General features: G+C 57.9%; 8 protein-coding genes and 2 long non-coding RNA genes across 23 annotated transcripts in view; 7 read left to right on the top strand and 3 right to left on the bottom strand.

Moving 5' to 3' along the window:
• The window catches only part of LOC150020459 (rab-like protein 2A), a 7,491-nt gene extending 2,624 nt beyond the window's left edge, over positions 1–4,867 (top strand). The window contains exons 3-8 of one of the 4 annotated variants that reach the window (XM_090267223.1): positions 810–889; positions 1,419–1,498; positions 3,476–3,587; positions 3,817–3,914; positions 4,256–4,339; positions 4,501–4,867. In XM_090267223.1, coding sequence (XP_090123349.1) covers positions 810–889; positions 1,419–1,498; positions 3,476–3,587; positions 3,817–3,914; positions 4,256–4,339; positions 4,501–4,587 — 541 coding nt within the window. In that variant the 3' untranslated portion in view covers positions 4,588–4,867. Of the gene's footprint in view, positions 1–809; positions 890–1,418; positions 1,499–3,475; positions 3,588–3,816; positions 3,945–4,255; positions 4,340–4,500 lie in introns of all 4 variants that reach the window. The other 3 variants (XM_090267220.1, XM_090267222.1, XM_090267221.1) reach the window with 3 other exon arrangements.
• Positions 4,868–9,548: 4,681 nt separating this feature from the next.
• PIGG (phosphatidylinositol glycan anchor biosynthesis class G (EMM blood group)) lies at positions 9,549–32,994 on the top strand. 2 transcript variants are annotated; one of them, XM_090267219.1, is made up of 13 exons: positions 9,549–9,850; positions 10,623–10,828; positions 12,230–12,439; positions 13,661–13,849; positions 14,669–14,810; positions 20,341–20,553; positions 20,756–20,973; positions 21,220–21,501; positions 22,573–23,045; positions 24,382–24,573; positions 26,908–27,217; positions 30,330–30,493; positions 31,838–32,994. In XM_090267219.1, exons 1-13 carry the CDS (start codon positions 9,697–9,699, stop codon positions 32,049–32,051), a joined length of 2,967 nt encoding a protein of 988 aa, XP_090123345.1. In that variant the 5' UTR covers positions 9,549–9,696; the 3' UTR covers positions 32,052–32,994. The 2 variants fall into 2 exon arrangements, with proteins under 2 accessions (XP_090123345.1, XP_090123344.1); XM_090267218.1 differs by having other exon boundaries at positions 31,835–32,994.
• Positions 32,995–38,107: 5,113 nt separating this feature from the next.
• TMEM271 (transmembrane protein 271) lies at positions 38,108–39,798 on the bottom strand. The gene has a single exon (XM_090268232.1). It carries the CDS (start codon positions 39,769–39,771, stop codon positions 38,653–38,655), a length of 1,119 nt encoding a protein of 372 aa, XP_090124358.1. The 5' UTR covers positions 39,772–39,798; the 3' UTR covers positions 38,108–38,652.
• A 14,656-nt stretch (positions 39,799–54,454) lies between these two features.
• Positions 54,455–76,569, top strand: PDE6B (phosphodiesterase 6B). The gene is made up of 22 exons (XM_090267216.1): positions 54,455–54,943; positions 57,264–57,416; positions 57,607–57,696; positions 66,834–66,974; positions 67,057–67,131; positions 67,305–67,369; positions 68,079–68,145; positions 68,322–68,369; positions 68,925–69,074; positions 69,300–69,443; positions 69,834–69,899; positions 70,337–70,483; positions 71,120–71,227; positions 71,492–71,601; positions 71,773–71,860; positions 72,138–72,238; positions 72,421–72,528; positions 73,033–73,096; positions 73,366–73,440; positions 74,415–74,498; positions 75,449–75,605; positions 76,432–76,569. Exons 1-22 carry the CDS (start codon positions 54,473–54,475, stop codon positions 76,491–76,493), a joined length of 2,574 nt encoding a protein of 857 aa, XP_090123342.1. The 5' UTR covers positions 54,455–54,472; the 3' UTR covers positions 76,494–76,569.
• A 1,319-nt stretch (positions 76,570–77,888) lies between these two features.
• On the bottom strand, positions 77,889–79,194 carry ATP5ME (ATP synthase membrane subunit e). Its single transcript, XM_090267215.1, has 4 exons — positions 79,108–79,194; positions 78,726–78,780; positions 78,317–78,415; positions 77,889–77,962 (listed from the first exon to the last, which is right to left on the bottom strand). The coding sequence occupies exons 1-4, from the start codon at positions 79,141–79,143 to the stop codon at positions 77,937–77,939; spliced, it is 216 nt and encodes a 71-aa protein (XP_090123341.1). The 5' UTR covers positions 79,144–79,194; the 3' UTR covers positions 77,889–77,936.
• Positions 79,051–80,531, top strand: LOC150020454 (uncharacterized). The gene is made up of 2 exons (XR_016509138.1): positions 79,051–79,830; positions 80,152–80,531. It is a non-coding gene; the product is annotated as an uncharacterized LOC150020454 (long non-coding RNA).
• A 2,102-nt stretch (positions 80,532–82,633) lies between these two features.
• MYL5 (myosin light chain 5) lies at positions 82,634–84,641 on the top strand. Its single transcript, XM_090267217.1, has 6 exons — positions 82,634–82,705; position 82,793; positions 83,238–83,342; positions 83,707–83,788; positions 84,149–84,196; positions 84,500–84,641. Exons 1-6 carry the CDS (start codon positions 82,646–82,648, stop codon positions 84,594–84,596), a joined length of 393 nt encoding a protein of 130 aa, XP_090123343.1. The 5' UTR covers positions 82,634–82,645; the 3' UTR covers positions 84,597–84,641.
• SLC49A3 (solute carrier family 49 member 3) lies at positions 82,671–92,477 on the bottom strand. 4 transcript variants are annotated; one of them, XM_090267210.1, is made up of 10 exons: positions 92,128–92,476; positions 89,054–89,212; positions 88,671–88,884; positions 88,460–88,536; positions 87,387–87,524; positions 87,158–87,274; positions 86,376–86,528; positions 85,991–86,148; positions 85,662–85,771; positions 82,671–85,324 (listed from the first exon to the last, which is right to left on the bottom strand). In XM_090267210.1, exons 1-10 carry the CDS (start codon positions 92,260–92,262, stop codon positions 85,104–85,106), a joined length of 1,482 nt encoding a protein of 493 aa, XP_090123336.1. In that variant the 5' UTR covers positions 92,263–92,476; the 3' UTR covers positions 82,671–85,103. The 4 variants fall into 4 exon arrangements, with proteins under 4 accessions (XP_090123336.1, XP_090123338.1, XP_090123337.1 ...); XM_090267212.1 differs by lacking the exon at positions 86,376–86,528 and having other exon boundaries at positions 92,128–92,477; XM_090267211.1 differs by lacking the exon at positions 87,387–87,524 and having other exon boundaries at positions 92,128–92,477.
• On the top strand, positions 91,980–94,020 carry LOC150020451 (uncharacterized). 2 transcript variants are annotated; one of them, XR_016509137.1, is made up of 3 exons: positions 91,980–92,315; positions 92,625–92,734; positions 92,957–94,020. It is a non-coding gene; the product is annotated as an uncharacterized LOC150020451 (long non-coding RNA). The 2 variants fall into 2 exon arrangements; XR_016509136.1 differs by having other exon boundaries at positions 91,980–92,734.
• Positions 94,021–98,122: 4,102 nt separating this feature from the next.
• PCGF3 (polycomb group ring finger 3) lies at positions 98,123–129,207 on the top strand. 6 transcript variants are annotated; one of them, XM_090267206.1, is made up of 11 exons: positions 98,123–98,318; positions 107,873–107,912; positions 108,189–108,293; positions 108,428–108,576; positions 112,036–112,153; positions 113,578–113,674; positions 113,991–114,046; positions 114,830–114,940; positions 116,007–116,095; positions 120,813–120,950; positions 122,760–123,367. In XM_090267206.1, the coding sequence occupies exons 5-11, from the start codon at positions 112,045–112,047 to the stop codon at positions 122,922–122,924; spliced, it is 765 nt and encodes a 254-aa protein (XP_090123332.1). In that variant the 5' UTR covers positions 98,123–98,318; positions 107,873–107,912; positions 108,189–108,293; positions 108,428–108,576; positions 112,036–112,044; the 3' UTR covers positions 122,925–123,367. The 6 variants fall into 6 exon arrangements, with proteins under 6 accessions (XP_090123332.1, XP_090123330.1, XP_090123334.1 ...); XM_090267207.1 differs by lacking the exons at positions 108,189–108,293; positions 122,760–123,367 and adding exons at positions 125,103–125,183; positions 125,612–129,207 and having other exon boundaries at positions 98,126–98,318; XM_090267204.1 differs by lacking the exon at positions 108,189–108,293.
• The last annotated feature ends 6,027 nt before the right edge of the window (positions 129,208–135,234 follow it).

Raw genomic sequence — 135,234 nt, 5'->3', positions numbered from 1 at the left:
GTGCTCAGAGCTGACTCCCGTTTGGATCCACCTTCTATCAGTAGGGCGCCGGGATGGCTGCAGTACCTGGTCAGATGCTGGGATTCTTGTGCAAGTCCCTTTACCTCTCTGACCACAAAGCCTGGGCTCTCTAATACTTAAAAATTCTCTGCTGTGAAAGAGCTTTCTAAGATAGGAGCTGCAGCCCTCCTCTTCCCATGAGTAGTCATGTCCTGTGGGTTCAGACTGAGGCCTGCCGGGCACTAGGGTGGTTTACCAGCTTCCCAGTGAGCCTACCGAGAGCAGAGCGAGAAGGGCCGGGAGCCCCGGGAGCCGCAGTGTGTCCTGCCTCGCCTTCCGTCAGGTCTCCCACCACACACACCTACGTGTCCCAGCTTTGCAGGGTCCACCGCCCAGCATCTGGCAGCGTCAGGTGGGGCCGTCCCCAGGAGTTCTGTTGGGGTTTCACACGCAGGCAAACTGCAGTCACAGCAGGTCAGCTGCCTGGCTTCTGGAGGCTTCCTTCCCAGGAGCGCTCATGTTGCTCAAGTGGCCTTTTCCAACCATGTGACAGCGGCTGGTCTGTGAAATTCTGTTCCAGGGGTCCCCTCAGACCTCGATGGTCAGGACACCGCCAGCCTCTCCTGCCCCTTGCCTTCCAGAGAGCTGGTGCAGCAACATCTGAGGCTGATCCCGTTACAATGTTCATTCACTTTAAAATCAAAGTGACGCCAAAAAGGAGAGAAGGGGCCCATCCGGCACACCAGCACCCGCCCCCCGCCTTCCTTCCCTCCCTTTTTGTTCATCTTCGCTCCTTAACCTGATGGCAGTCGGCCCCAGCAGCTGTCCACGTACGCCCTGACCCTGTACAAGCACACAGCCACAGTGGACGGCAAGACTGTGCTTGTGGGTGAGCAGAGCAGGCCAGTTCCTCCAATGCTTGGGGGGCGGAGGGCAGGCAGGGAAGGGGGGAAGGGAGGGAGGGCCTGGCGGGGGAGGGAGCACGCAGGTCTCATGCCCAGTGCTCCAACCTGGCGCTCCGAGCGAGCCAGTGTCCACGGGCAGCAAACGTGGTCTGAGTATCACCTTCCACACGGATTCCGACTGTCCGTGAGCTGACATCCCCTGTGCCCACCCTGGTCACCATCTGCAGTCCCCACATGGGAAGTCAGCCTAGTTTTGGCCTTGGAGGGCCCTGCACCCTGTGGAATGGAGCCTTCTCCCTCTCAGGCTTCCCGTCTGCATTCTCGGTCCTCTGGGCCCATGTCCTCTCACCTGCCTCGTGCACATGGGTACACAGGCCTCCCAGGGTCCTGATGACACACACCTGCACGCTGTGTGGTCCCGTGTCCCCATGCCCCTGCACAGACACCTGTGGGGGATGCAGAGTATCTGCCCTCCAGCCCCATCAGGCAGGCAGAGCTATATTCACGTTGCAGACTTCTGGGACACGGCAGGCCAGGAGCGGTTCCAGAGCATGCACGCCTCCTACTACCACAAGGCCCACGCCTGCATCATGGTACGAGAATGGCTGGGGGCGGCAGAGGCCCCGGCAAGCCCGGCCTGAGGGGTCAGGGGACGAGGGGCGCAGTAGTACTGAGGGGGCTCCCGTGCCTCCCATGACAGTCACTGGGTGATGCTCACTTGGGGCAGACACGGGCTGAGAGGGCCCTGCGGTTCTCAAGGGACTTCCCCTCCCAAACCGGCCCCTCCTGCTCCCTCTCAGCTGTCATCTTGCTGTCTAGAGCCATCTCCCGTGGTGCACCCCACAGCTGGGGTGATAGTGTCACAACAGGACTTGAGACTCGGCTGTGGGAAGAGCCAGGACAGGGGAGAAGACTGCTGTCAACCTGTGTCCTTTAGGACCTGCCCCTGAACTCCAGGCTCCACTCTCAGGATCTACTGTCCCTAAGCACCACAGCCCTTGACATTCTCCAGAATTTTAACTAGTGCCTGTAAGGGGACAAACCAGAGAGGGGGACCAGGTAAGGCAATGAGGGCAGTGTCCTGCCGGAAGTCACGACACTGCCAACATCTGGGGCCTTGAGAGTGGGGAAGGGGTCCCAGCCATCCTGTGTCAGCTCTGCGCTTGCCTGCGGTTCCGTGTGCTCACTCCGCTCTTCCTCTGGGACTGGCCTCCTCCTGCCCCGTGACGCATCTCCAGGGGCTCCTCTGGGCCCTCTTCTAAGGCTGAGGGTGCCGCAGCGTGCGGCACGGGGCTTGGCAGGTGGAAAGCACCTGCCTTCCGATGAGCACGAGGGACTCCGATCATGCTCCACAGCTCTCACGACAAGCAGAGGGGGCTCCAGAAGCCACACCTGGGCACAGCGTGACTGCTGGGCAGTCATCAGGGGAGGCAGCCTGGTGCAAAGCAGATTCCAGGAGTTTTATTACAGGAATGCTTTGTAAGGAGTCTATTGGGAATCCAAGACTACCCGGTCGTTTGTTGGCATTGCGCTTGTGGGGGACCATGGAGGAGCCTTCCGGGGGGGGGCCCTGCTACCCGGGATGTGCTGGCTGCTTACACACAGCCGCTGCCTGCACGCAGGGCCTGGGGCTGGTCTGTGCTGCTCCCAAGGAGGGCCAGGTGATAGAGAACTAATGGCAGGTGACAGACTTGTCACCGCAGTCCACTGTCGAGCTTATTCCAGAGGACAGCTGGGGAGGAGGAGGATGGCCTTGAGCTGCGGGAGGGGCTAGGGGTCTGTGCAGCAGCAACTCGAGGCTCCAGGGCCTGCTGGCATTTTAAAGCAGGTGAAACCACAACTTTCAAAAAGTTAATAACCTTGTAAGTTATAAAATCATAAAATATAAGGCGACTTTTAAGAAGTTTAAAATACAGCCCTGGCTGATGTGGCTCAGTGGATTGAGTGCTGGCCTGCAGACTGAAATTTCGCTGGTTCAGGTCCCAGTCAGGGCACAGGCCTGGGTTGTGGGCTGGGTCCCCAGTTGGGGGCGTGTGAGAGGCAGCCACACAGTGATGTTTCTCTCCCTCTTATTTTTCCATCCTTGCCCTCTGAAAATAAATAAAACTTTTAATAAAAAAGTTTAAAATACAAACTGAACAGAAGATTAAAAGTTTAGAATTAAAAGTAAATAATAGTAACTAAATGGTAATTCTTGAAACTTAAAATTATTACAAAGGAATTTACAATAGTTTAAGCAATAAAAATAGGCTAAAAACCTTACAGTTTGTAAAAACCGATCAGTAGGGTGATACAGCTTAGTTAAAATAGGTACATAAAATTAGCGGACAAGAAAAATAAATGCAGACATCTGAACCCACTCTTGGAACAGGAGGTTCGGGGAGGCTTTCCTGAGAAGGGCAAGCACAGGGCCACCTCTTGTCAGGGCAGCTACCCCTCAGAGCAGGGCCCACTCTGGGCCCCCAAGCCTGGCACGGGCTCCCACGCGCACCTGCCTGTGTGTGCTCGAGTCACCTGGGTGGCGTGCGGAGACCCTGGCTCACCGAGCTGCCTTCCTCTGCTCCTTGCAGGTGTTTGATGTGCAGAGGAGAGTCACCTACAAGAACCTGAGCACCTGGTACACGGAGCTTCGGGAGTTCCGGCCCGAAGTCCCCTGCGTTTTGGTGGCCAATAAAATCGACGGTGGGGCCCTCCCTGCAGTTCCTGGGGGGCCCACCACACATTACCTCCTGATTTCTGGGGCCATGCACCTCCACTGTTCCTCCTCCACCCCGAAAAACAGCCCTCAGTCGCATGCTATCGCCTCCTTCCCAGTAAAGACCCCACTCGCTGGAAGGGGGCCCAGTACCCCGCCTGCCAGCCACTCTCTCCCCCTTGACGGACAGTCTGATGTCCTACCTTCTCTCTGCAGCAGACATAAAGATGACCCAAAAAAGCTTCAGTTTTGCCAAGAAGTTCTCCCTGCCCCTGTACTTTGTCTCAGCTGCTGACGGCACCAATGTTGTGAAGGTACAGAGATGGCAGAGGCATCCCGGAGAGGTGGGGACCACGTGTTGAAGGGGCCAGGAAAGCTCCCAAGGGCAGGGCTGACTGCAGTGCCGTGGACACAGGGGCCGTGGCGGGGCCGGTGACAGGCAGGGGTCCCTGGAACTATTGGTAGAGGTGGTGATGGGCCCATGGACCAAGCGTGAAGTCAGGGCGCTGGGAAGGTGAGTTGAGGGGTGGCCTTGCTGGTTTTAGGGGTGCAGTGTCGTGTGGACTTAGGCTGGTGCCAGTGGGTCCGCAGCAGGCAGAGCCCGGGTCCCTGGCACCCACAGCTGCGGTTTCCTTCTGTCCCCACCTCCCCCCAGCTCTTCAATGATGCGATTCGCTTGGCTGTGTCTTACAAACAGAACTCCCGGGACTTCATGGACGAGGTTTTGCAGGAGCTGGAGGTAGGTCAGGCGCAAATGTTGGGTGGAACACAGAAGTGGCTTCTCTTTGGAGGGTGCAGAACATAGGCCAGGACAGTGGCTCTGGCAGGCAGCACCTGCAGGCGGGTGCCCTGTCCCTGGAGGTGTTGCTGGTGGGACCTCACCTGCAGCCTTGTCCACAGAACTTCGATTTGGAGCAGGAGGAGGAGGGTCAGCCAGACCAAGAGCAAGAGCAGTGTGGCTGCACCGAGAGCCCGGCTCCCTCCTGAGTCCCAGAAGGAGGCCCTCTCTCTCTCCGCAGCCCTGGCAACCCCCCAGCTTTCCCAGGACACCCCACCCTTCCGCGGCCAGCCCTTCCCGTACTTCAGGCAAGGGATGGACCAGCCCCAGCAAGCACCCTTGACACATGGAAGAGTCCACCCCAGACCCTGAGGCAGAAGGGAGGATCGTGCCCCTTGCCCCAGGTTGGACAGGGGAGCATCAGGAAGTGTGCTTGGTGTGTCTTAAATAAAAGGAAACTTGGGTTGCTTTTTTGTCTCCCAGAACTGACCTCAGGGCCTGTTCATTGCATGTCTGTCAAGGGCATGACTTCTAACCCTGACTGTCCCTCTCCCTTCCCTGCAGAATGTGGGGGCTCCATCCTTGCTCATGTTCAGTCTCCCAGCCTTCCCTTTTCAGGAATGGTTTGAGCAGACAGCTGTTCATTCCACAGGTGTTTCAGGAGCTCTTCTAGGGACAGCCAGACCATTGGCGTGTAGCCAAGGTCACAGGCACAGGTGTGCCATCCCCGTCCGGCAAGCAGGGGACAGGTGTGCCCACGGTACACAAATGCCGTGGCTGGGACACACCACTGGCCAGTGCGGCCTCTGCAAGGCGTGCCGTGCCATTCTGGATGAGACCATGCCAGAAGAGCTTCGCTGAAAAACCCAGCTTCAGCGTGGGGCGCTCTTCCTAGTCTGCGCTCTGGTGTGGGCGCGGTGCCGGCGGCGGGCCATGCCTCGTCCACTCTCCCCACTGCCTGTGGCTCATGCGTGGGTTTTACTGATCATTCTGTATGTCCCTTCCATTGTGTTTTTTTCCTTTTTACAGTAAAGGTTGAATTACATAAACATTGAGCACATGTGTGTGTCTTGTGGGTCTGGATTTCACTGGGCAAGCGCATGAGTGAGGGGAGATGTCATCCAGGGTCACCCAGGGCACCTTGATTTACTGGAATAGAGGACTTCTCACTGCAATTGAGTGCTTTTGAAACAATGAGCTTTCGGAGTCAAGAACTTTTCCCCTTTAAATTACCGATGCTTAAAATTTCAATTTAAGAGATTAAACGTGACTAGAGATTTTCAAGAACGTTGAGGTGGGCTTTTAAAAACAAAACACCGTTTGGAGTTACTGTAACAAGTATTTTCTTAACAAAATGGCTTCATTGAGGTGTAATTCAAACACCCTGACATTCACCATCAGCAGTATTGCTTTCATTTGGTACCAGGACCGCTGGAAGCAGAGGCTGAGAAGGCAATTCCTGTTCATGCAACTTCCCTGGGCAGTTCTCAGTCAGTGGACAGGGGGCCAGGGCGGCTGTGACCTCCGCACTAAGTGACTGGGGCACAGGGGACAAGTGCTCAGGCAGGATGCCAACCACACCCCTGTGCTGCTCAGATTCACCTGCTGCTTCAAGTTCATCCTGTCCTGAACCATACAAGGGACGTTACCCCTGAACTTTTTTGAAGTAGAATTTACGGAGCAAAATTAACCATTTTAAAGTAACCAATACAGTGCCGTCTCTACTTACAATGTTGAGCAACTACTACCTCTAAAACATTTCCATCGCTTGAAAGTAAAACACTTTACTCCTTAAGGAGCTTCTCCCTCCAGCCCCTGGCAGATATGAGTCTGCATTCAGACTCTGGATTTGTATGCATAAAATGGAATAATACAGTACATCATCTTTTGTGTCTTTCACTTAGGGCAACGTTTTCTAGATGTATTCATGTTATCAGTTACTTCATCCCTTTTTATGGCTGAATAATGATAAACTGTATTTATACACAATTTGTTTCTCTATTAGCTGTTGGGCTGTTTCTGCCTCGTAGCTCTTGTGAATTGTGCTGCTGTGAACCTGCTTGTACATGCACTTACATGAGCATCAGTTTCTAGTTCTCTGGGGTCGTACCCAGATCAGGCTGCTGTAGCAACACACCATGGACTGGACGGCTCACAGCAGATGCGGATTTACTGTTCTGGAGGCCGGGAGCTCCTGCTGAAGCCTCCTTCTTAGCTTGCAGGCAGCTGCCACCTCACTGTGTGCTCACACGGCCCCTTCTTTGTGTCCAAGGTGGCAATGCGTGTGTATGTGTGTGTGTGTGTGTGTGGTTACACCTCTCGTAACACCATCTTGACATCTGGAATAGGGACCCCCCTTTAGAGCCTCATTTAACCTTAATTACCTCCTACAGGCCCAAGGTCTATTGGGAAACTGCTCAGAACAAAAACACCCCAATCCAGACTTTTTTGCTACATACATGCCCAAGTCCTGAAGAGGGAGAGCCTGTGCGGGAACTTCCTCTGAGACCCACGGGTGGTGGTGGGACTTCAGGAGCAGATCACTGGGATGGTTTCCCCAGGGATGACTGGCAGCTTCACTGGAGGGGCAGGGGTGGATTAATCAATCACTGAAACAAAAATAAACCAAGAAATGTGACGTGAAGGATGTTTACACGTTAGCCACCACAGACTCTTCCACAACTTCAAAGCCAATTGTACTTAAAGGACTTCATTTTGAAGAAACTACCCAGTTTTAAATGGATTGGAAGCCAGGTAGAGACCTTCTGGAAAATGGGAAAGAAGTCCTTTTGCACTGACAGTCTACTGATGTCCTGTGTGGAATTTCACTGTCGGGTATGTGCTACAGCATGTCACACTAGCCATCGTACATGAAGAGAAGTTTGATTTGACTGCTTTAATATAATGCGACATTAAAGTCATCTCAGTCAAGGTGGTAACTTACTGAAGCTTGGATTCCTATCTCGAAAATTTTAAAATACAAAATTAATGAAATATTACAAATGTTCCTGAAGTATATAGACGGAGGAATCCTTTGATTCTGACCAAGCTAACACGTGTTGGAGCAAACTGAGCGTGAACTGGGCTACCACATACACATGTGTCTGACACCATGAAGTGACCGTCAGGCTGGTGTGGGCGTGCAGACACACAGAGCTGGCAGGGCTCTGTCCTGGGCTCTGCATCCTTTCCCTTTATCTTTTTCTTTATGAACAATATCATGGAAATGAATAACCTCTCATTGAACATGATGATCAGAATTGGGATTTTCTAGAGCTTTGGGGGGAAAAGAATCAGTGGGGCAAGATCAAAGTATTTGTTGGAAATAAACAGTAACAATGAGCAAGGACTGGAAAGATCACCCACCCAGGAAGCGCTCCCTGTGCAGGGCATGGCCCCCATCACCCTGAAAGCAGCACGCTGCTCGCCTGTGTCTGTGTCATGGTGACACACGGACACGATCCTGGGCTCTCCAGTATCACTATGGGTAACAAGAGATCTGGTCTCCAGAGGTGAGAAGAAGAGCGCTTCTGCTAATTCAGTTCCCGCTGGGATGTTGTGCTTGGAACTCAGAGGAGACACAGCAGAAGCATAAAGAAATGAAATGGATTGTAAAATAAGACCTCTGAGAAAAAGTCCCAAAAATTAAGATCATTTTACTCTGGAGAGGGAAAAGACGCTGTTGACAAAAGGGCTCCAAGTAAGAAATTATACGACAACCTGTTCTCCGTCTCCAGTGGGGACCGAACAAGCGGGAACAAGGATCTTTACATAAAACTGCAACATGAAAGTTTTAGTTAAGATCTAAGAACTCCTTGGGCAGGAATTGTCATGAAACCTTCTATTTGAAAACTTTTATTTTTTAGAAAATAAGAAACTTAAATATTAAAAGTATACTTAATGGCTTTTTAAGGTTTTCCCCAACACATGTTTTTAAAAACCCGGGCTGTAACAAAGACGATGCTAAAAGGTGCACCGGAAGCACCACTGTGGATTTTGCTCCGTATCTGGAAAAATGGCTCACAAAAGTTTTGCTCATTTTGTGTAACAGATGTGTAACCATGATGAATAAAGACCTGCTTGTATGTTATTTTTATTTTCACCTGGCGAATCGAGACTGGAACACAAATTTGTTCATCTTGAAGAATCCGCATAGCATAAGACATCTGAGGATTTTGTTTTAAATACATTGTTAGTCGGAGGTAGGTTCTGAGAGACTGAATGCTTGGGAAAGAGGCCTCCCATTTCTTAAGCGGTCGCTTCTAGAACTGACGCGACGCAGACGTTGCTGGAGTTCGAGGGGTAAATTGTCCTTGGACGGCTGCTGTTGGTGTTTCTTTCAGACGTTTTCCACCGGTGCTTGTGATGTAAAACACCCCAGTCCCACGGAAGTGTACCTTCAGGCGCCTTGCTCTCTGCCTCGCTCTCCCTAGGTGCCGCGCCTCCCACTTGTCCCTGCAATCTACTGTCCTGAGACCTCGCGGACAGGAGTCTTAACTGTACGCATCCGGAATGCTTTCCGCGTATCCATAAGCCGCCCGTTTATGGTGGAAACGCAGCCATCCGCACGCCCGAAAGAGAAAGACCGGCTCCGCGGACCGAGCGCCGGCCTGCGAGCCGAGGGGCCGCCGGGTCCGTCCGCAGTCGGCGCACGGGCCCGAGCTGCAGCCGGGCCCGGTGAGGGGCGGCGAGCGGCAGCAGACTGCAGTTTCCTCGAGGCGGCCAACGTGGCGACGGGAGAAGGAGCGCGAACCCGTGCGTTCAAACTCGGGGAAATGGGGCACGACCGCAGCGACAGGGGCGCGGGGGGCGGTCCCGAGAGCTGGCGGCATCGCGGCCTGGCGAAGCCGCCGTCTCCGTGCGGTGACCTGACCTGTCGCCTGTCCCCGGGCGCCCACGTGCGCTTTCCCGCACCTTCCAGCCTCTGCGCTCACGCCTCCTCGCACGAGCCTCACCCGAACCCCGAACTCTGACCGCGACCGAAGGACGGAGTCCCATCCCACACCCGCGAAACTGTCGTTCAAACGCGGGCGGGCGGAGGTTTGCTGTGGGCGGGGCCAGCGTGCGGATTGGGCCTGCGCGCCGGAAGTACGTTCGGGTCTCAGAATTCAGGGCCGCTCGCTTCCCGGAAGCGCCCGCCCGCTTAGTGCGCACTTCCGGTGCGCCGGCTGCCGTGACGACAGCAGGGCAGGTGCCTGTCAGGTCCTAGCCCTGGCGGGTCCGCCCGTTCGCCGTTTGCTGAGAGGCTGTTCCTTGCAGCCGCTGGGCGGCTCTGCCGGGGGTCCGGGAGCCGGGTCCCCGCCCGGCGGGAGGGCGCGATGAGGCTGGGCTCCGGGACCTTCGCTGCCGGCTGCGTAGTGATCGAGGTGCTCGGGGTCGCGCTCTTCCTTCGGGGATTCTTCCCGGCTCCTGTGCGTTCCTCTTCCGGGACCGAGCACCAGGCGGAGATGCCCGCACCGGAGCCCTTGGCAGGTACGGACCCCTTCCCGGCGTGCCGCCCCCTGGGCCCCTGCTCTCGGGCTTCTCCTCCATCCTGGTCCGCACCCCAGGACACTCTTCTTACGGCTCCCGCCTCTTTTTCTGTCTCAGTCCTGCAACTTGGTGGCAGCCGCCACCGTTAGCCCCACTTCAGCCCTCCTCGCCGGTCACTGAAAAGCAGGCTCCACTCGGCCGGGCCCGCGTGTCTCTGCAGCTCTCCTGCCGGGACGCTCGCACCCCTGTCCCGAGCCAGGTTTGAGCCACCCCGTTCCCGGCTCCTCTTTTTGTTCCATGAGTCACAACAAATAAAGATTCCTGCGGATCTCTCGCTTTGTTTTTTTTACATTCCTCCAAGACCCCCTTTTAGCCAGTAGGGACGACCGCCCTGCATGGAGGAGGGAGCACTCCTGTTTTGGGCCAGGTCCGCTCAGTAGGAGCCCCTGACCATGTAAACGGTTGCGAATGCTTGCTCTTCGGCTCAGTGAGCACGTGTTTCTAGGTCAAGCTCCCTAGGTTTCCCATGCCAGGGCCCTCAGGAAGAGGCTCCCCTGTCCCAGTGTGCCGAGGGCAATTCATTACTTAATTCTGGGGCTCCCTGCTTACTCGGAGTGCCCCCTGCCCCGCACTGCGGGCTTTTTCTTTGGGTTGGTATGTACAGATATGACAGGATATGGACCAGAGACATAGGAAGAGACTAGATTATAGGTGACTGAATACTGAATCAATTTTAAAATTCAGTTTCCTTTTTTCTTTCAAACACTTTCAGGGGCTACTTCCAATTGGACCAAGCTCCCCCCACCTCTCTTCGGTAAAGTTGTTATTATGCTGATAGATGGCTTGAGAGACGATTTTGTGTTTGGATCAAAGGGGGTGAAATTCATGCCCTACACAACTTATCTCGTGGAAAAAGGACCATCTCACAGTTTTGTGGCTGAAGCAAAGCCACCTACAGTTACTATGCCTCGAATCAAGGTATACGGTTTGACTTAATGTCTTGTGAATCATGGTTTGGCTCTTTAAGAGGTTAGCAGGGCTCTCTGTAGTCTTACTGGTCCACATTTTAACCCGATTTGGTGCCATGGACCTGGCTGCGGCAGGAGAGCGCTGAAGAAGCCTGACAGGCGAGCTGGAACTGAGGCCCGTGACGGGTGCCCCTTCAAGCCGCCAGAGCTCATGCTTCCTGGGAAGCGTGAAGGATTTGGCGTCAGGGCGTGCAGGCAGCCTGGCCTCAGGGGCTGTCCTCCGTGCTCACCTGCTCTTTTCTTTCATTGTCATTCGCTCAGTTACAGCCCTGGAGAACCTTTCGGGTGATCTAGTCCAATCTCCCCACTTTACAGGTGAGGAAGGAAACTCAGATCCGTCCAGCACGGAAGCGTGCGCAGTGACCAACCCAGTGTGCGTGGGCCTGAGGCCCGCCTCATCCCCCTAGACAGCACTTCAACCTTCAGGTCTCAGCTCAAATGGCACTGTCATTGGAAGCTTATTAAAATAAATATCCATTAAAATGGCGTTGGTTAAATACAATAAAATTCAAACATGAGCATAAATATATTATAGATTCATGTATTAAGATTATATAATAGCTGATCTGTTATTAATTAGGAAGCAAAAGCAAGTTGTAAATTATTTACATAGTTTATTATCATTTTGGTGAAAAAATTGTACCTTTGTGTATTTGTGATTGTACACATACAGAAAGAATTATGAAAAGGTCCTCACCAAAAGTAACTGGTTGTCTTTAGGAATTAGAATTTGGGGGTAAGAGAGAAGCGCACCTCCTAAGAAATAACTATTGAGAGGGAATTTTTGTAGGTGTGAGGAGTCAGGCCCTCCCCTTCTCCCAGAAACTGTGGTGCCACATTGGTGGGGGCGGGGCACAAGCATTCCAGGCCAGTTTGTTGTGACAATTCCTGCGTGTTCTCACTGTCCTCGACCGCGGTCCCCCCGGGGCGTGTGAGGAGCTGCTCTTTTACTTGGGAGCAGACATTAGCACCTCTGGCTTTTCAGTCAGGAAGTGGAGTTTACGTATTTGAAGCTGACAATGGGTAAGAACGTACATGTTCGAATTCTCAGCCCGTACCCCACGTTGCCAGTTGCTTCGATTCTTCGAATCCATAGCTGCTCCTCTGGCCACCACAGCCCCTCCTGTAGCCCCTCCTTGGCTGAAATGTGGTCAGGTGTTCACGATGAAGCTTTCTGGTTTGGCCCAGCATCTGTGTGTAGCTTCCCCTGGTCCTAACACTGACCCAGCCTCCAGGGCTGGGGGACCCAGTTCTGTACCTGCATCTTTTGCCCATACAGGGGTCTCCGGCACCCCTTATCCTGATGCGCTTTGTTTGGGTCCCAGAGTCTTATCGGGAGTGTCTTCTGCAGGCGCTGGTGACGGGGAGCCTCCCTGGCTTCATCGATGTCATCAGGAACCTCAACTCGCCCGCACTGCTGGAAGACAATGTGGTCACGCAGGCCCGGGCCGCTGGGAGGAGACTCATCTTCTATGGGGATGAGACGTGGGTGAAATTGTTCCCAAGGCATTTTGTGGAATATGACGGAACCAGCTCGTTTTTTGTGTCGGATTACACAGAGGTCAGTTTTAAATAAGAAGCATAGGCTACTCTAGATAGAGGGAGCGTTGTTTGCAGCGGCTTCTGTTGCTGTGTTGGGAGCAGTGTGGAGACTTTGCCAGCATGGTTCGTGCACAATCAGTCACAACCCGGGGACAGAAACCCCGATGGCAGTGAGCACGGTCCTCGGGAGCCCACAGCCTAGACCTGCTGAGCGCCCGTTGGCGCGGATCAAGAATCAGAGGGCTTCCCAGCCAGGAGACGTTTGAGCTGAGTCTTGCAGGTGAGTGGGGACTTCTGAGGAGGATGGAGCGGGTGGCAGTATTTGTCCAAGGCAGAGCCTGAGGACTGCCCAGGGCTGCCTGGGACCCCTGAGGCTGCTGGTTCTGCAAGTGGGGCTGCATATGGCGTGGGGAGGGCAGAGGGTGGGCTTGGTCCTGAAGGCCTCGGCCCCATGCTGGGCGTGCTCACAGCCCAGTGCAGAGGGAGACCACAGGGCAGCGGCACCCGCGTATCTGAACTTGGCGTCAGAGTAGACAATCTTGCACATTCAGCTGTCTGTCTCTGGGCCTGGCGAGGCACCTGCAGTCCTGCTTACGCCGGTGCCCTTGGCTGCAGTCACTTGCGCAGACACCGTGGTGCTGGCCAGCGTGACTGGGTCTCCCCATTCTGTGTACAATCGCGCAGACACCTTCCCTTTGTTGTACACGTTTTCGTGGGAGGGAGGTGGCCAGCTGAGGGGCATCCGGGCTGACAGCTCTGCTGGGGCAAGTCGATGGGCCATCACTGCACCGCGTCTTCCCCAGAACAGCTTTCTGGCCAGATGCTTGGACAGGCCCTTGGCTGCACCCCGTGGTTGCCTGGAGTCTGGACATTGTCCCATCTTCACTCACTGCCCTTCGCCCTCAGTCACCTCGTAGTGACCTCGCATCTGTTTCACGTGGTTGTTGCTCCATTAGGCCTCAGCAGTGGTCCCACGGAGCTGTCTTCTCAGAACCAACCTTGCTCATTTAAATTATCTGTATAATATATTGCCTATAATCTAGAGACGTAAAAGCAATATTAATCTAATGCTAATGTTTAATTTTTATGGAAGTTTTTTTTTTCTAGTCTTTCCAAACTCCCATGAGTCCTGTTACCTACAACACACCCTGTATGCTGTAACGACCTGTCGTTTTTCCTTGGGGAGTGAAGATGGAGGGAAACTGTGGGGCTCTTCATTTGGGCTTTTCCCCCTTTCCAGGTGGATGATAACGTTACAAGGCATTTGGATAAAGTACTGAAAAGAGGGGACTGGGACGTGTTGATCCTTCACTACTTGGGGCTGGACCATATCGGCCATGTTTCCGGGCCCCACAGCCCACTGATCGGGCGCAAGCTCAGCGAGATGGACAGCATCCTGATGAGGATCCACACCTCACTGCTGTCCCAGGTGAGCTGCACCGTGGCGCGTCGTGGTCCTAGGACATCCTGGTACCCACGTTCCCTAGGAGAACTGAGGCTGGACTGTGACCAGGGATGGCGGCATGTGCCGCTGCTATGGGCTCCGCAGCCCGGGCTCTATCTCCGCCATCGCCATTTATCTAGCTTGCGGTTCCTGAGCACCTCCTGTATGCCTGCCTGCCCGGTATTTGTGGAACTTATGGTCTACCTGTTGGGGGAGGGGGGGGGGTTGCAAGCCAGAGGCCCAGGGAACTAGTAAAAAGGTGTTCTTGAAGGTGCCACAGGAGACCTGGGGCAGGGAGAGGGGACAGCCCCTGAGAGCCTGTGATTTTCAACGGCACCGTCAGAGCAAGACACGTGAGATGTGAGCAGAGGCTGGAAGGGGGGGGAAGGCGGACATGCCCTCCCAGGCAAGAGCAAGGGCAGGGCGGAGCTAGCACATCCTGGGCAGCAGAGACTATTGGCTGGAGCCGCTGAGGCAGGGAAGCGGCTGTGCTGGACCGATGAGGCCATGGAGGCAGGCAGAGTGACGGCCCTGCGCTCTCAGCTCAGGGGTGGCAAAGAGATCTGAACCCAAATCCTGTGCCCTGAGTCTCCTGTGCTGTGTGACTTCCATGTGACTCTGTTCGTGTTACGTATAGGACATTAGTTGACCTTGACCCTTTGATCTGACTATAAGCTCTGAGGTAAAAAGGAAAAATGACTCATTTAGAAAGACTTCATAAAGCTAAAATCTGAAGCTGACTCCTTAACAAGATGACATGTTCTCAGTGTGAATGCAGCTGAAGTGTTTTCCTGTGCCTTCCAGGAGGGAAAGGCCCCTGCCCCAAGCTTGCTGATTCTCTGTGGCGACCACGGCATGTCTGAGCAAGGGGGCCACGGGGCCTCTTCTGCGGAGGAAGTGAACACCGCTCTGCTGTGGGTCAGCTCTGCGTTTGAAAGGAAACCTGGTGAGAATCGGGAGTGTTTATCATGTTGGAACTACATTTTATCTTGTTTTCTATAATCAGATTTTAATTTTAGAAACTATTTTTGGAAGCTAAGTTTCAAATATCCTGAGTAATGAGAGAATGAAAATTAATGAGGCAGGGGCCAGTCAGGATTGGAAGTTGAGATTTCTTGCCCTGATTCTTTTTTTTTTTAAGTATATTTTATTGATTATGCTGTTACAGTTGTCCCAATTTTTCTCCCTTTGCCCCCCTCCACCTGGTACCCACCTTCCCCACAGCCATCTCCCGCTTAGTTCATGTCCATGGGTCATGCATGTAAGTTCTTTGGCTTCTCCATTTCCTATACTATTCTTAACAGCCCCGTTAATTTGTTCCTACCAATTACGCTTCTTAGTCCCTGCACCATTTCCCCATTTCTCCCCTCCCCCCTCCCAGATGATAACCCTCCAGATGATCCCCAGACCTACGATTCTGTTCTTGTTCTGGTTGTTTGCTTTGTTTGTTTTTGTTTCTTAGATTCAGTTGTCTAAAGTTGTGAGTTTGTCATTTTTTGAAGATTTATTTATTTTTAGAGAGAGAGGAATTGAGGGAGAAAGAGAGGGAGAAACGTTATCAGTTGCACGCCTCCTAACCAGGGACCTGGCCCACAGCCCAGGCCTGTGCCCTGACTGGGAATCGAACCAGGGACCCTTCAGTTTGCAGGGCAGTTTGTTGTCATTTTACTGTTTATAGTTTTGATCTTCTTCTTCTTAAATGTGTCCCTTTAATATTTCATCTAATAAGGGCTTGGTGATGATGGACTCCTTTAGCTTTACCTTGTCTGGGAAGTACTTCATCTGCCCTTCCTTCTAAATGATAGCTTTGCTGGACAGAGTCATCTTGGCTGTAAGTCCTTGCTTTCCACCACCTTGAATATTTGCCAGTCCCTTCTTGCCTGCAGAGCTTCTTTTGAGAAATCCGATAGAAGTCTTATAAGCACTCATTTGTAGGCAACTCTCTGCTTTTCTCTTGCTGCTTTTAAGATTCTCTCTTTATCTTGAACCTTTGGCATTTTAATGATGATGTGTCTTTGGGTGTAGCTTATTTGAGACTCTGTGTTTCCTGGACTTGTATGTCTTATTTCCTTCACCAAATTTGGGGAGTTTACCTTCATTATTTTTTCACATAAGCTTTCGCTTCCTTGCTCTTCCTCTTCTCCTTCTGGCACCCCTATGATATGGAGATGTCCCAGAGTTGTCTTATTCTCTCGTTTTTTTTATTCTCTTTTTTTCATTCTGTCTGGCTGAAAGTTTATTTCTTATGTTCCAAATTGTTGATTTGATCCCCGGCTTCCTTCCCTTCACTGTTGGTTCCCTGTGGGTTTTTCTTCATTTCACTTAGTGTGGCCTTCACTTCTTCCCTATGCGTTTGCCGTACTCAGTGAGTTCTCTGAGCATCATGATCACCAGTGTTTGAACTCTGCATCTGATAGGTTGCTTATCTTCATTTCATTTAGTTTTTTTTCTGGAGTTTTGAACTGTTCTTTCATTTGTGCCACGTTTCTTTGTCTCGTTTTGGCAGCCTCCCTGTGTTTGTTTCTGTGTATGAGGTAGAGCTGCTCTGACTCCCTGTCTTGGTCATGTGGCCTGATGTAGTGGGTGTCCTTAGGGCCCAGTGGCACAGCCACCCCTATCGCCCAAGCTGGGTGCTCATGTGGGCTGAGTACACCCTCCTCTTGTAGTTGAGCTTTGATTGCTGTTGGCAGGTCAATGGGAGGGATTTACCCAGGCCAGTCGGCTGCAAGGACTGGCTGTGACCACTGACCACCGACTTCTGCCCTCCGTGGAGGATCAGCTGTGCAGGGGCAGAGTGCTGGCGCTCCGACATGGTCTGTAGCCGTCCACTGGGTGTGCTGGCCCTGGGGTTTCCCAGGAGGTGCAGGCCAAGGAGAAACCCCACCCGTGTTTTGCCCAGGACCACCCGGCCTGAGCTGTAAACCCATCTGAGAAGGCTGCTGCTTGTGCTGGGCTTGGAGATTCGCAGGTGAAGCCAAGCTGTGAATCTAGGCTGGCTGCTGCCGGTGCGGGGCCTGGGGCTCAGAGGCCAGCTGTTGCCTGTTTGAGAGGATTTAGGACGTTGTGCAGCCTGAGCCAAGACCAGCCATTCATATGGACAAGCAGCCTGGGTGGGCCCGTGAGTTGGGTGGGGCAGAATCTCCGGGGATCTCCAAGGCGGGTCAGACAGTGTGAGCCAGACTGATGGAGTCTCAGAGACGGCACCAGTTTGTGGACTCTGTGGGGGGAGGGACAATGGCCTCTGCTCGCCTTGATGCCAGACCCTTCAGTTCCCCCGCTGTGTACCGCTGGGGCCTTTCAAGCAGCTACCCCAGTGCTGGAGCTCAGAGGGAGGGAGTCTGAGCAGGTGAGTTCGTATGCGGGCTCTTTAAGGGGAACTGCTTGGGGCTCCAGCAGTTTCTTCCACCGACTCAGTCCCCGCTGGTTTTTCAGCCAGAACTTGTGGGGACGTATCTTCCTGGCACTGGAACGCTTGGCTGGGGTCCTGGTGTGGGGCTGGGACTCCTTACTCCCGAGAGATCCCTCCTGAATCTTTACCCACCATACGTAGGTGTGGGACCAGCCTATTCCACGTCTGTGCCCCTCCTACCAGCCTGGATGGATGCGGTTTCTTTAATTCCTTAGTTGTCAGACTTCTGTTCAACTCAATTTCAGCCGGTTCTGAGTGACGGTTGTTCTATATTTTAGTTGTAAATTTGATGTGGCTGTGTGAAGAGGTGAGCCAGGTCTGCCTACGCTGCCATCTTTGGGAGTTCTCTCTTGTCCTGATTTTTTTTTTTTTTTTTTTTTAAGATTTTATTTATTTATTTTCAGAGAGAGGAGAAGGGAGGGAGGAAAGAGGGAGAGAAACATCGATGTACAAGAGAAGCATCAGTCAGTTGCCTCTCGTGGGAACCTGGCCCACAACCCAGGCCTGTGCCCTGACTAGGAATCGAACTGGCAACCTTTCAGTTTTGCAGGCTGGTGCTCAGTCCACTGAGCCACACCAGGCAGGGCTCTTGCCCTGATTCTTAAACTACAGATGTCCTTTGTAAGAGTTTTGTTGTATGAATATCACTGCCTGGAAATCTGGAACTGGTAGCTTAGGGACATCTGAGCCACATGTGTGAGCCGAAATGAATGTAGACATTTAAACTTTGTAAAAAGCGTCCCTTGTTGGGAACTAGATATTGAATAGCCATGTCAACAAGAGGTACAGGGCCAGCCCCGCAGGATTCACCGAGGACCCGGCTCTGCAGCCCCGCTCACGTGGCCCCCTGGCCCACCCCGCCCGCCTCATGCCCCTGGCCCTGCGCTCATGCTCGCCCCGCGCAGGAGGCTGCCCTCACCGCCTCACTTCGCTTGCTCTCTGGCAGCGCCACCCTCTCCATAGACTCCGTGGCTTCCTCTCTCGGACCCTCAGTCTCACCCAGCACTGTGGGGGCCTGCCTTCCAGTGAGTGGGCTCTGTGCCCCCAGAGCGGCGGCCCCCCAACCCCGCTGGTGCGCACTCAGACCGCAGCGGGCTCGGTGTGGCCGCTGCACACAGTGAGAGCCCCGCATCCGAAACCGCGTTCTCCCAGCTGTTCGTTTGTGCGCAGGGTTACTGAGCTCCTGGGGTGGACAGGCACTGCGGCGCCTTCCCCTTGGGGGGTTCTTTCCTGTTAGAAGGTTAGGGCCATTGTTGGACCGAAGTGTGCGTTACACAATCGCCTCCGCCCCAGGGGCCTGACTGTGCGCCCACAGCTGGGAAGGACCGGGTGGCTGCGTGGTGCCAGACCTCAGTGCCAGCAGTGGGCTCTGGTGGTGGGCTTCATTGGTTTGCTTTAGGGACGGTCGTGTGGTGGCATTTCCTCGTGCTCACCGCACGGCCCGGATTGCGCTCCCTCCGTTCGTCCAGAGTGGGGCAGCCGTCGTGAGCATCAGTTTAGGACATTTCGTGACCTCGCTGGTGCTCACCCGCCACTTCCTGCCAACCCGGGGATCCCCCACCCGCACCCGCCGCCTCTCTGTCTCCTTTAGATTTAACTCTTCTGGGGCTTCAGGTGCCAGGAGCCCAGGAACGCGTGCTCTTGTGGCGGCGGACACTGATTTCAGGGCCGTGGCCAGCGCAGCGTGTGCCCAGCTCCACGCTGCCTGCTGCTAAGCGACGTTCGTCTCTGCCTGTTCGTCAGGACAGGTGTGTGTCTCCACGCACTGACTTTACATGAGCGTTTGTGAACACGTCTCTGTGTCGACGTATTTTCATCCGGAGTCGGTTCTTCTCCAGCGCAGCTGGGGCCGCTTCCCTGCTCTGTGGTGCGGCTGCTGAGGTGTTTCTCTCTGGAGGGAGTGGGCCCCAGAGTCACCGCCGTGGTCCCACAGACAGGGGTCCTTGGACGGCAAGGGTCAGCACGGCCACGGCGCCCTGAGTTTCAGTGCCCCTCGCAGTCGGGGGTCTCAGAACCACAGCCGCACCAGCACCCCGTGTCAGTTCCCAAAGGGGGGCTTTTGTTCTGTTTCAGATCAAGCACTTAACGTGAGAGACACTGCAAGGAAGATTAATAGTGCTGGGGAGACCTTCTCTCTAGGTGTGACCCAGGAGCTATCGGTAGAGGGCTGGTCCAGAAAAGATAATAAGTCTGACCCAGTTAAAAAGGAGAATTCCATACAACTGATTATTACCACAGTCAAAGCTGGTCGTCGGCACACTCACACCAGTGTCTAAGAGACTCCCATCAGGCACCGCCTGTCCGGGCGGACTCTCCCGGTGGCCCCTCAGACCCCCCGCCGACCCCCGTTGCAGCTCCTGGGGGGTGGGAGCTGTGCTGTCTTCTCGGATAGGACACTGGCTGTGTTGAGTTTCCTTCCCAAAACCTCTCACTGGATGATGCAGAGCTGGGACTTGGGCCCAGGGTCCTGAGTCACACCCACCACCCACCTCTTCGCAGGAGTTCGTGGGTGGGAGCAACTGGCTGCTGCTGGAGCTGGAAGTGCTTCTGGCACTCAGGCCGGCAGCAGGCAGAGCCGGTTCTGGGACGCGTTCTCCCCATAGCACCCCCACTGCTGCTCAGGAGCCTCTGGGAGGGAAGCCTGCAGTGGCTCCATGGGGCTGTGTGGACCCTCTGGCTCCCCAGGCCAGGCCTCCAGAGGCCCACCCTCGCCCTTTTGCAGGGGTTTGACTGCTGACTTTGCTGAAGAGACCGTCCGTCCATGAGCTGACCATCTGTGGCACCGCCCACCCCCTCAGGGCCACGCTACACTGTGGTTCTCATTAGGCATTGAGTGTGTGTGCCAGAGGCTGCCCGCACCACGCGCTGCTCTGGGGAAGGCAGCGTGCCCGCCGAGTGGGCGTTCAGGCAGCCCACGGACATCCCAGACAGTGGGTTACTTTCCACGTGAAGCTACAGGGGAGGACTGAAGAGACAGGCACTCTGACAGGCGTCCGTGGTGGAAGGTCAGACTCAGAACGACAGCCGGCATTTCCTAGCACCTGCCACTCACACGGTCTCTCCCCAGGTGACGTCAGACAGCCGCAGCGCGTCCAGCAGACCGACGTGGCCTCCACGCTGGCCGTGGGGCTTGGTCTGCCGATCCCGAAACACAGCGTGGGCCACCTGCTGTTCCCCATCGTGGCAGGAAAAGCGATGCGGGAACAGCTGAGGTTTTTACACCTGAACATGGTGCAGCTCAGCAAACTGCTGCAGGAGAACATGCCCTCCTACAGCAGAGGTGAGTCAGCTGCCCCTGCTGACATCTTTGAGGCTGTGTTTCTCTGCGCTGGGGGCTGTCCTGTTTTCATTTGGCATCACCGTCTTTGACTGTTTGGGCAGGTTGTCCCTGTTTTCTCAGCACCCCGACCGCCACCGCCAGCAACATGCCCATGTACGTGCGTGTCTGTTCTGATCTGTGTAACCTTTCCTCTTCTCGCCAGAGCCCGGATTTGAACAGTTCCGAACGTCAGAAAGGCTGCACGCTAACTGGGTCAGACTGTACCTGGAGGACAGTCCCTCCGAAATCCTTCTCAGCCTGGGGAGCAAGGTTCGCCGGCAGTACTTGGACGCCCTGAGGTCGCTGAGCCGGTCCCTGAGCAAACAAGGGGCCCACTACGATGTCTACTCGATGGTCGTGGGGACTGTCGTGGTTCTGGAGGTGCGTGCTCATGTGGAGTTGTGGCTTGGCCATGGCACTGACGTGATGGCCTAGCCAGGACCCCACTGTTCACAGTATATGTGACATTGGTGTTTCTAAAAATGGAAGGACAGGGGTTTTCCTCTTTGTTCATGTGTGTCCTTGAGCGTGCACTCCTGTCAGGTTATGTGGCCACGCCCCACGCTGCGGCAGGTGTCTATCCTCGCAAGCCCGGCGGTCGTGGACACACCTGCTTTCCTGCCCCAGGTCCTCACCCTGCTACTGCTCAGCGTCCCCCAGGCGCTGAGCCCCGCGGCCGAGCTGGATGTGCCTCTGTCGTCGCCTGTGTTCTCTCTGCTCTTCTACGTGACGCTCCTGCTGCTCTGGGCCGTGCATGTCATCGTGTGCACCTCCACCGAGAGCTCCTGCTACTTCTGCAGCCTTGCGTGGCCGGCCGCAGGGGCGGCGATGGCCCTCGTCTCTGCCCTGCTCTGCGCAGTCGTGTCTGCTCTGACTAAGATGCTCGTGGCTGGAGAGCTCCCCAGGAGGGTAAGGCCGGGCCCCACAGATATGACACCGTATTTCCGAGTAGGCCGCTTCTTGTTGTTTCTGTCGATCTGGCGTTGCCGGCAGCACTGGCTGGCGAGAGGAGGAGCTGTGAGGGCAGCCGGTCCCGAGCTCTGCGCGCCAGCTCACAGGCCCCACCTGTGGGTGGGAAAGACAGGGTCCCTGTGCCTGTGACTGTCACACAGGGGGCTGTGCAGAGCCGCTGGTCACAGGCAGGCAGGCAGCTGGATGACAGGGAAGCCCATGAATCAGACCTTCTCTCGCTGGGGCTGCGGCACGGGAAGGTGGCCAGAGGCTCAGACCCGGGGAGCCCTGCCCTCCCCTGGCCTGTCCTGCCTTGTGCAGTGCCACTGTCTCCCAGATGACCGTCCTCTCGGCGCTTAGAGCCTCCGGCCTCTTGCCCTTCACTGCGTAGCTGGTTGTGCTGGCAGGGTGGTGAGCAGGAGGTGGGCAGCTGGCTGGCCCCAGCGCCCGGAGCCCAGGGCTCCCAGCACAGGGCTGCCACCCTTCCCGGCGTGCTGGGTCTAAGGGACCCCGCAGCGCTCTAGACACAGGCTTTCCCTGGGTACGACCAGGCTCACGGTGTCCCCTAGTCAGGTGCATGTGGACGCAGCTCGAGGGGTTACCCAGTAACAGTACCGAGTGTTGTCTTGCCCTCGAAGTGCTTTCGGTCCGTGCACTGGAGGGCGGTGCTGTGATGCCAGCTCTGCCATTTCAGTGGACTTGTCCGTTTCAGCAGAAACTTCCTGGATTTCCAGAAAACTCGTGGGAACCCTGAGGTCTGGTTCTGTGGGACCTTTGCAGGGCAGGCACGCTCTGCACCCCGGGTGGTTCGGTCTGAACGCCACCACCTTGCTGTCACTTGGCATCGGACGGGCAGTCCAGGGTGAGGACAGCCTGTGTGCCCCTGGATGTGCCAAGGACAACAGGCTGTCCCAGCAAAGCAGGGGCAGGGGGCTGGGGGTCCTGAGGAGCGAGAGGTGAGTGCCCCGGTGTGTTGTGTTCTCTGATCAATAACCGAAGTCCATGCAGTGAGGGACGCGTAATGTGCAGAATTCCTGTTTGCAGAATCCAGCTCGTTCCGGCTCCAGGTGGTCCGAAGTGGACCTCCTCCTCCTGCTAGGGACGCTGGGCCACGCCTGGAGTCTGGGCTCCAGCAGCTTCGTGGAGGAGGAGCACCAGACCTGGTACTTCCTCGTCAGCACCCTGTGTCTGACCCTGGGCCATGAAATCTACAGAAACTGCTTTCTGGGGGACGACAGCGAGCCCCCATGTAGCTGGCAGGTAGATGGAACGCTTGCCGGGGTGGTCCCGGCTCGACAGGACAAGCGCCCTGGCTGTGACGTGTTGGAGCTCGAGCAGGGATGCAAGAGCCTCTCTTCGCTGGACGCGCTCCGAGGCCGTGAGAAGTGGATGGTGCTGGCGAGCCCGTGGCTGGTGCTCGGCTGCTGCCGGCTGCTGCGGCCCCTGAACCAGACGGGCGTGCAGTGGGCCCACCGGCCTGACCTGGGGCACTGGCTCGCCAGGTGAGCACGGGCCATGGCTGCTCAGCTTCCTTCTGCAAAAGGTGGGCCTGTTCTCATGTTCAGGGCACAAATGGTGTTTGAGGTTGTGAGAAATGGAGGAATACACCCTAACCCTGAGCTGGTGCCGGAAGGTGAGTTTCCGTGAGGCTGCCTAATGCATTTGGCTTTTTATTGACGGATCACTGTGATAGATGGTGTTTGAAAACCTGTGAGTTTTCAGTGATAATTGCGGTGAGGAGGTGGTTCTTCTCCTCACTGTCTCCTTCCCCACGTGGGGTGAGGGGAGAGGTTAGCCACGCTGACCTCCGGGTGCAGCCTCGCCAGGCGGCCAGAGCCCAAGCACGGGAGGCGTGGGGGCAGCACCTTGACCCACTTCTTATTTTCCCGGGAAACAGCAGCCACGTGGAAGAGTTGGCTGGTTCCCACCGCAGATGCAGTCACGTGGGTGCAAGGGCACCTGCCCCAGGCCCAGGGGTGCCACTGCCCAGTTTGGATGTCCCTCTGCACACCGGCCCTGGCTCCCCTTCTGTCCTCACAAGTTTGTCCTGCACTTGGGTTTCCTGCCAGTTTGTAGGGCAATGATGTGACCCCATTCCTCCTTCCTCACGGCTCCTCGAGAGGCAGCCAAGCTCACCTTTCAGCTGTGAGGGTGAGCAGCCCAGGACAGTGGCTGAAGTGTCTGGTTTAAACAGCAGCCACGCATGGACACCCATGGGACCGCCCTTCCGAGCGAGGACCAGGCTGCAGCGTGTCCCGAGCCTGCCAGCTGCCCTGGGGCCCATGCCCTGGCCCGGGCTACGTCTGTGCTCTGCCCTTTGCCATGCGCGTCTCATTCACGGGTGCACGGACCCGGGCAGAACAGCCCCTTGGCCACTACCGCCGCCACACGTCTGGGCACGTGAGCGGGCAGCACGAGGCCGGCCCTGCCCTGTGGCCCTGCCTCTGAGCCTCTCTGGAGCTGCCCACCCGAGAAGGGGGTCACACCGGGAGTGCAGGTCCCCGTGAACAGGGTGTGCCCTGAGGAACACCTGCGCTGGGGAAAGGGTGGCTGCCCCAGAAAAGGGCACAAGGCACAGCGTGTTCTGTACAACACGCCCTGGCCAGGGCTGCGGGAGGCGGGAACGTGGTGCATGAGGAGCAGGCATTCACGTTCACAGTCCTGCCTTTGTTACCTGGGGGAGCCTCAGTCTGAACTTAAATCACCAACGATTTTCTTTTTTGCTTTTCCGGAAAGCCAGCTGTTCTAGTCCAGTCCTTAGAAAGCCGGTCCGTGTAGACTCAGAGCATCAGTAGTTACACTTGTTAGTAACTTCTGGCATTTTCCGCTTCATTTCAGCTCTGACCACAGGGCTGAGCTCTCTGTGCTGGCCGCCCTGTGCCTCCTCGCGACCTTCACCCTGGCTCAGCGGAAGTGCTCCCTCCTGTCGAGAGCGGCCCTGGCGCTCGGCCTGCTGGGCGTCTACTGCTACCGGGCGGCCACTGGCCACCTGCTGTTGCCATGGCAAAGGGACAGCAGAGGCATTTCCAGGTACGTGGACCGGCAGACCCGAGGGTTCGTGTTTCGGTCTGTCTCCTGTTTCATGCACTGAGACGTGCCGCACTGCCTCGAGCCTGCTGGAGTCTGCGGTCTATGCGTGGGTTTCTCCAGCTGTGACTCGGGCCTGAGTGGGCGTGCCTCGGGGAGCGGCTCTGTGTGTCTCTGTTCTGGTTGGAGAAAGGCAGGTCACTTAGGAGGAAGGGGTTTGAGGTTTGTTTTTAAAACACGGCATTTTTTAGAAATAAGGAATGTAAAGGACTTGGTTTTGTTCAGTCAGGAAGCTACGAGGTGGTAACGCATGGGTGTTGCCTAGCAGGTGGTGAATACAGCACGAAACTAAACTGTCCACACCGTACAGCAAGCACTGGTCCAGGGGCAGCTTCTCTGTGCTGAATGGGGACGTGGGGCGGGCAGGGCAATGTCCGCAGGACCGTTCGTGAAACATGCAGAGGCTCGAGTGCGTCCAGCCTCTGCCCCAGGCGTCCTCTGCCCGGTTTATCTCTAGACAAGAAGCAAAGAGGGGCCGAGGCTGGGGCGCAGGCTGCTCCGCTCTCTGAGGCAGCGGCCGTGGCACAGCGTGGAGACAAGGCTGGGGCAGCGGTGCTGGGTGGACCCCTGTGTCAGGGACGGGGTTCTGGGCACCTGCAGCCTCTGCGTCGCCACATGGGCGGTGTGTCCTCGCAGGGCCTGCAGAGGTGTGGTGCAGCGGGTGGGGACAGCAGGGTGCTGGGTCTCCGTCCGAGACAGGAAGGCCACGTGGGGCAGCATGGTGGCTTCAGAGGCTGAGACCCTGGCCTCATGTCAAGCCTGGAAGTCCCGTTTCAGGGTGTCGGACTAAATCTCCAACTATGATACGTGAATAAATACCAGCTTTCCTCTCGTGTGGACGCACCTAATTTCAGCATTGCTTACTTCAAAATTTTGGATTGCTCCCCTCACCTTCCTCAGACACCTGGGCCTGTGCCCCCCGCGCCGAGTCTGTGCTGCTCGGTCCCCATTCCTACTGTAAAGCCCCCTGTCCCGCGCCCCTCAGCTCCGATTCCAGGCCCTTCCTGGTTCCACACCTGCCCGTTCAGAGCCGCCGCCAGTTGCTTTGCTCCTTTCAGACCCCACGAGCGGCTGCCCACCGGCACTCTGAAACCCACCTTTACATTTCACTCTGACTTGCTTCTCCACGCGGAAGCCCAGACTCAGCAGAGCGCGAGGCCAGGCTTAGAGCTGCTCTTCCTCTGGCTGCCATTCAGCCTGCCCTGGTGTCTCCAGACACAGAGCCCAGCCCCCTCTCCTGTAAACTCCTGCCTCCTCGGACCCTCGCCGCTCTCTCCTTTAACCTGTGGGTGTGCGGTTAGCTCCCGCCTGGGCTGTGGGTGTTCGGGCCTCGCTCCATGGCAGGGTGGGGCCTGGGGCAGCCTCACGTGAGCATCCAGTGGACAGCACTTGGCTCTTCGGTTAGACTCGTCACACTGGAAAGACAGTTCTTAAAAAATGCGTGAACATTCTTAAGAAAATCTGAGATGTGAAAATCCAGTGTTTCTAAACAGATACATTATTGTGATTATTTCATACAAGTTTTGCTTAGCGTTACTTTAACAGATCAGCTTCTCTAGTATATATATAACATATTTGGTTCATGAAATTTATTTAAATATGTTTTAGGAATATATGTTTCATAACTGGGATCCTTCGGCATAGGGTCACGAATTGTGTCCTTTACAGACAACTGTAAATGATGTGCTAAAGAATTTAATTCATGGGCCCCACTATGTGCCGGACACGTGCTGTGCATTCTCTGGTTTCCCTCACCGGACAGCTCGGTGAGGTGCAGGGGCCGCATCTCCTCATTTGTGAATAACGGGGCGGCGCCTCGCTTGTCCCAACCACAGAGCCAGGCTCTAGCAGAGCCTGGACTCACCGGCCCTTCTCTGGAGCGCACAGTGGGCCCACCAGTGTGTGCGCGTACACGCGTGCAGGCACCGCCTCATGTCTGCTCACTGTGAACGTGCAGCTGCCTCTTGGCAACCCTGCGGGAGGTCCTGGCGGAGCTGGACCCGCTCGAATGAGCGGTGACATGTACCCAGGGAGTGCTTGGGCGAGTCAAGGAAGACTTCCCACACGCCAGCTCCATCAGAGCGGGGAGCGCTGTGAGGACCAGCCGCCTGGCCTCTGGGCCAGGGCCCCGGGGCAGACCCCCCACTTCCACCAGGCACCCAGGCAGGCGGCGCTGTGGCTCGTGAGCTAAGGGATCACGTGGACTTTATGGGAAGATGTACATTTTAGTTAGCTTATGTGGTGCTGACAAATCTGATCTGTTTCCCTTCCCTTTAGGGGTATTATTGAGGCTCGTTTTGTGTATGTGTTCATCCTTGGCATGCTGTTCACGGGCACAAAAGACTTGCTGAAGTCTCAAGTCCTTGCTGCGCGCATCACATGCAAGTCCGCGGGCCTGGGGGACGTGCACGGGGGCCTCGTGCTCCTGGCTGCGCTGCTCCTCCGGCCGCACAACCTCCCCGTCCTGGTGTGCAGCCTCTTGGTCCAGACCGTGCTCGCCCAGTGCGTGTGGGCGCCCCTGAGGCACAGCACCGTGGAGGTCACCGCCATGCATTACTGGTTCGGCCAGGCCTTCTTCTACTTCCAAGTAAGTTTGTTATTATCGTGGGCAGAAGACCACCAGCTTTTTATGCCATTTATCTTTGAGTGTTTCTGAGAAAATTCTACCCTGAGCTAGGGAGTCACAGCAGTTGTTTGGTGAAAGAGCTGTCAGTGACGAATCGGCATGATGCTTCCGCCTCCAGTGCGTTCGTTGTGTCAGACGTGACGCAGCCAGTTCTTTCCAACACACAGCTCGGTGGGCCGGCCAGTGCTGCGGGACCATCTGCGTCCCCACGGCACCAGGGAGCACCGGAGGCCGGCTGTGCTGCTGCGCCTCCACTTGGCCCTCCATTCCCTGGGGCCCCGCGGTTGTCACATCTTCCCTCCCGTGTCAAAGGCTCATCGGAGGCGAGGCCAGGCCGCCTCCAGGCTACACCACCAGGTGCACCTGTGCTCTCGGAAGGACACGTGGACAGGGGGACAGAGGGTCCAGCCCCCGACCTCAGAGGGACCCAGTTCCATGCCAGCCTTCCTGCCAGCTAAGCGCTGCTCTCACCTGCTCACAGCCGAGGCTCCCACTGCTGGCTGGCAACTCTGCACAGCCGCCGCGTGTCTTGATCACTTCCCGTTTCTCCCGGTCCCCAGCGCTCCGGGCTTTTCTGTCTGCTCCCCGCTGCCCAGAGCGGTCAGGGTTGAAAGCCTGGGCAAGTGGCCTGCGAGGACCCGCCTCAGCCGCCACGCCTCGAGCCTGCCTCCCTCCGCCTCCCGCACTCCGGCTGCTGCTGCCGCGCAAGGCCTCGCACTTCTCTCTCCAGCCGGGTATGCGGCTCGTGGAGCAGCAGGTTCCTGGCTGGGGCCGCGCCTTGCGCCTCAGCAGCGGTGCCGACGCTTCTGGGCAGGGCGGCCGCTGGCAGGCGCCTGTGCCTTAGTTTCCTCAGGTGTGAAATGAGGACGAAACTAATAGCCCTCAGCACCTGCGGAGCCGCCTAGCCACTGAGGACGCGTGGTTGCCAGGGTACCTGGCCGGGACGTCCGGTCGCTTGGCCCCACACACAGCCTGACCTCTTCTGTGTCTCCAAGGGTGAAGCATCCAAATTTCAGGGGCCTCAGCTTTTTACCTTGCAGAAGAAATCTGGAAGTTCACGAGCGCTGAGGATGTGGGGAAACTCAGAGTCTGCCCAGGACTCCGGGAGCACCTGCTGGCATCGGAGAAGGCGAGGCACCGGCTGCGAGCGCAGCGCTGGGGGCACTGGGCAGGTCTGTGGGCTCCTTCCGGCCTGGCCACACCCATTGCCTTGGAACGGGGCACCTGCGTTGGGGCCCTTTAATGGGAGCCTTTGAGGGCCACTGAACGTTAAAGTTTCCAAACGGCTGAGGTTGGCCTCATCTCCCCTCTTCATCTGGGCCTCACACGGGCCTGCTCCCAGTGGCTGCTTCCCTCCGGAGGTCCATGAAGGACCCTCCCTCGCTCTCGGACACGAGGGCTCTGCAGGAAATGCTGTCACCGTGGAAAATCGCCGTGTCCACCCCCTTCCCCAGGCTCCCGGGCGCCATGCCAGACGGTCAGCGTGCATGACCAACACCGCACCCCTGCCCTGGGCACCTGGCCAGCCAGCCTCCGCTCAGTTATAGCCCACAGCGTGTCCTCGTGCCTGTGGACAAGGACGTGCAGTCCCTTGAGCCGAGACGCTGGTCAGCAGCCCGATCTGCTCTGAGGCCTCGGTCAGGAAGATGGCCAGAGTGAGGAGATGGGCCCTGTCTGCAGCTCTGCGGGCGCAGCCTCGCTCCTCCCCGCCGCGCTTCCCATTCCTCCTGGGGTCCGTCAGCAAGCGCAGTCCACATACCTGACGGCGTGTGGGCGTGACAGGCAGCCACCCCTCGGCCAGGCTTCCTGCCCTGTGCCTGCAGCAGACTCCCTGGCGGCACCTGCTGGCCCTGCAGAGGCCGCTGGGTCTCCACCTGCCTCTGTTTCCCACCTGCACACTGAGGACCACGCGGCCCCACGTCAGGACCGTTGAAGGTTAAAGGACTTCATGTGAGAAAGCTCCGGCAGGGCCCTGTCTGAGCTGCACCTGCAGTTTTACATCGACCCTTGCGGGCCCCCAGCTGCCTTGCCGGTGTCAGACCTGCTCGCACCCTCGTCACGTTCCCCCCCCCCTTACGACTGGGACTCTGTTCTCCCCCAGGAGCTCAGGGGTCTCCGTCTCCGGGGAGGGCTGCTAAGTGACTTCATACAATTGGGGGCGCTCAGGTGACCATGGGCTCAGTGGGCTGAAGGGGAAGCCAAACACGGAGGTGGCTGTTGCATGCTGGGCCTGAGGTCAGACGGTGAGGACGGGGTGCTGGGTGCTCAGACCGTGACCCTGTGGCCGCCTGGAAGGACACGCCGCCCAAGAGGGCACATGTGGCTGGTGACTGAGTTTGCAGGACTGCAGCACCCGGCAGAGTCCTGTCCTGGGCCTCTGCAGAAACAGCGCTTGGGGGGCCCTCGCTGGGCTGCTGGGACAAAGGCCTGTGTGGTCGAAGCTATAGGACCTGCATCTCTGAGGAGAGGCCCCGGCACTGGTAACGACTGAAAGTTGAGGGAGGCGCTGAATCTTAGGAGACCCGCCCTTGACCCGGGACCCCGCCCTCCATGCTGCCAGGTGGGGCAGCTGGCTCCTCCCTGGAGCTTATCGACCAGGGTCTCGGGTCTGACACTTGGCTGGACACCAAGCAGCCGAGCCCTCCAGGGGGCCAGCCTGCGGCCTGGCAACAGCGTCCACCCATCAAACAAGTCCTCAGTGGGGAGCGCTGCCCTCGGCTTCCAGCCGGTGCCCTCGGCCGCGTTTCCTCCCAGGTCACAGGCAGCCTTGGACGGGGTTCCGGGCGGGGTGGGCTCTGTGTTAAGGACACAGATACAGGAAATTTGGGGTCAGTCACAGTCCAGTAGACTTCCGTCTGTAGCTTCTTGAAGGTCAAAGCTTGCACTTGATCCTCTGCCTGGGGTAGGCGGCTGGTGGACGGAGTGTGTCCAGAGTCAGCCAGGACAAAGGGGTGTCGGATGGAAGGCCAGGGCTTCTGTGTGTCCACATCACGGTGACCGTGATGGGCTTCTTGCGGTCACCACGGGCCGTCCTGTGAGAGCAGCCATGTCATCGCTGTCCCCTGCCTTCCAGGGGAACTCCAACAACATCGCCACGGTGGACATCTCAGCAGGCTTCGTGGGTCTGGACACCTACGTGGAGGTCCCCGCCGTGTTCCTGACGGCGTTCGCAACGTATGCGGGGCCCGTGCTGTGGGCCAGCCACCTGGTGAACTTCCTGAGTTCAAAAACCAGCAGGTGAAGCCCCTCTTTGTCCCTCAGCATCTGATGCGGGACTGCCGTCCATCTTCCTGAAGTTGCTGGGGTCACGGAAGTGGTGACTCGGGTGTGGCTATGGGAGCCACCTGCTTGCTCTGGCCAGGAAGGGGTGCAGCCTCCAGGCTGGACACGAACACCCCCCCACCCCAGGCAATGGCCCATCTGTCCACGGGGCTCCTCCTAGGGTTCCCTTGTCATTGCTGATGCTCTAGCTCCCAGAGGGGAAGGGCTCCCTGGGGTCTCGCCCTGATGAGTCGGATCCCTAGTGGGACCCACTGTGCAGACACAGCACTCGCTGCAGGAGCTTGCGGTCTGGTGGGGCCGTGGCTGAGCCAGAGCCCAGGCCGGCCAGAGTCCCAGAGCAGGGCGTGCGGGCAGCAGGAGGCCCGCCAGGCCTAGGGGAGCGCATGGGGGACGGGCTGCACGCGGTTGTGCGTGGGAGTGGGAGGGAGCAGCGTGCAGTGAGGCCGAGGGCCTGCCCCTGAGTCTCACCGACTGTGCGTTGTTGGATACACCGGGTGTGAGGGGGCAGCCTGGCTCCGCTTTTCGCGCGTATCCGCCCAGGCTCCAGCGCCATCTCTGAGCAGACTGCTCCCGCTGCGCCTGTCACGGGGCAGCTGGCCACGGGGCTCCCCGTTCAGCTTCAGCCACGGTCTGTGAGCTTTCGGATGTGTTGCTGGATTTGGTTTGCTCATTCTGTTGATGATTTTTGGATCTGTGTTTGTCAGGGATACTGGCCTATAGTTTCCTTTTTTAGCAGTGCCCGTGTCTGGTCTTGGAACTCAGATAATGCTGGCCTCGCAAAGTGAGCTGGGGGCCTTCCCTCTTGAATATTTTTGAACAGTTTGAGAAGGATGGGTGTTAATTTTTCTTTGAGTGCTTAGTGATATTTACCTGTGAAGCCATGTGGTCCAGAACTTTTGTTCGTTGGGAGTTTTTTGATGACTGCTTCAATTTCATTAGTAGGTATCAGTTCAGATTTTCTTTCTTCTTGACTGTCTTGGAAGAGTGTATGTTTCTAGGAATTCATTTCTTCCAGATCGTTCCATTTGTTGGCATACAGTTCTTAGTTTTGTGTGATTTCATTGTTTATATTTTATAATATGTGTGATGGTAGAGTCATACATGCACATCATTCTTAAATAGGTACCTGTGCAAACTGGGGGGATCAGAGATTGTGGCGGCTCAGGAGGCGGGGGGGGGGGGGGGTTGCTGCCTGTGGCAGTCGCCTCTGGGGCACCTGGCCAGACCAACCAGACGTGTGTCTGCCTCGCGTGGCGCAGGACTGGCAGGGCCTCACTCACCTTCCCGTTCCGTCAGCAGCGGCTCAGCCCTGAGACACGCCTGCTTCTGCTACGCACTGATCTGCTCTCTTCCGGTGTCTGTGTACATCCTCCTGGTGACGTCGCTGCGCTACCACTTGTTCATATGGAGCGTGTTTTCTCCGAAACTTCTCTACGAGGGGGTGCACCTGCTCGTCTCAGCGGCTGTCTGTGTGTCCTTTGCCGCCTCGGACTGGAGCCACGCCAGGCCTTAGACGCTGGAGATGAGCTGCTTTCAAAGTCTGCCATTTACTTTATGGATTTGATTAGTAAAAATATGTTTAAATGCAAGATTATTCTTTTAAAAAAAAGGTGTGAATTCTACAATGTTAATGAACTCCTTCCATTTATTGGACTTCTGGGCCTGAATTCAGGTTCAGGAGTGAGTGGCTTAGTTTGCCCTGTTGACAATCAGTCCAGCAACTTCCGAACTTTTAATTTCCTCTGGATAGTTATGATGTGACCCAAATTTGTGGGTTTAAACTGGTGCATAACAAGGTCACAGGTTGTGTGTGTGATCGTCAGAGCCCCGCAGCCCCGTGGCAGGAGGCTCCTGTCCGGCCCTGATGGTCCTGGACCCATGAGGGCCCCGGGGCTCGCCTCTGTCCCCACGAGCAGCGTTTGAGATGAAAATCAAGACTTTTAAAAAGTTATTCATTTAAAAAGAAAGTCATAATCCTGTTGTGTGTTAACATAACGTATTTCTAAGAAAAGGACCTGCATTTTCCAAAACAAAAATACCGAGCGAGAGCAGTGGTGTTATTTCACTTTCTGCAGCTCTCCCCGATGTCCGGCTTCACCAGGGGTGGTTGGGCTCTGTGTTCAGGGGAAGGCCTTGCACAGACCTGTCTTTGGAAGAGGGAGGAGTATTTTAATTCCTTTTTCTGGTCATTGTGGATGTTCCTTTTTGATACTGCACTGAAACCCTATGAGAGTTTCTTAAAGGTTAGCTGGGGCGAAAAGCGATGCGTGGAAACCAGGTGAGACCCCGTCAGTCTGCTCCCCCGTTAGCACTGCCACAGCTGCACTCACCAGGTTTGTCACATCCTGTGGCTTTAAATGCCACCAGGGAGCTGGGGTGTGGGACAAGCAACTCTGCTGTTTCTGCAACTTGTGATTTTTAAACTACTCAAAAATAAAGTTATTTGAAAAGGAGAAGCTTGGTTGTGCTGTGTGATCTGAAGCCACAGCGGTGACCTGCGTGGCTGCACCAACTACCTTGAGCTGCCTGGACCCTGAAGGGACCCCTCCCAGGTGTGGCTCTGTCACATTATCATCGTGAGGATTTCAAGTGCGGACCCGGCTCATTATTCAAACCCAAAAGTCACCAGTAATGTCGCCCACAGCAACTCTTTTAAGTATTGGAAGCATCACAGCAGGTGCAAGTTTTCCAGAACTCTGGAACTTAGTGTGAAAACCGAGATCTCACGACTGGATTGACAGCACATGCTGAGTGCTCTTTGCTTGGACCAACCGGCTCTCTTGGTTTTTAAGGACGTGTCGGCCACCCACCCACACCCGAAAGCCAGGCTATCGTTCTGCCCAGTGGGAAGGGCATTCTCAGCGACGGGGCTTCCCCGGGGTGGCCCCCTTGTGTCCCCCGTCTCCAGGGCGTCGCTTTCCACAAACACCACAGGACGCAGCAGTTTGAGCCACATTGTTGTCTTTGCCTTTAAAATGACTGACTCAGGAAAGTAACGAAATCTAAAATGAATGAGCAAGGGGAGTAAAGGGGAAAAAATTGAAACTACTGTAACAATATAATCAATAAAATATACTTTAAAAATAAATAAAAATAAAATAAGACGAACGAGCAAACCGAGCTCAGCCCTGGAGGGGCTAGGGGGCCGTCTGCTGGTGCGTGGACACGGCCCGGACCTGCTGCGCTAGTCTCTGAACCTCTCCTCCCGCCATGTTGCCTCCCCAGGATGTGGCCCCTCTTTTTAAGAAATAATGACTTGAGGTCACTTGTAATTTTTAACTTGTAAATACACAAACAATAAAGAAAAACACCACATTTGTAAAAGAAAGTATTTTCACATATCACCCCCCAGAAGCAACACTTGTGAACACTTGGCAGACCGCCTCTCTGAGGGACCACATGTGCGTAAGGCCCTGTTATATATTGGTGTTTTTAATCCAAAATATTTAATGTAGTTTTTTTTAATTTCACAGAAAAAGAAATTAAAGTGAAACCAAAGAAAGTGCTGAACTTTGGGTAACATTTTTATTACAAGAAGTATTAGTTCCTAACATATTCCTAAAAAATTAAGAAAAAATATTTTAAAATACTCATTTTAAAGCTTACTCTTTCCTATCTTAGTTTGTATCTATGGACTCCTATAAAACATGACAAAATTACCACACATTCTTTCCTCCTTCCCCCACTTACCAAATTCTGTTACAGGACCATCATCACAATTTATGACGCAGATGCTGTTCTATGAGTTACACAGAACGGGCTCACAGCTCATCCCGGTCTGCGGCACTGCTTATTCTTGACTTTCCTCTGGTTGCAGGATGATTTTATTATCTGAATTTTGTTCAAAGAGGGTTCATGGATGTGGACTTCCGACATTTTGCAGCTGGGAAATGTCTGCTGTGGGATTCTTGTGTGGCCGAGTCTCCCTCGCTCGGGACGGGCAGGTGACCTGCGCCCGTTCCCTTCCTCCCTCCTCGTGACTCGACTTGCTTCCCCCAGCTCGTTCCCTTTTTCCTTTTCTCTCTTTTCTCCCTCTTTTCATCTTTTCCTCCTTGTCTCTCTGGATATTTTTCCTTTCAAAGGTACTTCAGGAGGTTTTCTTTCTCTTTGTTTTTTATTATTTGCCTTTTCCAGATGTCACAGCTGGAATCATATGGCGTGGAGCCTTTTCGGACTGGCTTCTTTCACTGAGCAATATGCCCTTTGTGTCCCCCACGTCTTTTTGTGGCTTGATAGCTCATTTCCTTTTAGTGCGGAATAATATTCTGTTGTCTGGATGGAGCACAGTGTGCGTGTCTGCTCGGGTAGTGAAGGACGTGTGGGTTGTGTCCAAGTTCCGGCCGTTATGAATAAAGCTGCGGTAGACACCTGTGACCAGCGGCAGAAACGGAGCCCCACCTGCCACTCAGGGACCTTGGACCCCATGTGCAGGGGACCCACAGGGAGCGGCCACTGGTCCCGACATGGAGTGGGCGAGACCCACAGAGCCCGTGTCAGGTCACAGGAGAAGAAGACGTCCTGGGTTGCTGGGCACCTTTGAACGCACAGCAGAATGTTTCAACCTCTGTCAAAAGTTGGGGATGACTGGGCACACGGTCAAGGAAAACATCAGGCTGCTGTTAATTTCAGGGGAAACGGACCACCGTCTAAATCACCTGTGAACGCTGTCTGTGGTCTTAATACAGTAAAATGCTCACGGGGGAAAACTGCCAAAGTCGACTGGGAGAGTGGGGGGAGGAGTTGCGTGCCGACTTGTGGGTGCTCACGAGTGAGAAACCAGTAACCACGTCCAAGGGGAAGTAGCTGGAGGAGCAATGTCACCGTTCTCCATAAAAATGGACAGATTACCACAGACAGTGGTGTGGAAGTGCAGAGCTGAAGGGTAAAACTAAAGCTCAACTGACCTTCAAACTAGATACAGTGTTCACTTGACTTAAGTCAAATATATATTAGTGTAAATTACCACGGTAACATTATTCCAGGAAAGGAAATTATTAACAATAGAACAAAACAAGAACATTGGCGATGTTAAAAACAAAATCCAGCTGACTACATTTGACAGTCGTTGGCCTTGTTAATGATCCATGAGCTGGGCTGCAGCTCACCCCTCAAGCAGAGGGAGCGCAAGGGGCTACACAGGACCAGAAGTTTCTCTAGAAAGGAGGCAGGACAGGAAGTCTTAGCAGGAGAAGTAAGGGTTCAGGTGACCACGGCTTCTCATTGGCTGAACAGAACTTGGTCCTCGTGGCTGGAACAGGCGGGGTCCCATCCTAGCACCGGGAGAGACAGCCGCCTCTGCTCCCACAGTCTCTGTCCTGGGCACACGAGCCCACTCTCTAAGCCTGGGGTTGCCTACTTACGAAGTGACTGGGGATCAAGGGAGGCAGTGAATCTACAGTCCCCAGCGGCCGGGGCCAGGCCGTGAGGAGCTCTCCGGACCCATTAACCATTTGCCAGCTGGCGCCCAGAAATGAGGTGTGCATTCCAGGTGCCCGCAGGGGATAGGCAGCTGAGGGCAGGGCCTGTGGTGGCTGGCTGAGCCTGGAGGGAAGGCTCGGAGGGGCCTGGGGCGAGGGAGGGGGCAGTGCCCGGGCACGTGGGCACGCCACTGTAGCAGACGGGCTTCAGCGCAGGAGAACCAAAGTCATGCACTTAAGGAAGAGCGACAACTGTCACATCTGGAAGGCAGGAGGGACTCAACAAGCAGGCCCCTGGGACAGGTGTTGGGAGTGTCCTGCGGCAGGTGCACAGCTCACGTTCAGGCGGGAGCGTGACCCAGGAAGGTGACCCCGAGGGTCAGCACCAACCGAGCACAATGTGCAGCACAGACCCACCCAGGGTCCCAGAGACTCAGCCGGGCCCCCACCCCACTCACCCCGATGCCAGCGCAGCTCCAAGACTCCAGTGCCACTTGCTGGGCTGGTCTGTGCTGTCATCTGGTGAGGGGGCACTGCCCAGCCTGCCCCGTCTGGTTGCGACGGAGTGCAGGCCAATGTGCAGCTCCGAACCCACAGGCTTCCCTTCACGGCATGCTCCCAACGTGCAAACCTGCAGCGCTGCGGCTGTGGTGCCCGGGGCCATGCCAGGGACACCCTTGGCAGGTTCCGCCCGGAGTCCCACCCCCCACCCCAGGCCAGGCTGCTGGCCTGGCCTCAGACACACCGGGAGGCACTGTGTTTGTGAGCATGTCTACTCCTCTGGACCCCGCATGCCGCCCCCTCACCCGGTCGCGCTGACCCGACCCCCACTGTGCAGCTCAGAGCCAGCTCTACCAGCAGCGGGGGGCAGCCCCGCTTGGGAAGCAGGGAGGGCCTGGCGGCGCCTGACTGGTTTGACTTAGGCAGATGGGGAGACATTTTCAAAGTCCCTTTTGGTGCCACTTATCACAGTTGCTGCTTTGGGCTGATGGGCAGTGGGCTGCTGGTGTGGGGGGAAGGTCCAGGCTGCAAGGCCCGGTGGGGGACTGCGCAGCCACCCTGTCAGCCTGTCCATATCCGGAGGCCTGATGTGCACACGCATCTCAAGAGGCCTGTGGGTGAGAGCCCCGGACACTGGACGTGACTGACCCTTTCCCCTTGGGTGGCATCAGCGGACATTGGCTCATTGCCTCTTTGGTCAGATACCAGAGTTTCACAGTCGTGGGGCATCAAGCTGATGGGTCTGTCATGGCTGAATGGTGACAGACCTCTCTGGCAGCCTCTGCTGCAGCTGGGAAGCCCGGCTGGGTCCCAGCCATGACAGGGCCTTGGTCAGCCGAGGTCCAGGGGGACTCTGGCTTCGTGCAGGGCACCGGGGAGCTGAGGCTAGCTCTCACCTGGAAGCCTGCACTTGGAAGCTCCACCTCCATCGCTAAATCTGGGTGCTTTTTCACAATTAGAGGTGGACTATTAACATGTCACAAGCTCACATTTCATTTCTTTCGCTTTCCTCACCTAAAGGGTTTGTGCAGTGCTCCCCCCTGGCTGACCACTGGTGTGTCCCCACCTGGCTTTGCTGAGAGGCCCCCCTTCGGTCAGGGTGGGCTCCCCGCTGAGCAAGTTCAGAGTCAGCAGTTCCAGCATGTGGGAGTTGAATCCCCTTTTCCCTGAGACTCGCCGACCTGGCTCCCAGCCATGTCACCAGGCTAGACGGACACCCGCTTTCCCAGCATCTTTACTGTCATCTGAGCGCATTTCACACTCTGCGTGTGCATGTGCACACACATCCTAATGACGTAAAACTGACCTTCACTTCCATTAAGAAGTATGTTTTAAATGAAATGCTATGAGATTCAAATTCCCAGATTAATTAATTAATCAACAGGAAAATAATCCTTGCCAGAAAAACTATGACTCTGATCTTCCAAAATAGAATTGGCTTATCCATATGTATTAACCAGAAATAAGCCCAGTTTTGCAGTAGAAGCCTCATCCCCACTTTCCAAAAAAATGTAGGGACCCTGCAATGACAGCAGGTTCACTTCCAAGGAGCTTGGGTTCCGGCGACCTGCTAGCAGGATACACCTGCTGGGACTAAGGACTGTCAGAGAGTCAACCGTTTCCCCCCAAATCGATCAGTGTGTACACATCCTCTAACTCCAATAACATAATTAATTTAATAAAGGAACTCACCAATTTTAAATTGCAACAAGTTTACCAAACATTTCCACTGTTTATGGAGCTTTACAGTAAGAAAGTATCAACAAAAGCAGGCACATCCGTGTACAAAGTGTTGCTGTCGGGTGCTTCTCGCGTCCTTCATTCCTGAAGTTGTCCTTCTGTCCTCTCCTGCGGGCGGGCGAGGGGTCTTCCTCCTGAGGACTCACCCTCCCCGCGAGCTTGCACCCGAGACCTGGGAGCGTCGCCCCAGGGAACGGACTTGCCAAAGAGAAGTGCGGTTGGGGCGAGCTTACCCCAAACATTTATTGTAAACTTTAAAATGGAATCCGGATACGAACAGACACAGAAATGATAATACTGGAGGGCCAGTCTCTGGCGGGGAGGCCTCGTGCCCGGCCCGACGGCCCCCAGCGATGCGACCCCCACGGTGAGGCCTGGCTTTGCGCCCCGCCAGCCCCGGCGCCTCTCGCGGTTGTGGCGGGTGCGGAGGCGCGCAGGGCCGTCCCGTCCGGGGGTTCAGCAGGCCCGGCTTGGCTCCCAGGGCCGCGCCGCCTCGCAGGTCGGCCGGCAGCAGTAGGGGTAGGAGGCGTTGAGGTCGGGGTCTGAGGGCGCGTACCCCGGGAGCTCCACGGAGGGGTGCCCTCCGCAGCACACCTCCACACCTGCCTCGTCCGACGCGTGGAAGACGCCCACGTTGATGTAGGAGACGGCGTGGTGCGCCGCGAACCCCACGCAGTCCCCCGGGGCGGCGAAGTCCGACTCCCCCGGAGACAGAATGGAAGCCTCGCTGGGGCGCGGCTGCAGCCGTCGGCCCCGCCGGCCCCGCCGGCTCCGCCGTACCCGGGACGCGGGCAGCTGCGCTCGGAGACCCGGGCAGCTGCGGGGCCGCGCCGGGGCCCGGCCCCCCCTCCGCCGGCCCCGCCGGCCGCGCCGGGCCTGTGACGACCTGTAGTTCTTGACCAGCAGGAGGCTGAGCAGGCCCAGGAGGCACTCGAGCGAGTTGAAGACGGTGGAGAGCACCAGGCCGCGCTGGTAGTCCTTCAGCTGGCGGCACTTGGCAGACGTGGCGCTGTCCAAGGTGCTGCGGGCGCGCGGCGCGCTGGGGGCTGGGCCGGGGGCGGCCGCCGCGGGGCCGGGGGCTGCGGCCGGCGCGCGCGGGGGCAGGCAGTAGTGGGAGTACTTGCGTTCCACTAGGGACACGGTGTCGCCGTCGATTACGGCGCCCGCGAAGGCGCTGAGGACACCGAGCATGAAGACTAGAACGCCGAGCAGGAGCAGGTTCTGACTGTTCACCGGCCCCGGGGGCCCAACTGCGGCCCCCGGCTCGCCCGGCGCAGCCTCTGGAGAGCCTCCCGGGGCTGCGGGGATCCCGAGCCCCGGGCCCGACCCCGGCCCCGCGAGGGGCGCGTCCCGGGGTCCGCAGCAGAGGAGGGCGGCGCCGAGCAGCGAGAGGCCGGCGGCCAGCAGCAGCCCCGAGTAGAAGGCGCCGGCAGCCGCCCCCAGCCGGAACGGCTCCCCGCGGAGCTCCGAGCCCAGCGAGAAGCACTTGAGGCCGACGGCGGCAGCGCTGAGCGCGCAGGCGAGCAGGAGGCAGGAGGAGAGCGCGGCGCAGGCCCCGCGGACGCTCCACTTCATCCTCCGCGCCCGAGCCGGCCCGCACCCCGCGCGCCCGCCGCCGCCCGCCGCCGCCCCCGCCGCCTGCGCCTCCTCCCGGCGCCGCGCGGCCGGACCGCCGGCCTCCTCCTCATCCTCCCGCGTCCTCCCGGGTCCGCGCCGCCGCTGCCGCCGCCGGAGCCTGCATCCTCCGCCTCCCGCCGCCGCCGCTGCCGCCGCCGCCGCGGCCCCGCGCCGGGAACCGATGCGGCGCGGAGGACTGCAGGGCGCGCGCCCCCTCCCCAGCCCGCGGCGCCCCTCCCAGGACGCTCAGCTCCCGGCACCCCACCCGCGGCCCAGGCGCCGCCCCTCCACCCCACCCCCCCCACCCCCAGCGCCTGCAGCCCCTAGGACGGCCCTCTGCAGCTTCCCCAAGGAGAGGTGCCCCCAGCGCGTCTCTCCACCTTCCTCCGGGTACGGGCGCCCCTGGCCACTTAGGCAACGCCACTCCCCACCTCGGGGCTCTCTACCCAGGAGCCCCCCAGGCCCCACCCCCCAGCATCTCCCGCCTCCCGTGCGGCTACGTCTACGCTTTTCTGACTACATGGCCCCAGCCGCACTCCATGTCCACCCGCTCGCCAGAGGCCACGAAGCCTGAGGAAGTTAGCAGGGGTGCCGGGGGACAGGAGGAGGGGAGCCCGGGGCTGTGGAGCGTCCAGGGGAGCGCCTGGGGAGACGGGAAGGAGGAGGGGTGGGTCGGGGTGGTTAGCGGGGTGGGAGAGGCGGAGCTTGGGTGCTGGGACCCGCGAGCAGGGCCTGAAAAGCGTTGGCTCGCGTGCGTGGCGAGGAGGGGGTGTGGATAGAGGTGAAGCCTCACGCAGAACCTTGGATAAGCCCTCCCCGGTCTTGCAGGTATTTCCCAGACGCCGGTGGTTGTGAGTTAGTTCATTCGAAAGCCGCTCAAGGCCGGAGTGCACTTGGGGGCGGGGAGTGTTAAATCGCTTCCTTCCGACTGAGAGATCTCAAGGCGGGTGAGAGGAGGGCGTGTGGATCGGTGGGGCCGGAGAGATGGCCTTCCCCCAGGCCGCTCTGGGCCCTCCATCCTTTTCCTGAAAGAAGGCTTGGGGAGGGGGCGTCTCTGGAAGGTCCTCGGAGGGCCCACGGGGCCGAGCAGCTGGGCCTGCGCCCTGTCCCTGCCACACGGTCTGTGCCGCTGCAGCCGGAGGCCGGGGGAGCAGATGACTCACTCTGCCGGCTAATTGCAGCGTTAAATAACTTTGCGCTGGATCCCGAGAGGCAGGCGCGGCTGCTGCGAGGGAACGCGGGTGCGTGTGGGTGCGCGTCCGCGCGCGCGTGTGTAGGGGTGCTGCGAGAACACACCTCCGTTCCTGCCACCCACTTGCAAGCTCTGGCTGTGGAGACACCCCCAGAGCGCGTAGTGTCATTGGTGTTTCGTGAGCAGGGTCACAACCCCAGAGGCCCCTCGTGTCTGGGCAAAGCCGCACCCACATTAGCCAGGCAGCGCGCGCGCAGGGGCCCCTCGCCCACCTTTCTCGGAAACCATCTGCCCGGTGAATCCGCAAAGGCCGTTCCACGGCTCGCTCTCGGCACATTTGCGTGGGACCGACTCCAATGGCAAGCAGCGGGGAGGAGCTGCTTTCGCTTATTTTTAGCAGGGGCTGCAGATTTTAGAACAGCAGCTGAACCTCCTCTCCCTGTCCGCCTCCCGCGTGGTGACATCCCGAGGCAGTAGGGGTAGCGAGCCTTCTTTCACGTTTACGTGTATGGGGTTTAAAAGGACAGTGTGTAAGTCAGCTTGTCTAATCGTGACACCCACGCGCGTGAGCGGAGTTGCCATGAGCTGACTTCCAAAGATTAGTTCGGTTTCCAGGGCAACGAGGTTTGCAGCCAGATCGATTGGGCTTGGGGAGCGGCAGTGAGCCGGCGGCGGGGGCGGGGAGCTGCAGGCGCGGCTGCGTGGCCGAAGGACGCACACCAAGCTGGGCAGCGGCCGAAGGGTAGTATTTCTCCGAGCTCCGGCCTCTCCGTCCTCCAACGCCCCCCCCCCCCCCCAGCCTTTCACTGGACATTTCACCGCCTGGCTCCACACACCCACCTGCCTCTTCGGCCACAGAGCCCTGGCCTGTGCTGTTCCCTCTTTCTGCCGTGCGTTCCCCTTGCCGAATCCTCACTTCGGGGTAACTACCTTCTGATGCGGCCTGAAGTCCTCTGGACACTGTAGTGGGCGCTCCGTGTGGGCTTTCTTATTCCGTCTTTGCGACGGACCCTGAGGGGCTCCGCAGCCCTGCTCTCCCTGAGTGTTTGCCCTGGGGAGCCAGTGTGCAGTCAGGCTCGGAGCACGGCCTGCCTGGGAGCCCTGACCTCCCTGCCCCCACCCCTCCCTGCACCTCACCTCCCTGCCCCCAACTGCTGCACTGCCCCCGCCCCCTCCCTGCTCCCCAGACACTTTCTGCACCCCTTCCTCTCCGACACCTCCCCTCCTCCCTCCCCCCACTAACTCCTTGTCCCCCGGTCCCTGGCAAAGCCTGCTCCCTAACAGGCAGGATCTCCCTGGGGGTCTAAATGTCTGTGTTCCCCACCAAGTTGGGGGCTTAGCGCAGGCAGGGTCCATATCCAGCGCCCGCCCCCCCCAGGACTCCACCCAGCCCTGGCTGCGCGGAATGAATGCGTGAGCCAGTGAGTGGACGGCGGCAGCAGCTGGGCCAGTTTGGGCTTCACGCTGAGGACGGGGAGACCGTGGAGGGGCAGGGGTGCCGGGCACGTGTTTGACGCGGAGCGCTGCTGCACTGCCCTGTGGGCTGGGGGGAGGCCTCGTGCTCAGGGGCACAGGTGGGCGCCTGCCGGTCTGCCGCTCGTCCCCCTGGCTGCAGGCCTGGGCTTGCTGCTGCCCTCACTGCCTGGCACTGGGCAGTCAGCTGCCCCACCCCCTGCACGCCTGTGTCCACAGGAGGGGTGGCCATTTGTGGTCCTCTCACACAGAGCTTCCTTTTAGGGTGTGTGCTGGGCTCCCACCCTCTTTCACCGTGAGGCCCCCTGCTGCTTTTGCACACCCACGACCAGGCACATGAATGGAAACAGCCCTTGCACATTTCAAAAGCTGATGCTGTCGCTTTCTGGGGAAACCCTTCCCCACCCCCCGCCAGGCCCAGCTGAGGCCTCTTCCCTCCCCTGGGGCCTCCAGCAGGGGAAGTGCCCTGTCGGCTGCCCCGGTGCTCACTCCCGAAAGACACACCATCCTAGTGGAAATGACTGTCTGCAGATTGTTGGGGAAAGAGGAATTGTTTTGGAAATTGCAGAGCCCACCGGGTGCCAAGAGCATTTCCAGGGACCCTGTAGCACCACCAGGTGGGAAACATCACTGCCCTTCTGAGGGCAGCGACCCGCGGCCGGAGATGGGGTTTCTAATACCCCCCACACACACACAGCCTGGATAAATGGGTGGCGAGCACGCAGTCCGATGTACAGATGACGTCTCCTAGAACTGTACCCCTGGAACCTATATAATTGCATTAGCCAGTATCACCTGGGTAAGTTCAATAAATAAATAAAGAAGCCCTCATGCGTTTTTTTCCTGATCACAGCGATAATCATGTGGCAGGTGAGGAGTATTTTCCCTTTCACCTTTAAGTCACATTTTATATTTTATATTTACATGTCTCCTAATGTTTAATATCCAGTCTCCCAGAATATTGACTTCAATTAATTTGGCTGATTCTAAATATTTTTTAAACATTTATCTTGCAGTGTTTTCATCCTTTATCTTTTTCACCGGCTCAATACTCAAAACTTTCTTTTATTATCAATTCTCAGCCCCCTTTTTTTCCAGGAACAATCGATATTGATCTTCATTTATAGGTGTCATCGTGCGTGATCTCTGCGCCAAGTCTGCGTAGGTGACGATTAATCTGAAGACCTCACTCTCACGGAACCAGAGCCAGCGAGTTCCGGAAGACAGAAGAATTCGCTTTAATTATTTCAAAAGCTTTCGTCTTGTGGGCTATCACAGAGCCACAGAAAAGTCCGTGAAATCGCACGTAACGACGTAATTGTAAATGGGCGTCTGTACAACCTGATGCCGAATCAAGGAACAATATTGGACTTGAGCCCGTAGCGCTCGCTCGCGCCCAAGGCAGGTTTGCTGACTTCATGCAAAGCCGCTTCATGTCTTTGTTCATATGTCTTAGTTTAGTTGCCTGTTTTCCGAACTTGATCGGCATGGACTCGGGCAGGATAGTGATATACAGTATCCGGCTTCTTTCTTTCAACTTGACGTCTGCGGAACATCGCCACCCGAGTCTGCAGGCCACTGACTTCCGCCACCACTGCTTACTGATCCACTTCGCTGGTGAGGAGCGTGGGATTCGAGTTTGGGGACATGATCGATAAAGCTACTGTGAACTTTCTCAGGCACATGCATTTGTGGGGTCATGAGTGATGTCATATATACGTTCAGCTTTCTGTGCCCTTTTTTACTGAGATATAATTTACATAAATGTAATAACAGTCGCTGATTTTAAGCGTGCAGTTGAGTGACAGGCGCATACACTGGTGTAGGTCTGCACCCCAGTCACGACACAAGGCTGTGCCCCCCACTTTCCCTCCTCAGCCACCCGCTGCCCCACCTGCTTTCTGCTGCCACAGGTTTAGTATAGAGTCTCACACATGTAGAATCACAGTTTGCAGCTGTTAGGTCCGGCTTCTTCCACTTCATACAGTGCTTTGTTTTTCTCCATTTGTTTTTACTGCTGGGTTGAATTCCACTGAAATTTGTTATCCAGTCACAAAAAGATGGACATTCCAGTTTTTTGCCACTTGGAGTTCTGCATAAAGCTGCCATTAACATTCGGGTCCAACGCTTTTGTGAACATAAGCTTTAATTTATATACTTAGAAGGTTATGCTTCGAAGTGGGATCACTTGGTTGTATCCAAGTTCATATCTAACTTGATCAGAACCTCACGAATTTCCAGAGTGGCTGCACCTGCAGCCTGTTTGAAGGGTGCCCTGCACCTCCCCAGCGTGGGCGTTGCGGGGAGCCCCCATCGGGTCATGGCCGCTCGGGGGCGTTTGAACTGGTGCCTCACTGTGGCCTCCATTTGCGTTGCCCTGGCAGCTCCTGGTGGTGACACTTTCATACAGCTTCTTCTGAAGAGCGTTTGTTCATAAGAGTTTCTAAGACGGTAATACATTACTGGCCTTTCATATATATCTTTTTTAGTAAACTATCTTCCCAAATCTTACACTTTTTAAAAATTGGGCTGTCTTCATGTAATTGAGGTGTAAGATTTCTATGTATAGTCTAGATACAAATTGTTTCAGACAAATGTTTTACAAATATTTTCTCTCAGTCTGATTGTTTTTTAATCTTATTATCAGTATCTTTTAAAAAGCAAAATTATTCTATCTTGATGGTGTTCAATTTACTACTTTTTTATTTTATGGATTTTGTATCTAGGAAATACTTGCCTAAGCCAAGGTTACAAATATTATCTTCTATTGTCTTTTAGACATTTGTAGTTTTAGTTCTTACGCCTGTGTCTGTGATCCACTTTGAATTATTTTTGTGCGTGGTATGAAGAAATGGTCAAGGCTTTAATTTTACATGTACTGTCCGACTGTCCCAGCACTTTGCTGAAAGTAGGGACCTCTCCCACTGAAGCACTCGGCACTTTTACTGAAGCTCAGTTGCCTGTACGAATGTGGGTCTATTTCTACCCTCCCACGGCTGCCCCACTGGGCACACACCGCTCTCCTCACTACTATTGCTTTAAAGTAAGTCCTGAAATCAAGAAGTGTAAGTCCTACAACTGTTTTGTTTCAAAGTCATTGGGGCTAGTCTACATCCTCCACATTCCCATAGAAATTTTGGAATCGGCTTCTCAATTTCTACCAAAAAAAAAGGTCTGTGAAGATTTGGGTTGGAACTGTATTGAACGTATAGATTTATTTGTGCATAACTGATACGGTAGCAACATTGAATCTTCTGGCCCAGGAATATGACTTATTATTACATTTATCTAGGTCTTCATTAATTCTCTCAATATTTTATAGTTTTCTGTATATAGGTCTTGCACACATTTTTTTCAAATTTACCCAAAAGTATTTCATATATTTAATGCTTTTGTAAATGTTACTTGAAATATTTTATTGTCCAATTGTTTACCAGTATGTGAAAATACAATTGATTTGTTTAGTTAAAATGTTTATTTTAAGATGAGTGAAGATCCACATGCAGGGTGAGATGTAGCACATACAGGTCCTGTGTGCCCTTGCCTAGTTCCGTGGTAACAAGTTACGACATGTTGCAATCCACACTCACAGCCACAACAGGGACTCATAGCTTCTACACACTTGAAGTTTTTTTATTGCTTTTTTTGTCCTACAACCTTGCTAAATCCACATATTAGTTCTAGCAGCTACTTTTTTAAAGTATATTTTATTGATTATGTTGTTACAGTTGTCCAAATTTCTTTTCCCTTTGCTCCCCTCTTCCCAGTACCCCCTTCCCTCCATCAATCCCACGCCCCTTCGTTCATGTCCATGGGTCGTGCATATAAGTTCTTTGGCTTCACCCTTTCCTATATTATTCTTAACTTCCCTCTGTCTATTTTGTACCAACTGATTATGCTTCTTAGTTCCTCCACCATTTCCCCATTTCTCCCCCTCCCCCTCCCAGCTGATAACCCTCCAAATGACCCCCATACCTATGGTTCTGTTCCTGTTCTGGTTGTTTGCTTAGTTGGATTTTGTTTTTATTTTCTAGATTCAGTTGTTGATAGTTGTGAGTTTGTTGTCATTTTAATGTTCATAGTGTTGATCTTCTTTTTCTTAAGTAAGCCCCTCTGACATTTCATACAATAATGGCTTAGTGATGATGGACTCCTTTAGCTTTACCTTGTCTGGGAAGCACTTTATCTGCCCTTCCATTCCAAATGATAGCTTTGCTGGACGGAGTCATCTTGGTTGTTAAGTCCTTGCTTTTCACCACCTTGAATATTCCTTGCCAGTCCCTTCTTGCCTGCAGAGCTTCTTTTGAGAAATCAGCTAAAAGTCTTATAAGCACCCATTTGTAGGCAACTCTCTGCTTTTCTCTCGTTGCTTTTAAGATTCTCTCTTTGTCTTGAACGTTTGGCATTTTCATTATGAAGTGTCTTGGTGTGGTCCTCTTTGGGTCCAGTTTGTTTGGCACTCTCTGTGCTTCCTGGACTTGTATGTCTGTTTCCTTCACCAAATTTGGGGAGTTTTCTTTCACTATTTTTTTCAAATAGATTTCAAATTTCTTGCTCTTCCCATTCTCCTTCTGGCACCCCTGTGGTTCAGAAGTTGTCATGTTTAAAGTTGTCCCAGAGGTTCCTGAGCATCTCCTCATTTTTTTAAATTCTTGTTTCCTCATTCTCTACTGGTTGACTGTTTCTTTTTTCCTTATGTTCCAAATTGTTGTTGTGAACCCCGGTTTCCTTCTCTTCACCATTGGTTTTGTGTGGATTTTCCTTTGTTTCACTTAGCATAGCCTTTACTTCTTCTCTTATGCATTTGCCATACTCAAGCATATCTGTCAAGCCTGTGAGCATCTTATCACCATTGTTTTGAACTCTGTGTCTGTTAGGTTGGCTGTGTCCTCGTTGCTTAGTTCTCCCACTGGAACCTTGATCTGTTCCCTCTTTTGGGCCATACTTCTCTGTCTCCTCATCTAGAGAGGCTCCTGTGTTTGTTTGGCTCTGTGTCTTAGGTAGAGCTGTCGCACCTGTTAGTTGTAAGGGTCAGAGCCTTAGGGATTCGTCAGTACAGGGCGACCTGTTTCACCACGTTGTGGCGCTGTGTGTGTGTGTTGGGGGGGGGATCTGAGAGGGAACAATGCCTCTTGTTCAGCACTTGCCCCTTATCCAGGCACCTCTCCCACTTCCGTATGGGGCTGGTGCCTCTCTAGCTGCTGCCCTGGCTGTCGTTCCCAGAGTGGGTGGGTCTGCGGACGTTCTAGGACCATGGGGATCCTTAAAACAAGCGGACTCTGGTGAGACCGGCAATTTCCTCCTCCACCCCAACCCCCACTGGTCTGCACAGTCAGAAGCAATGAGGCTTGATTTTCCCCGGCACTGGGACCGTGAGCTGTGTGGTCTGATCTGGTGCTGGGAGCGCTCCCCAGGTGTCCCTCCTGACTTTTTAAAACGTATAAGTGTGCTTTCTGCCGGCCTGCCGCTGCTGCTGCCACCACCACACCGTGTCCTCTCTGCCCTGCTCTGCCCCCTCCTACCTGTCTGGATGAGTATTTCTTCTTTATATCTTTGTTGGAATTCCATGCAGCTCGATTTTCTGGAGCTTCTGGTTGTCTCTAGTTTGGGGGTAGTTGTATTCCTTCTTAGTTGTGGAGGGAGACGCAGCGTGTCTGTCTAGGCCTCCGTCTTGGCCAGAAGTCCTCTAGCAGCTATTTTTGTAGCTTCTGTCAGATGCTGTGCGTGGACGTCACAGGTAAGGAGAAGCCTTCTCCACCCGCCCGGTGCGACTTGATTTCCTTTCTTGCTGTGGCTCCAGCCCTCGTGCTCAGCAGTGAGCAGAGTGATCTCAGCAGGAAAATGTTCAGTCTTCTGTCCTTAAGTGTGACAGAAGCTGTGGGTTTTTGTAAAGAACTTTAATCGGGTTGAAATCTATTTCTGGTTTCTCAGAGGTTTTATCATGATTAGGTGAGTGTTGTCTAAGTTTTTGGTTTTATCTGTTGGGATTATTTTATGGTTTTTCTTTTTCCATCTGTTACTGTGATGAAGTACATTCAGTGAGTTTTGATGGGACGCCACACTTGCATTCCTGAGCTAAGTCCCACTTGGTCCCTGTCGAGCAAGCAGCATGTGGCCTGTGATCAGGGCACCTGCTTCTCTCCCAGGAAACGGCAAGGTCCAGCTTTGCCCACACAGACATGTATGTGGCAGATCCGCTCCGCAGGGCACACCGCTCCCCCAGGTCAGGTCATCCAGCAACTGCTTTCCGGCAGTTGGCAGGGGGGCACCCTCCTGTGCGGCTGCAGGAGGGCCTCTCCCCTCCCCGCACGGCATAGACGCAGCGGCAGGCTGGCCAGGTGCCTCGGTGCTCACGCGGAAGCAGCGCGCGTGGAGCCTGCAGGAGGGAAAGACGTCGCCACGGGCGCCTCCGTGAGGCCCGTTCTTGCGGCTGCGCTGAGGGGGTGGGAGGACCGCAGGCCCTGACGCTGTGCTCTCCTCACACACAGACATCTGACCAGCTCTCAGATCATGGAAGACCCTTGAGTCTAAGTCAGTGCGGGAGCTGACCCATAGCTTTCTCTGCACGGAACACTGCTGCCTCGTTTGACTCTTGCAGGGGCTGCTGACTTTGCAGAGGGAGCTGGGAAGGACCCCCTCCTTTTCCACCTTCTGCACGGGGTTGTGGAGTTGGTGGTGTTTGCTCCTCCCGGGTTTGCTGGAGTTCACCTGTGCAGCCGCAGAGCATTACGGTTTTCTTTCTGGGATGACCTTAACAAATTAAATTTTAAAACATGTATAGGGCTATTTATGTTATTTTCTTTTTCTGGAATGAGTGGTAGTGGTGTCTTTCGAGGAATTTCTCCATCACACTTTTTAGATTTGTTGGCATAGAGTTGTCCACATTATTCCCTATAAGTTGTGACTTTTATTGTATGAAAAATATACCTTAATAAAGCTGATATAATAAAATGTTTAAAAAACCTTTGCATTCTTGTGATGTCTCTAGGACCTGTACTGACGTGCCCTCTTTGATTGCTGGTATTGGTAATCTGTGTGCTTTCTCTTGGTAAATTTGGCTATAGGTTTATCAATATTTTGATCATTAAAAACTACTGTTTGGTTTTATCATTTTCTTTATTTTTTGTTTTCCATTTCATTGATTTCTGTTCTTTATTATTCCCTTTTTCTCTGTTTATTTTGGCTTTAGTTTGCTCTTTTTCTAGTTTTGATTTGAGACAGTTCTTCTTTTCTTATATAGTCATTTAATGCTATAAACATTGCTTAGTGGCTTAAAATAACAATGAGTAAATTAAATCCCTTAGTTTGAACTTGAACTCATAAAAGAAAATTTCACTTTTTATTTATACGCCCTCCAACTTTTTAAGCTGCTATGTGACGTCAGCTACTGGAAGGGTTAGTGGAACTTGAAGACAGGATCTGGGAGGACAGATGGTGGGTGGGGGGTGGGGGTGGGCCCAGACAGGCCCCTGGGCACCTGTGCAGGTGGTGTGACGGTGTCGCTTCCTGTGAGTGGGGTGCTGGTGGTGGCCTCAGGGTGGCTTCCAAGGCAGGATGGAACCGGGGGTCCCCCCCTTGGACGCTGAGCAGAGGGACGAGAATGCAAGTCTAAGGCCAGGGCAGCTCAGCCGCAGCCTCTGTGCTCACGCGTGGGGGTGCCCGGCGCGGCTGCCTGCGATGGGCCGGGCTTGGTGCCAAGGCGGCAGCGCTGCCCTTTCAGGGGCTGAGTCTGAGTGGGGTTGCCTGGAGATTGCAGCTGCCCCGTGGGGTCTAAGCCTGACCTTTAAATAACTGCAGTGACGATTTCTATATCGGCTTGGTCGGGCCACGCATGCCCACGTATTTGGCTAAACATGATCTCGGGTGGGTCGGTGAGGGTGTCCCCAGGTGAGGTCAGCAGTGACTTGGTGGACTTGGGCGGCAGACAGGCTCACCCAGTGCGACACGAGTGGCCTGAGCAAGACGGGTGGGGGTGGGAGTGGAGCGGGGGGCCCCTCCCCAGCACCAGGCTGGGACGCCGCCAGTACCCCATCTCCAGCTGACAGATGGCTCCTTGAGGGACTTCTCAGCTCCAGAGCCACCTCAGCAGCAGCTTCGAGTTTCCTCCCTCTGTGTGAATGGCTCTGTTTCCTCTCAGAGACCTGCCACGGCCGAGGATGGTAACCGAGCTGGATGCAGGGCTGAGGGAGGAGAGCAAGCCCCGTGGACTCTGCACCCCGGCTCCACGTCACTGTCACCAGCCCAGGACAGGCAGCCTCTGCGCAGCCAGAGGGGAGAAACCCTCATGGCCCGTGGCTGGTGGGTCCCCTCTGTGCTGCTGCTGGTGGTCAGGTCTGGTCCCCAGCCAGTCGCTGGCCGGAAGGATGAGGCTGAGGTGGCTCAGACCAGGCAGACGGCAGACCCGAGGCAAACCTGACCCACTGCCTGTGTTAGTCTCCGGGGCAGCCGACCACCGACAGAAAGTGGGGGCTTATCGCCCTAGACCTGTGCCATCTCCCTCTGGGCATCCAAGGGGCACACGTCCCCAGCCTCTCTCCAGCTGGGCGGTGACCATCCCCAGCCCCTCTCCAGCAGGGTGGTGACCGGCACTGCTTCCAGACACGTCACTCCCCTCCCTGCCTCCACCCGAGAGTGGCCTTCTGCCCTGTGCTTTTCTTGTGAAGACAGAATTCAGGGCTCCTGGGCCTCCTCTCACTGGTTACGTCTGCAGAGACTCTGTTTCCAAGTGAGACTCCAGGTTAAAAAGCAGAGGACAGAAGTTGCGGGCGCTGAGGGGCTTCGGCTCCCACTGCCCTGCCCCAGGGCCCCCGTGTGCGCCGCGAGCCCACCCCACGCAGGCTGCAAGCCAGCTGGCTGGCGCTCACAGCCTTGGCCCTTCATGGGTGGAGTGAAGCGAATCCGTCAGAGTTCTGTGAGCCTGAGGCTCCGCCTCCCCCTGGACGGTGCCCGCGGATGCTGGGTCGGTGCGGCTCCTGCCAGAGCCGGCCGGGGGGCAGGCGGGGTGAGCGAGGACGGCCAGCACTCAGGCCACGCCTGCTGCGGAGCACTGTCCCCCACAGAGGTGACGCCTTCAGCGCGGGTGTGTCTGAGCCCGGGCCGTGGGTCCCCCGCTGCGACCCCTGTGAGCTTCTGCCAACACCCGACTCCCTCAGCCATCTGCAGGGGGGAGGAGGGGGCCAAGGTGAATGGCTGGCCAGACCTGAAGGGCACGGTGCAGCACCCCAAGCGGGCCTCAGGGTGGGGGTGAGCTGAGGGTTTGGGGGTGCCCCCCCCCAGACCCAGTTTCCTGGCCACTCCACCAGTCGGTGCATCACTGCTTGTCCCGCACACCCAGGCCTGGATATAGGAAGTCTGGAGCCAATGCTCTGGGAACTATTTGGGGGCCAAATGCAGAGTGAGGTGACTGCAACCCTGGCCCCAGCTCCAAGCACCTTGCGGGACCGCCCCCAGTCAGAACCCACTATTTTTAGGAGAAGTGGGGGGCCTTGGAGCAGATCCCTGAAACGAACGGGCTGTAGGCTGCGTGACTCAGCAGAGGCAGGAACATCACAGCACCCGCGCCTGCACCGGCCGGCTGGGCCCACTGTGGCTGTCACAGCTGCAGGGCCCAGAGCCCCCAGCAGGTCCCCGGGGACCAAGCACAAGAGGTACCCCCTGGCCCCGAATGCACACTCACAGGTGCACATGCACACAGCTTCATGCTGAGTGCAGAAGCCAGGACCACACAGAAGCCCCGCGTCCTGGTGACATCACGGTGACAGCACAGCAGCCGCAGCCTGGTCTCCTCCATCGGCGTCCGTGGCTGTGAGCAGCCACAGGGCAGACTTCTGCCTAATGGGCCCTGCTGCGCCCCAGGAACAGGCTGGTCGGCAGGTTTCAGAGCTGCGGCTTCAGAAGGTGCGTCCCGAGTGCGAGGGGCCTCCAGGCTCTGCTGCGTGGTGTGCACGCTGGTTCCCACCACGGACAGAGCTCCTACGCCCAGCCTTCCGGCAGCCACAGGGGCACAGGTGCAGGCACACCCAGCACACACACACTCATGCATGCACTTGTGTGCACACACACATACACCCCCCCACACTCATGTGTGCACCTGTGTGTGCGCACACACTCAGCACACACAGGCGTGCACGTTTGCACACCCGCTTGTGCACACACACATGTGTGCACACATGCACACCCAGCGCACATTTGTGCATGCGGTGTGTGCACAGTGTACACCACACACACTCATGCGCATGCCTGCGTGCACACACACTCAGCATGTGCATGTATGCACCCATGTGCACACATGCACACCCAGTGAGTGTGCACCTGTGTGCACACAACTCAGCACACAGGCATGCACCTGTGTGTACACACACGCTCAGCACATGCATGTGTGCACCTGTGTGCACATGCATGCATGCCCAACGCACTTGTACATGCACCCATGTGCACACATGCACAGCCAGCACACACTTGCGCATGCACCTGTGTGCACACATGCACACCCACCCAGAGCACACTCATGCATGCACCTGTGTGCCCACACACTCAGCATACACATGCATGCACCTGTGTGCACCCACATGTACACCCAGGGCACACTCATGTGTACACCTGTGCGCACACACACTCAGCACACATAGGCATGTACCTGTGTGTGCACACCAGCACACACTTGTGCATTCACCTGTGTGCACACATGCACACCCAACACACATTTGTGCATGTGCATGCATGTGTCAAATGCACACCCAACACACATTCATGCATCCATTGTGTGCACACATGCACACCCAGCACACACTCAGGCATGCATCTGTGTGCACACACTCATGCATGCACCTCTGCACACACATGCATATTCAGCAGTGCACTCATGAACACACCTATATGTACCCGTGTGCGCATACTTTCACACCCAGCGCACATGCATGTACCCATGTGCGCACACATGCACATCCAGCATGTGTGCATTTATGCATGCGCTCGTGCACGCACGCACATCCAGCACACCTGTACATTTGCGTGCACAGGCACACACCCATGCATGCACACACATCTGACAGTCTCTTTTTTGTGAAGCGAAGGACATTCCTGTGGTGATAGAGAGACAGACATGAAGTGGGTCCTCCTGTTGTAATTCAGCCTTTTTTGCACATCGTGGCTCACAGAGAAGCTAGCATGGATGACACCCAGGGCAGATGGAGAACGCCCTCTGCAGGAGGTGCCTGCTGCTGTCCAAGCACGCGGTCCTGTCTGAGGCACCAATGCCCAGGAACAACCTTGTCTGCAAAACACGGCAATGTGGCTGTGGACAAATAAAGGTGGGCAGTAAGAGGGAATTAGGCAGAGGGGAGACTGTGGTGGGTTCATCCGACAACTGAACTAAGCACTGTTGGGCGTCCGGGCGACCGACTCCTGTGCAGACTCCTCATCTGCGAGGCTGACTGTCCAGGCGCCTCTGCACCAGCGAAGAGAAAGCAAAGTGTGTGGGAGTCCTCCCACCTCCACACCAGGTGCTGCCCCCCCCTTCCTCCCCTGTCCCAAGCTCACTCTGTGGGGATGGGCTCAAGCTGCACCTGCTGACCTCCAGCACCCTCGAGGGGACCCCTCTCGTTGCCTGGGACAGGGCTGCGTCTCCCTCAGGCAGGGCTGGTGCCCCACCTGCCCAGCATGCTTGAGCCCAGGTCTGGGTATCAAGGAGACCTGGGGCCGCATGTGGGACCAGGTAGAAAGGGTCACTTCCCTCCACGGGAAGGAAGCATCTGCCGCAGTAGTTCAGGACCCCTGCCACAGGCGGGAGCCCCTGAACTGTCCCCAGAAGCTCCATCTCTTTCCAGGGGAGGCAGGAAGTCTGGGACCTACAGAGAGGGGGCAGGCGGGGGTCAGTCAGCTGGTGTCCTCCCAGGACTAATCATCACTAAGAAAGGCTTTGCTGATGACAGTGTTTGCAGGGAGTCGTGTGCACCTGGGGACCCGCAGCTTTTCCAGGACAGGCAGCCGGACACCATGAGCCTCAGCGAGGAGCAGGTGAGGCAGTACCTGGACCAGAACCCTGGCTTTGCGGACCAGTACTTTGCAGGGAAGAAGCTGAGCCCCGAGAATGTGGCCCAGGCCTGCCCAGATGGGACCCCGGCAGACTGCGCCAGCTTCCGCGAGCTGTGCCAGGTAGAGGAGAGCGCGGCGCTGCTGGAGCTGGTGCGAGACATGCAGGAGAGCGTGAACATGGAGCGCGTGCTCTTCAAGCTCCTGCGCCGCCTCGGGCCGCTCCTGCGCGCCGACCGCTGCAGCCTCTTCATGTACCGCCAGCGCAACGGCGTGGCCGAGCTCGCCACGCGCCTCTTCAGCGTGCAGCCGGGCAGCGCCCTGGAGGACTGCCTGGTGCCCCCCGACTCCGAGATCGTCTTCCCGCTGGACATCGGGGTCGTGGGCCACGTGGCTCAAACCAAAAAAATGGTGAACGTCAAGGACGTGACCGAGGTGGGTTCTGGGCCGTGAGGGGCCCACACGCCCCGCGGGACGGGTCAGCCACGGCGCAGCGGGGACGCTTGGGAAGGCAGAGGCTGGGGGGCGGGCCAGCCAGGGCTCATGGGGAGGAAGGGATCCCTTAGGGGCCTGGGAGGGTGGCCTGGGTAGGTCCCGCTGCCCCGGGGCGGCGGCTCCCTGGACCGGGTGCGGCGGGAGGGGGCAGAACAGACGCGGCAGGGAGGCAGGTGGTGGGGACAGGAGGGTGGATAGCGGTGCGGGAGCTGCCAGGCTCAGGGTGCTTGTGCGTGGGGAGGAGCCGGATGCGAACCTCGCGGATGGGCCCCGCGTGGAGGGCGTGGCGGGACGGGGAGGGGTGTCAGGTGTAGGGGGCGGGGCCCAGGTGGGTGTGGGGCGGGGCTTCCGGGAGGAGCGGGGAGACACCGGGGCGCAGCCGCAGGAGGCCTGGAGCTGGAGGAGGAGCCACGACCTGGATCAACCTCTTTTGCCCCCGCGGAGGAGTCCAGAGGAGCTGAGCCCCACGCAGCCGCTGTCCCCTTGTCCCTGGAGACAAGCGGCCTGCGAACGGACCCCAGAGCCCTGGCGCCTGGAAGGAAGCAGCCGGTGGCAATCCTCTTAAACTCATCTGCTCTAAGCCATCCTCCATCCTGCGACCTGAATAGAGTAATCTCGGGGATTAGCCTCACCTTCGCTTCCTTTTTAAGAAACGGGTCACCCAAGAATGGGAATATCAGGAGCATGAACTTCCCAGGAACCGAGTTCAGCAGTGGGGGCGCTCCCTCCCCTGCCTGGGTCCTGTCCCTTCAGCCCCAGGGGTTCATCTCCAGCTGCGTCCCCAGCCTGTGCTCTGGGCACCGGAGGGTCTGGTTCAAGCTTCAGGGCCTCCTGCAGGGCTCTCTCGCTGGGGCCTTCCGGCCTTCCTCAGCCATCTCAGCGGCTGCCCAGCGCCCCCCGACGGCCCAGCGCCCCCCGACCAGTGCTGGTGGGCAGGGCCAATGCTGGCCTCACCCTCAGGGCCACATGGGCTTTTGTCTCGGGTGCTGTGAAAGAGACCACATTCAGAACCCACTGAAAAGCAAATTTCCACTAAGTACATCCACAGACCCCAAGCATCGCCAGGTGTCAGGTTTCCAGGTGGTTGTATGGAGGGGATACTGAGGCAGAGCCTGGGTCACACCCTGGGCGCTGGCACCCCACTCCAAGGGCAAGAGCAGTGGGGGGCTGTGTCTGGAGCGAGGTGTGTGCCTGTGCACGCGGCAGAGATACCTGGGCAACAGGGGCCTGGGTGGGGCCAGGGGACCCACAGGGCTGCGCTGTCAACACTGCTTTGCAGCTCCCAGATCCACGGGGGCTCATGGCAAAGCAGCTGGTGGAAGGTCACAGAGGGGCCATCACTCAGGTCCTGGCTTTGTGGTGGCCCCAGACCCCACCCACCCACAGAGCTGCGGGCTGCAGAATGCCTGACCATAGGGTCCTGCACGAAGCCAGGGGGCCTGGGCTCCATCGTGGCAGCTGGCAGTGTGTGGGTGAAGGGCGCAGGGCTGGTGTTAGGGACACAGCTCTGCAGGGAAGCTCCCAGGAGCCAGGACAGCTTAACCACCCAGAGCCAGGGGTGGAAACGCAGGACTGGCCAGGAGGCAGGTGGTGGTCTGGGGATGCTAACCTGGGTATGGGCAGTGGGAACAGAGTTGAGGACACTTTCAAGAAATCATAAGGCTTGGAGTCCTCCTGGGCCAGAGTGGGAAGGAGGTGCCAGGGCAACAGCTGGGGCCCCTCCATGGGGTGGAGGTGGGAGCCAGTCCCTGGAATGGAAGTGCAGGACCCAGGTGTTTCTGGGCAGGAGGTTTAGGTCACAGTGGCCCCGAGGCTGCTGTCTGCTTAGAGACAAGTCAGTCCCACGGATACACCACCAGGCAGCCTGGTGTGCCCCGTACACTCAACTCGCACTTTGGTGCTGAGAGGAGCCCGTGGGCTGGCCTGGGCGGCTGGAGGCAGGAGGAGCTGGGAGTTGGAAGGGCTTGGGGAGGGGCCCCAGGTCTGCTCACAGCCCAAAAGGGTGGACACAGGATGGGAGATGCTGTGAGAACCCTGCAGAGTCTGGAATGCAGTGGGGTCACTGGCTTCAAGGTGGGGGACACGGTCTGAGCCAGGCTAGCATCGAGGACCAGTCAGTGGCTGTGTCCTGTGACTCCTGGGCTCCTGACGCTGGGAACAGTGCCATGGGGGTCACACTCGCCTGGGGGCCTCTGCGGAGGTCGCCTGACCTCAGGTCTCCAGAACAACAGCCCCTGTCCTTCCTCCGGTCCCCTCACAGGATGCCCACTTCAGCCCCTTTGCTGATGAGCTGACCGGCTATGTGACGAGGAACATCCTGGCCACACCCATCATGAATGGCAAGGACGTGGTGGCTGTGATCATGGCCGTGAACAAGCTGACTGGCTCACGCTTCACCAGTGAGGATGAGGACGTGAGTGTTGGGGCCTCTCTGCCCTGTGCTGGGGTGCGCGTGTCTACCTGTCTGTGCGCATGTTCATGCAGGCGGGCGTCTGGGTGCCATCCACAGCCCCCCGTGCTGAGATCTGCAGACACACAGCTGGATGCACACCTGGACACACATCTGAAGACTTTAACTCCTGTTGCTGCAACTTCTGTTCCAGGTTTTCTTGAAGTATCTGAACTTGGGCACATTGAACCTGAAGATCTACCACCTGAGCTACCTGCACAACTGTGAGACACGCCGTGGCCAGGTACCTGCACCTGCTGCCCAGCCAGCACTGGCCCCGGCCTTCCGGTGGGGGGTGTGTCCAGATCCCCTGTTCTCTCTGGACAGAGACGGGCGGTGCTGTGTTCACCTGGGCAGGTCCCGAGGCTGGCCAGCGCCAGGGCGAGGGACAGGTGGAGGCTGTGTTGTGGCTGTGGTGCTCAGTGCAGAGAGCCGACACCGTGCCGTCCCAGGGCGCCACTGGCCGTGCCTCTCATGGCCCAGGTGGGCGTGAGCACCTGCAAGTGCTGAGGGCACTGCTTGGCCTGAAAGCTGCCCCAAACCTTCTGCAAGGAGCTGGGGGAACCGTGAACGGACGATGGAGCCCAGCTGCTCTGCAAGCCAAGATCCCTTGTAGTTTGGGCCCGGCCACAGGGTCACGGGAGACATCTGCTTCCCCCGAGTGAGGGACATAGGGGCTGGAGGGAGCAGGTGGGACCATGTGCTGTGGAAAAAGGTAGGGAGCTGACAGGCACACAAGGATCGGTCCCCTACCGCCCTCCTGCCTCTGCGTGCTGGCCCGCAGGAGCCCTGAACAAGCCGTGAGTGTGAGAGGGGACAAAGTTGCCGTGCACCTGGGGCTGAAGAAGCTGCGTGTGGCACAGCTGAGCCTCCAAGGACACGGCGGGTGACGGGCCACTCCACACCACCCCACTGTCTGGGTGCTGCGTCCTGGTCGCCCAGTGTAACCCTAACATGGTGAGAGGTATCTGAGCTTCTCTCTGCCTCTGCAGAGAAGGACTGTTGAGGGGATTCCTCCGACCCACAGACTTTGGCAGGAGCTGCCTGGGCAGGTGGTCCGGAGGGCCTCCTAGCCAGGAGCTGTCCCATGATGGGCACCTGTGATGAAACTCTCCTGAAGGGACACGCCCGAGGCTCAGAGCCATGTGGAGATAAGGCCCAGTGTCCTGGTGCTCATGTGCAGCCATGCGGAAGGGGCAGGGGGAAGGCACTGGGGGGGGCGGGGCGGGCAGGGACAGGAAGTCCTGGGCAGAGGAGAGGTCACAGGAGGACATGGGGCCACAGAGCAGCTGAAAGCCAGCGTGCAGTTAGGGGCTGAGTGTGGCGTTGAGAGCAGGGGCCTGGGAGCGCGAGGCCAGGCTCAGGGCCAGGCTGGGCCCCACCCAAGGCCAGGCAACGGGGCCAGAGCTGCATTTGGGCACGGGGTGCGCGTGTTGCTAGGCAGCGAATGGCTATGACCCGCAGGGTGGGAACAGGTTTGCACGGGAGACTCGTCCCTTCTGACCTATCTGCTAATTTGCTCGGCCATGGCGTGCGCAGTCTCTTCAGCCCCAGGCCCATGGTGACTTTGTCCCCTCTCACACTCATGGCTTGTTCAGGGCTCCTGTGGGCCAGCACATGGAGGCAGGGAGACGGGAAGGGGCCGACCCTTGATGATGTTTATATCGGTCCGGACTCGGGGTTCTATGACTGTTATAACCCGGCACAAGGTCGGTGGCTTGGAGGTTCAGCTCGTCCGACTGTGGCTCCGGTGCCCCTGCCTCAACCCGTTGACCCCACAGCTGCTGTGGGGCTGCCTTTGTCCGGTGGGTTGTCATCATGGTTTGCACATCGTTACTCTCCGGGCCGCTGGGCGCTCAGGCTCACTTCTGTGTGACGTGGAGCGAGCCATTTCTCAAGGAGCCCCCACTCCTGTCACTGCAGAGGGGGCTGCCCACAGCACCCAGGGCGTCGACCCTGCAAGGAGAGGCGTGAGCAGGTAGCCCGGGCACACACGCGTGTCCTGTTTGTGCACAGAACCCCTACATCCACATGGAGTTAAACACGTGTTCCGGCTGTCTCCTCCCCTCGCTGTGTGCGAATTTCACTGACACCAGGCGCCTCCATCCCCACCCTGCGCCACCCGCACCCCCAACGGCTGGACCCCAGCACGTGTGTGTAGGGCGCCCCAGGGGACGAGAGGACGGAGCAGCCCTTTTGGCCTGGGGTGTTACCGCCTCCACGCTCCCTGAGAGGGGCCTGCGTTTCAATAGAGTGAGATTCTTGTGCCATGCTCCATTCTCTCTGTTGAAATTCCCCAACCTAGGAAATTATATTTTTAATTTGCATACATTAAGGTCAATTCTTCGCGCTATAATTTCTATGGGTCTTGACAAATGCGTCATGACATATATTCACGATTATAGTACCATAAAGAATAACTTCATGGCCCTAAAAATTCTCTGTGCTCCCTCCTCACCCCCTCTTCCAGCTCTCCAACCCCCGGCAACCCCCGGTCTTCCCCCTGTCCCCACAGTTCCACCTTTCCCAGGATGTCCCTGTAGCTGGAGTCACACATGGAGCCTCTGCTTCTGTTCCTCTGCATCTTCTCACGGGTGACAGCTCCTTGCTCTTTTGAGTTGGGCAACTTTCACTGTCTGGATGGGACAGTGTATGTGTCCCTCACCTACTGAGGGACCCACCCCTTGGTCGCTTGCAGTTGGGGGCAATTTTGAATAAAACTGTTACAAACTTTGTGTGGACCTAAGTGTCCAATTCAGGTGAGTGAGCACCAAGGGCCATGATTGCTGGCCGCTGGGTGATAGCCTGAGAATGACCGCCTGGGGGCCAGTCGCTCTGCCTTCCTGTCGCTCTTCGTCCTCAGGCTCTGGGTGCTCACTAGTTGGGGTTCACTCGTTCCCACAGGTGTGCGTCGTCACTTTCACTCCCCAGGTCCCCACTGACAAGCGGGGCCGCACATCTTCTCAAGTGCACACGTGCCGTTCGCCTGTGTTATGCTTTGAAGAGGCGTCTGCTGCCCGTTTTTAAATCAGGGTTTCTGCTTTCTTATTTTTTAAGAGTTTGGGGTAAATTGCGGCTCTAAGTCCTTTATCAGACATGTGTTTGGTGAACGTTTTGTCTGAGGGTGTAGCTTGTATTTCCATTCTCATAACAGTGTATTTAGAAAAACAGAAGTCTTACATTTTAATAAAGTCCAAGTTCTGAACTTCCCCTTAATGAATCGGAGTTGGGTGCTGTTTCTTGAAACTCATTGCCAAACCCAAAGGCACCTCGATTTTCTCCGACATCATCCCGTAGGTTTGCGGCTTCACGTTTCGCACTCAGGCGTGAGAGGGGCTGGTCTGTGTCTGGACACGTGCTATGCACATGGCTGTGCAGCCGCACGAGGGAGAGGGTGGCCCTTCCCCCGCTGATGGCCTCTGTGGCCATGTCACACCTCGCCCGCGTGCCTCTTGTGCCCGCGTCATGCCGGCCCTGCGTCTGTGAGCCTGTTCTGGGGTGCTGGTCCACATGGCTGTTGTCACCAACACGATCCTCTGGATCACGGGTGCCCCCCACTATTTCTTTTCCTGTAATACTGTGCTTGCCAGTCTGTGCTGTTTACCCTTTCCTGTGCATTCTAGAATCAGGTTTTCCATCTCCACAAAATAGTTCACTGATATTTTCATTGAAACTGCATTAAATCTGTACATCTAGTTGGAAAGTATAGGCATGTTAATAGTAATCAGTCATGGGTATAGTTTTTTATCTATTATTAAGTTGATTCTGTTACTATTTTAATAATTTTTGCATCTGGGTGCATGAGAGATTTTTGTCTGCAGTTTTTCTTTCTTGTAATGTCTTTATCTAGTTTTGGCCTGAGGGTCCTGCATAGGCTACTTCCGGTCAAGACAGAGGCGTAGTAGGTACACTCTTTGGCTCCCGGTGCAACTATAGAAGGATCACAACTGACCTCAAAACAAAGCACACCCAGAACTGCCAGAGAACTGACCCGTGTGGAAGTACGACAACCAAGGATTTAAAGAAGCCACACTCGTCCAATCGGGTAGGAGGGGTGGAGCTGGGGAGCCAGGGTGGAGAGGACGTGGGGTGATGGTGGCAAGGTGGTGGCAGCAGCAGATCGGGTGGTCCCATATCCACGTGTTGCAGATAAAAATCGGGAAGGACACCTTGAGAGACAGCAATCCCAGCCCCAGGTGAGACCGCGCAGCCCAGGATTCCAGCGCCAGGAAAATAAAAGCCCCATTGCTTCTGGCTGTAACAACCAGTTGGGGTTGGGGCAGTGGAAGAAATGGCTGGTCGCTCAAGAGAGTCTGTTTAAAGGGCCAGCATAATTCTAGAACATAGACAAACCCACCCACTTCAAGAACAAACACCAGGGCAATGGCTAGAGGGACGCCAGTCACATATGGAAAGTGGGTGAAATGACCAGAAATGGGGTGAGCTCCAAGCAAGCCTCCAGCAGCCAGGCAACAGCACTGTCCCCTCTTCGACCACCACCCCTCCCAACATACGGAGCCACAAAGCAGTGAAGCAGGGTGTACGCCCTGGCAAACACCAAAGGCTCCACCCCTTGCAACTTAACAGGTGCGCTAAGACAGGGAGTCACAGCAGCTCTACCCAATACACAGAAACAAACACAGGGAGGCTGCCAGATTGGAGGAGACAAAGAAATATGGCCCAAATGAAAGAACAGAACAAAACCCCAGAAAAAGAACTAAATGGAACAGAGGTAGCCAACCTATCAGATACAAAGTTCAAAACACTGCTGATAAGGATGCTCAGAGAATCACTGAGTACAGCAAATGCATAAGGCAAAAAATGAAGGCTCCACTAAGTGAAATAAAGAAAAGTTTATAGGGAACTAACAGTGAAGGGAAGGAAGCCGGGGTTCAAATCAACAATTTGGAGCATAAGGAAGAAATAACATTCGACCAGAACAGAATGAAGAAACAAGAATTTTTTAAAAAAAGAGAGAGATAATAAAAAGACTCTGGGACATCTCCAAAAACACTAACATCCAAATCATAGGGTTGCCAGAAGGAGAAAAGGAAGAGCAAGAAATTCAAAACTTACTTGAAAAAATGAAAGAAAACTCCCCTATATAAGGCAAAGGAAATACACATACAAGTCCAGGAAGAACTGAGAGTCCCCAACAAGTTGGACCCAAAGAGGACCACACCAAGACATGTCATAATTAAAATGCCAAAGGTTAAAGAGAAAGAGAGAATCTTAAAAATAGAAAGAGAAAATAAGGGAGTTAGCTACAAAGGAGTTCCCATAAGACTATCAGCTGATCTCTCAAAAGACACTTTGCAGGCAGAAAGGGGCTGGAAAGAAGTATTCAAGGTGATAAAAAGCAAGGACCTACAATCAAGATGACTCTGTCCAGCAAAGCTGTCATTTAGATGGAAGGGCAGATAAAGTGCTTCCCAGACAAGGTGAAGCTAAAAGAGTTCATTATTGCCAAGCCACTATTATATAAAATGTTAAAGGGACTTAGTTAAGAAAAAGAAGATCAAAACTATGAACATTAAAATGACAACGAACTCACAACTATAAAAAAAGAATGTAAAAAGCAGAAATTAAAACAAACTAAGCAAACAACCAGAACAGGAACAGAACCATAGGTGTGGGGATCATTTGGAGGGTTATCAGCTGGGAGGGGGAGGGGGAGAAATGGGGAAATGGTGTAGGGACTGAGAAGCATAATTGATAGGAACAAAATAGACAGGGGGAAGGTAAGAATAATATAGGAAAGGGTGAAGCCAAAGAACTTATATGCACAACCCATGGACATGAACTAAGGGGGTGGGATTGCTGGAGGGAAGGGGGCTACTGGGCAGAGGGGAGCAAAGGGGGAAAAATGGGGCAACTGTAATAGCATAATCAATAAAATATATATTTTTAAAGTGGTGTAGCAAGTGTTCCCTGGCTTCTGTGTTCTGGAAGATCGTAGTTGCCTGGCAAACTTTCTTCCCTGAATGTTTGGTAGAATTCACTGGAGAAGTCACAAGGACCAAGTCCCTGTTTCTGGAATGTTACTAATTGTTGATCTGTCGTCAGTGGTTGTAAGTCTGTTCTGATTATTCTCTTTCTCCTTATGTGTGTAGTTCAAACTGAAAAATTCATTTTATCAAAGTTTATAAAATCTGGGGACAGAGAGTTGTTCATATCTATTATTTATTTTCTTCTCCTGCTTCAGGCATAAATGGCTCTTGTTTTTCTAGTCTCCTGAGACCACGTTGCTGGCTTTGGACACCTCTGTCTGGGTTGTGCCGGCAACGTGGCAGGCTCCCCTGGCTCGGCTTTCGGTGCATCCCGCAAATTCTGCTACGTTGTATTTTCATTTTCACTTAGTTCGGGGTGTTTCTAAATTTCTCTTGAGTCTTCTTCTTTGACCCATGTTTTGTGTAGCAGTCTGTGTGAGGATCATGCAGTCACATGTGGACTCAGATACGATGGGAGCTGGCAAGTGAAAACTGGATAAACATTATCCTTGGGTTTAGGGTCGTGAAGAAGGCGTATGAAACTACAGTTTCCACATCATGTGGCCAAGTCTTGCTTTTACAAATGTTATATGTGGTTGGTACGATTAGAAGAATTAGTAGTGAAATTCCTATTGAGGAGGCAAATAGCTTCATTACTTTTACCTGGAGTTCTCCCCGTATTTCATCTGCTAACACACATGGATGCTATCCACCCCTTAAAATCTGAAAAACCCCTGCTATTCTACAGGAAGGCGCAGGCAGCAGTTTCTGCATCCTTCTTCGGCCAATGACAGTTTTACTTTCTGTTATCAGAGCCACATCTAAGGTTCCTATGACCCTGCGTTCACAGCCCCAGCTCACAGCATGCTTTCGGGTTTGGCGGTAGGAGAAGGGGCGCAGGACAGAAATTGCTAGGAAGGCGTCTCCTCGTGCAACTCAGGTTCTGAGACATGTGCGTCCCTGTAGCCCTGGGGGCGGACGCAGCAGGTTGCCGGCAGTGACCAGGCCGTCAGCCCCGAGGGGGGAGACCGGTGTGTGGCCGCACGGCAGTCACACTCCAGCTGCGAAGGCGTTCACCTTCGAGGGTCCCAGGCGGGAGAGCGCTGAGGGCGTGGGATTAGGGCGCTGCCTCCTCCTGCTTCTGCCGCAGCCGCGGTCACGGTGCCTGCCCAGGGCCAAGCGGTGGCGCATGGCACATGGCGCATGGTGCATGGCATCCGCGCGCACTTCTTGGCGAGGCCTGCGGGCATCGTCGCTGCAGGACACTGCAGAGGGCAGGTGTGCTGTTGGGAGTGGCCAGCGCCTGGGCACAGGCCTGTGCAGGGACCGTCGGCGAGTGGGAACACCGGCAGGAGAGCCACACGGAACCGTCCCCTTCACTTGCTGAGCGACTGGCCACAGCCACGTGAGCGCTGGACCCTTCACGGGGACTGTGGGGGCCCCCCCCCGCTCTGCGGAGCTGCTGTCTTGGGAAACGCTGTCATCAGGGACCCCCGGCTGGCGGTGAGCATCAGGGGAGAGTCACGTTTTTAACATTCATGTGTGTTGGTGGGTGGGGGGTCCCAGCAGAGCCTCGGACAAACAAGCGACGAACCCAGCACCGGGCCCCCCGCTGTGAGCTTATTCAGAGCGTGATGTTTTCACCACCGCAGCCACCGCTAACCCAGGGGCTGGCACAGAGGTGTCCCGCCGCAGACGGGGACGCGGCCAACAGCGTGCGAGGCGCTGCCACTGCAGAGCGAGTCCCGCAGCCGCTGCTCGGGCGGCAGGTACACGCGCAGCAGCGATGGGCGCAGGGGGACCACACTTGCTGCTACGATTATGGGAAACAGTGGCCCCTCTACCCGTGGCAGGGACAGCGCGGCGCGTGCGGGCCAGCCTCCAGGGACTCGGCGGGAGCGGCCACGGCGGCCTGTGGACCGGATGCTCCGCGATGCTCACCTGCTCTGATGCGTCACAATCAGCTGTTTCACTTTGGCCTAGTTACCACTATTCAGTGCACGCCGCCCCTTCCGGATTCCCTGTCGGGAGAGGAACGGCCCACAGGGAACCGGGCGGCTGTTGGAGGGGCACGGGTTTCGGGCTGAGAGTGTGGGCTGCTGCAGGAGGCTCGGCGCGGACGAGGACAAGCGTCGGTGCCAGGGCGGCGGGGCCTCGGAGCCTCAGGCAGGAGGGCCGGGAGGGGGCTTCGATGGCTGAGCTAACCTTGCAACATTCCCCTGTGGGGCCCGGAAAGGCTCCAGGGGTGCGGCTGTCCTGGGGATATTTGTCATAATACTGTGGGCGTGCTCAGCCAAAGAAAACAATGAGTAAGTGCGAATGGGCCTCCCGTTTATTCGATGTGAAACCCAGACACTGATTCGGATTCGGCTTGTTAAACCCAAGCAGCCGACTGCTTTCTGCCGGGGTGGAGACCCACCCTGGCCCAGCCTGGGGTCAGGAATGGGAGCTGAGTCAGGTCAGCAGTGGGGGTGCCACTCAGCAGTGGACTGATAGGAAAACAACCGCGAGTGTCGCTTCACATGGGGCGTTGGTGCCCCTGCCCCATGGCTCTGGGAGCACGGGGCTTGGATTTGAAGCTCAGCCAGACCATGGCAGACATCAGACGGCTGGACAGAGGGCCCTCGGTGCATCCGGTGAAGGGCCCTGCAGTGGACCCTGGGATGTGTGTCGCTGGGGTCAGGACTGTGAGAAACAAGCATCGATGACGCTAACGGTCATGCTGGCTCTTTAGTAAATGATCGACAACACCAGTGGTGGGCTGGACGAGTCCACAGCGTCTACAGTGTGGGGGCCTTTGTGGAATCGTACGTAGCTGAAGGCTTTCGCTTGCTCACCGTAAGATGCTCCGGCGAGTAGAATGGGCGTCAGTGGCAGGAGGTGGAGGAATGTGTTGGGAGGGAGCAGAGCTGGCCTTGGGTGACAAAGGTGGAGGTTACCCACAAGCACTGGGCCCTGCCACCCTAACGGGCCCCATGCTGGGCTCATACAAGCCAGACAACAGCTGGGATGCTGAGTGGGTGTGATCACATGGGGACAGGAGGTGACCTGCCTTGGGCATTGACTGAGGCACCACAGATACACTGGGGAGGGAGCCCCACAGAACCCAGACAGCAGCCCTGGACAGCAGCCTAGGGCCAGGTTGGGGGTTGTCTTAGGCCAGGCCCTGAAGGGTAGGTCACTGAATTGTTACTCTCACCTGGCTTTGCTGGGGCCACAAAAGGGCCTGGCACCCAGGAAACACTGAGTCTACATTCTTCTTGAAGCCCTGGAGCTGCCCGTTGGGTTTTGCTTTCCAAGCTCATGGTGACTGACTCCAAGTCTCAGGTGCTGCTGCGGTCGGACAGGTGTGTGGGTGTGAGCGCGGCCCACAGGTGTGCTGCCCCCGCAGGTGCTGCTGTGGTCAGCCAACAAGGTGTTTGAGGAGCTGACAGACATCGAGAGGCAGTTCCACAAGGCCTTCTACACGGTACGGGCCTACCTGAACTGCGAGCGATACTCGGTGGGCCTGCTGGACATGACCAAGGAGAAGGTGAGGCCGTGGCTGCTGGGGCTCCTGGCCAGCCTGCCGCACCCCGGACTGGCTCACAACTCTCCCTCGCTTCTCTGCTCAGGAATTCTTCGATGTGTGGCCTATTCTGATGGGAGAGGCCCAACCATACTCAGGCCCACGCACACCTGATGGCCGTGTGAGTCATGGGGGCGGGGGGCAGTCTCCAAGTCCAGGGCGGGAAGGAGCCTGTCCCAGCCCAATCCAGTAGGGCAGCACGCAGGGAGCCAGGAACCAACACCGGTCTCCCCGAGGCTCCCGCTGGAGGGCTGGCGCGGGAGCCCCTCACCACTGCTGTGATCCGTTCCTCAGGAAATCGTCTTCTACAAGGTCATTGACTATATCCTCCATGGCAAGGAGGACGTCAAGGTCATCCCGTAAGTGCAGGACCTTCCAGGGAGCATCCCCTGGGCCGCGGAGCCACACCGTGTGGGTTGGGGGAGGTCAGCTGGCTCGCTGACCTGGCAGAAGGTGTAGGGGGTGAGTGGGGGTTGATGGCCGGGGCCCCAGTGGAGGTCCTAGGGTCAGGTGAGCTGTCCAGGTGGCCCTGGCTGTAGCCTCTGACCTTGCAGGCCCTCAAGGTGTCACTTGGGCTCCCAAGCCTCCTGGGAGGTGGAGACCCCAGAGTTGTGGAAGGGGAGGAGGCACATGTGTGCCCAGTGGGATGGGACAGAAGGGGACGTCTGGCCCGGAGAGCGGCACAGCCGGGCAGTTCAGGGCAGGACTCCAACCTAGACAGATGGGCCCCGCCTGTGGCCCCGTGACCCCCTGCCCTGCAGGCCTGTTAGGACCCCACCCACCCACACACTCAGGTCCCACGCAGGGACTGGCAGTCACAGCTCAGAACCGGGCCCAGGATGGGGCACCAACGCTGAGCTCCAGAGGCTGGGATGAGGCCCATAGGGTTTCTGCAGGGTGAGGGGCTTTGGTGTGGACCCAGGAGGCGGGACGAGGCAGCACAGAGGCCCCCACCCCCCCACAACCCTGTGCCACCCGGAGCTCAGGGAACGGCAGAGACACAAACGCCCAGACCCTGCACCACAACCACACGCACGTCACCACCCGGCCCTCTGCTTCTCTCCCCAGCAACCCCCCAGCTGATCACTGGGCCCTGGCCAGTGGCCTTCCAACCTACGTGGCAGAAAGTGGCTTCGTGAGTCCCCGGGGCCCTGCCCTCACCCCCCAGCCTTCCCGCCAGCCCGTGCGCCTCTGCAGGCTCCTCGCTCCCTACTGTGCCTGCGAAGAAGCTCCCCAGGCTGGGTTGTCAGGGTCAGGACTGGGTCGCCCACACGGCTGCTTCTGCTGAAACTGTTTTCTGATCCGTTCCAGATCTGCAACATCATGAACGCCCCTGCTGATGAAATGTTCAAATTTCAGGTATCCATTTGTTAATAGGAAATGCATTGCTCTTGGAAATAAGGTTCAGAAATGGGGGGGGAGGGTCTGACTTGGATCTTGATGCTTAAGAAACAACCTCAAAATCCCAGTGACAAACAGCAGCTAACACATTTCCTGCTCGTGTGTCTGCGGGTTTGCTGGGGACAGCTGGACTCCAGCAAGGGCTCCAGTCTGCTCCCCACATCTTCACGGGAGGCGGGGTCAGGGGGCACGTGACCAGGCTCTTTCCTGGAGGAGGCCGAGGGTCAGCTGCGCCGGTGGACGTGGGCTTTGCCACATTTCACTGGCCAGGTGGCGGTGGCATCGAGGCAGGAGCCGCTGTGTGGTGTGTGGGGCCTGAGCGCCTGGGGGACAGACGTGCTAGCCCGGCGAGGCCGCCTGCTGGGAGCGCGTGCTCTGCCTCTGTGGCGGATGCCACGGTGCGGCCATGGACTCGAAGTCCCCCTGCGGGCGGGGGAGGGGACGGAGCAGACCGAAGAGGAGCAACGACCCAGGGTGGCCCAGCTGCAGACACACGGACGCCCATCCCTGCAGGAGAGCCCCCTGGACGACGCGGGCTGGGTGGCCAGGAACGTGCTGTCCCTGCCCATCGTCAACAAAAAGGAGGAGATCACGGGGGTTGCCACGTTTTACAACAGGAAAGATGGGAAGCCCTTCGACGAGCAGGACGAAGTCCTCATGGAGGTAAACACCTGTCCCGGGTGCGCTGGGCCAGGATGCCTGTGATGGGATGGGCGAGCAGGACACTTCCTCTGCTTCCGCCACGTGACCCAGCCTGAGGCCGAGGGAGCGCAAGGCCGTCCAGCTCTCTGGTGGGCTCCCTGCTGACCCGCTAGCAGCGCTCCCCGCCCCGGGCCCCGCACGCCTGCGTGGCAGTGCGACTGGGTGGGTGACGCCCGCTGTCCGCAGTCCCTCACGCAGTTCCTGGGCTGGTCCGTGCTCAACACCGACACCTACAGCAAGATGAACAAGCTGGAGAACCGCAAGGACATCGCCCAGGACATGGTGCTGTACCACGTGCGGTGCGACAGGGACGAGATGCAGCTGATCCTGGTACTGCTCCCGTTCCCCCCGGCTGCCCCCTGCGCTGAGGGGGCCAAGAGGGGATGCGAGGGGACACGCGCCCCAGCACAGCAGCCGTCCCGGAGGCCCACACGCTCACACAGCCCAGGCTGGGTCCTCCCCTGCCTGTCTCCGTGGCTGTGTGCAGGGTGGGACAGCGCCCTCCTGGCCGTGATGTGTGGGGACCCCATTGCCAGCAGAGGCGGGGACAGGCAGGGATGGGACCCACCTTGCACACTGTCACTTCCCTCTGAAACCAGGTACCTGACCGGGGCCTCCTGCAGTGACTGTTGCTCTTCAGTACCGGATGTCACCTTGTCCCACTGTCACTAGAGTGTGGGTGACTGTCACTGTCTCATGCACATCTGTCTTCTCTCTCAGCCAACACAGGAGCGCCTGGGGAAGGAGCCAGCTGACTGTGAGGAGGAGGAGCTGGGGGAGATCTTGGTCAGAACCTGACCCCCACCCTAAGGTGGAGGCTGGAAGGGGCTGTGGGCGGGGGGGCTTCTCTACCCCGGGAGACTGCGTGTGCTCCGGTGTGGAGCGTCCCGTGTTGTGGCTGCTGTCTGCATACCGTGTGCCCCTCATGCATGTCTGTGCATTTGTCCACGTGCACACCTTTGCGCTCGTTTCCCTGACAACGGCACCAGGTCTGCACAGTTATGCCAGTTCTTGTTGGGCCGAGGGTGTGAGGTGTGAGGGGAGGGGGGGCTGCGCCATCAGGGGTCCGTGTACCAGGCCACAGGCCAGAGAGACTAGGGGGGCAGAGGCCACCTGACACCTGGGGCATCCGAGGCTGGACAGAGGGTCCAGGAGGAGAAGAGATGAGGAACCAGTGGGGTTTGGGGGGCCGGCCCCCCTCAGCCCCACAGTCCCTCCCACAGAAGGAAACGCTGCCGGGGCCCACCCAGTTTGAGATCTACGAGTTCCACTTCTCCGACCTGGAGTGCACAGAGCTGGAGCTGGTCAAGTGCGGCATCCAGATGTACTACGAGCTGGGCGTGGTCCGCAAGTTCCAGGTCCCCCAGGAGGTGAGGGGACATGGTCAGGGGCCCCAGCTCCCCAGGAGGTGAGGGGACATGGTCAGGGGCCCCAGGTCCCCAGGAGGTGAGGGGTCATGGTCAGGAAGCTTGGGGCAGGCTGTAGACTGCAGGCAGTGAGTGGGCCTGGAATAAATGACCGTGGGAGGGAGGGATGGGGAGTTGGGTGAATGGGCACTTCAGGCAGTGTGATCTCTCAGCGCATCGCCGGGCGCACCTGGGGTCTGAGGCAGGGGCTGAGAGGAAAGCCCTGCCCTGGGCAGAAAGCACAGCGTCCCCTCAACGCATGTGCACAGAGCGGGGGCACTCCGCACAGCTTCCCGCTGCCCCCAGGGTCCTCCGCAGCCGGAGCATCGCCCCCACCACCTGCGCCAGGTGTACATACATCTACTCTGACTCAAATGCCTGAAACGACATTTTCCTGAAGTGCCCAGACCGCTCGCTGGGATCTTCCTTCCGGTTTGAGGCTGGGCAATAGGATGGAGACCCCAGAAGCACCCTGCAGTGGCCCTCATCCACCCATCGGGGTGCAGGGTGGGCTTAGGCCTGGGGCCAAGGGCGCTAGCCGTGGGGCAACCTGCCAAGAGACATGGGGGAAGGGTAATCGCGTCCGCTAATGTCCTGCAGGTCTTGGTGCGGTTCCTGTTCTCCGTCAGCAAAGGGTACCGCAGGATCACCTACCACAACTGGCGCCACGGCTTCAACGTGGCACAGACCATGTTCACGCTGCTCATGGTGCGTGCCTGGGGCGGGAGGCGCCTTCCCCACACCACGTGGCTCCACCTGACCCCGGTGGTGAGGACCTCCAGGTTCCCAGGGCAGCCCTGGGCGGGTGCCAGAGGTGTGGAGTCCTCTGCGTGGGAGGTGGGGCCCTCGACGTGGGGGACTGGGAGGGGCATCGGTCAGGCCCAGCCCCCCACGCCCAGCCCCTGGAGCGGCGACTGGAGGGTGGGCAAGGGCCTCGGCTGGGCGGCAGGTCCTGGGTGCCTGTCTCCGCAGACGGGGAAACTGAAGAGCTACTACACGGACCTGGAGTCCTTTGCTATGGTCACAGCGGGCCTGTGCCACGATATTGATCACCGCGGCACCAACAACCTGTACCAGATGAAGTAGGCGCGCAGGGCGCCGCTGTGCGTCAGGGAAGGGCTGCCGAGAGCTCCCCGCGCAGGCTGGCTGGGGGAGCGGGACCCTCCGCAGGGCTGTAGCGTCCAGGCGTGGCCCCTCCTGGCTGCGCTTGGGGCTTCTGACCGCTGCTTGTTTTCTTCGTGACACTGTGACAGGTCCCAGAACCCCTTAGCCAAGCTGCATGGCTCCTCGATTCTGGAACGACATCACCTGGAGTTCGGGAAGTTCCTGCTGGCGGAGGAGGTTCGTGTGGCCGGGTTGGTCGCGGCGGCATCTCCCGGCTGACAACAGCCACCTGCACCCTGGGCCACCCTCAGCGGCGCCCACACCCGCGGCCAGTTCCAGGGACAGGAATGTGACTGCGCGCGCCAGGCCTGGCTGAGCGCAGCAGAGATTCGCACTGGAAAGTCTCTCGCGCCGCACAGCGGGTGGGCTCCAACCGGTGGGAGGCCGCCTGGGTTTGGTTCCCAGGTCCCACACCTAGAAATCACAGCAATGCCCACGCCCCACCCCCGCGCAGAGCCTGAACATCTACCAGAACCTGAACCGGCGGCAGCACGAGCACGCGATCCACCTCATGGACATCGCCATCATCGCCACGGACCTGGCGCTCTACTTCAAGTGGGCGCGCCCGCGGGGCTCCGGGGGGCGCCGAGGGGGAGCCTGGGTGGGGATCCGGGAAGGGCCTGCAGCCCGGCGGCCCGCACTCCTTGCCTGGTTCCCCTCCTGGAAGGGCGGTGGGGCGGGGTCCTGCCCGGGTGAGGAAGTGAGGTCGTCTCTCTCCCCTTGCCGTTGGGGTTCAGGAAGAGGACCATGTTCCAGAAGATCGTGGATGAGTCTAAGAACTACAAGGACAGGGACAGCTGGGTGGAGTACCTGTCCCTGGAGACGACGCGGAAGGAGATAGTCATGTGAGCAGTGGGGGGCTGGGGTGGGGGCGGGTAACTCGGGAAAACCTTGGGTCTGGAACCCCAGCATACCCAATGCTGTGCAGTAGGAACAGCCCCTCTCTTACCGGCTTTGACGCCTCAAAACAAGTGCTCCGTCTTGGTCCTCATTTTCAGGGAGACCCAGGGATTTGGGGTCAGACAGGCGGGCCCCCTAGTTTGTGGACTTTAGTCATAGCGTCCTCACTGGAGGAGACTTGCTCCTTCCTTCATCTACAAAATGGGGATTCGGCGCCTCCCCCCAGGCCTGCCCCAGAAATCTGGTCAGGAAGTGTGTGCACGCGGCTGGTGCTTGCCGGCACCAGAGAAATACTTGCTGACGTCAGCCTGTGGGGCGAGGGAGAGGGGACAGGAGGCAGTGGTGGAGGGGTGTCGCGGGCTGCCCTGCACCCCCCCCCCCGCAGCAGACACAGTGGGGGAGGCGGGCGGGGGGCCAGCGTGGGCTGCCCCAGCTCCATTTGCTCACAGGGCCATGATGATGACGGCCTGCGACCTGTCTGCCATCACCAAGCCCTGGGAGGTCCAGAGTAAGGTCAGGAGGCCCCAGGGGCAGCACTGTGGGGCAGGCCCGCGGGTTTGCGAGCAGAGCTGAGGCCACTGCCCTGCTCTGGGGCTGGGTGCCAGCGGCCGCCACGGTGGAAGGGGCCCCGGCACTCCCTGGGCATCCAGCAGCCTGCACTGGGGCTCCCAGAGGGTCCGGGTGGAGAACATCAAGGCTCAGAGCCTCCCGGCAGGTTCTTAGGGCAGTTTCTGACCAAGCCGTCAACTCCAGCGGGTGACTGCCCTCTGTGTGCCCCCCAGGTCGCTCTGCTGGTGGCAGCTGAGTTCTGGGAACAAGGTGACTTGGAAAGGACCGTTCTGGATCAGCAGCCCATTGTGAGTGTCGCTTCCAGAATCTTCTGCCCCCATTGTGGTCCTTGAGAGCCTCAGTTCTGGCTTGGTGCAGGCAGGGGAATCTCAGGGATCCTGAAGCTTGCGTCTCACTTTGTGGGTCATGTGACATGAGCCAGGTGTGAATTCAGGTGGCTCAGGACCTGGGCAGTAAAGCAGTGATGCCCATGCAGAGGACAAGTCAGGCAGAACCAGGCTGCGGCTCCCAGTGAGAGGCTCCAGGAGTCAGGCAGCTCCGCAGGGGCACAGCTGGGCCTTCAGCTGCCCCAGGAGGGCGCAGGCAGGACAGCGTAGTGGTGTCCAGCCACACATGGAAGAGGAGAGAGGGTTTGTCCACAAGGCAGCTGCAGTCAGAGAATAGCTGTCTGAGCACAGGCTCAAGCAGGCTTTTGGCCAGGTGGGGACTGCAGGAAAGGGTGCCCTGACCAACTAGCAGAGTCTCCTGGGGGAAGGACACAGCTGGCTTGTCCTGTCCGGGCCGGGCCTCTAGGCTCCTGCCCGGCTCACCCTCACCACACTGAGCGGCAGACCAAGGGTAACTGTGAAGGAGAGACTGGCAGGGGCAGCTTGGTGGGCCCAGAGTTGTGAACACCAAGGACAGAGCACTATGCTTCCCTGGGGTTTGCCCCACAGGGAGCCCCAGGTCTTTTTTCAGCACCACGGAGAGCTCCGGGACTGGGGGGAAGGGTAGCATCGGGGAGCCTGGGGGACCAGGGTCGCTGACAGGGCTGCCTTGGAACCAGGGCTCCCTGGCTCAGAGGGGCGTGGGGCATCCTGGCTTCTCCCTTCCAGGGGCCAGTGCCTGTCAGGCAGGCTGGCCTGGGGCTGAGGGCTCCACCTTCCCCCCGTGTGTCTCCATGAGCCTGTTTACCTGAGCCGGGTGGGGCGGAGTGCGCCCTGGGGCTGGGAGGGTGCGTCGGGCACCCCAGCCCTTCACTGTGTCCCTGACCCCCCCAAAGCCAATGATGGACCGGAACAAGGCGGCTGAGCTCCCCAAACTTCAGGTTGGCTTCATCGACTTTGTTTGCACCTTCGTGTACAAGGTGAGGGGGACGTGCAGGGCCGGCTGGCTTGCAGGAGAAGGAGGGGGCTGGTGGGGTAACCAGTCCCCAGTGCGGACCTGGCCCCCATCCTCTGCAGACCTGCACTTAAAATCTGAAATCTTCCGTGTGATCCCAAGGGAGTCCCTCCCTCCTCCGCCCCGCCCGGCCAGCTCTCAGCAGGTTTCCCTCCAGCCTTCCTCCTCAATGTCCTTGCAGTCTCCTCAAGGTCCCACCTGAAATGTCCCTTCCCCAAACACCACCTGGGGCGCCCCACGGCCTGCATGTCGTTCTTGGGGCCCTGACTGCAGGTGAATCTGTGGGCGCATTTGTCAGCATCTGTGAATCCTGGAGAAGGGGGGGGGGAGGGGCAAGTCTCATCACAGCTGGGTGTGCGTCACCCAGCAAATACGTACTGCGTAACTGACAAGTGACGGATACCAAAGACACAAAGCTGTGACATCACAGCTCAGCAGACTGGCCGGAGGCTGAGGGGCTCTGACTGCACAGCTGAAGTCCCGAGGGGGGGCAGGCAGGTGGAGGGGGCAGGACCAGGCTGTGCAGTGCTGACATCACAGGCCACAGCCCCACTGCGGCGTCCCTTCCCCAGCAGCACCCACTGGCCCAGTGTGTGTGTTCATGTGCCTGTGTGATGTGTGTGCCTTGTGTGGTGCGTGTATGAGACACAGGACCTCGTGTCTGCTGAGTCCACCCACCCCCTCTGTGGGGGTGCCTTGCCCTGCGATGACCGCGTGGCATAAGCATCCGTGCCCGCAGCTCCGTTCTCACCTCAGAACGCAAGCCCTTCTCCCTCCTCAGGACTTTGCTGGGAAGTGGTGCCCCAGTGGCCAGCCCTCCTCCTGCAGGCAGGCCCCTCGGGTTTTCCTCCGAGCAGACCGAGGGCCAGGGCATGGGGATGCGGCCTGCCCACCCACCCAGGATTCCCTTTGCAGGAGTTCTCCCGTTTCCACGAGGAGATCCTGCCCATGTTAGAGCGACTGCAGAACAACAGGAAGGAGTGGAAGTCCCTGGCCGACGAATATGAGGAGAAAGTGAAGGCGCTGGAGGAGGAGAAGCAGCAGCAGGAGGAGAGGACAGTGGCCAAGAAAGGTCTGGGCTCCGTGGCACAGGACCAGACAGCGGGCGTGGGGGACGGGGGAGACAGAATTAAACAACAGCATTGAATTTGAAGAAAAGGCAGGGGCCTGACAGCCCTGCGCTCGGCACTCTTCAGTCCCTTGCTGCAGAGGGAGTGGGGGATGGCTAGTCCATGGAGTGACCAGGTCCTGCTGATTCAAAGTAGCTCACAAGCCTGGTCCCAGCTGGGGAGCGCTCTCCTCTCCAAGGAAGAAATAATTCTTACTTCCTTTGTGAAGGGGAGGAAAGCCTGGCTGAAATGTCATGAACTCTTACTAGATCTTTTGTTCAGAGTTCCTCCCCCGAGTGCTCAGGAAGTCCACCTGTACTTGCTCAGCACACACACAGGATAACGCGAGCTAGCAGTCAGTGTGCGCGGTGTCTCCTGTGATGTGTCCCGAGCGGCTGTTTACCTGTTGGTGTACCTGCTGGCCCCTCGTTGGGGTGTGGCTGCACTGCAGTGGCTCGGTGTCCCAGGCTGGAATCAGGTGACCGTGTTGCCTCGAATCGCCTGTGCTCAGCCACCTCAGCTCTGGGACTTAGTGCTCTTCCCTGCAGTCCCCTGCTATGGGGAGGGAACCACTGTCGACAGGACGGCTCAGGGCTGTGGCAAGCCAGGGCTGGGAGGGCACCAAGGACTGCACTAGGCAAGGCTGACCGCGGCTGATGGACTTAGGTCAACCAGACGTCTGGTGCTGCTCTTCCACCTACAGGCCCAGGGGAGGTTGTGGGAGCAGATGGGCAGGAGCCCAGCAGCAGGGCACGTGGCTCTCGCTCAGTCTTGTGCCTTCTCTTGCAGTGGGCACAGAAATCTGCAACGGTGGCCCAGCACCCAAGGCCTCGACCTGCCACATCCTGTGAGCTGCTCCGGGGCTCTGACAGCTCCCTCACCCTCACACCACAACTCCACCTCCAGCCACTTGGTACAGGAGGTTACGAAGACTTAGGAAATGAAGACAACTTTGGATATTTTGAATTTGTTTTAATGTTTTGTGTCTGTATAACTGAAGCCAACCACAAATAAGTGTAGCCTCTCCTACACTTCTGCACATCCATCTTTGGACATGTAGTAACAGCAGAGACCTCTGAACGTCTGTGACTGTGTCTGAAGCGGGTGCGAACTCTGCACATGTATTTGTGTGTATATGGGTAGGTAGGGGATGCAGAGGTGCTGCTTCCCATCTACTTTAGGAAACAATATATGACCAGAAATTTAGAATAAAATACAAACAAGTTGTCCTTTTTTCCTGTGATGGAAATCACAGAAAGAGGCACATTGTACATGACCAATCAGAAATTCTGGCATGAAGGTCAAGGCCGTGAGCAGAGCAGGATCAATGAGTCGTGCAGCAATAACCTGTAATGAAGGCTGTGTGTTGTTGCTGATGGACCCAGCGGTCAGGGGAGACCTCCTTCCCAGGCCCCGCAGTCTACCCAGGCCCCACACACTGCGGCACCCATGCCTCCACTGACTTAACATCAGAGCAGGGAAGAAAGGCTGAGTCGGGCGCTAATTATCTGGCAGTAATTAAGGACTTTTAACTCTGAATGTGTGCTCCGAGCATCTGCCCCCCCCCCCCGACACCGGATGACACTTCACCTCATGGGACACTCCTGTCAGCTTGGGTCTAGGTCAGTGGTTACAGGACCCCACCCTCAACCCCGCCGCCCAGGCTCCCAGCAGGGACTGGGTGGGGGTGGACACGCCCTACAAGCAAGCCTCCCAGGAAGGAGCATGTCAGTTTCTGACCCACCACACGTGTGGGCTCACCCCAAGCCAGGGCTTTGAAGTGCAGGCACACTGCGCCCCAGGTTCTCTTCCACTGGCACGTGAACTCACCTTACAGTGAACCCAGCTGTCCCCTCACGTGCTGGGGCCGAGCCCCGTGAACAGCTTATGCAGCACCCTGTCCTGGTCCTCAGGCCACATTCTCTCCCTGGGGTCGCGGGGAGGATCCACGAAGCAGGCTGGAGCCACATCTCCACTGTAAGGCATCGGCCCTACCCCCCACTCTGCACTGTGGGCCCCCCGCCCGGCATGTCCAGTGTCTGGGCCAAGTAGCACCACAACACCCAGCTGTGTCTCTGTCACACCCTTTGGGGTTCCTGCCTGGATGCCCCAGAGAAAAGGTGACAGAGTCGCTTTGCTTCCCTCCCCTTCCCCACGTCGGTGTCCGTGGTGGGTGACAATCTTCTGAAACCCGTCCCGTCCCCGCGCCCCCACGCTGAGGACAGGAAAGGAAAACCAGACCGCCACACAACACAGGAAGCTTTATTCGCGCGCGAGCTCGTGGACAGGCAGGCTCACTTCAGGATGCTGTCATCTCGGGCTGAAAGGTGAGACGGAAAACGTGCGTTATCACCCGTTCAAGCGCCTCAGAAGTAACCACGGCTGGAAGGACCGGCCCTCTACGTAAATGCTCCCTGTCTAGGCCAATGGCGCCCCACGAGGCTCTGCGGGGACTGGGCTGGGTGGTCCTTCAGCGCCCGAAGCAGAGGGAGGAGTGTGCGGGGGCTGGTCCCAGGGCCCCTGAGGGAGGCGAGGGCCTCACCAAAGGCAACGTGTCCCCCGCCCCCGACCACCCCCTGGGCCGGGGCTGGATGAATGGGGGTCGCTTGGAGCAATGTTCGTTCCTGGACATCCGGGCGGTGGGCGATTCTGTGCGATTCAGAGACACCAGTACCTTCTGCCAATTCTCTCTCGATCCGTTTGAGTTCATCCTGCTTCTTCTTCTCCTCGGCTGCGATTCTCCTCTCCTCTTCGGCCCGGGGTTTCAGGTAACCTGGTGAGAGAAGGCGGGTGGCAGGGATCTCAGTGAGCGCCACTGAAATGCTGCATAAAGGCGACTCGGTGCTCACGCAGTGTCCCCTCGGGCCCAGCGTGAGCCCCGCGCATACCCGCCTAACTCTCCGTGAGCCCGATGCAGATGCAGGCCCGCTGCTCACCCCGCAGCGGAGGGCGCGGCGGGGCCCCGCTGCCCGGCGCTCAGCTCCGACCCCGCCCCGCACGCACAGGCTGTCAGCGGCCACCCGCACCCCTGCCCCGGTCCCCCACGGCACCGCGGGGCACGAACGAAGCCCGCGGTCACTCACTGTAGCGCTTGGCTCCGTAGGCCACGCCGAGGAACAGGGCGGAGTAGCGGCCGAGCTGCGGGGAGAGGGCGGTCAGAGGCGGCGCTGCGGCCCGGGCCGGGAGTAGCCCGCGGCGCGCGGGATGCGGTGGACGGAAAAGAGTGGTCGCACCGCGGCGTCGGGAGTCCGGGCCCCGGGCCGGGAGGGCCGTGGTCGCACTCGCGGGGTCCCGGGAGCAGAATCGGGGGCGCGGGGAGCGCGGGCGACCGAGTAGGGTGTCGGGGGCGCGGGGCAGGGGTGAGAGATGGGGTCCGGGGCGCGGGTCTCGGGCTCCGGAGGGCCGGACACGCGGGGGCCCACAAGGAGCCGAGCACCGGGTAGCGGCCACAAACCCCTAGTTCACCTTGATGAGCGGAGAAACTTTCACCGGCGGCACCATCTTGTCCGTGACCCTCGCACCGGAAGCACGATCCGCGGCGGAAGAGGACGTCACAAGGCTGCGGAAAGCCGTGCCGCGGGTACCGGGAGGAGCGCACGCACTGTCAGCGACGCGTGGGCGCGGCGTGGCGCCCCTGGCGGCCGGAGGGGGAACGGCGCGCGCCTGCGCGAGTTGCGGTGACATCGCCGAGCGTGCACGAGGTCCGGGGCGCGGGCGCGTTCCCACGGGCGGGGCGAGCACCGCCTGCGTCCCCTGCAGTTTCCGGCCGATGGGGCACGGAGCCAGGCCCGCTCACCACTGGCCCGCACGTTTAAGTTTAAGTCAAGCTTACTAAGTGCGCGGCGTGCGCTCTGCCCTCACAGGGGCTGTTCCATCACCGCCGGGCCGTCGGGAAGGAGATGGGCCACCCGACTGGAGTGTCCCCAGCCCCGATCAGCCCCGAGGACGGCCCGGGAAGGGGTTCTGGGGTCCAGCTCCCAGCCCCCTTGGACAGCGCAGGCTGGTGGCTGTGTCTGGTCCGCGCATGATCGCCGCCCTCCAACAGACCCGGCTCCCTGGGTCTCCCTGGTTCCTGCCCTCAGGACCCTGCAGTCCAAGCTCCAAGGTCTACCTCAACCTGGGCCTCAGGGGCCACTGACCCCAGACCTCCTGCGCAGAAGGAAAGGACGCACGGACACACCCGCGGGGGTAAATCCTCCCTCATGGCCTTGCGCCCTCGGAGTAGCCCCATCTCCTTCACCTCCGGTCAGCGCTGCTGCAGACATGGCCAGCCACTCCAGGTGTACAGAGGGGCTGCCCAGAGACAGCAGTGGTGGCCAGAAAGCCTGCCGCCCTGCCTGCCACGGGCACTTCGTTCCCATGGCCATGGGGCTGGGGGCCTGGCCAGCGGGCTCTCCACCCCAACTTGGGGAGAAGCTCCCTGGGAACCAGGGCTTGGGACTCACTAGGGTCCCCGCTCTGCTGAGGGGAAGCCCACTTCTTACTCTTCACCAAACCCATGTGTTTCAGAAGAGAACTGAACCAAACCTGAAGAGAACAGACCGGCGGGCAGGGGTCCCCTGGCCCTGCGAAGGGGAGGCCTGTGTCCTCACGCACCTGCTCCACTGCCCTGGCTCCAGGCCTCCCGGCTTCGCAACTGGGAAATCACCTGTGCTCTTCCCTGGGTGGAGAGCCCAGACTTGGGGACAAGCCTCCCTGAGCACCCTCTGTGCCCCCCACGGAAGACACAAGTGCTCACTGAGCCCACAAGGTACAAGACAAACTCCCTGAGCCAACAGGCTGCGTGGCCACACACAGCCTGGTGCCCTTGAGGAGCTGGGCAGATGACTGCAGGTGACAAACGTCTTTACCCTTCCCTGAATTTTAAAATAAACCGGACTCCTCAGCAACTCCTGCTTCCAGAATCAGAAATAAGTGCCCGTGGGGCCAAGGTGGGGCCAGAGTGCTGCTGGGGGCCCACATGCTAGCAGCTCCCACTGGGCAGGAGGTGGAGACTGGGGAGGACACAGCAACCCCCCCCCCCCAGAAAGACCCCTGAAGCCAGGGGGCACACACTTTGGCCCACGGTCCTTCCTGGGGTCTTTGGGGGGGGGGGTCCCACCTGGCTCAGGACACCAGGACCGCCCGCTGATTCCCTGCACCTGTCAGGGCCAGCTGTCTGTCAAATCCCGATATCCTTCCGGGACCCAGGCTGCAAGGCTATCTTTAGTGTGGTACTCAGGGCCTGGCTGGCCCCAGGAACCCTCCTGGGGTTCTCTGTCCCTTCTGGCCTCCCCTTCAGGGGCCTGTGATCACAGATCCCACAGGCCCTCCCCTCTGCATATGGCACTCCACACTCCAGCAGCCCCACTGGGGTCCTTCCAGGCCCTCCCGGACTCCACCTGGCCGGGGGCGGTGCAGTCCCTGTTCAACATGCAGCCCAAGCCCAGGTCTCCCACATCGGTCACCTGGTCCTCTAGGCAGCACCCCCAGGTGCCTGCAGGCGGGTCACACTTCCCCAGGTTCCTCAGGGGCCTGTTGTCCCACACCCACTGAGTGTGCCCCTAGTGGCAGGGCCCCTGCTACAGCTGCTGCAGAGCAAAGGCTCGCGTGTGCCTGCAGGGACAGCAACCTGCCCCCCATGGTAGCTGCACAGAACCCACAACGGCCTCCTTTGTGCCTGCACACAAGGGCTGCAGCAGCCGCCCCCCACCCCGGGACTAGCGCATCCAGTCTGACTTTGTGATGACAGGTGCCCACAGGGCCACAGCACAGTGGGAAGGCCAGGCTGAGTGCTGGCTCCAGCTGGCCCATTGGATCCTCCACCCCCTCTGATGTGCCTGCAGTGGGGACAGGAGGATTGGGGGCCTGGGACCTCTCTACCACCAAGGCAGGGAAGTGAGGGTACACAAAATATCCTTGGGGGACACTTGGTGACTGGCCACTAGGTCCACTTACAGGGACCTTGTGCAAGTCTGGGGAAAGCGCCCCTTTTCTGACTCCTGTAGCCCCCAGGTCCTCAGCCCACATGCAGGTGGCCAGGGAGATGTGCAGAATCCAGGACCACAAGGGCCCTGAGTCGGGGCTGGTGGGAGGTGCCTGGGAGGTTGGGGCCCCTGCAGAGCAGGGCAGGATGGGGGCACCTGAGTCACTGCTGGCTGCCAAAGCTCACTCTGCACTTGTCTGGTCCCCTGGGGGTGCCGTGAGCCTGTCCTTGTAGGGAGTGACCGCCAGCCTGCAAACTGTCCTGGGGGACTGGGCAGGGAGGGCACAGATCCCCCACCGGGCAGACCAGTATGGTGAGTGGGCACTGGGCAGGTGGCTAACTGGAGCATGTGCTCATGAACTGAGTTTGTGCACACACGTGTAGGTATATGTGCGCTGGGGGCTGGGGTAGGGGGCCATCCATGCCTGCAGCTGCCCCACTGACAGTCTGGGGCTGGAAGAGGGAGGGTCCGGGCCTTCACTGTAGTGGGATGCCTGGAACAAGCCCCCGCACCTGCTGGCCCCCTGTACAGTCCATTTGTTCCTTAGACACCCAGCTGGCTCCTGGCTGGACGGCAGGCCGAGCAGGGCAAAGTTCACGGTGAGCCCTGGGCACCGTGTGGTCAGCGCCGCCTCGAGGCTCCATGCCCACCAAGCACCTGCAGCCGCCCCAGCCTGGCCCCCAGGACCCAAGTGCCATAGCCCACCTGTCCTCTGCATTAAGCCCCCCAAGACGCCTGTCTGGGGGACCCGCAGCCTCAGTGTTCTCACTGCAGGCCGGCAGGAGGACCAAGAAGGAAGGCGGAGCCCGCTGGGCCCAGGGGGTGTCCTCCAACGTCTTCTCCAACCTCAAGCAGGCCCAGATCCAGGAGTTCAGGAGGTGAGGCCTTGCTCTTGTCCTGAGAGCCCCTGACACGGAAATTCCTGCTCTGGGGGGGTACCCCGGGAACCTTAATGCAGGCGACCAAGAGCCCCCGCGCCAGTGAGAGCAGCACCTGGGCTCACTCATGCTGGGGCCTCGCCCCAGGCCTTCACACCAATGGATCCGAACCGGGACGGCTTCGACAAGGAGGACCTGACGGACACCTATGCCTCCCTGGTAGGCGCCTGGGCAGGGCTCCCACAGCCCCTGCCTCGGCCTGAATGCCGCCCTGCCAGCGCCCAGGCTGTGACCTGGGGCTGGCAGGGTGTCCCCGGGGAGCAGGGGAGGGTCCTGTGCCCAGTGCAGTGAAGCCTGGCAACCTGCCCTGCCCTCCGCTCCCTGCCTGCGACAGGCATTTCCCGGCCCCAGGGGGTCCTGCCCTCAGAGCGGGGAGGACAGGCTGGTCTCCACCTGGGGGAATCCGCACAGACCCGCCTTCCCCCTGCGCCCCCTCGTTCCCAGGTAAACAGGTTGCAGGCCCTCCTGCCCCCCCACTCCTCAGCAGTCCAGCTGCCCAGGGCTCAGGGCTGGGGTTCTGCTGACATGCAGAAGCTGCACCCACACCTGGGCCCAGCATCCCCCCACTGGCTGGTGTCCCTCCCATCTCCCCAACTTTGTCTGGGGTCACCTGGAGAATGATGGAAGTGGGCGGCCCTGTGGGGCAGCTGCCGGGGGGCCTTCCTGCCTGGTGACCCCACGTGTGCAACAGGCAAGACCAACGTCAAGGACGACGAGCTGGACGCCATGCTGAGAGAGGCCTCGGGGCCCGTCAGCTTCACCATGTTCCTCAACATGTTTGGGGAGAAGCTGAATGGTGAGCCCTCCAGCTGTCGGCTGACGTAGCATGTTTATTGAGTAATCCAGGCATTTCACATAAAAATCTAATTTTTCAGAGCTCTTGAAAAGCCTAGGAACTGCTATTCTGGGAGCCACATGTGTGTCCCCTCGCATCTTGGGTGCCCTTCCCCCCAGCCCCACTGGTGGCCTCTGCCCCTCACTCACTGAGCACTCACCCAGCTCAGGGCTTGGGCGGGGCCCTGGGGACCCTGAGCATAGCCTCCCAGGGCAGGAGCTGCAGTGTCCCCAGGTGCTCAGCAACAGGAGGGCCCTTCAGGCCGATGGCACAGAGTGGAGGGAGAACGGGGTGGCTGGAGCAGCCCTGGAGTCTCTATGGGCAGGCAAGGACGCCAAGGAAACCGTCCTAAATGCCTTCAAGATGCTGGACTCCGAAGGCAAAGGCAGTGTCACAAGGACTAGTGAGTGTGGCCGCAGGCTCTGAGGGGCCCCCAGCTCACTCCCTGCCCCAGCTCTCCCAAGATCATGGGCCCCTCCAGATAATGGAGGGTAAACCAATGCTGCCCATATGTCCCAGGTGGTCTGGGGGCTCCCTGGGCTGAGCAGTGGGAAGGGGTATGTCTGCCGGGCACCTGCCACCATGGCCCCCAGTCTCCACCCTGAGCATGTTGGGACAGGCTCCCGGTGCCCGGTGCTCCCTGTCCCCAAGGACGAGCATGGTGAGAACTGCCCTGGGTCGCAGCCGCCTGCCCCGTCACTGTCCAGCTGTCCTGTGCTGACTCTTCCTTCAGAGCAGCCTAACTCTGGGCCTCTCCGTCTCCTCAGCATCAAGCGGCTGCTCACGCCCCAGGCAGACAAGATGACTGTGGAGAAGGTTCAGCCCCTCGGCCCCCACCCCCTCCCTCTCCCATGGCCCCTGGGGCTCCAGAGGTCAGCAGGGGCTGCGCCCCGGCCCAGAGACGCTGTAGCGCTGGTATGGGTGGGACACCCGTGGCTGCGTCCCAGCTGGCCCCTCACTCTGCAGTGACCCCCCCCCCCCCCATCACCACCCAGTGTAGAAACAAGGCCGGAGCCAACTACAGTTCAGGCCTGTAATTCACCCTCGGGCTGCAGCCCCTAAGGAACCCTTTGCTCTTCCAATCCTGCCTGGGCCTGACCTCCGACACCCTGCGCACGGGTCGACCAGATGTTGCAGTTTGCGACCATCGACGCTGTGGGCAACCTGGACTGCAAGGCACTGCGCTATGTGTTCACCCATGCGGAGGAGGAGTAGTGAGGGGGTCCCCACCCTCACCTGGGCTGTGGCCAGTTCAATAAATCTGAACCCACAACCCTGCCTGCAAGTATCTGTAGGGAAGGGGGCATGTCCGCCTGGGGCAGGAGGGCCTGGGGGGACACACACCCATGGGGACCTGCTTCTGCTGCCCCAGCCCAGCCTGACCCCACCTGTCAGCACTCAGACTGGGGGTCTGGTCACTCAGTGATTGAGGCTGAGAGAGGTTCTGGGATGGGCTCCTTCAAGGAAGCCCCCTGGCCCCACAGCTGTGCACTGCAGACACAGACAGCTGGGACCCCCCAGGAGCCCCAGCCCATCCAGCTCCCCACCAGCCACGTCCCCACATCTGCCCCTGCCCCAGCCCTGGCCTGGTATGGCCACTGGGCCGCCCTGCCGTGCCCAGGCTCAGCGGTGGCTGTCACTGCCCAGGTGACTGGAGCCTGCCTCTTCAGCTCCCCCCACACCCCCAGGCTGGCTTCAGTCCCAACAAGTACAGGAGACGCTCTAGGAGTGAGCCGCCCCTGGGCTCCCAGTAGCTTCCAAGCTGGAGCCGTGGGGGTGCCTGGACGCCAGGGCTTCAGGAGGGGTCTGCTGCGGGGGCACATGGTCCTGGACGCCAGGGCTGGTGCTGGCCTCGGCCTGCAGGCGCCGGTACGGGGTGTGGAAGAAGAGCACCAAGCAGCTGCTGAAGAGGACGCTCAGGCCGGCCATCAGCAGCATGGACACTGTGGGACGAGACACAGCCAGCTCTGCCCGAGGCCCAGCCCAGTTGACCCCCAGCACCAGGAGCACAGAGTGACCCCAGGAACACATTCTTTCTCTGGTGGCCATGCTGCCCCACCCCTCTCGTATCTTTTCCTGATCTCATTTCAAAAACGACTCTTGCAGGGTTTAGAGGCTGGGCTTTGTGAGGGTCTCAGGGCTGCTCCCACCATGCTGAGCGGGGGTTCTGCCTGTTGACCTCTTGACTCCCGCCTCCAAGGACAGCAACAGAGCTGGAGGGGCCCCAAGTTCTGCCCCCTTGCCTGCGCTCTCGGGGTTCCTGTGGGCTGGGACACTAACCCGTCCAGTCCAGGGGACCTTGGCCCCCTTGGCAGGTGGAGAAGGCTGGCTCCGCGCGGCGCACAGTCAGGGCGGTCAGCAGCGGCATGAGGAGCGCACCCTCGGCCTGCCTGGACAGCACAGGGCCCTCAGCACAGCCTGACACGGCTCCGCTCACAGCACCCAGTGCTCCGGTCAGCGCGGCCCCCGCGACCGCCCAGGCTGCCCATGGCAGGCACTCAGAACACACCAGCCTTGCCAAAGCAGGCGGGTCCCTGCTGCGAGGCCTGGGATGCATGAGGGCAGGGTTCATGGGGTCCCCAGGGAAGCAGCGAAGGCTGGACACTCACCCCAGCACAAAAACCAGGCCCGCGGCTGCGCCCTCACCCACGGGGAAGGAGCACTCTACCGCCAGCTCCATGGCAATGGGTGCCACCGAGAAGCCGAAGAGCCCGAGCAGTGAGCAGGTGGCAGCCAGTGCGATAGCCTGTCCCCGCAGCTGGGACACCTGGGCCGCAAGGTGCAGAGGAGCAGCTGTCAGACACGCCCCAGCCTTGGACACAGGCCACCGGGCCGTGCGCCAGCACCAGCTGGCTGCGCAGGGTGGGCAGGACTGTGCCCAGGGACCCCCAGCAGACAGGGCCTGCATGTCTCCTCTGGTCGGCTGCCAGCAACCCACCCTGGGAGCACCCCCCCCCCCCCCCGCAGGTGATCTCGGCTGCACGTGACACTCACCAGGGCAAAGGCCACACAGACCACGGAGGTCAGGCAGAAGCCGACCTTGACAGCCTCTGTGAAATGCTTGGTCCGGTCCACGTACAGGCCGAGGCCCAGAGCCCCCAGGATCCCGAACGTGATGAAGAGAGCCCCGCAGAGGCCCGCGAGCTCTTGGGGGGGTGAGCCGGTCAGGCGTCCACCATCGGGGCACTGAGGCGGCATCCGCCTTCGGGGTGCAGGCCCTCACCAGGGGGCACGTGACAGGGCCACTGAGCACGCCGAGGCACAGCAGGACCCCACGGCAGGTTGTGAGGGGTACAGGGGGTGGGGAGCACATACTCCCTGGAGGTGCCTCTTCCCTGGGAACTCAACAACCGCTAAGGGAGGCACCTGGTCACTGCACACCCCACCCCACCCCGTGCCCCTGAGGAGCTGGGAGCGTGCTGGGCTCAAGTGCCACCACCAAGGCACATGCCAGGCAGCAGAGGGCACAGCCAGGTGTGCGTGACCAGACCAAGACCCTTTGCTCTGCGCATCCAGTATCAGAGGAGGACACTGCGCTGGAGCCGCAGGTCAGCCATCCTGGGTGGGGCCCTGGGGCCTGAGCAGGGGCCCCCTCCACACGGCCCCCCGCCCACCATCCGCAGGCCGTGTTTGGCATCTGACACCCTCCACACACGGCATCTCAACAGTTCCCACACCAGGATGTCACCCTGTTCAGGCGTGGACCCCGGGGCTTGGGGAGATCACAGGCACACAGCCTGCGGGTGACGGGCTCCCCAGGCAGGGTGGGCACTCACGTTGGAGTAGCCTTTCGCGCAGAGGACCTGCTCCAGGAGGGCCGAGAAGCTGGTGAAGATGCCAACGCCACCCCCGAAGCACACAGCCAGGACGACGTAGGCCCTGTTCCTCAAGAGCTGCGGGGGGAGGCCGCTCAGCATCTCCCACCGAGCCCAGCCCACCCCTCCCCTTCCTGGCCTCCTCCCGGCCCTTAGACTCTTCCCCAGCCCCAGCCCCCACAAAACCAACCAGCTTCAGCCCGTCCAGGAACTTCTCCGAGGTGGACTGGGCCGCCCCAGCAGAGGGCGGGCTGGGGGGCACGCTCTCCCAGAGGCATGTAGTGGCCAGCAGGCAGGCGAGGCCGGCAGGGATGATGTAGATGCCAAGCTGGGGAGAGGGTGTGCACATAGGCACATGTGTGTGCACGCAGGCACATGTGCATGCAGAAACATGTGTGTGCATGCAGGCACATGTGTGTGTGCGCGCAGGCCCCATGGATGCGTGTGGGCTTGCCGCTCTGGGCTCTGGGGCACCTCCCCCACCACCCCAGGCAGACGTCAGTGAGCCGGGAGCCGGGGTGGGCCTGTTCGCCTCTGCTGCATGGAACCCCAACTTTCAAAGCATCACCCAAGGATAACTCCACAGTAACAGCCTTGGCCCTGCCCTGTTCTGTAGCTCCAGTCACCCATTCAGCTGCCCTCTGGATCCCTGTTCCTGCCTCTGTGAATGTCTCCAATGGTCACCCAGGGCACAGCGGGAAGCCCCTCATCCCTCACGGCACCTCAAACCCTCAGCCCGAGCTGGCCCCACGCCCCCACGCCCCCACGCCCCTACCTGAGCAAAGCTAGGACTCCTCAGGACACTCCGACCACACCCTCACGCCCCGGGAGGTTCTGCCCCAGGCTGCACCACTGTCCCTTTAGAGCACCCCTAGAGCCTTCTTCCTGCCACACCAACCACCACCGCCCGGGACTGGTCCTTCCTCCCACCCTCCCCTGGCTCAGTCCCCACCTCTCAACCTGCACCCACCTCCAGGCCTTTCTCTGCTTGTCCTTCACCCCCCTCTGCCCTCCAACAAACGCCCTTTGCTCCAGCCAGCCTCCCTCTCCCTGCGGCCTTCCCAACCAAGGAAACGGCCTGTCACCGAGGAGGTGCCAGCTCCGCACTCAGAGAAATCCTGCGTGTGGCCAGGGCGCTGCCCCTGTGGCCACAGGGAGGGGCAGGTGCACACTCACACACAGGCGCGGACCCACCACACATGCAGGCACACATCCACACACACCACACAAACACAGGCTTGCGCATGTCACACGCCCCCTCACCATTGTGGGGATGTCATCCTCCTTCTTCACCAGGGCAGGCGACAGCACGTTGGCCACTAGGATACCCAGGGGGTTTGCTGGAGGGACAGAAGGAGCACACGGCAGGTCAGCCATGGCCTCAGGTGGGGCCCTCTGCCCTCCAGGAGCTGGGAGTGTGAGGGGCCTGGACCTGCACTGGGCAGGAGGAGCCGCCGCCCGCCCCTCGACTCACCCATGGTACCGACCATGTTCGCCGTGGCCCGCTGGTGCTCAGGGAACCACAAGGCGGCCAGCTTGGCCGGAGAGAAGATGACCAGGGTCTGGGCCAGTGCACAGAGGCTCTGGCCACCCATTAGGAAGGCAAATGGGTCCTGGATCTTGGAAACTACGTAGGGCATGGTGCGGAGCACACTCCCGGCAAAGTTCAGCCACGCGCACAGAACGGTCTGCAGGGACAAGGTCAGGAGCTCAGCCCGGGCCAGCCTACATGCCCTTCCAGCACACCCCGGGGGCTCCTCCCAGGGGCCCTGGCCTGGGGAGGGCACGACAGCTCTCCAGCCCACGCTGGGGGCCCCGCCCCACCCCACAGCGGCCCGGGCGTGGGGTCTGACTCACCGCCCAGCGCAGCCCAACCGAGTCCAGGACCCAGATGGCCACCAGGCCAGACGGGATGGACACCACAAGGTAGACCAGCGAGAGCCAGTTGACCTGCTCAGTGGACAGGAGGAAGTGCTGGGCGATGGTGTCAGCCACGGGCGCAAAGCTGAGCCACAGCTGTGGGACATACGCTGGCGTCAGCCCAGGGGCTGGCACCATGGGCACTGCCGCCGCCCCGCCGGCCCGCGAGAGAGGAATCATCCCGCAGTCCCGTAATGGCCAGGGTCTTCTCCTGGCCACCCCCGAGGAAGGGTGCCAGCTGGAAGGGGTCGGACAGAGTGCCTGGACTGTGGACGGTGCCGTCCTTGCAGGTTTGGTTTGAGGGTAGACGAGGGCCAACAACCTGGCCAAGCCTGCATGACCATCAGCCCCCAAGGGCTGACCCTCCAAGGAAAAGGCCTGAGCGCTGTCCGCGGGAAGTGGGCCTCTGTGTGTGCTGCATGTGTGGCAGGCGGGCACTGGGCACGGACGGAGCACAGAGGTGGCAGAAGAGTCAGGATTGGGGAGCCGGTGGCCCTAACCCTGGGTGCATGGAGGGGCCAGGCAGAGAGCTCGTTTAGAACGACAGCGCCTGGGGTGGACACCCAGGTGGACAAGGGCAGGAGGCAGGGTAGACCAAGAGCCATGGACAGGAAGAGACCATGGCAGGGTCCAAGGCACACCTCCAGCCTGTCTGCAAACTTGGTCCCAGGCGGAAACACCTGGACTGTGGGGGAGGGGACCTGCCCAAGTCCATACCCCTCCTCCAGGGGAGACTAGGTGTTGGGATGTGAGAGCCTCCCAAAGTCAGAGGCATTTCCCAGCTGCAGGTGCGATCATTTGCTGACCTCTTCACTCAGCAGGCCTCCAGCCAACACTGCATGTGGCTGGGTCAGCCTGGAAGGCTTCCTGGAAGAAGTGAGATGCCATTTGGTCCCTGAAAGGTAGGTGGGACAAGAGGAAAGGAGGGTCTTGCCAAGGCTTACTGCAGGAGGGAGGAGGGAGATGGGCCAGGCACTGACCGGCTGAGTGTGCCACAAGTCCAAGTTCATGATCCGCCAGCTGGGAGAGGCCCCAGGAGCTATGCCCAGGTCACACCCTCTGGAGCAGAAGCAGCAGACCCGGGTTTCCTGACTGAGAGCTCTGACCACAGACCCTCACATGACAGCGAGCTTTGGCAACAGCTGCCTTCTCTTCCTTTTTTTAAGGACAGGGGAGGAGACCGATTTCCCAGGTTCAGAAAGAACGCTCAGGCAGGCCCAGAAGCCTCCCGCCCAACCTGATGCAGCTGAGAGAGCACGTGGTACCTGTCCCAGAGGCGCCCCGCGGAGCAGAGCCTGTCCCTCGCAGGCCAGGCCTCCTCTTGCTCCTCCCCAGAGCGCGTGGCTGGCAGAGCAGAGGCAGGCCCTGCTGCCAGCTGCAGCCTGGCATTACATGACTACATGGCAGCCAAATGCTGCCCAACCAGTGCCTGCAGTCTGTGGGAGGCTGGGGCATTGCAACCGGCAGCACCACAGCCTGACCCACCAGCAGGGGGCCCTGTGAGGGTTAAGGGTGGGAAGGGTGGCGCCCAGCCCCTGAGTCCTCCAGAACAGGTTCCCCAAGAGCGCCACTTTGGCATGTGAGTTATTTTGAGCTGAAGGCAATTGAGTCCCTGAGAGCTCAGGGGACACTTTTACCTCTCCTTTAAAGAACGTAGATGAGGGGCCTGGCCCATCATTAGTTACCACAAAAAAATAACTTTACAGCACCAGCCTGTGAACCAAAGGGTTGCCGGTTCGATTCCCAGTCAGGGCACAGGCCTGGGTTGCAGGCCAGGTCCCAGCTGGGGGCCTGCAAGAGGCAACCACGCGTTGATGTTTCTCTCCCTCTCTTTCTGCCTCCCTTCCCCTCGCTCTAAAAATAACAAATAAATAAAATCTTTAAAAAAAAAGGAAGAACTTTACATCCTATCTCTAGGGCAGAGCAAACTCCTCATTCCTGGACGTCTGCTCTTCTGAGCATCCTGCAATGACCCTCCTCCCTGCTCACACCCCGGGGCAGGCGCCTGACTGCACCTGCAGCCACGAAAGCCTCTGCTCCTTATTTATCTGTCTCTGACTGTCTCAGGTGTGTGAGGGTCCTCCCATAGCTGCCTGTGTAATTCAATGGGGTTATGTTATCGTGTTCATCTGTCTCCTGTCGATTTGATTGCTAGACCAGCTGGAAGAACCTAGAAAGGCAGAAGGAAGATTCTTTCTCCCCACAGACCTTCTCCGCTCAAGTGCATGTAGATGCCAGTTCCAGGCACATGTCGGTGGCCCAGCTGGGGCTGTGAAGGTGGAGAAGGGGTCACTCGCGGAGCCTTCCTATGTGTGGGGGCTGGGGGTGGAGGCACGCAGGCCTCGCAGGTGAGTCTGGGGGAGGAGCAGGCTGAGGGGCTGGGCACAGAACTGGCTGACCCCTTGGCCTCTGCCAGCAGTGGGGACAATTCAAGAACAGGTGAGGGAGTCACTGTGGACCCCAGATGCCGGGCTATGGAGGAAAGAGGCAGGTGAGGAAGGCCTCTTGGGGGACCTCAGAACCGAATCAGAATCCCAAGAGGGCAGAGGGAGCAGAGGAGGGACGCTGCCCTTGGCGGAAGGGTGGGGGCAGGAACCAGGTCGCAAAGGCCTGTCCCACGTGTGCGGTTTCTCAGAGGGAGTGGGGAAGTCTGGAGGATGCCTTCCATCTGTCCACAGTGACTCCTACCCCGTCCTGTCGCAGGAGGGGGTACTTTGGAACTCACCCTAGATTGCGGGACCTGGGCTCAGCCGGCCAGGAGACACCAACCCTTTTCTCCCCGCGCTGCCAGTCAGGGAGGGCTCTTGTCCCCGCGTCCCCGGCCCCGCGGGGCTGCAGGGTTCTCCCCCCCAACCCACCCTTCTGGTCTCCGCAAAATCGAGCCCCGGAGTAGATGCGCGCCCCGGGCACACCGAGGTACCGGAGGGGGCAGGTAGGGACTCCGCGCTGGGTCGCGGCCTCGGCCCCCGCCCCGCCGTAGGAGCCCCCCACCCCAGGATCCCCGCCTGTACCGTGGCGTTGGAGCAGCTCAGCAGACTGACCACCAGCAGGAAGACCCACCGGCGCGCGTAGGTGCGGTAGGACAGCAGGTCGCCCAGTGTCGGGGACGCAGCGGCCCACAGCCGGTCCCCCGCAGACCCTGCCATCGCCCCCCGACAGCCAGCTTCAGGAGCGGCGCGTGGGCGGACCGGCCTCGGAGGTGGGGCCTGGCGCGCGAGGGGCGGGAGCTCCGGATCAGTCCCCGCCCAAGGGACAGGGGTCACAGCTCCGCCAAGTGGGAAAGGGACCCGTGGTGAAGCCAGCCCTGCCCCGTCGGCCAGGGTGGAAGTGTCTGCCACAAAAAAGGGGTAGAGTCCCCACCCCACCCCCACCCCCGCAGGGCCCAAACCCGGTCACGGCCTCAGGGTGGTCCTTGCTGCGGACACGCCCATGTGGGTGGGTGTGACAGAGGGGCCGCATTTCCTGAAAGGGGCGTGGAAAGGGCCCCTTCCGCCGCAATTTCAAGCAGGTCACGGGGAGCAGCCCCGGAGGCCAGCCTGAAAGAGGAGGCTGGGGTCCATTTTCAAAGAGCGCGGAATCGAGGAAGAGGAACTCGGGGCGGAGGCAGAGGTGGCGCTGGTGAGGGCACCAGGTCGGCCAGCGCTGGACCTAGTGGGCAGGAGGCGGGGGAGGGCGGTATTTGTCATCTGCAGATCACAGCTGAGGAAACAGCTCAGGCCGAGAGAGACGCGTCTGTTTATTTCAGGGACCCCGGGGGCTGGCAGGCAGGGAGGGGGGCTGTCAGCTTGTCCCTGGGAGCCGCAATCTCTTCTCCAGCTCCCTCCCCGCCCCCCGATCCAGGCCATCTCTCCCTACCAAGCCAGTGGAACTCCTCCTGAGGTCACCTGTGGTGTCCCTGGGGCTGAAGTAAGTGGACACGGCAGTGCCTTGTCACCACCTGGGACTCCCCTGCTCTGCCCACCGGCAGCCTAGGACTGATGTGGAGCCAGCCCCTGAGCAAGGCCTCAGGGCACTATGGCACCACGGCCGTCCCTGGTGCTTCTGTGCACCAACCAGCAGGTGTGGAAACCAAGGCTGAAGACACAGACCGTTTACCGTTAACTCAAAGAAAATTACATTCTTGTGTATCAAGTTGGCAAGATGTACACAGGACTTGATGCTAAAAATGACACAACAAAAGTCTTAAAAAGGGAGGCACACCATGCTCATGGGTCGGCGGAATGTTCAACAGTCAGACTGGGCGATAGTTTAATGCAATTCCTGACATGAGGGTTTTTGTGGGCACCGACTAGGAGAAAATATCCGCAAACTGCACATCCAGCAAAGGACTAGTACCTTGAAAATATAAAAAGGCCTCAAAACTCAACAGTAAAAAACAAAAGCCAAAAACATACAATTAGCACATGGCCAAGCCTTGGCTGGTGTGGCTCAGGTGGACGGAGTGTCCCATAGACCGAAGGAAGAGTTGCGGGCTCAACATGGTCAGGACACACACCTGGGTTGAGGGTTCGATTCCCTCATTGGGGCACATACAGGCGGCAACCCACGGGTGCTTCTCTCTCATATCGATATTTTGCTCTCTCTGCCCTCTTCTCTCTCTAATAAGCAATGAAGAAATGTCCTTGGGTGAGGATTAAAGAAAAGAAAATGGGCAAAGCATGTAAAGAGATGTGTCACCGAAGAGAACATACAGATGGCGCATAGTGACAAGTGATGGGCACCACTGGCCTCTAGGAAAATGTAAATTAAAAGCGTAGTGAGATGTGGCCACACACCTTTTAGAGTGGCTAAACCACTGGCATCTCATGCTAGCGAGCCTGTGGGTCCCTCGGTCACTCATACGTTGCTGATGAGATTGTAAAATATCACACAGCCCCTGTGGAAAATAAAATCCTTAAAACTCACGTAATGTGAAAGTATATCATTTGGGAATAATGGCTTTTTCTACTTTCAGTGAGACTGTTCCATGTAAATTCTGAACGAGTATCTTCAGCATCAGCATCTGAGCTGTTCATGTTCTGAATCCAGGCCAGGCACCGTCCACAGCAGCCATCCCGAGCCCAGGCCAAGTGCGTCTGGAGGTCTTTCCATGATCTCCACACTAGAAACAACTCTGTCGTGTCTTTCAAATCAGCTCTGAAGGCTTGTTTGAAGTAAGAGTCAGCACACACACTTATGACTGAGTCTGTTTCCATTTCTTTACCTCCTTTTTACTTAACCAAACAGTCCTATCAGCGTCCCAGACTAGCACCCACTGAGGCCTTTTCAGGATAATGTGTCTTCCCCAAACAGTATTTGCTCAAAATGAGGCAACTGAGAGCAGTCGCTTTGCCAAGACTGTGCAAAGGCGGCTCTTCTTTGCTGAGGATGATGCCGGGGAAGGAATCTCACCTTATGGGGTGAGGTGGTGGCACCATCCTGCTTGTTGGTTTTCATATGTGTTTCATCAGCCCCAGGCAAGAGAGTGTCAGCTGTGTGGGGGCAGGTGGCAGGTGCGTCCACTCTGTGTGCCTGGGGCCTGCATAGGGCTGTGGCCGAGAAGTGGGGGTAGGGGCAGGTGACCCTCTGCCTTTCGCCCCTGTGTGCCCCACATGCCTGCCTGGCAGGCTGTCCACGGGTGACCCAGGCCCCCCACGCACATCCTGGACCTGCCTCCACGAGGCTCACCCACCTTCACTCCTGTTAGCTTGGGTCGCTTGCCTCCAGGTCATAGCTGCTGAGGCCAGTGCCCCACCGCCCACGGCAGGAAGCTGAGTAGGCAGGTTAGAATCTGGATGCTCAGGCTCCTCAGAGAGGGCATGTGACGTCCTCCTTCTTCCCACGGAAGGTCAGTCAGGGACCAGCCCACCAAAAGCAGTTGATATGGCCGGCTCTGCTCATGTGGTCTGCACTTCCTGTCACAAGGAAGCCCTTGGGGGCACCCCACTCCTCTGTCTCCCCCAGCATAGTGGGGGAAAGGCCGGCACAGGGGCTCCCATGTACCCCCAAATCACAGTAACAAGTAGCTGGGACCCAGAGTGCAGGTGCCTCCCGCGAGGGACCCCATAGTCCCATTCTGTCTGCACTGCTCAGACCTATTCAGCCTGTGAATGTGGGAAGAGATGGTTTTCTCATGTTTGTGCATGTGTGCGTGTGTGTGTGCGTGTGCATGTACTGTGAGATGGGAGTGGTATGAGGACTATCTGGGGTGCGTGTCTGTGAGAGAGAGCCTGAGGGAGGGGGAGGGAAGGGCATCTGACGTTGTGCGGGTCCTGATGGTCACCTGTTTGCGTCTGTGTCTGGTGTGCTATGTAAGGTTGAGTGTGTTATTGGTGTCAGGGTGTGAGACAGGTCTCTGACTCTTGCGTATGTGTGAGTGAAATGGTTAATTCCTCTGTCAGAATGGGAAAAAGTGGTACCTAATTCTTTGGTGTATAGCATGTGAACCATGTTTGCTGTGTGTGTCTGGTGTTAAATCAGAACCTGTGGAGGGTGGAGATTTCACACGACTGCAGGCCAGGGAAGTAGCCTGCCCTGTCCCTACACAACCACATGTGCGTTCCCAGGACACATGATGCAGGGCCAGAGGCAAATGGCACCTAATTCCCACAGGGACAGCCATGCCTGTGCCTGCTTCCTTCAGCTTGCCCCCAGCATGCGGGGGCACCTGCCTGTGCTGTGTGGCACGTTTCAGAAGAAGAAGCCTGATCTCAGGAGGCTTGCGCACCTGCCTTCTACAGAGAGAAACCTTCTCCTGACTGGATCGTAAGCAAACCTTCTCTGGGGGGCAGAAAGCAGGGGACTTCTGTTTACCCTGGACCGTCTCCCAGACAAGCATTCTCAATGTGGCTATGAGTGGCCTTGCTCTGAGGACCAGGACGCGCAGACACAGAAGAATGAGACATCCACAAATGGCTGCTTCCCAAGAGCATCTACTTTTTAAGGTAATTTTGAGGTGGGTATCCTTTTTTTTTTTTTTTTTGGCGTGTCAATTTGTCGTGACTAACCTTCTAGCGTAGTGCTCTGAGGTAGAAAGTATCATGTGTATGGCATGAGTGTCTAATCTAATTGTAAAGTGCGAGGATGTCTAACTTTGTTCTCCATATGGTTTAAATTAGCATCTCATTTTTCTGTCTATTGTGTGGCCTGATATCTATCCATTTGTATGTGTGTGCTGTAAGTTGAAGATATAATATTTTGTGTATGGTATGAAATAGATACCTCATTTTTGGTATGTATGGTGGGAGAGGGTACATAACCTTTCATTTTTGTGTATTTAGATAAACATCTGTTTTCTGTATGGTGTCAGATATTTATGTATATGTGTGTGTATTTATGGTGTGAGTTGGTTATCTAATTTTACATTTTTCCCATAGGGAAAAGTGCAACACTTTTGATTTTTATTATTGCTAAATATTTTGTACTTTCTTTGTAACAAAAGCTTTATCGAGATATAATTCTCATGTCATACAACTCACCCATTAAATGTGTACAAGTCAATAGATTTTAGTATATTCACAAATATGTGAGCCCATAACTATGATCAATTCCGAAACATTTCATCACCCTTAAAAGAAACCTTGTGCCCAGTAGCCGTAACCCCCCACCTCCGCTGTCCAGCTCCTGGCAAGCCCTACTCTGCTCTCTGTCTCAGTGGATTTGTGATTCTGGACCTTTCATGTAAAAAGATTCATAATGTGTGGTCTTTGGGGACCGTTTTCTTTCCTGAGCTTAATGTTTTCAAGGTTCATCCATATATTAGCACTTCCTTTCCTTTTGGGCCACACAATACTCCATTTTATGGGTAGACCACGTGTTATTTATCCACTTCTCAGCTGACACAGGAGTTGTTTCCATCGCAGGCCTACTGTAGATTCTGCTACTGTAAACACGGTGTCCTGATTCTTGGGTGGACATGTGTCTCTTCTTACACCAGTACCACGCTGTCGCCGTTACTGTGGCTTGGTAGTCATTTCTAAAGTCAGGAAATAGAAGTCCTGCAACTTTGTTATTCTTTTTCAAGATTTTCTTGTCTATTTCTTGAATTTCCACACGAATTTTAGGATCAGCAGTTTCTTCAGAGAAACCAACTGGGCTTTAATACGGTTTGTGTTGAATCTGTAGATCAAATCGGGGAATATTAATATCTTAACAAAATTGTCTGCAACCCATGGAGGTGCGTATCTTTCCATTTATTTAGATCTTTGATTTTATTCAGCAGTGTTGGTAGTTTTCAGAATCTGAGTGTTGCACTCCTTTGCCACAGATATTTGCAGGACTGGCTGCCTCTGCGCGCGCCCCTTCGGGTCCCATCCGCCCTACTGCACTAGCTGCCTCCCCACCCAGCTGTTTCCCTCTGTTATTGTCCCCTCCACAGTGTGGCCCTCACCAGGGCATAGATGTCCGGGGCACTGCTTATGGCTCCAGGGCGGGGCCTGCGCAAAGGTGGATCCAAGGACGAGTCGTGGGTTCGGCCCTGCTGGCCAATGTCCAGGAGCCCGGAGGCAGGGCTCCTGTCTGTCCACAGGACCCCTGACCAGTGCACCGACGGTGCTCGGTGGTAGTTCTCACGAAGGACAAGAATGCAAGAAAGACACCCCCTCTGCCAGAGGAAACCCCGGTCCAGTAGCAGCAGCGGACAGCACCAGCTGCCTGCAAGGTGCGGTCCCGCAGGCCCGGTGGAGGCGGGGCGAGGCATCCGTCTGGCCCCGCCTCCACAAAGCCCCGCCTCACTGGCCTCCACCAGGCCCTCAAGACTCCGCCTCCGCCTGGCCCCGCCCCCATGTGGCCCCGCCTCCAACTTCACCTCCTCGACCTCTTGTGGGTCACGCGCCCAACGGAGTCCTTCCGCAGAGCCCCGCCCCATGCTCCCTCTGACGGTGTCCCTGCCCTGGAACCCGCCTCTAGCACCCTCCCCTCTCCCGGAGCCTCCGAGCCCTGGCTGAATGCGCCTGCGCCCTATGACCCCGCCCCTGCCCCGCCCCCGATAGGCCCCGCCCCTGCCCGACTGCAGGGTGGGAGCCAGTCGGTGCAATGCGCATGCTCCAAGCGCGGCGCCCCCGACTCGGCGCTCGGCTCCTTTCGGGCATTTCCGCCTCTTTGTTTTAAACTCCGGACGGGTTTTTTTCTCTGGCTCTTGGGGGGGACCCGGAGGGAGCGGCACCCCCTCCCATCCCGTCGCTGCCCCCGCGTGCGCCCCGCTCGTCCGCAGTCGAGACAGCAGGTCAGTGAGTCCGCGCCCCGCCCGGCCCGCGGCACCAGCTGCTCAGGCCGCGGCCTCGGCCCGTATCCGGGCCCGGGAGTCTCCGAGACCCGGCCCGTGCCCTGCGCCCTAGTCGGCCCAGCTCGAGGAGCCAGACCCCGACGCGAAGGCCCCCGGGAGCCGGACCCCACTACCGGTCACCGGGAAGGGACCGGGAGTGCTGGAGCCCGGGACGGGCCACCGGGAAGGCCGACCCCGGCACCCAGCAGGCAGGGACTAGCAAGCGCTGGACTCCGAGACGGGTCACTGAGAAGCGTCCGGCCGTGGGACGGGGCATCGAGGACTGTCCGAGACCACTGCGGGTCACCAAGGAGGGTTGGGACCCGAAGACTAATCAGGCCCGGAGACCCGTCACAGCGGAGGGTCAGACCCCGGGACCGGGCAGGATCCAGGCAGGGCCAAGGCTCTGGGAGGGGTCAGCCGGGCGGTCTGGAGCCTGGGGCAGGCTATGGAAAGGTCAGGACTCAGGGATACACCCGCTAGGAAGCACTGGGACCCTAGACACGAGAGGGCCGGGGTTCCGGAACAGTCCCTGTGAGCCCTTCCTGGACCTGGGGAGGCTGGGGCCCTGGGACAGTCGGAGGAGTCAGGGCTTGTGCCCTGCGACAGCATCAGGGGTGAGCAGGGCCCCAGACAGGTCCCTTACGAGGGTCTGGACATGTTGGGCAGGACCCTGCTAAGAGCTGGACTTGGAGACAGGTCTCCAGGGAGGAAGGACTCCTGGCAAGTCACCAAGAAGCACCCAGGCCTCAGGAGTGTTGGGACCCAAGCTCGGCCCCCCAGATTGTGGCCCCGGGACAGGACCCAGGGGTGCCCCGAACCTCCAGCCCACTCAACTGGACCCCAGTCCTGCGAAGGCTCCAGGGCACTGGGGGTCCCGGCCACCTGGGCCCTGCAGTGCACACTCCCCTCCCATGAGGCCCCTGAGCACCAAGGCCAGCCCCACAGACCTGACCTTCAGCCGACGCTGCCTGGCTGGGCATGCAGGCAGATGTGAGGCCGGGTTGGGGCCCATCCCCCTGCCTCTGGGGGTTCAAGGGAGGCTCCCAGGAAGACAAGCACTGTGCCCCCTCCCTGCACTCAAAAAATTGTCCCCCATTCTCCCAGCCCCTGCTCCCGGGCTGCAGGCCTTGCCTTGGCCTGTGGCCAGTGTCAGGCACCTCCCGTTACTCCCTCCCTCCCATCCCCAGGTTGTGTGGGTGCACCCTACACCCTGAGTCTGGAGGGGCTGTCAGAGCCCAGGAGGTGCCAGGAGTGTGGGCTTCAGGGCATGTTTGGGGGGCAGTGGGCCCAGGGCAGGAAAGTCAGCGGACCTGGGCACCTTCTCCCCTCCAGGAAGAGGACCCTGGGCTGGGGTGTTGCTTCTTGGCCCTTAGCTCAGACTTCCATCTGGAGCTTGTCTGCATGCCCTCGGATCTGGCGGTGGGCTGAAAAGGTCAGGTGGAAAAGGCGGCTGCGCTTCGCCTCGGGAAGGCTTCCGAGGGTGTCCAGTGAGGTGAGGAGGGGAGGCCCAGCCCACGGCCAGGCCTGGCGCAAGGTCAGCGGGCAGCGCCTGTGGCCGGTGAGTGTGATCAGACGCAGGAGGGCAGGACACTTTTAGGAAGATCACTGGCTTGCCCTGGGCTCGCAGTCCACCCAGCCTCGGGCAGCAGGGTGAGGAGCCTGCCTGCCCCAAGCGGCTGGGCTCCCAGGGCGACACCTGCACCACCCAGTTCAGTGTTCCACTTGGCCCCGGTGTCAGGGGGCTGCTCGGGAGAAAGCGCCTTAGAGGTTTGGTTTCCCGTGTCCCAGGACCACATCTGGCCGGGGGAGTCCCGAGGAGGCCCAGTGAGAGGCTTTCGTTTGCCCCTGGGACCACCCAGCTCACTCAGTGCTCGCCTCTCGTTTTTTTAAGCATACACTTCCCTTTTTTTTAAACTTGCAAAACTTGAAAAGACTTGCAAAGCTGGGCATTCGGTTTGGTCAGGCTCTTTATTATCTGACTTTTGGATTTTTAAAGGTGTGGTCATGCTGGGCGCTTCTACTGCTGTCAGCAAATTATCCCAAACGTAGCACCTTAGAAAAAACAGTTGTTGCCTCACCTCTGTGGGTTGGGGTCCCGCACCCTCTGCTGGGGCTCCTTGCTCGGGCGCTCGGGCTGTGGCTGGGATGCTGGCGGGGGCTCCTGGGGGCCAGTGCCTTTCCATGCGGCTCTCCATCCAGCCGCTCAGGAGAAAGTGAGCAAGAAGGGGCCAGTTCTCAAGGCCTCTTCTTGGCACTGACACTCGCCCCTTTTGCCGTGTTGTGTCTGTGAGAGCCCAAGGCCAGGCCTGCACGGATGGCACGGAGGCACTGCACCAGCGAGTGTGGCGGGTCCCTGGGGCGCCCGTGCAGCCTGGCACGTGCCAGGTGTCAGCTGACGCAGGGCCTGCACCTGAGGAGGGCCTGGAGGTCGGTGGACAGGATTGTAGGCAGGGAGAGCGTCTCCTGAGTTGCACGGGTCCCTCTGCCACCACTGCGAGGACTAAGGCTATGGGGGTGCTCAGCGCTCACAGGAGGAGAGATGGCCAGTTACAGAGGGGTCGGGTTTTTAGGAGCTGCTCTGTAGCAAAGCCCATCCCCCTGGCAGGTAAATCGTAGGTGAGTGTCGCTGGAGTCGAGTTCTGTGATCGCTTGCTGTTCCCAGAGCACCCAGATGTTCCTGCCAGCTGTAAGCTGACCTTCGTAAGGAGTTTTGTAAGATGTGAGGTCCTCAGACGTTTTGGGTATCTGACCCTTGTAAGGAAGCGACGCTCCCAGAGTCTGTGTCCAGGGGTCACGGGCCCAGTGCTGAGGGGCTCCCCTGCCTTGCGCCGTGTCGTGGGCTGCGCTGGGAGCACAGGGCTGTGGGCGCCCCCCAGGGTCCACGTAGAGCGTGTGTGAAGGCGCCCCCTCCTGCCACCTGCTTCCCGGATCCGCGAGCGGGAGGAACGAATGTTCGGGTGGTTGGATTTAGATCATAAAGCAGGGTTTGTTGGGTCTGTTCTTTTACTCTTCACTCTGTTAAGTGGCAGGATTTGTTATTTCCTTTGCAGCTTTACTTGGTCAATGGTCAGAATTGAATTTAAAGTTCGAAATGTTATTTTCTTTTACTGTTGGGGTGTGTTGAGGTTTGGGAGCAGTTTCTTTTTCCCTTTCTGGTATTTGCTGTTCTTGTTGCAAAAATGCTACACAACCATTGTGCTTCAAAAAAATGGAGCTGCTATCTTCAGTTCTACAAGTTGATGGCTGATCATGCAGTTTTGAAAGGTGAGACCTTTGAAGATACCAAGGCTCTCCCCTGATGGGTCATGTTTCTGCCTCCAGAACTGAACTGCACGGAGGACAAGGTGACCAAGGTGACGAACACCTGACAGGTGGCGAGAGGGTTCAGGTGTGCGCCGTGCCTGAGGTGCCTTTTCGGAGTGGTCTGTTGAGTTTCGCAGACCTTTCATTCATAAGATCTAAGACTCGCTGGAAAACAGAGCTCTTACAAACCAACTGTTAGGTTGAGTGGTTTTTTTGAAGAGAACTTCTAGTATATAGGTGAATTTAGAGAGTGGAGATTAAGTGGATTTTTTTTTGCAAGTACATCGGTACTTATAGGACTTTGCTACATTAACAGCAGATTCCAGATGCTTAGCAAGAAGAATGCAAAGGTAGGAGCTGTCAGAAGGCGCCCTGAAGCCCCCGCTGACGGGCTGTGGTAGGTGCTTAACAAAGAGTAACCGAAAGCTGCCGTTGGCGGGCGCCTCTCTTGCCCTGGTCCCCCCAACCCCTGCCAGTGGGGAGGCGGGCACGGCCACAGCAGAGAAGGGTTAGCCTTTCCTGTTCTTCTGCTTCAAGGGCTGCCATCTTACTTTCCTACCCGTGTTTTATTTGGGAACAACAGTGGAGAGCCATGCAGTGAGCACCTCCGACCTCCCCCAGACCCGGCGCTTGTTGGCTTTGCCCCGTTGGCTTCGGGTCTTTCTTAACACAGCTGTTGCTGTTGAGTCGGGCAGGTGACCTGCACGTCCGGAGACCCCTCGGTCCAGGACGGGGTGGGCTCCACACGGCTGCTGGATCCTTCCCGCGCCGGGGAGGTGGGCAGTTTTTCTCATGCTCGGATCTCCTGCCCGGGTGTCTCAGGACCGTCCTCTGCGGCGACGCTGCCTTCCCCAGACGCAGGCAGGCTGCAGCATGACACCAGGGTCCCGCCCGTCCCGTCTTTTCCTGGCGGTTCCCACGTCCCCACACGGCATTGCCTTTGCAGACTGCCTGTCTGGATGGTAGTCCCCGCCGCGCCATCACGCTTGAGCCTCACTTGGGTCAGTGCTGTGGCCACACCTGTCAGGCCCGGTGTCTGGGGCCCTGTGCCGGGGAGCCGAGAGCCTCGGTCCTGGCATGACGCTGTGTCCACCGTGGGGCGAACCCGTGGTGTCCACGGGCCACCTCCCTGTTTCCTCCAGGCGCCTGGGCGAGGCCCGCCTCAGTGGGCATTGGTGATGGTTTAGTGGATAGAAAGTGTTTGAAATTGTTCATGGAAATACAACCTTTGCTATCAAATAAAGTAACTGCCTTTCCTGCCGCAGAGACGGGCCAAGGAGAGGTAGGTCAGTCTCCCCCGCCTGGTGAGGGACAGCAGGGACCAGAGGAGGTGTCCCGGTCAGCTCACTGCCTGACACAATGTCACGACGCCCAAGATCGGGGTGCTGGCCGGTCTGGTTCCTGGCAAGAGCCTGCCTTTCACTGGGTGCTCACAGTGCACTAAGCCCCCATGGGCCCCCACCTCCATGAAACTAAATCTAATCACCCCAGAGGCCCCTTATTTGGGGGCACGGTGTCACCCATGCCAGGGGCTCCAGCTTCTGCCACTCGTTTAGAAACCTGTCTCTATCTCTAGAATTGGGAGGGTCGCTGCCTCATGACAGCTTCTCCGGTGTTGGTGGCCGCTCTGTGTTTTACGTGCTTGGGACACTGGCTCTTCTGCTATAACTCCCGTTTTTCTAGATACCAATTATATTCCTTTTCTACGGCTGCATAACAGCCTGCCACCAACTTAAAAGGACACCCGCATGGTCATCACAGTCCTGGCCTGGGCCCCGGGCTGCGTCTGTTTCCGCCAGGCCGTGGCGCTTCCTGGCTGTGGCTGTGGACATGGTCTGCTGCTGTCTGCACGGCCCACAGGACTCACCCCTCGGACCCACCTCTGCGTCACAAGGCCGTGCAGTGTGCTTGGGTCAGGCCACCAGAGACTCGCCCTGTTTTAAGGTCAGCTGATCTGGGACCTTAACCGTCTCTTCAGAAGCCCCTTTGCCACAGGTGCTGGGTAATGTGGGTGAGGACTTGTGGACACCAGGGTCCAGTCTAGGGGCCACCTCCAAATCCTGTCGCCTGGCCTGCCCCTCTCCCCTCTGAGGAGCCCCTGGGTCACTTGGTCAGGGTACCCCGTGAGGTGCACCTCCCGGGCCCTGCAAACCTAGGGAGATTGGTGCCTGTCCCCACCCGGCACAGCAGGGCAGGCGTGGGACGGCAGGTGCCACCATTCAGTTTCCAAGGGAGACGTCAGGGTAGCAGGGGGTCCCAGGTCCAGCACAGTTCCGAGCTCGGGGTGACCCGCTGGCTCTCAGGTTTGCCCTCTGGGCTTCTGGTTCCGCCCTGAGCTGGCCTTGTTCATGAAGGGGCATGTGCCCGTAGCCGGTGCCCAGCTGGGAGGATCTGGGGGTCCGACAGCTCTTCGCTTGTTTCTCCTGCTTTGCCAGAGGCTGGCTGCGGGCCTGAGGTCATTGGATTATGTCAGCATTGTTTGTGTTCAGCTGAATTCCAACCTCGCGTACCCTTTCCTCCTACACACCTGACAGGACTCTGTCCTGTTCCAAATTCGCAAGGATCGTGTCTGGGCCTGGGCCCTCTCTGTCCCTGCACTCCCCCCGCCCCCACCAGGGAGACCGGAACAGGTCCCCTTGGAAAGCTGGGGCTGTGTGGCTGCAGGGCTCGTGGGGAGCGGCGGGCGCCTGGCAGAGGCAGACAGGCTGCCCAGCACCGTCAAGGTCAGGGCCCCTTGGGGGAGGCCAGGGTGGGTGGGTCAGGGATGGCAGGTCTAGGGCATCTGTGTGCCACGCCAGCCGTTGGAGGGGCGTGGGGAGGGGTTTGGGCAGCAGGGGCCTTGCAGGCGACATCCCGGCGGGGAGCGTCCCTGTTGGGCAGCCCCAGCGCTGCCACAGGCGGGGCTGCTGTGTGTCCTCGGCCGAGCACACAGTGGCAGGAGAGACGTGTGGGGCCAGGTCTGCGGGAACCAGGCCTCCCGGGGGCTGTGGACACCGTGCCCTAGCGGCTGGCAGCACCGTGGAGGCCGGCGCCGCATGCGTTGCCGAGGAAAGCTGCCCGGTGGTTCCCATGTGTGGGCGCAGCCAGCCACTGCCCGCGTTCGGGACACCTGGGGAACTGTCACCAGCCAGGATCCCAGGGCCCAACTTGCTGCCTTCTCGAAGCACAGGGAGGGTGGGACTCAGTGCCCATCACGGCCGCGCCGCAGGACCTTCGCCCGCACTGGTGCCGCGTGGGGCCGCGGGCCTGAGACGGGGCAGCTGCTGGCCCCGCATGGTCTGGTGGTGTCTGAGCGCTCCACTGTTTTTTTGTTCGATGTTTTGCTAGAAGTTATTTTTAGTGTTGATAAAATCAAGTTTTTATTTATCCATATACAGTTACGTACAGTGAAGAGTTGCGCTGGGCTGTCTGGCACCCAGCATGCAGTGGGGCGGTGGCATCTGACTTCTGCTCTGCTCTGATGGGGGGTGTCGGACAGGCAGGGGTCCCCAGGGTCAGCTTCACGGTTTGTTTCAGTGAGGACACTCTGGAGGCTGTGGGGACTGCCCGTTGTTACCAGTGTGGGACCAGGCCCTTTTTTAACATCGCGCTTAAACTTAATGCGGGTTAGGAACCTGACAGATGCAGACTTGGTGAGAAGGCACTGCCTGGACGTGGGTGCTTCCCTCAGATCAGGGAGACACGCCCTCCCGGGAGATGCTGGCCACGGCCACCGCCCGCATTCCTGTGCGTGTGCTTTGGGATGCCTCCCTCTGTGGGAGTGGGCTGTGGGGTCCCAGCCGTGGCTGAGCCGTCCCATGACGTGCGTGCCTTCCTCTGTTGTTGGGGACATGCTGTGTCCAGTTTGGGCTCTTCAGGCAGAATGCCAGAGTGTCAGCATATGTGAACTGTGGGCGCACGTCCGCCCGGGGCGCTGCACGGTCCCTGCGGGCGCCAGTGGGTGGAGCCAGCTGCCGCCCCAGGAGGTGGAACCATCAGGCTCTGGTGTGCGTTTCTGGTGTCACCGACGATGGAGAGCTGCGCCACGCACGTACCAGTGTCTCTCTTGTGAGGAAGGGCTGGCAGCACTTTTCTCCAAAGGACTGGACGGCAAATCACAGCGTGCGGCCGCGTGGCCACATGAGGCCAGGATGCCTCTGTTCCAAAGCAGACAAGACCCAGGCACGGGCGCCGGGCCGCGTGGTGGCGTGCGGGTGCAGAGCCCTGGACCGCCATCCTCCGATGGGAGCATTTTCTGCGCCTGCGTTTGCTGACAGCCGACGTCCTCGTCTTTGCGCGTGGATTCCCGTTGCGCGTGCTTCTGCTTTTCCCTTTCGCCGTCTCTCCCTCGCCGAGGCCACAATGAGAGCCCCCCAACCTTGTGTGTCCTAAAGGTTTAAAACTGTGCCTTTACGTTGCTCTTCGTCCACCTAGACTTGACTGCTTGGGGCTGGAGATGGTAGGAAGTCGGGGTTTGGGTTTTGTCCCCAGCTGGACCACTAGGAACGGTTCTCACTGTAGTTTAATTGTAGAACATCCTTTTCTTGGACGTACAGTCGCCACACCCTGACGGTCACAGCGTTACGGTGCGGTCGGTGTCCTTCGGTGAATGTGGTCAGGGGGCCGCGCCTCAGTCCTGACCAGAGCCCTGGGTCCCCTCAGAGGCCCCGCGCGTGGAGCTGCTTTTCTGGCTGGCGGCGCCGGCTCCTCTGCAGCACCGAGCGAGGACAGGCTGCGTCCGTCTCCCGTGTGGCCTTGTCTCCACGCGGCCTTGTGAAAGCTGCTTCTCTTGAATGCAGAGCTTTTATCGGGTTAAAGCAGCTCATGCTCTTCTTAATTTGCCAAGTGTTTTAAAAATCAGGAATGAGAATGAATTTTATCAAATAATTTTTATGTATTTGGGGGAAGACCTTACCGCTTTTTTCCTTTTTCTGTCACAAATACATTCATTTCTTACATTAAGCCCTCGTGCTCCAGGATGGAGCTGGTGTGACCGCCGTTCACGACTCGCGCGCTCTGTCCCCCATGTGCGGGGCCTGTGTCCCCGTCTCGGGCTGGTCTGCGTGTGTTACGGTGGCGGCAGAGAACGGGCTGGAAGTGCCCCCGGCTGTTGGGGGCTGAGTCCGTCCCAGGGTACATGGCGGGGCCGCCCTGGGGATTCTGCCCAGGTTCTCTGCCCACGAATCAGCTTCCTTAATAGTTCCAGAACTTTCTGGGTTTTCTGCCTTTACAGCCTTGATGCTAATGGTGTTTTTCTAGGAATGTTTCGAGTTCATGTAAATTTGAGACTTTATTGACACACAGCTCTCATGGTGCCCTACCCTTACACGTCGCTTCCCTAGTGACGTGCCTGCTGCCTGCCCTGCCCTCCCGGTGCCTGCCACCCTCTGGCCTCCCTCCCCGACTGCGGTTGCCTTCCTGCTGCTTCCTCGCTAGAGCGTGGGCTCCGGGGGCCACACAGGAACTGGCTCGGCAGCCACGGCCGCAGCGGCCTGAGCACGGCCCCGCGCCACGGCCCGCCCTCCGTGAGGCCTGACTCGCCTGCGCATCTCCCTGGCGCGGCCTCGCTCCCTGCTTCCTTGCAAAAGTTCATTGAGCTTCAAGACTAGTTAATAGAACACGCAGTTATGGGAAAACTTAGAGTGGAAGTCATACGATTGGACATAGCGTGAGCGTCATGATGGTGATCTGCCCACCGCCATTGAACCGCGAGCGTCTCCTGGGGCCTTGGGCCCGGCCTCGGGCCGCTGACCGCCTTCTCTGCTGCCCGCCCTGCGCTCACGTGAGCCTCGCAGGCGCCCCTCCCTGGCCCCAAGACAAACATGTGCTTGTTGGTATGTCTACTGTCCATCTCCCGCCAGAACTCTGCGTCTGCGTCCTTGTCCCCGCTGTGGCCCTGTCCCTCTGCGGGGCCCCCGCCTCTGACCCCCAGCTTTCAGAGACCTTCTTCCTTCCTCCTGGGGCACCAGAGCACACGCTGGAGCCCCCTGTGGCCCCCATGCACTCCCACCCCCCGGCCCGGCAGCCCCTGGGCCTCGGGGACCCCAGCTGCCATGGAGATCAGCCTGTGTCTCTCTGGTTAACCCTGGCTCTTCACTGTCATTAATTCTTGTTTTTCTTTTGAATAAAGGAATGGACCTGTTCAATGAGCAAGGCCAAAGCCGCTGCTGTGGCGGGGACACGGGCCGGCACCCGTGGGTGACGCCTCCCCTTGTCTTGTGTCTCCACAGGCCCCGAAATGTAGCAGAGGGCCCTGGCTGCCACGTCCAGGTAAACGCAGCTTGCACTTTGAATTCTCTCCTTCCAGTGCCCGCGGGGGATTGAGCGTGCCTTGAGTGGACTGGAAGAGTCAGCTCCTTAGGACCCGTACAGGGTACTTTGTGAGTGTTCCAGAGCTGGGGGCACAGTTATTCCCGTCAGTTCACGTTCGCTCTTGGTTTGTAGGTTTTTGTTATTGTTTAAATTTTTAAATTTATTTTTAAAGAGAGGGGAGGGAGAGAGAAAAAGGGAGAGAAACGTCATTGTGTGCCTCTTATGTGCCCCCAGCTGAGGACCTGGCCCACAACCCAGGCCTCTGCCCTGACTGGGAACCGAACCAGTGACCCTTTGGTTCGAAGGCCGGTGCTCAATCCACTGAGCCGCACAGCCAGGGTTAGTAGTTTTGATTGACTGTCCCGCTGCTGGCCTCATGGGAGTTGTCTAAAACTTCCAGTAAGAACCTAATGATGGACTGTGAGCCTCATGCGTGATGACACGGTGAAACAACAGGCGCATTTCTGTGCTAGAAAATGGAAAAAGAGCAGAGGACGGAAGGAAGGCGCAGAGGTGAAGACGTGGCGTGTGGGCTGCCGCGGCTGCCAGCGAGGGACAGCGCCACAGCCGAGGCCTGAGCCGATGCGGAGGCGCAGGGAGGGGCCGACGGCGTCTAGAGGAGGTGAGGCCGCGGGGGGAGGGCAGCGACGCTGCTGGTTTGCTGCCCCGCCCTGTGCTGCATCCAGTCCAGGTGGGCAGGCCCAGCGGGCGTCAGGGGTCCAGTGTGCTGCTCAGGGCCCCGTCTGCTGCCCTGGTGGGCACAGTGGCCTTTGCTGAGTGCAAGCCTGCAGGGATGGGGACGAGGACGCGCCGGTCTCATCTCCAAACATGGGTGGTCAGTGGACACAGGCCCCTTTTGCGGGCTGGCCTGGGTGGGCCCTCTGTGGGCGCTGCCAGCGGGCCCCTGTCCCTCCCCGTCACTCCGTGCCTGTCGTGACTCCAGTGCTTTGGAAAGTGACCCCCCTTGTTCGGGGCGTCTCCGTGCTTTGTGGCAGTGAGACACGCTGAGCCTTCTCTCTGGTCCCTGCCTGGGTGTCACCTGGCCACTCAGCGAGTGCTGTTTGTGGGGTTCTCACCACGTGCCCCGCTCTGCCTTGGTGGGGCTCCGGGACACTGCGGGTCTCCTCTTGCTGCTCAGTTTCGCCCCACTGGTGGCGCTGACGGGCACTGCCGTGGGCGGTGACATCCCCACACCTCGGCTCACCTGCCGGGAGGAGGTGTGTCCCTTGTTCATGTCTGTCACAGTGTGGATCCTGGCTTCCGCCTTGTTCTCTCCATTATAACCCAGTTCGTTCTGACACTGACTTCATCCCCGGTGACGATCCCCATGCTTCTGAGCAGCGGAGGCTCCAGATTCTACCGCCTTGCTGCCCAGCCTGGGCCAGTTGCACGGCCAGCACCCCCCTGGTTCCTCAGAGTGGACGGCGGCGTGTGCACACAGGACCGGGCTGCGCAGCAGCGGCCGCTCTCAGGCAGAGCTGGGGTGGGGGGCTGAGCACGTGCACACACGTCTGTACCTGCTTACCACCCACCCACCCTGTGAGTCACATGGACGTGGTCCCCAAAAGAGGCAAGGCTGCTGCCGTCTGCAAAGAAGACATGGTCTCTGCTCCCATAAAGGAGACGCGGACCCCAACTCTGGCAAAGGAGACAGGGACCCCACCCCTGGCAGAGGAGAGGCGGACCCCAACTCTGGCAAAGAAGATGTGGCCTCGCTCCTTGCTGAAGCCAGAGACCCCGTCCTTGCCAATGTGATTGTCGCGTTTCCCAGGCAGTTTGGTCACTTGTTGTTGGGGAGACGTCTCTCGCTGGACGTCCTGCTGTGTGGTCAGAGTATTTGCACATCGCTGAGCACGTCCTCTCATCCTCAGTGGCCGGTGTGGAAACACCGCCCGGCAGGAGGCGAAGACCCAATGCCGCTCACCGTCAGCCGGCGAGGGGACCCGCACGCTGGGCTGGGGCAGCGTCACGGGAGCACGTGCAACGTGGCGTACTCCTGGGCTCTGCCTGGCTTTGTCTGGAAATGTTTTTAGGGTTTTCTTCTCTCCGGTAGTTTCTCCTTTATTTCCAGCTCTCCAGGTGGTGCCGGGTCCTTCACTTCCCAGACGGTCAGAGTTATCTGGCCTGGGCTCTCACGAGCACTTGGTGAAGGAGCCGTGCAACCCCAGGGGGCTCAGAGCTGCTGCGGCTGCCACCACATCGCTTCCTGTGGCCTCAGTGCAGCGGGAGCCGTGGCCCAGGGCCCTTCAGGAGGTCCCACTGGGAGCAGGGGCCCGCTCCTGGCGCTGCTGCGGGGAGCCGGGGTGACGAGGGTGACCAGCGCGGTATCTGCGTGTCCTGCGCCCTGAAGTTTCACACGTCACCGCCGGCTTGTGGGCGCTTGGCTCTGAGTGGGCTCAGTCTGGCGGCCGTGCCGACAGGCGGCTTGTGGCGGCTTGAGTCTCCTAGCAGGAGTATGGGTGCTGCTCCCCACGCTGCCCAGCCTGGCACAGCCGGGGTCTCCCCGCTTCCCTCCTCTGAACGGGAATGGCTGCTGCCCTCCGGCTGCTTGCTTGCTTTCCTCTTTTTCAAGAGTGTCACCCAGCGAGCCATCTGCACTGTGGCCGCCGCATGAGGCACGCTGGCTGTCCGCCTGCACGTGCTGTGTGGCCACCGCCCTGGCAATGCCACTGAGCCTTTCGGCCTCTGGCCCTGACGGCCTGCGGTGCCCATCCCTGGTCTCTGCGCAGAGCTCCGCTAGCGATGCTTGTTTTCAGAGTGTTCGTTCACTGGGGTCCCTCACCGCCCCCACTCTGTGTGAGGTGCTCACATCGGCTCCCCCCAGCTGTGGTGGCAGGTCACCCCAACCTGGTGCTCTCCTGAAGGCCGGCGTCCCGGCTGGCTCCTGCTGGAGGCTCCAGGGAGAGCCCGTCCCTGGCTCGTGGCCCCACCATCATGCCCGCAATGCCACCGTCCCGTCTCTCCCTGTGACCCTTCTGCCATTCCTGACAAGGACCCCGTGGTTCCATGGGCCCCCAAGTGAACCAGCCTCTCTGTGTCCAGGGCCTCTTGCCACGTGAGGTGAGGGGCAGGTTTGGGGGGGGGGCATGGACGCCTTTGGGTGGTCCTCCTGCTGGCTCAGGCATGACAGCGTACCTGCCCCACGGGGCCCGGGGTTTAGCCAGAGAGACCTTCACGGCTGCAGCGGCTCAGGGACAGGCAGGAGGATGCACAGACGTCCGGACTTCCCAGCACCGTGCTGTGTGCCACGCGGGCGCCCCGCAGGATAAGTGACAGGGACAACGGTGCCTCCAGTTCCAGGCCAAGGCCTATGGCAGCCCCAGTCAGGGCAGGGCCGTGGTAGCGGGGGAGGAGGGTCTGGAGCCTCTGCTGCTTAAGTAAAATGGTGGCTCAGCCGCCCTCAGCGTGCCTGTCTGCGCTTTGCTATTTGGAACGATTGCCGTGAACGGGCTTTGGACGTGACTGGTGACCACAATAGATGTCCAGATGTGGCATGTTGGGCTGGCAGCCCCTCTCGCCAGTGTCCAAGCCGCTCCCGCTGTGACCTCACGCTGGCCACTTTGCTTCTCCAGATCGGGGCGGGGGGGGGGTGCTCTGCCGCCCTCACCAGCGTCTCTCAGGCCCCAGGGGTCTCGTGCCTGAAGCGGAAGAAGAGCCTCAGCTCCCCCGTGGTCGGTCGGTCATGCGGTCAGCCACGCGGCTCCCCGGCCATAGGACGAGCTGGAGGCTGCAGCACACCCCCCTCAGTTCCCGTCCCCACACGTGCGCAGCCCGAGCCCTGCCGCCCTGGTCTGGGCTCCGGCCCACCTGCCGCCTCCCCAGCACGCCGCCGCTCAGCCCCGCACAGGAGGGAGGGGGCAGCGGCCTTGCTGCCACGCCTCAGGCCGCCTGCTGCCCCAGGGACGGGCCTCCCAGGCCCCCGCGAGACTGGCTGGCCCCGGGCCTGGCCCGGCGGTGGCCTCTGCCCTCCGCACCCCCTGGTCTCCTGGGGGCCGTCCCACGGCTCCGTTTACCGAGAACCTGCCCCTCCGATGCAACGCAGCGGGGCGTTTCAGACGTTAACACACGTTTTCTTCTGCAGAAGCCAAAGATGTTGACCAGAAAGATTAAACTCTGGGACATAAACGCCCACATCACCTGCCGCCTGTGCAGCGGGTACCTCATCGACGCCACCACGGTGACCGAGTGTCTGCACACGTGTACGTGATCCTGTGCGCCTCGCGGCCCTTTTTCCTCGTCACTTACCCCCTAGACCCTCCTCCACTCCACCCGCTCCTCTGCCCGGCAGTCACCCCCCAGCCGTCCGTGCCCCCGAGTCCTTTCTCTCTCTGGGTTTTGCTCGGACCCTCCACCCCACCCCCCGGCTGTCAGCCTGCTCTCTGCCTGTGAGCCCGTCTCTGCGTTGCTCGTTAGTTCAGTTTGTTCGTTAGTTTCCACATACGAGGGACATCAGACGGTGTGTCTTCCTCTGCGGGGTCGTTGCACTCAGCAGGCTCTCCAGGTCCGTCCGTGCTGCCGCGAAGGGTAGACTCTTCCTCCTTCTTGTGGCTGAGTAGAAGCCCGTTGTGTGGACGTCCCACAGCTTTCGTATCAACTCGTCTATGACAGACACCAGAAAGTGGCCGCTGACAGCGTGTGCGCTGCCTGACCCAGTGTCTGTGTCTGTGGGTGTGAGAACATTCCAGAATGTGGCCTTGGACGGTTTCCAGTCATTTGTTCTTTGATACTTTGACTTCCTTCCTTCCTTCCTTCCTCCCTTCCTTCCTTCCTTCCTTTCTTCCTATTTTACCAACAGCTCTTAGCTCAGGCACAAAGCAGTACACAAAAGTAGGAATAAAAACAATCTTGAAGATAAATCAGGAAAATTATTTCAAATTAAAAATACTGTGGGTAATTTAGTAGAAGTACCGTTTAAGAAAGCTGCATGCTGGGAAACTTAGTTATTTGCATAGGGCAGCTACACTGGTACCTGGCAGGACAGAGTGCGTGTTGCCCGTGGGCGGGCGGGCGGGCGGGCTCAGCTCACGGGGCTCCCCGCTCCCACCGGTCGGCTCCTGCGTCGCGGCGTGTATGAGCCTAAGCTCGCGCTGGACCTGCCTTTGTTCCTCATGAGCGCAGCCTCCGCTGAGAAGCGGGCCTTGGCGTTCGCCTCCCCACGTAGCTGCCGGGGACACTGGGAAGCGCGTTCTTTAGGCGGGATGTTTCAGCAGAACCCAGCCCCGGAATACCCGTAACTTTGTGCTCCTGTGCTTTTCACTTCAGAAAGGAAACAGTTTCCAGTTTGAGCTGAATTTTTATTTTAAAGTTGATTGTATTTTTAGGTAATGGGGGCGTAGTTTGTATTGTTTTCACTGAAATTTTGCTGGGTAAAGAAAACCCCATGACCTTTCAGGCTCATACAGCACTTTTGACCATTAGCCCTGAGGTGGGACCCTGCTCAGCGGCCTCAGCTCCTCCCTCGTCTGTGCCTCCCGCTCCCGAGTCCCCGAGCCCCCAGCCCCCAGCCCCGCAGGAGGCCAGGCTGTGCAGCGGGCAGTCACCCTACTGGGGGCCGGGCGGCGCTCTCTCAGCCCTGGGTGGCTGGGCCGACTGACCCCTGACGGGACTGTGTGTCTGCCCGCAGTCTGCCGCAGCTGCCTGGTCAAGTACTTGGAGGAGAACAACACGTGCCCCACGTGCAGGATCGTCATCCACCAGAGCCACCCGCTGCAGTACATCGGGTAAGCGTGCCGGCTGCCCCGCCGCTGGTGTGACTACACGGTGGCCGCAGGGCCCGCTGAGTGCTGCCGGGCATCCGTGCGAGCCCCGCTCACCCGCGCAGCAGGATTGCTTCAAGGGTCCCACAGGCCGAGGGCACTACCACCAAAGGGTCCCATCTGTGCTGCCATTTGAGATGCCGTGAGCAGCTGGAGCAGATTGGGGGGCGTGGGGACTCAGGCTACGTGGAACTTTGTTAACTGGGATGTGGGAGAAGCCCTGGGGGACCTCTCCGCCAACCCCCCCCCCCCCCCCCCCCCCCGTCTGTTCCCTCCGCAGTCACGACAGGACCATGCAGGACATTGTTTACAAGCTGGTCCCCGGCCTGCAGGAAGGTGAGTGTCGGGTCTGGACGGGGCTCCTCGGTTTGGCAGAACCGCCACCTCCTGGCCCCTTGGCCAGCCCTGCCCGTCGCCTGCCCACCGTGCGCGCCTTCCTCCGGGGTCGTGTGGGCTTCCCAGGCGCAGGGGAGCCAGTAAGTGGAACTGCGTTTAAAGTCAGACCTCACTGAGAATTGAAGAGGACTGCTGCGCACTGTGCACATCCTGAACATGCACACGGCCGCTCTTTTCAAAGTTGTGTGCAGTGCCGCACGCCGCGACTGTCACTGCCCTTGCGGGGGGAGAGGGGACGTGGGTGGCGGGCTGGCGGGAGCTGCCTGCGGGGGACTCGTGGGGGCTCCCTCTGAGACAAGGTGTGTTAGGAAGTCTTGTTTCCTTGTTCAATTTCAGGAGAGCGTTGTAACTCAAAGTGCAGCTACTGTGTTAGGTCAGTAGAGGTTACATCTGGCCTTTAATACATAACTCAGGGTAAACTGTTAAAACCCTTCGCTGTCCACAGAATTTACTCGCCCAGGGACTGAAATCTCCTGAGTAAATGCAGCCAGAAGGGGTCATCCTTTGACAAGCGTTTAGTTCTGGAAAAGGGAAGCAGGGTCAGGACGAAGTGCCGACATCCTGGCGCCTCAGCAGATGGTTGTAGACGTGGGAAGGGTCAGGCAGTCGGGTTCCAAACGGGGGTGACCGTCATCTGTGTCCCTCACGGGGTTTGCGTGAACAGAACGTTAATGTCCTTCATGGCCTGCTTAAGGTTAAAGGTTATATGTTAATTTTTAATAGCTGAAATGAGAAAGCAGAGGGAGTTCTACCACAAACTGGGCATGGAGGTGCCTGGAGACATCAAGGGGGAGACTGGTTCTGCCAAACAGCACTCGGACCCCCATCGGAATGGTAAGGCGCGGGGGCAGAGCTGTCGGGCCTCTTCCTGGAGAGCTCCCCGTCCCCATCCTTGTCCCCGTCCCCCGTCCCCTGTCCCCATCCCTCATCCCTGGCCCCATCCCCGTCCTGCCCCCATCCTTGCCCTGCCGCTCCCCCCAGCAGTGTGTGTCATAGGGTGATAACCTTTGTGAATGTCTGTATGGGGTGTGATTGTCCTCACCACATCGGGCACAGAGGGGGACACGGGGAGCATGAATGCTAGGCTTCAGAGATGTCACTCAGTTTTCTGCTTTGCTATAGAATAGCAAAGCAACATTTTGGCTTTGATGTGAAATTAATGCTATTTTATCTTATTTTTTTATTCTTAAAGACTTTATTTCCTTTTAGTGAGGGGAAGGGGGAGAGAAAGAGGGAGGGAAACATCAATGTGTGGTTGCTTCTTACACCCCCCCCCCAACTGGGGACCTGGCCCGCAACCCAGGCCTGTGCCCTGACTGGGAATCAAACTGGTGACCCTTCAGTCCGCAGGCCGGTGCTCAGTTCACTGAGCCACAGCAGCCGGGCCATTTTAAATCTGCATTTAAGATAATGCATTGTTGAGACCTTTGGTGCCATGATATTGCTGGTTGAACACACAAGCTCCTAAGAACCGGAGGCTGCCCTCCTGCCCATCCGAGGGGAAAGGCTGCCCTTGGCTGGCATCCCTGGGTCCCTGGGAAGCGGCTGGAAAGGTGCTGGGAATTCAGGCGTCTGTCCCAGCTGTGCCACCTGGGGGGTGGGGTCTTCACTTTGCAAGTGGCGCTGAGCAGTGCTAGCCCCAGGTGCTGGCAGACGGACGCCAAGGTTGAGGGATTCCGCCGTGGGCCCCTTCCATTGCCCCATCATCACCATCGCCACCCCTCGCCACACAGCCCACATGGGGCCCGCCTCCCGGGCCCATCCACCGCCTCTGACCTGTGTGTGTCACGGTGCAGACTCTCACTGCACTGACTTAAGTAGCATTCCCAGTGCACTGTAGAGTTATAGGGGACGGCGGACGTTGCGGATGCGATCATGCCATGTCGTCTGTTTGCCACAGGCGAGACCAAAGCAGACGAGAGTTCCAACAAGGAGACGGCCGAGGAGAAGCAGGAGGAGGACAACGACTACCACCGGAGCGACGAGCAGGTCGGTGGCCCCCGCCCTCGGCCTGCGCGCAGCCGCGGGTTCCTAGGCAGCAGAGCGGCGCCCGGGGACTTGCTGGGGTGTTTCTCACTCACACAAGGGACAGGCCATGAAGGGAAGAAAGTGGAGACATGAAACGTTAATACGTTGCCTTAGCTTTTTCCCATCAATGCCTTACTTTATTTTTCTTTCTTTTTTAATTACCAAAGCAATACGTGCTCCTTGTAAAACATTTCAAATATAAAAAAAGTGAAGGTCACTCTCCACACCCCTTGCGTCTCCTCAGCCCCACCCCCAGGTTGTCCCTGTGAAGAACCTGGTGCAGGTGTTTTCAGTGCAAATAATTCATGGAAGAAACCAAAACCCAGTGTATAGTAAAAACTAATTTTAAGTGTCACATTGAGGAACCTGTTCTTGTTACCTACTACATTATTAGATTAAAAAGGAAAAACTGAGCAATCCTAGAGATTCTGTAGAAGAATTTGATAAAGTCCTGTGTCCGTGTAACTCGGAAGCTGTGCCATCATCATCCTGGGTGAGGGGACAGAACCGTCCACATGCACCCCAGGAACGGGCGTCCAGCACCCGCGGCCGCCCAGCAGGAGCGCACTGCTCAGGCCCCCAGGCCCTGAGGGACAGGGCAGCGGGAGGCTCGGGCATGGAGACTGTGGGGATTGCGGGCTGGGGGTGGGAGGGGTGGGGGGGTAAACGGGGATGGAAAAAAATAGTAGCGTGTAAAAAGAGTGAGAAGCGTGTGAGACAGACACGCAGCGTCTCAGGTCAGACCGTCTGATGTGAAGCCAGACGTGCCGGCTATTAGGGTTCACAGCTGCCCACGGGGTGATAGACTGGCTTGTAATCATCAGTAGATAAACCTGATTCACATCACTGACAAAACCTTTAAACTGGCCCAACCAGAAATGTGTGAGGCCTAAAGGAAGACCCTTCGCCGCGTAGAGAACATCGGAGGCAAGTCTGAGTGACTGGGCGTCCCTGGGCAGGAAGGTGGGTGTTCAGGTGTTGGCTCTCCCCGGATGCATCTCAGCGGCTGTGCTTTCAACCAGTTACTGTGGGATTTAACCAGCCGCTCCTGCCGCTCCCCTGGGAGGGCACAGGCTCCGAAACGGCCGTGAGGCCCAGGGCGTGGGACTTGTTAGAACATACATGTGGCACATGCATACTTATAAACATTACATACTTAAACATACCGCGCGTAGTAACTAAAATGCACACATGAATATGCACATGCACATGTTTATTGAAGGTAGCATGAAGTCAGTGTGGTTCCGGTGCAGTGACAGCAGCAGGATCTTAGCTTCCCAGCGTGTAGCTCCCATGTAGTTGAAGGTCACCGTGAGCATTGCAGATGCCAGCCTGGGGGTTTGGGGGGCACAGGTGGGCTCGGTGCGGTTCAGGTCAGTGCAGAAGCGGGTCCCTCGGGGCCTCGGGGCCTCGGGGCACCTGCTTTCCTGGGCTCCTTCTCTGCTGGCGGCCACAGGGCTCCGCCCCGGAGCTGCATAGCCCCCCGCAGACCACTGCCCGCCTCTGCTTCCCGAGTCCACGGTGAGTGCTTTGGCGGAGTAACAGGGCAGAGGGCTGGGAGGCCGGGGCTTCCGGGCGGGATGGGCAGTGCAGCTGCTCTGTGGGGCCTGGGTGTGCCCCCAACAAAGCACAGCCCAGCGGCTTGGTGCCCAGGCCAGAGGGCAGCGGCCGACAGGCCCCCTCTGTCTGGCTCCCTGTTCTGTGGCCCCCAGACTGGGGGGCGGTTCTGGTGCCGACGGGGAAGGAAAGCTTCTGGCACTTGGCCATGCGGTCCCGGCTTCCTGTCAGTCCCGTGTCCTGGGAGCTTTGCTGTGAGTGGGGGTTGAATTTTATCAGCTGCTTTTCAGCATCTGCTGGACCGTCCACAGTAAACTGCTGGACGCTTTCTGTTGTTAAAACCATCCTTATCCTCATCCCTGGGGTGAGCTGAATTTGATCACGGCTTTAAACTCTGTTTCTGGATTTGCGAGCATTTACGTACGTTTGCGTCTGTTCTTTTCAAGCCGAGACTGGCCTGTGCTTTTCTTTTTCGTGGTGTGTTTATAGTTTGGGGTCAAGGTCATGTGTTTTGTGGCTGGTGGCCGTCCCTCTTTTCCCGTTTCTTAATTCTCTGGGGAAGTTCATGTAAATTGAGATGTCGGTTTTATTGACCTTTTTCCTTTTCTGACTTCGGGAGTTGATTGATTATTCATATAGTTTCTGACTGTACTACTTGGTTCTAAATATTTTTAAACTTTCATTATGATTTCTTTTTTGAACCATGGGTTATTTTTTAAAGTATATATTGAGAATTCTAAACAAACCTTACTAAAAAGCTACAGTTCCCAGGACATTGTATAGCGGACTTTCGGGTGGACTTTAAATCCGTGGAACAGGTTCTAGAGCTTAGACCGTTGGATTTGTGGTCATTGGGTTTTCAGCAGAGGCCTGGAAGCTCCTCACTGGGAGAGGATAGTATTTTCTTTTCTTTTTTTAAGATTTTATTTATTATTTATTTTTTGGTGGGGGGGAGAGGGAACATCGATGTGAGAGAGAAACATGCTCAGTTGCCTCTCGCACACGGCCGACCGAGGAACAGCCTGTGCCCCGTCCGGGAATCACACCGCTGACCTTTTGGTTCACGAACGAGCCACACTGGACACAGCAGGACAGTGTTTTTAACGGGTGGTGTGGGAACAGCCACGTGCAGACTGTGCAGCCTTACCTCACACCACATAAGAAGTTAACTCAGAACGTTAGAGGGAAAACGTGAAAACCGCTACAAGGAAACATGAGGAAATCTCTGAGCCCCCAGGCCCGGCTTGGAGTTCTCAGGCTCAGCATCAGAGCGCCACGCGTGGGAGAAAAACGAGCCGTTGACGTCATCACGTTCAACACTGCCCTGCAAAGACGCCCCCGAGGAAACGAAGGCGGGCCAGAGCCTGGGAGAAAGGAGCGGCCAGCTGTGTTTCTGGTCAAGGGCTTGTATCCAGAGTGCATAACCCTTACAGTTTAGTAAGAAGATAACCCAAGTAAGAAATGAGAGTTCGGCAGACACGCCACCCAACACGTGCAAGTCGTAGCAGCACGAGCCAGCGGCTCCGCCCCGGCCGCGTCGTAAACACAGCCACCAAGGGTCACAGCCACGCTACACAGGAGCGGCCGGGAGCGGCCCCACGTCCTGGGCAGTGGCCGGGTGCCCACAGGTACTCCCGTTTGCTGAGGGGGAGGCCAGAGCCCCGTCCAGTAACGTGCCTGTCCCACTGCGGGTCTCCCTTGACTTCTCTCGCGTTGGACTCTGCTCCCTAAGTTGGAGAATTTGTCTCTCTCGTCACTTTGGGCAGGTCCTTAGGCGTCACTTCTTGACTCTTGCCTTCCCCACATTTACTCTTCTTTGCCCCAGGACTTGTCTTACACGTGCCCATCAGGCCCTCAGGCTTCACGTCCCTTCCCTTCGCTTCGTGTCTTCACAGATGACTTTGTCTCTGGGGGCGTCCCTCCCGGTGGCCCTTCAGAAGGCTGAGCTCTGTGGCTCAGCCGTCCACTGAGCTTCCAGTTTAAGTGAATATGGTTTTTTGTTTAAAGGTTTTATTTATTTATCTTTAGAGAGAGGGAAAGGGAGGGAGAAAGAGAGGGAGAGAAGCACCCATGTGTGTCTGCCTCCTGCAGGCCCCCACCTGGGGACCCGGCCCGCAGCCCAGGTGTGTGCCCTGACTGGGAATTGAACCGGCCACCCTTCCCCTGGGCCACGCTAGCCTGGGCAAATATGTTCTATTTTTAGAGGTAATATTGGGTAATCTTTTGTTTATTCATAGTGTATTGTGTATTTAGTCCATTCTTTTGTGTCCCTAGTAGTTTTGGGTATATACATATTTCAGTGAATTCACTTGTTAATTCTGTTCTCTGAATTTGGGGGTGTGATTGGGTCATTTTATGGCAGCTGCTGGAGAGTTTAGAGCTTGTGAGGGACACTGTCAGGTGGGGCCGTGTGTCAGGTTCGGGCCGTGTGTCAGGTGGGGCCGTGTGTCAGGTGCCCTGCGTGGCCTGGTCATCCCTCCGTGAAAAGCTCCCAAGACCCTAGAGTGCCTTTCACTGGGTCTGTTACCTGTGGTCCCCTGTCATCCACTACACGCTCTGACCCACTGCTCTGTGGATGGTCCAAAAGGTACCTGAACTTCAGACTGCCCAAGGCAAACTTCTTCCTCTGAGGCCAACATGACACCTGTCCCTATATATCACTCCCTGCTGTATGCACGCACACTGGTGGGCCTGACCCTGTGTGTGTGTGTGTGTGTGTGTGTGTGTGTGTGTGTGTGTGTCGTCAGGCCGCAGAGCGCCCGGCACAGCCTGAGGATGGGCATGTGTCCCACCTGTCCCCCCGCCAGGGACTTTCAGAGCAGGACCCCCACCTCTGTCACTTTCCCTGGAAACCAGCACAGTGCCTCCAGGGGATACGTAGTTTCCAGACTTACTGCAAAGTGCTATTAATCAGACAGAATTGACAGGGCTAGATCCTGTTTCACAAAACAACAAGTGGTAAACCAAGGTTAAGAGAATGTATATAAAATGATTTTTGAAATCCCTTTTCTACAGCGTCGGGGTCTCTGGTTTCAAACAGCCAGCCCCTCGGGGGGATGGAGCCGGCAGCGCCACGTGGCCCCCGCGGCGAGGCCGGCCCAGCTGTGTCTTTGCCCCTCAGGTGAGCATCTGCCTGGAGTGCAACAGCAGCAAGCTGCGCGGCCTGAAACGCAAGTGGATCCGCTGCTCCGCGCAGGCCACCGTGCTGCACCTGAAGAAGTTCATCGCCAAGAAGCTCAACCTGTCGTCGTTCAACGAGGTAACAGCCGCGCCGCGTGCGGGCCCGCAGCAGGGCCTTCCTTATTCGTCCGAGGAGTGCCTCTGAGGTGGCTGGGTTTTATTTACGACTTCTTTTGGAGAGTTTAAATTAGGGGGGGAAATCCACGTGCTCTGCCTGCCCCGGGCAGAGGAGCAGGAGGCAGCAGTGAGGCAGGGGGTGGCCGCAGACCGTGCACGTGGCACCCCGGGCTGGCCGAGGGGCATGCTGGGACGGGGGGGGGGGGCATCAGGCTTTAGTATGTCAGCGTTCCATCTCAGAGAGGAATTAATTTCACAAACTAGCGGATAGGTGGGGTGAGGGTGGCCACATAGACAGGTAGGTGGATAAGATGCTTCCAAGTGGTGACAAATATGATGCGCGTGAACTCCAGCCTGGTACCCCAGCGGTGCCCAGTGGGCTCAGAGGGCAGAGGGCCGGGCCCCTGTGGGGGGCCTGCTGCTGCGGCCACGCAGGTGCTGAGATGTGGCTTGTCGGCAGGACCCAGCTGTGTGTAAGCGAGGGAGGTGGGGCGCCGGGGACCAAGGAGGGCATGCATGGCTTGAGCTATAATCTTAAAATGCTCCTCAGGTGGTGAGAAAAATGGGTTCGGGTGCAGAAATGGAAGCCAGAGAGACCAGTGGGGAGCGTTGGTGGCGGGAGTGTCAGGAGGGAGGCCCACGTGGCGCAGCGAGGGTGCTGAGAAGTGGGCGGACCTGAGATGCACACTAGAGAGTGGGGGGCTGTGGGGGCAGGTCACGGCGGCCTGAACAAAGGTATGTCCGCATCCCGACCCCCAGACCCCTCCCTACATGTGGCCTTTTTGGGAAAGAGTATCTTTTTGGATATAATTGAATTAAGGATCTTGAGATGAAATCACCCTGGATCACCTAGTGGACCCCAACCAATGACAAGTGTCCTGAGAAGAGCGAGGCCAGCGGAAACGGGATGCAGAGGGGACGTGAGGGCCGAGACAGGGGTCGGAGCCCTGGAAGCGCAGGAGGTGGGAAGGGCCCTCCGCCAGCCAGCACCTCGAGTTTGGGCTCCTGTCTCCACGTCTGCGAGAGGGTGACACTCTGTTGCTCTAGTTTGCCAAGTTTGTCGTACTTTGTCAGTTGCCACAGGAAACCAAAATAGGTTCAGTGCTACTTAAGAAATATCAGAAAATGTGGATATGGCCTTGGAATTGGATAATAGGTAGGGGCTAGAAGAATTTTGCAGAACACAATTTGAATAGCCCAGCTCGCCTCAAGGAGACTGTTGGTTGGAATGCGATGTTTAAAATTTAAAGATGGTTCTGGGGGATGCTGCGCGGCAGAACGCGTCTCAGGGGCGCTGTGACCAGGAGCAGGGTGCTGGCGGCAGCAGAACATGGAGACGCCTCCGATGAGCGCTCAGGGAAAGTGCAGCGTGGCATTGGGGACGGGAGGGAAGTGGCGGAAACACGGTGAGTGGTGTCCTACGGTTGTGCGGAAGAAGAGCCTGCGGAGATTCCCAAGCAAAGTGTCGGGGCACCCACAACTGGGGGTCCGCTTTTCCAAGGCTTCTGTCTAGCACAGGAACCCAAACAGCTTCAAACAGCTCAGAGCCGGCCGGCGTCCCCAAGGCCTCCAACCTGGGGTCTGGCCGGCTGCCGGAGCAGCGGCTACTTGGGGCTGTCTGGCTCAGGCAGAAGGGACCAGCGGCCAGCACCTGGTCGGACAGGGTCTGCCAGAAAGCTGACGCAGCCCCCGCGCAGAAGCCGCTGCCTGTGGGACTCCGAGTCTTGAACAAGCAGCCTTTTAACAGCAACAAAAACGTCCCTCTAAACAGTTCCCAGATAAAGTCCAAGAGCTTCGGAACACAAGCGGCAGAAATGTGCTTCTAGGAGACCCTCCTCCAGCTCCAGACGGGCAGATGGAGCTCGAGCAGCTCTCCGGCCCCCGATCCTGTTTGTCCCCGGCCCGCAGCCATTGGGGGTCTCCTTTGGATGCCTGACCAGCCCCCAACATGTCAACCTTGAACAAAATCGACCAGCCCTGGCTGGTGTGGCTCTGAGGGTCGAGTGCCAGCCTGCGATCCAAAAGGTCTCCAATGCGATTCCTAGGCAGGGCCCAGGCCTGGGTTTCAGGTTTGGTTCCCCCACCATTGGGGCTTGGGTGAGAGGCAACTGATCGATGTTTCTCTCCCTCTCTTTCTCCCCCTCCCTTACCCCCGCTAAAAAATAAATAAAATCGTCCTGGCTGGTGTGGCTCAGTGGATTGAGTGCCAGCCTGCGAACCAAAAGGTTGCTGGTTCGATGCCCAGTCAGGGCACAGGCCTGCGTTGCGGGCCAGGTCCCCAGTTGGGGGCGTACGAGAGGCAGCCACACATGGATGTTTCTTTCTCTCTCTTTCTCCCTCCTTTCCTCTCTCTGAAAATAAATAAAAATCTTTCCAAAAAAAAAATGGAAAAAACCGACCCGGTCTGCCATCACCAGGACTTTTTTGGATAACGGAAGGGCTGGGACAGGCGTGCAACACAGGGAGCCCACCCAGGGGCAGGGGGGACGTCCTGCTGGGCGCCGGGTGACAGGCGGTGAGGCCTCCCCTGCGGACACTGCGCTTCTGTCGGGACGAAGGGCTGTCGTGAGCGCTGACGCGTTTTACTAGATGATGGAGCTGGGGGCGGCTGTGCAGCGGTGCGGACGTCCTCGGTGCCAGGAGCCGCGCGCTTGGAGACGGGCGCAGTGTGGGTTTCGGCTGCGTTTAGCGCGGCTTCCACAGGAACGATGAACGCTGATACGCACAGACAAGGGGAGGGAGAGTGAGGCACAGGGTGCTTGTCACAGTCACGGGCAGGACCCTCCACCAGCAAAAAGATGGCGACTCACTTTCCTGCCTCTGGACTGGACCACGAGCAGCTCTGAGGTCAGGGCTCGCTCGTCTGTGCGGCCTGTTCCTGTGACCGCCTTGTGCCCAGAGCCAGCCCAGCTCCAGACCCTCTCCCGAGGCCACGTTTTAAACACCTGGGGGACATCCTGCCACAAACCAAAGCAGCAGTGAGACACCACTGCCAGCCTGGCAGGCGGCCAGGGCCCAGGACCCCGGCACCCGCACGTGCGGCAGGACGCCCCTCGCTGCCGGGGGGTGTGACGAGGTGCAGGGACTCTGGAAGGCTGCGTGGTGGTTCTTACGACACCGACCACACTCACCATTGCATCCGGCAGTCGGGCTCCATGGTATTGACCCGAAGGAGTTGAAAACTCAAAGCCACACAAAATCCTGCGTATGGGTGTTTGCAGAGCTTTGTTCCTAATCCCCAAAGCGCGGGAGCGACAAACGTCCTGCAGGAGGTGGTGCCCACATGCACCGTGGTCCCTCCAGACAGCGGAACGTTGCTCAGCACTAAGGACTGGAGCTCTGAAAGCCACAAGAAGACGCAGAGGAACCGTAAGTGCCTGGGACTGAGTGGCAAGAGCGGCTGGAAAGACTCCCCACAGTACGACCCCAAGTTTGGGCCATTCCAGAAAAGACGGAGCTAGGTGGCAGGGTCAGTGGTCGCCAGCGGTTACAGGCGGGGTGGGAGGGGGTGAGCAGGCGGAGCCCAGGGGCACTCCGGGCGGTGGACCTGCCCCGTGGGGCACTGCGTGGTGGCCACAAGTCAGTCATTGTACGTTTGTCCAGACCCGCAGGATGCACACCAGCCGGGTGACCCTGACGTGCACCGTGAACACTGGGGTGACGGGGGACAGTGCAGCTCAGCAGCGGTACAACGTGTCCCCTCGGCGGTGTGGACAGTGGACGAGGCTGGGAGGGGCAGGGAACCATGGAAAATCTATCTTCTCAGTTTTGCTGTGACCTTAAAACTGGCCTAAAAATAACCTTTTTTAAAAAAGAAACAAAAAAGACTGGGGGCCCATTGCCTTGTCCCTTGAGGTGAGAAGGATGAGCTTCTTTAGGAGGTGGGCCGAGGGCAGGGCACGTGGGGCTCTGAAGGGAGCTGTCACGGTGGGTGTGGCCAGAGACCGGCGCCCCGGGCCCTCTGCAGTTAAGGGGTCTTCCTCCTGCTCCCTCCACCTGCGCGGCCAGAAACGGGACACCAGGCCTGTGCCAACCTCCGTCTCGGCAACCGGAGCAGCCACAAGTGCCGAGACTGTCCCCCGGGCCCACTGACCAGAGCGTCTTCTCCCCGCAGCTGGACATTTTATGCAACGAGGAAATCCTGGGCAAGGACCACACGCTCAAGTTTGTGGTTGTCACGAGATGGAGATTCAAGGTGAGACGTGTCCTCTGTGATGAGATGTTTATTTGGTTTTTAGAACCTGCTGCGGACGGCAACGCTTTTCTGTGCACGTTGTTCCCTGAGGGGTTAGAGACGGGTTCAGTCCCAGGATCCGTGTGGAATGCAGTTGTTCTGAAATTGGCCCCGGAGCTGCCTCCCCGCTGCGCCCGCTCCTGGTGGCAGTGACTGTGGGCTGCCAGCTGGGACGGGAGTGGCCACTGTCCGGGGCCACCTCCGCCTTGGGTGGGACTCTGTGAACCAGAGCAGATGGTGGTTCCCTGTCCTGGGGCGTGGGGCCAGGTGCGCACCCGAAACCTGGGCCCCGGCCAGTCCTCTCTCCCCGACGGTGACATCCATCGTGGTGTCGCTGCGGTTCTCACGGAGCCGTCGGGCAGCCGTCCTCACGCCGGCCTGTCTTACAGAAGGCGCCTCTCCTGCTGCACTACAGACCCAAAATGGACCTGCTGTGACGCTGCGGACGGCCGGCGTGGCAAGCGCAGTCACAGGACCATGGCGCCTGTGGAGGGGCCTCCAGGTCCTGGGGCCAGACTTGTGAGCAGAGAGTATTTATCACTTTTGTACAAGAGACTCCACACTCAGCAAGACACTACCAGCAGCACCGACACCCTGCACAGGCCTCGCTGCCGAGCCGGCCCGCACGTCCCTCGGCTTTGCGGACCAGACCGCAGCCGCAGTGGCCTGTGCCTCTGAAATGCGGCCCTACCTGCTTCCGGGTCTCGGAACCACAGTCCTTTCAGTTCAGTGGATGAATTAGGTTTCAGGATGAGCCTCAAAAATACTCGTACGTGTGTTGAATCCTTCCTAAGTTATTGAAAAAATATCTTTTCCTGGTGAATGACGATATTTATGTTGCCTTTAGCTTCCTGAAGGCTTAGAAGATCTATAAAAGTTAATTTAAAAGCAAACCAAAAGAGGTCGCCATTCATATTCCGCGCCCACCATGGTGTTTCACATCCCCGCTGTGACACCTGATGAAGCAACAGCTCTGAACCCCCCTGTGCCCCGGGCGTGGCAACCCTGGCACACCTGGGACCTGGCGCTGGTTTGCAGGGCGACCTTGTTAAAAATTACTTTTATTAAGTAGGGCTCCCGCTGTTCAGTCCCACTGCTTCCTGTCCCACGCACTCCTCCCGTTTTCACTTTGCTGCAGAGGGAGCTGGTGGCCTTTGGGGGACATTCCCCGCAGAGGAGGGGCGGCTGCCCGTGGGGACTTGGCAGACCCAGGTCCCCACCACGTCTGTCCACCCTTCAAGGGGGACATCGCCCAGCCCTCCTCTCCACACCGGAGGTTGTCACCGAGTGTCACGGGAGCCGAGGTGGCTTCTTCGGTTGCTAACGACCTACAACCAGCCGCAGGCGACACACTTTCTCACCCCTTTCTCCTCCCAAATGCTAATATTTTTGTGGAATTAGAGAATAAACTGTTTGCCAGCACATAAACATGTCCCTTTAAAGGGGTCCCTTGGAACCGTGATGGCGAGATGGAGGAGAAAGACCCGTTTTCAGGGGTGACAGTGTTGTCCTGGAGCTTGGCTGTCACCAGCTGCCTCCCGCTGGTTCCTTGGTGACCTTTGCTCTCCCTCCTCACTTGTCCGGCCTTAGGGGTCCTGGGGCCATCAGCTTGCCCCCCACCCGCCCCCTACCCATGCAGCCTGAGGGTTGGGCTTTCCAGGAAGTATTTCACTCTAGTGACTAGAATTGTTTCTTGAATTTGCTGGAAGCTCCCGTTGGGCTCACAGACAGGCTTCCTGCTTTATGTGCATGAGTGTCAGAAGCAGTTGCCAATGAGCCCTGATCGGAGAGAAAAGCATTAACATTAATTCAGCCCAAGCGATTTTAATATAAGGCCTTTTAAAAACATCAGTCAAACATGTTGTTAGGAATTGGTCAGAATTCACTTTTTATTTCAGCCCCTTAACTCCCACTTTTGTCCGGCTGGTCCCGTTGCCTGAGCTCGCTGCTGATCCAGCCTGGTCTGTCCCTCTCCGAGGGTTTAGCGAGTAGATGTGTGTGAGTAACTATGACCTGTCTACCTCAAACGCACATCCCTGCTGGCGCATCTGTCCCACTGCGGTGCGGCCTCGGCGCGCCCTTAGGATGCAGGGATTTCCCGTGTGCTGGCCCAAGGCGGGGTGAACAGGTGAGCGTCCAAATTCACACAAAAACCGGTTCCAGCTCAGACTCAACCACACGTGCATCTCCTGACGTATATTTGTAACTTTGTAGCTCTCTTTGACGTCACTTGAATTTGCTATGGTGCTAAGTTGATACATTTAAACACAGAGAGAGGGAGGCAGGCGGGGTGTGGGCGTCACAGCCGGCTGCCCGCCACTCTGGTGTGACCCCGCTTTTGTAGCCGCATGAACCAGATGAAACCTCAGCAGCAGAAGTACCTATTTTTCTAAGATTTCCTTGTGCAGACTGTTCGCTTGCAGGACGGGCCCTGGCGACGGGCCGCCAGCCAAGCCTGCCTGGAGGGGCGGTCCGGGCTCCTTCACTCACGGCAGAAGGCTGAGTGTCGCGTTTCCAGCGTAAAGTCAGGGTCAGTCAGTGGTTGAGCCCCTTAGGTTTTGCAGGTGGAGTTGCCGCGAGGCTGTTTCACGCGTGTCGATGCTGCTGGAACACGGCTGCCCCGCGGCCTGTGCCCTCGGCAGCCTGGGACTCACCGGACGGTTTTCATGAAAACGGAAAATTCAGATAGAATATATAATATGGAATTTAAGATTTGGGGGGTTAAAAAAGAAAACTTAACTTTATAAAATTATTTATTCTATTTTAAGCCTTCTATCATATTCTCCCATCCAGCGTTTGGTTCCCGTGGTCCAGCTTTAGTTACAGGCATATAAATGAAATTGAGATGTTCCGCAAGCTTCTTCTCTTTCCTTTGAGTAGTTTAACCTCTGTGTTTCGTTTCTGCAGATGAAGAGCATTGTTTGTGTTCTTTATGCTTTTGTGCAATAGGCGCCCACATGCACCAACGGTTTAAGTTGTAAGTAGCATCTTCTTGCTACATTGAGAGGAAATGTAGGTGGAATCTCAAAACCTGTACATTAAGCTCTTTGGTTTTTTCTGTTCCATTGTTATGATAAGAATGCTGTTCTCGGGACTGTGTGCCTGTCAGCAGTATTTACAATGAGTGACCGCAGGCAGCCGGGAGGGGACGCAGCACCATCCCAGACCAGCCATGTGACCGCGTGGGTCTCACGGCCTTGGACCCCTGTGCCCAGGCCCCGGACGCCATCCCGTGTTGACTGGGATGTGACGGTGACGTGTTCCCGGCCTGCGGAGCTCTCCAGAGTGGTCTCGTTCCAAGTCTTTAGGATCCAGCCGTGTGCTCAGAGCACGCGGGCGTCACCGCTGATGAAAAGTGTCACTGGATTGAATGTTCTAGGAACAAGCCAGCTGATCTCTGCTCAGAACATCAACCGTGACGTTAGAGCAGGTAGCAAAGTCAGCTTCTCTGTTTCTTCAGGATCCCAGGGGCACCCAGCCGCCACCTGCGACCCCAGCCGGTCAGCGGGGTGTCCACCTCGGTTTGTCGTAAGCGGAGGGGGCGCTCAGGCCACACTGTGACCGGGGCGGCGCCTGCCAGGCAGGGAGAGCGGCCACCACGTCCCCACACGTCAGAGGGTGGACTGTGGTTCCAGTGCCCCCTGAAACATGTAGCCTGCATGCAGGTGTGTGTCCCGGCAGCTTTCTGGGTGTGAGAAAACCACGATCCCCAGACGGCGTCAGGTCTGGGCGGGAGCTTGTGCTAAGCCTGCGTGTTGCGCGCAGGCTGTCGTGGGTCATGGGGATGACAATGCAAATACATATTTTTGACTGTTTAATTTGAAAGTTTACATTTTTTATGCTTTGTGTTGGTGTGTAATTTTTGTACTATTGGTGGCTAGTTTTTGTCTAAAATCTTTTTTTGGAATATTGCTTAAATGTTTTGATTTTATGACAGTGAAGCTTGTATTCAGTGTTTTGCCAATTAATATTATATGCTTGTAATAAAAGCAAAAGAAAAACTTAACCGAATTTCTCTCAGGCTGGACATTTATCACCTAGAGTATCTGTAGGAGCGGAAGATCGTAATGAGAAACCAGATGCGCAGCCCCCAGCCTGGACCCTCCCAGGTTCACGCCATCACCGCTTTGCTCCGCATGGCTTTTGTGAACGTCACCTAGGATGGAGACAGCCCTTTAAATCGGACCAGTGTTTGGTGACAGGTTTGCGGGTACCATGGTGAAGTCCCCGCGCACACATGCCTGGCGGGAGCTCGGTGAGGGTTGAGCCAGTAGAACCGCTGGGGACCTGCTGCACCTGCGGGGCCGCCTGGCAGCCAGCGCTGGGCTTCCCCTGGTCGCTCCGCCGCCGCCGACCGGCCCAGGAGGAGGTCACAGACACAGGAGCAGAGATCTGCGGGCACAGACTTGCCCCTGGAGTTTGCTCCGGAGGGAGACCCACAAGGGCCAGGCGGTGCCTTCAGCCGGGAAGACCACGCCCAGCTCAGGTGCCGGGTGGCAGCATCTTTGTTCCGTTCACGCCCTGGAGGGGTTGAGCGCGGCACCCACGGTCGGGAGGACTCAGAGGCGCATGCTCGCTTCTGCCAAAACAGCCCCCCACACACCCAGAATGGTTTTAATCTGGGCGCCCTGGGGCCCAGTCAGGTTGACACATAAAACCGTGTGGAGTGGATAAAAAGCACTGCACTCGAAACCGTAATTTTTTAAAATAATTCTTATTTTTCTATTACAGTTGGTGTACAATGTTATGTTAGTTTCAGGCGTACAGCCCAGTGATCAGACATTTATACGCCTTATGAATCGATGCTCCCAAACAGCCCAGTGCCCGCCTGGCACCGCAGCGTGGCTGTGGCGGCACTGGCTGCGCTCCCTGCGCTTCCCTTGCCCTGACTGCGCTGTGACTGCCGCTGGGCCCCTCCATCCCTCACCTTCTCCACCCAGCCCCCCCAGCCCCCTCCCTGCTGGCAGCCTTGACAGTGTGTCTGTACCTATGAGTTTGTTCCTGTTCTGTTCATTTATATTGTTTTTAGATTCCACACATCGGTGAAGTCATATGGCACTTGTCTTCCTCTGACTGACTTCACTCAGCACAAGACCCTCTAGGTCCACCCGTGGTGTCGCACGTGGTGAGAGTGAGTTCATTCTGTTCGATGGCCGAGTCATCATCCATTGTATCTGTGCCCCACTTCCTTTTTTTCTTTTTCTTTTTTTAAGATTTTATTTATTTTCAGAAAGAGGGGAAAGGAGGAAGAAAGAGAGGGAGAGAATCATTAATGTGTGGTTCCCGCTCATGCACCTCCAACTGAGGACCTGGCCCACAACCCAGGCTGTGCCCTGACTGGGAATCAAACCGGCGACCCTTTGGTTCTCAGGCCGGCGCTCAGTCCATTGAGCCACACCAGCCGGGGCGATACGCCACTTCTTCACTTTGGTTGTGGACAACACTTAGGTTCCTTCCATACGTTGGCTGCTGTAAACGTGCATGTGGGTGCCTGGGTCTTTTTGAATCAGTGTTTTAGGGTTCTTCAGATAAATACCCAGAAGTGGATTTGCTGGATCCCTCTTTCGTCTCTTGTCATGAAGTCTCCTTTGTCTGGTGTAAGTATTGCTGCCCCAGCTTTTTTTGGTTTGTTTATATTTTCATGAAGTTGAGGTTGTTTTTGTTTTTTTTTAATTTATTGATTTGAGAGAGAGAAACATCGATTTGTAGTTCCACTTATTGATGCATCATAGTATGATTCTTGTATGGGCCCTGACTGGGGATCAAACCTGCAGCCTTAGTGTACTGGGACAATGTTCTAATCAGCTGAGCCTCCTGACGAGGACCAGTTTTCTTAAAGTTCAGTTTGGAGAGTTCGTTCTATAGTCCATACACATGCCCCAAGCTGAGTGTGTGGCCTGTGCATGTTTCTCCCAGTCTGTCATTCTCTTGACACTCACCATCTTCGGCAGAACAGACGTTTTTAACTGTGATAGAGCCCAGTTTGTCACATTGTCCTTCTGTGTACTCTGCTTTTGGTGTCTTGTCTAGACCTCTTTGCCAGATGCCAGATCACAGAGAGATTCTTCTGTTTTCGTGCACACATTTTATAGTGTTACATTGTACATTTCTCTGTGACTCACTTGGAGCTCACGGAAGAGCTGGTTCTGACTGGCCCTTCTCTACCCGGTGGCTGCGGTGTGGCGGTCCAAGCAGAACGGCCACACGTATGTGGGTTTGTTTCTGGACTCCCCGTTCTGGCCACACTGTCCTGATTGTTGCATAATGGAAAGCGTTAACGTTGGGGAGTGTGATTCACCCCACTTTGTTTTTCTTTGTGGAATTATTTTAGCTATCTGAGGTGCTTTGCTCTTCCAAGAAGTTTAGCATCATCTTCTCTACAAAGTGTCTGCTGGCGTGTTTGGAACTCTGGAGTCTTCTGATCCGTGAGCACATGTGTCTCCATTTATTCAGGTCTTTACTCTCTTATTGGCAGGCTGTGGTTTTGATCACACAGATCATGTATGTGTTTGGTTAGATTTAGACTAAGTCTGTCTGCCTGTCTCTTTTTTTCTTTTAAAGAAGCTATTGTTTTCCGTTTTAATTTCCATTTTTTTATTACTTACATATAGTATTAAGGTTTAGTTTTGTGTGTTATCCTGTGACTATGTTGTTGTAGTTTTAGGTCTGGCATTTCCTACGTAGCTAATCATTTGGTGTGTGAACAGGGGCAGTTTTATTTCTCCCTTTCCAACCTGTTTTACTCCTATTTCCTTTTCCTGCCTTATTGCATTGACTGGGGCTCCCAATGCTGACTTGCGGTGGGGGAGAGGTCTTCCTCACCGCAGCTCTGACCTCCGGGGAAGAGCGGACAATGTCCACCAGTAAGTGTACGTTAAGATTCTTAGATCTACGCATTAAAACAAAAAGTCTGTCTTAGTGAATAATACATTTAAAAAGAAAACAACTACCAGCAATGAACAGTTCGAATTTGAATTTAAAACAAAATATCATTTACATTAGTACCAAGAGAACTGAAATACTTAGGTATAATTGTTAGGTTCAGCAGAGTAAGAAGAGAAACAACAGGAGAGCAGGCCATGAGTTTGTAAGATTTATTTGGCCGGCTGCAAACAGGCGTGCTGAGACCAAAGTGCTGTCAGCCCTGAGCATCAGCAAGGCCGGGGCGTTTAAGGGGAGCGGGAGTTGGCGGGACTCTCTGCAGATGGTCTGATGGGGGAGTTGGCTCTGAGAACAGAGAAGTTACTAAATTCTTGTCAGCAGACAAAGATATCTTTGAAGGGCCTGGGCAGTCACTGGTGCCAGCAGTTACTGTGGGGCAGCAGATTTATTGGGGGCCAGGCTACAATTAGACCTGCATTCCGGAAACCCAGGTCTTATGCCTACGAATAAGTCTTAAAAAATCTGTAAGAGGAGAAGTATAACACTGAGGAAAGAAATGGAAGGAGAGTTAAGTGAGAGGGTTGGGTTGTGTTCATGGCAGAAGACTCGGTACTGGCAAGATGTCAGTTCTTCCCCAGTTCATTTATACGGTCAGTGCAATCCCCATCAGAATCCCAGCAAGGGATTTCAAACTTGATGTGGCAGCAAAAGATCCGGAAGAGCCGGCACCATGTGAGGATAAGAACAAAGAAGGGCCCGTCAGCACAGCCGTGTTGTGCTGGGAAAAGAGCGAGCAGATCAGTGGAGCAGGAGAGGAGGAGCGACAGAAGTGGACCCAAAGGAGCAAAGACGCAAAATGAAGAAAGAACAGTCTTTTCCATAAATGGTGGTGGAGTCATAGTACATACAAAAACAAGAAAAATAACAAAACACACACACACCCCGACCTTGTACCCTTCCTCAGTAATTGACTCAAATGGATTATAGGCTTAAATGTAAAATGCACTTACAAAATTCCTAAAAGACAACTGGAGAAAATCTAGATGACCTTGGGCGTGGCAATGAGTTCTTAAATAAAACACCAAGAGTGAGAAGACATTGGTAAGTTGGACTCATTAAAATTAAAAACTGCTCTCGGAAAGGCACTGTTAAGAGGATGGAAAGAGAAGCCTCGGACTGGCAGAAAATCGCTGCAGATCACCGATCTCTGTCTGATGCCAAAACACACGCACAGCTCTTAAAACTCAACAGTAAGAAAACAACGCTTGAAATACGTGCAAAAGACGCGAACAGACACCTCACCAAAGACATACAGATGGCAAGTAGCATGCAAATAAGTGCCCGAAGTGATGTCATTAGAGTATTGCAAATTATAATAACGAGTCCGAACGGCCGGACCGCAGAGCTCTGACCACAGCAGGCGCTGGCAGGCCGGGGAGCAGCACAACGCCACGTGCAAGACCGTTTGCCGGTTTCTTACTAAACTGAACATACTCTTGCCATGGGCTCGAGCAGTCGTGCTCCTTGACTTTTCTCCAGAGGGTTTTAGGGCCGCGGAACTCTTCTCCGCTGTAAGAAATGACCGCTCCCCTCTGTGGCCCGACAGCCTGCGGGGTGGGGGGGCTGGGTCAGGGCGTGGCGTCTCCCGGGCTCCGGGGGGCGGGCCGGGCTTCCGCCACGTGTCCCTCGGAGCCAATCACGGAGGGCACCCTTGCAGACGCTGATTGGCTCAGGCCGGCGGGGGCGGGTGCTGGAGGAGCCGCGAGCCGGTGGCCACCTCGCAGCCCGCAGGCCGGGTTCGGGCGCCTCGTCTCAGCGCCCAGCTCGAGGGGCACTGGTCTGGGGTCCGGCCCTGAGGCCCCTCCATCCTCGGGGCCGCGCGGACTGAGCCGACACCAGCCGAACGTCGCGGCAGCCCGACCCCGCCGCGAGCCCGCCAGGCTCCCGGGACCCACCGCTCACCGACGGGCACCGGCCGAGCCGCGCGGAGCCGTTCCCAGCGCCGACAGGTGGCGCAGACGGGGGCCAGCGGGATCCGTCTCGCTGCGGATTAGCAGGACCGGACAAATGGCCCTTAATTGCCGGGCCTTTGACTGCTGGTCCTGACCGCCCGGAGGGCGAGCGGCAGGGCCCTGGGCAGAGCGCCGCCTGGGGCTGGCTGCCGCGGCCGGGGCGGGGTCCCCAGCGCGCTCCGGGGGGCGCGCAGTACCACAGTGGGCTCTGCTTCGCCACGGAAGTTAAACGTCCAGAAAGGAAAGAAGCTGCGGGCAGGCAGTGTGGCCTCAAGCGAGCTTCGCGGCCGAGGCCCGGGGCCGCTGGATCAGGGTCTCCGCTGCGACGCGCCCCGGGGGCTCCTGCCTCGGGGCCTCGGCGTGGCTTTTCCTCCGCCTGGAACGCACTCGGCCCGGGGCTCCCTCTCCGTCCACATCGCCCCGCGGGTGGAACAGCGGCCTCACCGTCCTCTCCGGCTCCTGATCCTGGCCGACATCCTCCACAGAAGGAACCTCCACTTGGCCTTCGTGGGAAAACCAGTCCTGGGAGGAGGGGACCGCAGCTGTCCCCTGTGCCTGGAACGGAGCTGGGCACGCGGCCGGGCTCGGGAAACGCCAAGTGCACTCGGACCCCAGCCCCTGAGCGGTCCGCTGAGGAAGAGCTGGCCGGGGTTGCGGGCACACCCAAGTCGCCGCTTGGGCCGGAGGCAGGTCCCGCTGGGCTGGGGTGGAGGGGAGGCTAAATGGTAGGTGCCCTGCGAGGACTTGGTGTGACTTTTGGATCCAGGGAAGGAGGGTGAACGGCTTCTGCCTCTGCAAGTGGGAGGTGCACTGATGGCTCGGTGGTCCTTGGGGCTGGGAGCCAACCCCCACCCCCACCCGCACCCCCACCGCACCCCAGGCAGGAGGGGGATGGGAGATACACCCCCCCCCCGGCTGGGCAGAGAGCACGTTCCTCCCAGACCTCCCTCCCCGCCCAGCATCTGGGGCTGAGGGCAGGGTCTGTGGCTGTCTCCCTCGGGTCCCCCAGGACACAGCTTGGTGGGGAGGGGTGCAGGGGTCAAGGTGGGGACGAGTCTGGCCTTCCTACTTGCTGAGGCTGGACAGGCAGACTTTGCCGGACGCTCCCTGTGCGTTCC

This window comes from Furipterus horrens, unplaced genomic scaffold (genome assembly GCF_987537825.1).
Source record: "Furipterus horrens unplaced genomic scaffold, mFurHor1.1.pri manual_scaffold_2, whole genome shotgun sequence".
NCBI classification, from domain to species: domain Eukaryota; kingdom Metazoa; phylum Chordata; class Mammalia; order Chiroptera; family Furipteridae; genus Furipterus; species Furipterus horrens.
Note: the sequence above shows the minus strand (reverse complement) of the source record. Positions and strands in the feature narration are given on the sequence as shown.

Excerpts from the sequence above, each read along its gene's own strand:
- MYL5 (XM_090267217.1), top strand. The coding sequence starts at position 82,646 with ATGGATCCGAACCGGGACGGCTTCGACAAGGAGGACCTGACGGACACC. Across the intron at positions 83,343-83,706 it reads GTTTGGGGAGAAGCTGAATG|GCAAGGACGCCAAGGAAACC; the intron begins GTGAGCCCTCCA and ends CTCTATGGGCAG. Across the intron at positions 84,197-84,499 it reads GACAAGATGACTGTGGAGAA|GGTCGACCAGATGTTGCAGT; the intron begins GGTTCAGCCCCT and ends ACCCTGCGCACG.
- TMEM271 (XM_090268232.1), bottom strand. The coding sequence starts at position 39,771 with ATGAAGTGGAGCGTCCGCGGGGCCTGCGCCGCGCTCTCCTCCTGCCTC.
- PCGF3 (XM_090267204.1), top strand. The coding sequence starts at position 112,045 with ATGTTGACCAGAAAGATTAAACTCTGGGACATAAACGCCCACATCACC. Across the intron at positions 114,941-116,006 it reads CTCGGACCCCCATCGGAATG|GCGAGACCAAAGCAGACGAG; the intron begins GTAAGGCGCGGG and ends TGTTTGCCACAG. Across the intron at positions 116,096-120,812 it reads ACCACCGGAGCGACGAGCAG|GTGAGCATCTGCCTGGAGTG; the intron begins GTCGGTGGCCCC and ends TTTGCCCCTCAG.
- SLC49A3 (XM_090267210.1), bottom strand. The coding sequence starts at position 92,262 with ATGGCAGGGTCTGCGGGGGACCGGCTGTGGGCCGCTGCGTCCCCGACA. Across the intron at positions 87,525-88,459 it reads AGGATGACATCCCCACAATG|CTTGGCATCTACATCATCCC; the intron begins GTGAGGGGGCGT and ends CCCTCTCCCCAG. Across the intron at positions 85,772-85,990 it reads GGCCTGGTTTTTGTGCTGGG|GCAGGCCGAGGGTGCGCTCC; the intron begins GTGAGTGTCCAG and ends TGTGCTGTCCAG.
- PDE6B (XM_090267216.1), top strand. The coding sequence starts at position 54,473 with ATGAGCCTCAGCGAGGAGCAGGTGAGGCAGTACCTGGACCAGAACCCT. Across the intron at positions 57,417-57,606 it reads TCACCAGTGAGGATGAGGAC|GTTTTCTTGAAGTATCTGAA; the intron begins GTGAGTGTTGGG and ends CTTCTGTTCCAG. Across the intron at positions 57,697-66,833 it reads GTGAGACACGCCGTGGCCAG|GTGCTGCTGTGGTCAGCCAA; the intron begins GTACCTGCACCT and ends CTGCCCCCGCAG.
- PIGG (XM_090267218.1), top strand. The coding sequence starts at position 9,697 with ATGAGGCTGGGCTCCGGGACCTTCGCTGCCGGCTGCGTAGTGATCGAG. Across the intron at positions 12,440-13,660 it reads TTGTGTCGGATTACACAGAG|GTGGATGATAACGTTACAAG; the intron begins GTCAGTTTTAAA and ends CCCCCTTTCCAG. Across the intron at positions 13,850-14,668 it reads ACACCTCACTGCTGTCCCAG|GAGGGAAAGGCCCCTGCCCC; the intron begins GTGAGCTGCACC and ends TGTGCCTTCCAG.
- ATP5ME (XM_090267215.1), bottom strand. The coding sequence starts at position 79,143 with ATGGTGCCGCCGGTGAAAGTTTCTCCGCTCATCAAG. Across the intron at positions 78,781-79,107 it reads AAGTTTCTCCGCTCATCAAG|CTCGGCCGCTACTCCGCCCT; the intron begins GTGAACTAGGGG and ends CTCTCCCCGCAG. Across the intron at positions 78,416-78,725 it reads CTACGGAGCCAAGCGCTACA|GTTACCTGAAACCCCGGGCC; the intron begins GTGAGTGACCGC and ends TTCTCTCACCAG.